At 35.3% G+C, this 136,260-nt stretch overlaps 1 protein-coding gene across 4 annotated transcripts; it reads left to right on the forward strand.

Moving 5' to 3' along the window:
- Positions 1-2,979: 2,979 nt before the first annotated feature.
- On the forward strand, positions 2,980-112,919 carry LOC149956012 (synaptotagmin-A-like). 4 transcript variants are annotated; one of them, XM_090165359.1, is made up of 8 exons: positions 36,445-37,060; positions 37,257-37,335; positions 86,366-86,509; positions 92,962-93,251; positions 100,497-100,634; positions 102,894-103,292; positions 107,035-107,149; positions 111,121-112,919. In XM_090165359.1, the coding sequence occupies exons 1-8, from the start codon at positions 37,019-37,021 to the stop codon at positions 111,513-111,515; spliced, it is 1,602 nt and encodes a 533-aa protein (XP_090021485.1). In that variant the 5' UTR covers positions 36,445-37,018; the 3' UTR covers positions 111,516-112,919. The 4 variants fall into 4 exon arrangements, with proteins under 4 accessions (XP_090021486.1, XP_090021485.1, XP_090021487.1 ...); XM_090165360.1 differs by lacking the exons at positions 36,445-37,060; positions 37,257-37,335 and adding an exon at positions 2,980-3,524; XM_090165361.1 differs by lacking the exon at positions 37,257-37,335.
- The last annotated feature ends 23,341 nt before the right edge of the window (positions 112,920-136,260 follow it).

Below are 136,260 nucleotides of genomic sequence, written 5' to 3' on the forward strand. Positions count from 1 at the left end.
AAATTTCATATAAAATTGGGAAATCTCGAATACATTAGTTAAATTCATTAAATTTGGGTAAATTGAAATAATATCAATTTAGTTCAAATGGCATTGTCTACATTCATATAAATTTGGAGAAATTCAACTGATATTTTGTGTATTTGAATAATGTTGGGTAGATTCAAATAATATTAGGCAAATTCAAATAATTTTGACCGAGATTTTGACTCTTTTTGAGTAATTTCAAATAATATTGGGTTAATTGATATAATATTGGGCAAATTCAAAGTATATTGTTTATATTTATATTAAATTGGGTAAATTGAAATAATATTGTTTATATTTATATAAAATTGGGTAAATTGAAATAAATTTTTTTATATTTGATTAATATTGGGTAAATTCCCATAATATTGTGCAATTCAAATAATTTTGTTTACAGTCTATTAATTTTGACTAAATTCAATTTACATAATGTAAGGTCATTAACCATTGGGTGAACTAGAATAATATTGTAAATTTTATGTACATGGTGTTTCAGAGAAGTCTGGCACAAATTTAAAGGCGTGTTTTTTGGGTAACAAGGAGTGAAAAAGGTCCTAAGAAACGTTTTCTTAAATTTAACCGTATATCTGAGTAATTGGTACATTTTTCATTTTTAGCGCCTAGATGAATACTATCTCTTAAGAGATATAATATTAACATCTGGTGACACTCACAGGTTTCACCTCAATTGAACAAAAGATAACCTACATTTCGACTTATAAAATTGCTTGGAACAATTCAGGGGCCGACTGGAGACATTTTAGTCAAATGGGCCAAGCAGCCTGAAAACCGAATCGAAGTGGACTCTTGGAGGGCCAAGTGAACTAGGGACTCAGGACGCCTAGACTTCTTCGATATAATCAGAAGTAAATTAACCGAAGTTATCGAAATTATGAGAAAATCGAGTCAAATAAAAGCTAATTCCCGTCCCCGTCTTGTGACCCAATAAATTGCACTTGGGAATTGTAGGTATAGCTTTTTCTATGTATAAAAATGGTTTCATAAAAACCATAACGTTTTTTTTCGGCCTAGCTTCTTCATTGAGCCCGAGCTCAGATATTTTTAAATAAATATTGTGAGCTTGAGACGAGGCCGATAAGTTTTTACATTAAAACTGAGCCCGAGCTGAGGTATTGTGGGACAAATATTGTAACTAGTGAGCCCGAGCTTGAGCCCCTGTTAAAATACAAATAACTTCGAGCTCGTGCTTGAACCCGTTTCATGATTCACATTACTTGGAGCTCGAGCCCGTATTAAAAATTAACGTACTAAGATCTCAACCTGGAGCTCGAGACTGATTTTGGTAGTTTCCATATCTTAGGTGAGCCCGAGCTCAGCTCACGATAACGATTGAGCCCGAGCCCGAGACCGATTTGAATACTGTTTCCGTATCTGAGGATAAGCTCGATCTCCTTCCAATTCGCAATATTGTTTAGCCCTAAGCAAAAAAAGGGTTAGAAGCTAACGCGGCCGAGCGCCGTCTGGTTTCCAGGGCTGCCTGACCGCCTCCGACTGTCTTCCAGGTGTGCCAGTGATGTCGGAATGGAGCTCGAAAAAACTAATTGGGTTATTTGATAAATAAATTGCGCGATGAAAAATCTAGTTGAGCATTTAGTAGTTTTAAAACATAGTGAGACCGAGCTCGAGGCCACCATTTTTTTTGTAAGTAACTATAGTGAGCCTGAGCCCGAGATACCCGTCGATTTGTAAATATAGTGAGCGTGAGCCTGAGACTGCCCGTATATTTATAACTACAGTAATTCCGAGCAAGAGACGGTTTGTAGGTTTTTACTCTACTGAGTTCGAGACCTCACATCGGCGGGAAAAGTTAGATTGCGAGCTCGAGTCCGAGACCCGGCCAAAAATTGGTGAGACCAAGGTGAGCCCATGGATTAAATAACCTTACAGGGATAGTTATCTCTAATACGTTTTACTATACTACGAGTTGAAGAGGTTTGTTTCAAACGAGGCTGCCCCCTCAATTCTACCCCCTTTACCGATACAAATCCGGAACAAGATTTCTTGACACGTCGCCATATAGCGGTGCCTTTCGGCGAATTTAATATTTTTCCAATGGTTTGTTTGAATGTAACATTTGAAATTGTAAAATTCAATCATGGTCAGTACCTTGGTGGCTCTGGAGCTTCCAGGTTAATTGTAGAAAATAAATACTGTAAGCAACCTATTTCATATTGTTTTTAAGCCATTTATGTATATCACCTAATTTTTCGTTTATTTGTTTACTGTAAACAAGTTTTCAATAGATAGGCCTTAGCCTACAAAAATAATAATTTCATCAATCATGCGTATTAAAAGGTACAAATAATAGCAGAATAAAACGAAATCGCGAATGCACCCCTTTGCAACTTTCCCCCCGTGTATCGGTAAAATCGAGACTTCCGGTCGTTGACAATTCTGGCCACCAGGGTACGTCTGGAGCAAATATTGTAAACGTTAATCCATGGTGAGCCCAAGACCAACCGTAAGCTCAAATACTAATTCAGTGAGGTGAGCTAGAGCCCAGGTCTTGGCGTTGACCTATGTCGAGGTGTAGCATCATTTCTGTTAGACATCGATCTAAACTTTCCTTTAGATTCGACTAAATGCTAGTTTTATCACGGACAACTTTAACCTTACTCTACCCTTATAAATCGACACGAAACAATTAACGATAACAGCCAGGCTTCCGTGACGTCACCTCCTACCAAACCCCTTCTCTACCCCTCGCCTTGCATTTCTTCCTGTCAGATTGTGGCGACGCGCCGATAACGCTAGAAAGGTAATAAGCCCGTACTATAACAAAGGCTTATGTGAAAGTGGGGCGGAAAGGGGGAAGTAAGCGATGAAAAACGGAGTAGGCTTCGCGAGAAGAAAGAGGGGGTGGAAAGGGGGGTAAGCGGTGGAGAAAGGCACGCGACCGCTCGCGCTCAATCTCCACTGGCACAACGCGAAAGCCAGTCGGAGCAGGCACTCGCCCAGGAGTCGAGCGAAACGCGTCTCGCGTGTGTCTACGCCTTTGTTCGGTGACAAAGATTCGAGGAAACATTGTTACGAGTTAGTGGTAAGCGAGAAAGGCCCTTATTAAAAGCGGACACGCGTATTTCGGCGAACTCCCTTTTCTCGAAAGAACTCTCTTTGCCAATTATATCGACTGCCGTATATCTCCGAAGACAAACGCCAGGCGCCGTTAATAGCCTCGATCGTGGCCGAGAATCACGGCGACGCCACCCGTCTGCGCATCTCCGTTCTTCCCACGCGCCGAATTAGCTTTCTCCGCTCGCCATCGTCGTGTCTTCTCCGCAGTGCTTCGAACTGTACCAGTACCGAACGGTTGCCCCCGTAATTTCCTCTTCGAGGCCATCGATAGCGTTTTGTAGAAAGCCAAGGCCTCGCAAAAGAGTGAATCGCGCGCCGCAGTCGCCGTTTTAAGCGAACCGTTATCCATCATAGCCGGTAGAAAGACGTCGAAAAGATGGGAGACACCGGTGTAACTGAGGGTGAGTTACTTGAATTTGTTATTTCGCTGTCTATTGTCGATGTTATACAGTTAATTCGCTAGATTAATTTAAAAAAGTCGTAACTCTAGATATAATTAATGGTCTGTAAATAACTTATTTTTCTTACTTAGTTTAAAAAAGGTGTAACTCTAGATATAATTAATTGTCTGTTAAGAACTTATTTGTCTACCGTAGTTTAAAAATGTTGTAACTCTAGATATTATTAATTATCGGTTAAGAACTGATTTTTCTACCTTAGTTTAAAAAACTTGGAACTCTAGATATAATTGTTTGTTAAGAACTTATTTTTCTACCTTAGTTTAAAATAGTCGTAACTCTAGATATAATTAATTATCGGTTAAGAACTGATTTTTCTACATTAATTGAAAAAAGTTGTAACTCTAGATATAATTAATTGTCTGTTAAGAACTTATTTTTCAACCATAGTTTAAAGAAGTTGTAACTCTAGATATATTTGATTATAGGTTACGATCTGATTTTTCTACCTTAGTTTAAAAAGGTGTAACTCTAGATATAATTAATTGTCTGTTAAGAACTTATTTTTCTACCTTAGTTTAAAAAAGGTGTAACTCTAGATATATTTGATTATCGGTTAAGAACTTATTTTTCTACCTTAGTTTCGAAAGGTCGTAACTCTAGATTTAATACAAGTTAAGTTACGATATTTTGAAATTAAGGTAACGTTGTTTCTTATTAGTTATTTTTATAAGCGTAAGTATGCATAATCGCAATTAGTGTGACATTTTGAATTGTTTTAATGGTAATTTTCGTACACTGACACTCTCGCCCGGATTCGATTTGAACTTGCTACCGAACCGAGTGGTACCTTGATTGCGCAATAACTTTAAAAATTGTGATAAATTTTGTTGTCATACTTATTGATTTATGTTACTAATGTTATAACGTACATATTTATGATAATAATATGTAATGTGGGATTCAGTGTATGTGGGCTTCTTATCTTCTTAATTAGAATAATTTGTAATTTAATGCCAATAACTTAATTATATTGAGCGGTTTTTGTCATTTTGAGCGAAATAGTTCTTTTCATAAAGTAACTTGGTCTTCTTGTTTAAATGTGGCTCTGACGTCCCAGTCTCTTACTTTTACAAGACTACGAGCGCGCGCTACACTCGCCAGCGGAATATAGGTTTTCCAGCGCGCGTGCTAAGTCGCTCGTGCGAAGAATGTACTAATAAAGCTGGGTCTTGTGACGTAAGAGCAACATTTTAACAAGTTGGGCAAGACCACTTTTTATTATATAAAATCAATTATTGAGCGGGAAAATATCTTTTTATTTTTGCTCATGAGCAAAAATTTTGCTGCTCAAAAAAGAACGAAAAGAGTTGAGCGAAAATGTTACCACTTAAAATGGGATGATCACTTACTTTAATGGTCAAAATACCTCCTGAAGATTTCCCATTTTACACATTTTAATTGAAGTCTTTTATCAAGGCAGTCTAGACTATTTTATTACTTTACGAAAGATGCAATAAAAGTAGTTTTATACGCCACACATGCAATTTATTGTACCGCACTTTAGAGTTCTACTTCTACCACGGATGTACGATTGTTAGCTTATAGGCGCCTTCCAAACTAAACACAATCAAATCAGCCATGGTATCGCGATTTAAATCAATGAATTAAAAAAATCAATGTATTTATGAAAATGTACGATTAAAAAAAAACTAAAATAAATTTAATTTTTAATTAATAATAAATTTTAATAAATTTAATTTTAATTTTTGGTTTACATCACCGCTGCAAATTATTGAATTTGTAAAGAAAACAGGCATAGAACCTTAAAAAATCAATTAAAATCGGATTTAAATAATATTAATCGATTTTTAAAAAAATCCTAAAAATTTTCAACCTTGTTAAAATAATAATAATCAGCTAGGCTAACACCCAAGTCATGGAATTTCCTTTTTTTAATAAAAATCAGGGAAATCAGGGACATTTATGAGGATTCAAAATGTTTGCCGTAAAAAGTACCAAATTAAATCGATAGGTCTTCTTATTAAATATTTGACTTTATTATTGCTCTTGCGTAATAATATCCCTTACAAAAATTGTCCCAAGAAATCTTAAGAAAATCCTAGGGAGCTCATAGTAGTCTATGGGGGTTTGAACGTTTGGAAATATTATTTTAAGAACTCTTTGGAAAGTGTAATGGAAGTTTTGAGAGAAATTGCTTTGGAATATATTGGGAAAATATTTCTTAAGAAAGGAAACCAAATGGAAATTTTGAGAGATAACTTTTAGGGAAATATTGGGAAAATCGGTCTGCGGAAAATAAAATATTAGTTGATTGAGTTTTAAAATTAAATCCGAAATTAACATGATTAAAAAATGTCAAATCGAAATAGATATTCAAATATTTTAATGTAGCGCAAAAAAATCCAAAATTATAATCATTATTCAGTAATTTCAGTATCATTAATTTATGTCTAAAAATGTTCCGAGTTTTCACCCAGATGGTGCAAGACTTAGTCTTCATTTATTTGCGGTCATCATAAATTTTTAATATCATAAAAGTATAGTTAATTAACGTGTCATAAGTAATTATACCGAGCTATAACAAATATAAATTTCCATCAAAATATTATAACAGGCAAGTATGTACCTTTTGCATAAATTCCCTTTTCGTCTGAACACTCCGAAACGAAAGAATGTTAATTTCATTTCATTTTGTAAAATGTCAATTACATTTTACACATTTGAGCCTATAATTTTTATTTCGTAATTTCGTTGTCATAGAAAGATTAAGCAAATACAGTTAAACGTGAGGAAAGAACGTGTACGCGTATAGACTGATACACAATAAAGCTATACGTCTACACTCCTACAAGTTACCTTACACGTTTTCAAGGGGTAGCTTAACCTGTCTTTGGTTTTAGGCCATAGTAGCTGTCTTAAAGGGCCACAGAATTCTTTTAAAAGTTTGGGTCGAATTTGACATAGTCTCTCACCTTCCGTGTCGTGACTAAGACATACCTTTGCGCTCCAAAGAAACACGCGATTTTGCTACACTACCCTCAAAATGGCAACGATCCTGTAAGGAACCAATCAATCATAAGTAAGCCACCAAAGTATTTTGTTTAATGAAACCTGGTTGACGAAATATGATGTAAATTACGTCATTTCCAACACAATGACGAAAATTGCGTCATCGATTTTAGAAATGGAAAACGGAAGTTAGTGAAGCGGATTTGGAAAACACCCATAATTCCTCGCGTGGCTCTGGTTTTTACAATTAATAGTTTAGCTCGTGCCTAGCGATCACGAAATATTATTTCCTTGGTGACATTTTCAATAGCACGATGAATCTAAGAATTTTCCATTTACGGTCCACTAATTGTTTGTTCCGTGTGAAACATAGTCTCATTGAAATTTTCTTATTAAGATGTTATACAAAAGCACACTTATGAGTTCTTATCTTACATATGGTAAAGACAAATAGGCTTTTCGAAAAATATCACCACGCGAACAATGTGTAAAGTATTCAGCGGTTGTGTGCAATTTGATTGTTCAGTTGTCATTTCAAGGCTCTTTTCCTGATAGACCTCACGACATAATTTGGGGAAATTATAAAGCTTTGTAGGATAACTGTGGATGATTCGTTGGTCTTGACCTAAATACGTGGGATTCGATCATATACGGAGTGCTAAAGTGTTATTGTTTTCATACGTTTCAGATGATAGCATTTAAGCAAGTTTGTTAATGGTTGTTATGTATTCAGTTCCCTTAGAGAGTACACTTTATACTTGTCCTCAACCGCGAAAATTGTATGTCAGGGTCAAGGGATTATATCGACTATTTTCCCCTCGACTCGATATCTCATTGGTTTTTAAAAACTGACTTCTTCCAATGCCTAGGCTAATACCCAAGTCCTCTAGAGACTTTTATTGCCTTTAAACAGGTGGCCGGGTTATAATGCGTAGGATGGTGGTGGCAAACCCTTCATGTCACGGGGGCTAATAGCTCCCTACACTTATTACCGTTAACTTCTAAAAGTTTTAGCTGATCAAAGTATATTTTACTTAGATTTTATAAAACTCTTATATGTTTTCATCTTTATTAATTTTTCAATTACTTCAACGTTCGCACACTTCAAACCAAAGAGATTCTATGATACTAAAAATTTGCTATAAAATTTAAAACGTCGTTAAGTATGGTCTAACCAAATCTCAAAATGTTACTCATTTTGAAAATAATATTTCAGTACTTCAAAAAGTAATTTTCGTTTGAAAAAGTAGGATCTCAAAAAAGGGGTTATTCAGTTCTAAAATAATTTGATTAAAGGATGCTTTTCCTTAAGGCGAATACGCCGCTACTGCGTGGTTCGACGATAATTTCCTCGTTAGGCCTAATACAATTTTCTTTAAGTTGAATCAAAGTTTCCCCGTAAGTCTTAGTCTTCCACTAGCGCGTAGGTAAGCTGTCGGACGAAAATAATTTTAAAGCTTGTAAACAAAATTATGCGAACTTAGCTTTAGGCCTAATGCAATTAACGGCTTTTAAATTTAATTTTGAGCGTACAAATAATCATAGATAAATAACGCACATAACGGCAATCTCTTTAGAACGAAACTTGTTTTTACTATTGTACAGACAAAACACTTTATTGTTAGCGCTAAAAGAAAACTTAGCTTTAGGCCTAATGCAATTAACGGCTTTTTAACGGTCATGTTTTGGCCCAAAAATAACAGCAAAATAAAGCTTTTTGCCTGAGGCATGTAGGTACACTGTCCCACTCAAAGCGTCATTTCAAAATCAGGTAATTGGTTTTGCGTCGACGCGAAATATCCTCGTTAGGTCTAAGCCTTAGTGCTCATCTTTAGGACATGAAAGGTTTTTGTGAAGAAAAATGCATTATTACTAAGTGGAGACTAAGCTTTAACACAATTTGTTTAGCGTCGACGTTCGGCATCGCGGCGTTTTTGTCCTAATGGACCACCCTCCAAGGAGACTGATATTTGTTAGTGACACTGCTGTGTTTTTGTCTTTGGCCGAAACATATGGACAAGACTAATTGAGCTTTTGATGCGCGCGACTTCAGAGTTGTTTAGGTAATTAGTACCGAGCGCCAGGCAGTCAAGGGCACTTCTGTCCAAACAAACAATTTTGTCACATTAACTTTATTTTTTTTTCTGAGCTAACAAGCTTAACATATGGTTTTTACTTTGAAGTCCAAATAAAGTTTGAGCGAAAATGCGGCTTAATCAGATAAATAAATAGATTCTACTTCGGCACTAACAACGGTCCCGACGAATGACCTCCAGTCATTACTCTAATTTGCGTGATTAAAGATGATGGTGATGTTTATCGTTAATATTAATTATAAACGTTCTCTGCGTATCGGCGAGGACGGCTGGTTCTTGAAAAGGGAAACTGAAATGAGGCTTATAAATTGGCAGAACGAAGAAAAGGATTTTCCCACGCGAAATTAAGCAGAACCGGAGTAAACCCTAATGGAAACTAAGCAGAATAGGAGTAAATTCCAATGGAAATTAAGCAGAACCGGAGAAAATCTTAATGGAAATTAAGCAGAATCGGAGTAAATTCCAATTTAAAATTAAGCAGAACCGGAGAAAATCCTAATGGAAATTAAGCAGAATTGGACTAAATTCTTATGGAAATTAAGCAGAATCGGCGTAAATTCAAATGGAAATTTAGCGGAATCGGGCTAAATTCAAATGGAAATTTAGCAGCAACGGAGTAAATTCGAATGGAAATTAAGCAGAATAGGAGTAAATCCGAATGAAAATTAAGCTGAATTTAATTCTAATAGAAATTAAGCAGAATTTGTTTCTAATAGAAATAAAGCAGAATTTAATTATAATAAAAATTAAGCAGAATCGGAGTAAATTGTAATGGAAATTAAGCAGAATCGGAGTAAATACTAATGACAATTAAGCAGAACCGGAGTAAATCCTAATAAATATTAAGCAGAATCGGAGTAAATCCTAATAAATATTAAGCAGAATCGGAGTAAATCTTAATGGAAATTAAGCAAAATCGGAGTAAATTCTAATGGAAGTTAAGCAGATACCATAAGTGGAAATAAAGTAAATTTAAAAATAGAGATGTTCCTCGAATTAACAGATATTAAATTAATTTTTAATTGGTGTAAGTTAATTAAGATTGAATTTTAAAACCAGATATTCAGTACAAAATGTATGGATTCTTCGTTCGATTATGCGTTGTTTCGATTCATTCCTAGTTTTATTTTATCTGGTTCCAGCTCATTCCAGTTATGTCTGACAGATCTGATTTAAATATGTGACTGAAATCACGATTTAAAATGAGCAATTTACAAAATCAATGTATTTATGAAAATGTAAACTCAAATAAATTTAATTTTTAATTAATAATAAAATTTAATAAATTTAATTTTTAATTAATAATAAAATTTAATAAAATTAATTTTTAATTAATAATAAAATTCAATAAATGTAATTTTTAACTAATAATGAAATTTAATACATTTAATTTTTAATTAATAATAAAATTTAATTAATTTAATTTTAATTTTGGTTTACATTACCGCTACAAATTATTGAATTTTTCAAGAAAACAGGCATAAAACCTTAAAAAATCTATTAAAATCTGATTTAAATCCAATTAATCGATTTAAATAAAATCCAAAAAATCTGCAACCTTTTTCATTATAAATATGATTATATTTTATTCCGTTTCGGCCTAATTCCAGTTCGTTCTTAGTTCTAGAAACCTTTTATTTTAAATAAATTTTGGATAATTTTGCCTTATTTCTGTTTGGTCATATAGCGATTATGGCTTACTCCGACTCGTTGTTATGATTTTCTGAGTTATTCCGAATCACGCTGTATCGATTTTCCGCTTTATGCGTTGGGAATATTTGTTATCGTTTATTATGCACGACGCGAATTTCAGAGGCAAGCCATTAATTTCGAAGTAAATTTCTGCTGAAAGCAAATTACTCACGGATAAGATCAGCAACGGCAGGTGGTCCTGTTGGCCTAACTTTGTAATTACTCGCGTGTCAAAGCGATTCGCCTTGTTTCGAGTTAAATTTACGATGCTAGCGGAGAAACCGAACGTTTATACAAATTCGTAACTTTGTCGCCGCAAATTTATTAAATTTCAGCAACAATTTCGATTTAGTGGTATAATTAAGGGTGATTATATTCACGAAATATTCATTTAACGATTAAAAACAGTTTAAAAGACTTCAGGCAACCAAAAGCGTCGTTGAAATTCTGTTTGCTAAACTAAACCGAAATTGGCTATAACTCAAAAAATTGGAATGCAAAATTTACCAAACCAATTAATCGTTACTCATTTTAGAACGATACAATTTTATGAATTACACCGCCAACAATAAAATTCTAGATAAGATATATCAGTAAGGGCAATTTACATAATCATAAGAAACAATGAAAATTAAAAACAAAAACACATTTATCTCGAATTTACAAAAATGGTGTCATGGCATCCCTTAGATCTGAAATTATGGTGATATTTCATCTGGAATATATCTCAGGTCAACTTTAAAAATTAAGCTTTGACCTAGGAGCAACAAACACAACACCCCACACAAGGAGAACGTAACCCGTCAAAAGTCGTGGATTTTCTTGGGTACGTTTTTCATTGGCTAGACGCTTTAGCGCCTGCTTCCGTCGGAAGGGGAAAATTCGGAAATTGTCTTCCCCCCCCCGCCCGTAAAACGTTCAGGGTAAAGGCTCGTGACGCTCGTCCAATGAAATTCGTACACAACCCTTCGTTAGCGTGTTTAAAGGCTAGCTGCGTTCTCCTTGTGTTTGTTGCTCTTAGCTTTGACTAGACGTAGTACTACATTAAGCTATGTTTCATTGCAATTGGTCACTACGTTCCCCAAATTCTTCAAATTGTGTTGCTCGTAACCTATATTAGCTTACATATCAAAATACCACAACTTTTTGATCACAAAGCACGACTTGAAGTTTTGACTTTGCCATAACTACTATCAGGTACAAAATTTCATTCGTGGTGGTTGGGAATTACTTATAGCATAAGTAACATAATATCAATAAGCATTTCAATCGCGAAATCTAAGTTTAGCTCTCAGCACAATTCGGTTAGTATAATTTAATTTAAATTAACGTGCTTTACCTTTGGCGCTAGCGTCGTGCAGCGCCAGAAATATTAGCTTCATTGTAACTGTGCAGTTTGTGCAGATTCAGCAATTAAGTTTCCCTAATACCAGCTTTGTCGCCCATTACACTCTCCTGTTAAATGAAAATAACCATCTTAGGTTAATACCCTTGGCACCACCTTAGGCTCAAGTCATCTAGCGACTTGTACCGCCTTTAATTCAGGTGGCCGGGTTACAATGCGTAGGCAAGCCCTTCATGCCACGCTAGCGAACAGCTCCCTACACTCACTATTACCGTTAACCTCAACAAGTTTTTATGGAAAGGAAAAACTATTTAACCAGCGGAGAGAGAACTTGCAAACTCTACGCGGAAGGAGTTGTTCCTAGTTTTTCACCCAGTGCCAAAAGCTGGGATCGAAGTCTTGCTGCGAGGTGAAAAAGCTCACCACCCCTCTCATAACCTTACATTTTATTTAAAGTTAATTTGGAATTCAAATACCTCGGGTCAAAGGTCAAATCATAATTATCTGGGTTTTTTATGCCTCTTACAACGTTCCATATTATTTGTGTCGAAATGTTTCTGCAAAATGTTCAAGTAGTTCTTGACGATAAGAAAACAAAAGTTGAAACCCAAAACGTACCGGATTTAGTATTTTTCGCATTTGGAAATTTTATAGATGGATCTATAAAGCCGTTTCTTACTACGTTACGTAACTTGTGAACGACCAATAACTGCAAATAGCCCGGGATTCACAATATAATTAACGGTCGTAATTTAATCCAATTATAAGTTTTTAATTAAAATTTCGTTGCGGAAAATTTAATTAAATATAAATTTATATTAAATTACCACTCCCATTTTATTTCCCCTTTCACTCGGTTGGTCGTTAGTTCCGAGAAGCGCCTCTAGAGGGCTAGGTATACTTTAATTAAACCTTGTTTGCCCTTAAAAGTCTTTTGATGTCACTTTCGTCTTGCAATTTTTGGCCTTGAAGCGAATTAATTGACAGCTAAAGCGTTGTTCAAATTCGAACATCTGGAAATTTCGGTTCTTCAAATCGATACTTGTTCTTGTTTGCCATTTTTATTTTAAATTTAATAACGAGAGTAGTATCGATCTCGAAACGATTTACAAGATCGCTGTCGTAGCAATAACAGAGCGCTACCAGATCGATATCGTTAGCAAACTGAGAGCGCTACCAGATCGGTATCATTAGCGAACTGAGAGTGCAACCATATCGATATCGTTAGCAAACTGAGAGCGCTACCAGATCGGTATCATTAGCGAACTGAGAGTGCAACCATATCGATATCGTTAGCAAACTGAGAGCGCTACCAGATCGGTATCATTAGCGAACTGAGAGTGCAACCATATCGATATCGTTAGCAAACTGAGAGCGCTACCAGATCGGTATCATTAGCGAACTGAGAGTGCAACCATATCGATATCGTTAGCAAACTGAGAGCGCTACCAGATCGGTAACGTTAGCAAACTGAGAGCGCTACCAGATCGATATCGTTAGGAATAGAAAGCGCTACCAGATCGATATCGTTAGCCAGCTGAGAGCGCTACCAGATCGATATCGTTAGCCAGCTGAGAGCGCTACCAGATCGATATTGTTAGGAAACTGAAAGCGCTACCAGATCGATATCGTTAGCCAGCTGAGAGCTCTACCAGATCGATATCGTTAGCCAGCTGAGAGCGCTACCAGATTTGTGTTGGAGCAATATGAAAGAGCTACAAGATCGATGACGGAGTAATGTGTAATTCAGAATAAGGAGAGTAATTTGTTTATGGGTATAATTTTAATTCCAAAGTTCACCGCCCGGAAAGGTCCTTAATGTGCCTCCGAAATTCACGTTTATAAACTATAGGGTGATGCCCAAATATTTCTAAATTTCTAAGTTGTACCCCGTGGAATCCATTTAATTTCTATTTTTATATTACAATAACTTTAGCTAGTTTTACACCAAAAGGGTTAACCACTTCTTAAAACTTCCCCAATTACAGGCGTATTAAATTCAATCTTTGCCAATGCTGAGTTGTTATCAGTGACTAACTTTAGTACAGTCAAAACTACACGCCACGGCAAGTGATCAGCTTCTCGTTATACACTCGTTTATGAAAGGAAAATAAATTTATGCTCGTGTTTACCGCTGCTAATTTTCCGTCGAGCGTACACCTTGGAACTCAAGCGTAAAATGTCAGGAAATGGTATCAAGAAAACCAAATTATTTTACGTTTGGTTTCAATTTTAATGTTTTTCTTCCATTTAAAATTTTACAACAGCGCCATCTCCAAGTCAGACTTGAAACGAGAAAATATGAATAAATAAAAATACAAAATGGACTGCATATTGGTGGACGGTGAACGTAAGATATTTTACGACGGAAAATGTAAAACACTTTTGAGTTTACGCTGTACTTTTACGTATATATTTTAAGCATTATGTCTAAGTTTCCTTTTCCGGAACAATTTAACGTGTGTTAGAGGTTCAACGAATTAGGTTGAATATAAAAACGTAAATTTTTCTAATCCGAATTTATCGGATGAGCCAGATAAACTACCTTAAATATTTCAGGGCACATACGTTGAAAGTATGTCAGTGACATCCCATTATGTATCGCTTACCGTAGCCTTTCTAGGTGACAGTTTTTAGGTTTACGGGCTATTCTTAAATAAACGACCAACCAATTTTTCCCGCTCGCGTAACGCTTAAGGGAAAGGGTTCACGGGGAACCTAATATCGGAGAGACTTTCGGTGGGCTGTCACCTATAAATAGGCAAATATTTGCCTCTCATATCTCTCAAGCCGTCTTATCTCGGGTAATTGTCAAGGCCTTTGTAGCCTGAGGAAGCTGTGACAAAGAAACGACTTTTACGTCAAGAATGCACATACGGATTAAAGGATAATATGAAGCTTCCGTTTACATGATACCCGGAAGACATTCCTAGCCCACACGAAGATGTCTGAGAGACTTCAGGTGGCGCGTATAATGGTGCCCGCTTTGTGACCCAAAAGAAAAAGCGTTCATCACAGCCACAGAGGCACGCGAACTACTGGAATGGTTAACACTAAAGCAACAATATCATTTAAACCAAATTTATTATAATAATTTCCCGGAGTACTTCTTCGATCACTTTAAAAAACCATCCGATGTGCATAAATATCAAACCCGCGGTGCGTATCAAAATATTTATGTTGAAAATCTAAAAGCATCCTTGCACACAAAAAGTACAAAAACACGTGGTATAACTTTATGGAACAACTTGACCTCTGAATTAAAACAAATAAATAATTATATAAATTTTAGTGATGAGCTTAAAAATATATTGCAGCAATGAACCAAATACAAATAAATCATGGTGTAGTTTAATTTAATTTAAAGGGGAACGGCCAAGCTTTTCCAAATATGGCCTTATTTCCGTATCCAAAGATTAACAAGACGTTCAATATACTAACACGTACCTTTTTTTTTGTCTTGAAAAAAATAGCTTTTGGCCCAAAAGGTTGAAACAAAAAATAACGCCAGGTGTTTGGGTTTGAATTTTCGCCGCCATCTTAGGGGCTGCCGCCAGCGCCCTTAACCCCGTATGAGCGATTTGCGAACTATCCTAACTTTTAAAATCGCGCAATTTAGGCTTAAGTCTCTTATAACTGGAACGCGCCGCGCGTGCAAAACAAATTTTTTGCGTCTTCAGAAGCGCGCGCTTTTACGTAGTTTTTCCGTCTCACCGACGTCTCACCAGGTGTCGCGGCGGACGCGCGCTTTTCGATTTCCCGAAATTTCTTTATTTTATTAAAAATTAACCACTCAATATTTTTTGATGCGGCTTTCGCCATAACTTTTAGTTTTTAATGGGATATAGGGCTATCTAACTGGTTAAAGCTTGACCGTTCCCCTTTAAGTGTAGGACCTATTTGTAAATCAGCTATGCTGAAAGAGATATCCGAAAAAACCTTTTATTATTATTATTATTATTATTATTATTATTATTATTATTATTATGTCCATGGGTTTTCTTCCTGGAACAGGCTACTACTAACATATTCTTCGTTCACCTGAATATATTCTTGGGCGTATCTTTCTATCTATCAATCTCTGTGAAGAGGCTGTTGGCTTTGGCACCTGCCGGCGTCCATCTGCATTCCCTGGGCGGCAGATAAGAAGGGGAAATTTATTGAATTTCTTCCACTACGCTGCCTCAATATGACCCCCGTGCCGTAAACGATGAGCCTTCTCTCAATGTACCCGTACAGATCCTATAATAGATTAAAACAAAAATGCTTTTACCAAAGCAGTTTAAAGGCAGATTTAAGTTGGAAACTATAAAGATATTTTAGATTAAGAGATATTTTTTTGGGGAGTAAAGTATATTTTACAATAAAATGCAATTTATTATTAAAACGCTACTGCCGTTTCTACGCTATTCGCGACCTAAAACTATCGCAACGCCCCCTTTGGTTGACCATTGAAACCGCGATAGGTAGCGGCTAAAGCAGACGCTATTAGTTTTTCCTCGTCGTTATTCGTAAATTTGACTTTTTAAATAATGATACTTGCATTTTAATATTATTTTTGCATCATTGGCTAATACGTTGATAAGTTTATTAAAGAAAAAAACGTTCTTATGACTTTTTAATTTAATAATAAATTGAATTTTATTGTACTATAGTGGAATTTTATTTGAAGTTTGTAAATATATTTTACTTTATTTCAGAAATGTTTGAAAATAATTGTTGTCAATTTTCGTCACCTTTTCGTAAATTGATGTAAAAGATGGAAATGTTTATATTTTAAAACCTTTTACTTAAATATGAGCGTTGAAACCGTAATAATAAATTGATAAAATATTGAATTTTAAAGAAGTACATTTGTACGTACACTAGGGTTCATATTTTAGAGAAATTTTTCAAACTCAATTTGTAGCTAGTGCGCTTGTATACCAAAAACTATCCATACGCCCTCTTTACGTGGTCATCGAAAACTAGATATGTAGCGTATAAGCAGACTCTAGATTTCTGTTATTGAAAGCTTATATTTGGCCCTGTTGTTCGTGGCATTCGGGAAGTCATCGTCTGCTACACTGTCGTAACCCGATTGAAGACTTTACAGCAGTTTTGTGTAATAAGTATTTGACTTTTAATACATTTGAAGAACATAAATATCATGGGTTTATAATGTATTAAATTAATATTGTGTATAATTAATCGGTTAAGGAGTTTGAAACGTTATCTGCAAGTGAATTTTTTTCCATAAGTTTGAAAATTATGTAACATAATAGGTAACTAGAATGCTGCCGACCACGGCCGAGCTTGTCGCCAGTTCATTTTGAACCTTCAGCCAATGAGAGGCCGTAGAGTGGTTCCGCCAAGGAGGATAATAATCCTCCTTGGTTCCGCTACTATCGCGAGAGCTAGGTGACGTCATTCTCTCTGGTGACATAAAATTCTTGGCAGCAGTGGCGTAGCTAAGACCCGCGAGGCCCCCCCGCAAAACAATATTCGGAATTTTATCCGGTATCTAGTATATACTTTGATATGAAATTAGGGGGCCCCTAAAGCTCCGGGGCCCCCCGCACTGCGGGGTCTGCGGGGGCCTTATCTACGCCACTGCTTGGCAGAACCACTCTTTGAGCTCTGATTGGCTGAGATCTGGCTATCGTCTGCCACGGCGTTTGGTCCATTTGCCAGTTACACGGCAGCATTCTAGTTACCTATGGGATTTCTATGGTAGTAACAGAACTACATTTAAATTTACGTATGTGTTGAAGTTATTAAGCTAATTTTAAACGTCTAGCACAGTGATTCTTAAATAGGGCCCCATTTAAAATTCTAAGGGCTCTACGAGATTTTGAGCTGTACTATGATATACTTAGTTTTGGCGGAAAATATTAAATACGACCCTATTTCTATTTAACGGTCAAATGAATATTCCAATATTTCGTTCATTTTATTCTGTGTTGGTTCAATAAAAAAATTTCAATAAGTTCAAAATCTCAACATCGATTTCCAGCCGGAAAATCTGAAGGAATATATTATTTTTTTTGGAAAGATTGCTTAAATTTTCAATTTTTTGTCACACTTATTACCCTTATATCCATCCTTAGCTTAACAATGGAAAAGTGGCTGATAAGGCCATCAACGTCATCAAAACACCAACAATAAAGAATTGAAACGCTAACCAAGCAACCTCAAGAGAAAAGAGAACGAGTATCTTCAGTATGGCTTCATTTGCTCTGAGGATGGAGAATCTCTGATATGCTTATTATGCAACAAAAACTTTCAAAATTCTTTAATCGTGACAATAAGAATTAAATCACACGGATTCCGTTGCAAAACCAAAAAATAATTTTAAACAATTCGATCCCAGCTTCAGAAGCATGATAATCACATGAAAGATTTCACCAAAATTCCTGAAAAGGCTACAAAATTTAACAATTATTATGCAAAAAGGAAGAAGCTCATGTTCCCCGAAACGGTGATTGCTCTAACGCTTTCAATCGCTGCGCAAATTATGATCGGTCCAGAAGCAAAAAAAAACTGTTGCCAGAAGAATTAAGGAAATGCCCAATGTCATCAACGCTCAAATTAAAGAAGCATTCAGTACTGACTCTGAGATTGACCATTTTTCTCACCTTTGGTCACTTTAAATCGATGAATCAAGAGACATCAGCGAGAAAGCTCAACTCATCGCCTGTATCAGATATGTAAGAGACGAAAAAATTGTTAATCAAACTTCGTGCTGTTTGGATTTAAGATAAATCACAAATGATAGAAATATTTTCAATTTGAAGCAAGAAAATGAAAATGTGTAAGCATCTGCACCGATGGAGCTCCGAGTATTTTGGGAAAGAACAAAGGATTTACTGCGCATGTCCTTAAAATTAATCCCGAAGTGTTGATCGTTCATTGCATGATCGACCGAGAAGCATTAATGACAAACTTCTGACAGAAAATCTCAAAACTGTGATGAATCGAGTCGTGACTTTGGTAAATTTCCTCAAAGCCAACGCTCTTCGCTCGCAAATTTTTTCTTCACTCTGTGAGGTAACCAAAACTTACTTTACCACACTGAAGTTCGTTGGCTCTCCATGGGAAAATTGCTTAAAAGAGTTTGCTGTTTAAAGTAATTGTCTTTTTTAATGGCGAAAATTCGATTTTCACGACGAATTGTGGTGGATTCGAGTTTCATTCTTGGCAGATTTGTTTGAAAAGCTCAACATCATGAAGCAGAGCAGCCTTCGAAAACCAAATGAGAATCTGGTGACAAGAGCTGCCAAACTGTATGCATTCGAAAGGACACTGACAACAAAATTGGTTGCAAACAATTTCGATGCATTTCCATTGGCTGACGGATACGAAAACCGATATTAAATCATTGCGGATGTGAGACAAAGTTTGGTCAACCTTCAGGAATCCATGAAAAATTAATTTCCTTCTATGAACACAGAACAATACGATTGTATTGTAAACCCATTTGGAAATTGTGAAATTTTAGGACTCTCAACAAAAGAAGAATAGCAAGTGATTGATCTGAAAGAAGATTTAATAAGAAAAAAAGCTTTGCACAGATGGACCTGTCAGAATTCTGGATCGCACTGAAGACTGAGTACCCGAAATTAAGTTTGAAGGCTGTGAAAACTTTACTTTTCTGCTCTAACGGAAATCAAATAAAAAAAACGGGAATGATTTCTTCCGTTGACCATGAAATGAGAGTTTGTTGGTCTCAGATTGAAGGCAAATCGAAAAACTGTCAATCGTCGCAATACATTTTTTTAAATAAAATAACGTTTCTTAATTTTCTTAAACATTTCTTCGAGGTAGGCTACCACGAAAAATTTGAAATGGGTTACAAAGATTGAGAACCACTGACAGTCTGACTAGCACGTTTAAATGATTTATAAATCGTTTCTGTTTAATATCTCATTTAAAATTAATTGGTGTTATAAAAGATTTTTTTTAAATAGGAAGTTTTTTGTATTTTATTACCAATTATTTTAAATGCTTTCTATTCCTTTACGTGGAATCTTATGGGTGATCATCAATCAATTTTCAATGAATTGTTTGCATTTGTTGATACTTTTTAATTTTTGATATTGCATAAAAAATTAAATTGCGAAACAATCGTTGCTTTCGTAAATGTATTTCAAAAATTATCTTTTATTCAGGTTTACTGTTAAAGAACGCAAACTGTTACGGATCGCATGGCTTTGACCTATACTGGATCCTTAAGCCCAGCACGATTTCCTGACGTCGCAGACAAAATTATTTATGTGGCATATTGATGGCTAATAAATCAATATTCCACAGAAATACTCACAGCAATAATCAAAAAATCTTACTATTTAATTGAGATTGTTGCTTTGTAAGTCTCGCATAATAGCAGTACTATTTAAAAGGAATTAACACCGTTTTTTCAGTTCGCAGAACTGGTTTTGATACAATACCAAAAATGTTGGATCTGAAAACTCCGTATACGGAAGAATTTTAAATGGATTCGTTTTAGTAATTAGTCACAACAAAAATTGCATACAACATATTGAAGTTAAATGCTGTTATTCAACACATAATCCTTTACAATTTAATATTTTATCAATTTATTATTACGGTTTCAAGGCTAAAATTTAAGCAAAAGGTTTTAAAATATATACATTTCCATCTGATAAATAAATACATCAATTTACGAAAAGGTTACGAAAATTGACTACTTTTTCCATTACTCGTTCAAACCAGGAATATTTAGAAACCTGAAAAATGCCAGGGAAATTTCAAATAAAATAGAAAAATTTGTGAGAGTTTAGAATTGAAGTTTCTATTTCAGGGATTGATGGAAGTTAACTTCCTAGCCACATTCTATCTCCAACTCTCATGCTAAAATATAATCAGTTCACTCGGAAACAGTGAAACCTTGTTTGCCTCGAATTTATATTTAAGTAATCAAAACATTAAGTTAAATAGATTTTATTTTAGGTTTAAGTTTCTCTTGTATATAATAGTAATTTCAAGTAATAATTAAGCGTACATAATTAACCTATAGCGAGCGAAGCAAGGCAGTATTAGTAGACTTGAAATCTTGCGTATGAGAGTTTAAAGATAACTATGTTAAAGAGTAATATCTTTTCACTCACTTGGCCCAAAACTTGTCTAGTAGATTCAAATAAGTCGTTGTAAATAATAAAGAGCCATTATCACTTATAGCGTTACGCTTGAATGCCCAAAATCTTAAATTAAGATGAAAAGTGACTCTATATTTACTATATTTCATTCCAGTAATTAATTTTTTAAATGATTTACATAGAATTACCTAATACCAAATTTCATACTAGGAAAATAAAGAGTTGCAAATTTAACCACTTAATTTGGATTTGAAGCAAAATTCTCAACTGCGATAGAATATATTTTAATGTCAATTTTAGGAAAAGTCTTTCTTGAAACCAACCCCGAAGCTTTGTAATTTTTGTGATATCTTACACAGCGACCCTTCAGAAGCTTTCCATTAATAACCTTTAAAAATTATCACTTTTAATTAATTTAATAGCCACAGTCACAGTTATTGAATTATAGAAAATTAATCCTAGATACATCTAAATAGTGGTCAAAATGCAGGTCTCACTCAACAGCTGAGATTTTCTCTCTATGCAAAAATCAGTTGGTTATAAATACTGTCGAAGATCAGAGATGGCATTACATGCTACTCCATGAAGCGGTTATCACAAACATACAAAATTAACCCAATAATAACTCTTAAATTATATTTAACCAAATAACCTCCAGTAAGCTGTGTTATAGTACAAGAAATAATTAGTTTTCTAGAAAGTTTTAAATGTGTAGAGTCAGGGAACCTAGAATGTATGAACTAATATAATTTTATGGACTAATTGCTTCTAGGAAAGCAGAGGCTTAAAGGCTTAAGATGGATTATAGTTAAATTAATAACGGTTATGATAATTTTGATTTAAAAATATTTAATTAGGTATAAACTGAGAAATTTGAACCAAAATTACCTTTAACAAAAGGTTTATTCTTTCTGTAAAGTGCGAAAAACGAGGTGCTTTCGTTAAAGTGGAATCGGATCAAATTTAATTTTTGCATTTTGCGGCAGAGTTGGTAAAGAACTGCGCAGAGATTAAAGCCTTTCATGTAAAAAATGTTACACCATGACAATATAAAGTCAAAACGTTTTATCTACTGTCAACTAACCTTCTTTAAGTAATTACGTTTCCCGTTGAAATCGACAGTAGTAATTAAGGTTGTTAGATTCCGTAGTACTGAATCTTGAGCATGTTTGCCCGAGGGGTCGGACATTCCCAAAAAAAGAGTACGGGATTTCGAAATCTCTGTGATTACGCGATTTCGTCGGAGATTTTGCGGTTTTATCCAATTTCGCGATTTCATCAGATTTTGCGATTTCGTCTTAGATTTCGCGATTTCGTCAAAGATTTCGCGATTTCATAAGATTTCACTATTTCATAAGATTTCGCTATTTCATAAGATTTCGCGATTTCATAAGATTTCACTATTTCATAAGATTTCGCGATTTCATAAGATTTCACTATTTCATAAGATTTCGCTATTTCATAAGATTTCGCGACTTTGTCAGAGATTTTGCGATTTCGTCAAAGATTTCGTGTGAGATTTCGGGATTTCATAAGATTTGGCGATTTCGTCAGAGATTTTGAAATTTGGTCAGAGATTTTGCGATTTCGTCGGAGATTTCTTGAGAAGTGTACGGGATTTTGCGATTTCGTCGGAGATTTCTTGAGAAGAGTACGGGATTTTGCGATTTCGTCGGAGATTTCTTGAGAAGTGTACGGGATTTTGTACAAATGTCCGACCCCTCGTTTTTGCCTGCCTTTTGCTACACTAATTTTCCCCATAGAAAAGTGAGCTGATGCCTTAAATCGGGCAGAGTTAGTATTGAAATTTTATTCTTTCTTTTTATAAGTTAATTTCTTCTTATTTTATAGTCTTGATGTTCTTATGGTATTTAGAATGGAAATGAAATCTGATTTGCATAGAACAAGTGATTTCCGTTATTTGAAGTTATATGATTATATGAATCCAATTCTTATGATAGCATAGAATAGAAGTCTTATTTGCATAGAACAAGTGATAATGGTTATATTTGAAGTTACATGATTATATGAATACAATTTTTAAGGGCGTTTCAAAAGGTTATGCAAATATTTTATAGGGGTGAGTTGAGCAGCATGCCTGTTTTTTTCCCATTTTCCTACGATGAGTTAAAAGAGCACCAGAGAGCTTCAAAGTACAACTCCTTAAAATTTTTGCATAACTTTTCCGTCATTATGAAACGTAAAAAACTAAATTGTACGCGCGCGTTAATTCGAAACGTCAAACGCATCTAAAGCGCGTTTAGGAACATTTGAATATATAGGTGGAATTAATTTTGTGCCTTTTGGTGCCCTTCCCGAAGACCTATAGAGTGGTGCCCGGTTCAACATGCCCCCTCTGTCCCCCTATCGGTACACCTCTGGTTGGCACCCAAATGGTTGGTGTGTGTGAGTTTGAAGTTAATTTTTTTATTGCCCTGGTCGGAAATAAATGTCAGTCTGTTATATGTATATATATTATTATTATTAAGTTCATTGTGTATAGCTACAAAAGAATGCCCGCCTATCGAGCAGTTAAAATGTAATAGAGCCTGCAATCGCATATTTCACTCAGCGCATTGTTTTAAGCTATAAATATCGGATTTGTTTTTGATGAATGTAAGGCCTCCGGGGCAACGATCTTTGTAGACTTGTTTTTCGGCGGACGCGGGCTGAATAAAGCAAACATTCTATGTTTTCGAGTTTCTCTTGTTTGCTTACGCTTCTCTGGTACCGTATAACCCTTTTCACATTAGGTGCTTTCTTTTCGCCTGCTCTCGAACTAAAAGTGTACTCTTTTTACCCTAAAACGTTTTATTCGGCTGTTCCGGGGATGAGAATTACTATGTCCCATAAACTATTCGCTTGATTCGGTGTATTAGGGCTACTCTTTTTACTCCTTCTGAAAATTTGGTGTGAAGGAGTAAATCGGATTTTGTCGTCTGCTAGCCAGAATTTATCTGCTAAAAGGACCGCAGGCAGCCATTTTGGAAAAACGTTTTTACTCCGACTCAAACTATTCGCCAACCCAGAATCGGAGTGAAATGATATCATAGCCTCACTCTTCTTACTCTACATCGAAATCCCGGAACAAGCGAAAAGAAACCACCTAAAATATTCGTTTGTTGCGGATTTACAGTACGAAAGTTGTCTCCCCACTGGTAAACCGGGTTGCCCTATCCATAACAACTTGTCGAAGTAATCGGTAATAGTTAGTGTATGGAGCCGTTGGCTCGCCTGGCTTGAAGGGCTTTCAACCACCCTCTTACGCATTGTCACCCGGCTACCTGATTTAAAGGCATTAAAGGCCGCTAGATGACTTGGGCCTAGGGTGGTGCTTTGGATATTAGCCTAGCTAATAAATTCTGTTTATCTAGGCGTGCTAATATTTTAACAAGTTAACGGAACGAAAATTTAAAAATAAATATACCATATCATGTTAATAGACGTTTAAATAAAACCTGTTCAGCGATTTGCCTAGAAGTAGTAATACAGAGAGCCAGGACACACTTGTAAAAGCGCGATATTTTAAAGCGCGCGCTGCTTAATACTTCAACTTAAGACCTTTTCACACGAGCCAACTTTTCAAATAAAAATGCTGAGTCAGCAAAAATTATCATTGATCCATTTTTTTTTCTCGCGTACTTTTTTGGTGGATCAACACATGGAACACACGAACCAACTAGTTGACTAAACTCAAGTTGACTCATCTAGTTGTATCAAAAAGTTGACTCGTGTGAAAAGGCCTCTAGAAGAGCTGGTTCAATTTCGAATTCGGAAAAGTTTCTGGAAATTTATCCGCATTTTATTTTCACGGCAAATTAACAACACTATTTGACACTAAAGCCCAGTTCACACTATACATTTAATTGGACCACTTAATGGTATCCAACTAATTGTAAGCAAGAAAATTGTATAGTGTGAACAGAAAAAGTGGGAGTTATTGTTACAATTTTTCTGTTCACACTATACAATTTTCTTGCTTACAATTAGTGGGATACAATTAAGTGTCCCATTTAATTGTATAGTGTGAACTGGGCTTAAGTTAATATTTTAACATTCACAACGCTTTGCAAATTCGAAGCAAAGATTTAGCGATTTTTACGTAAACTTTTGAAATCAATTTACGCCAAAATAAATTAGCCATCTAAACAGATGTCAAATTATGGATAATGGCGAGTGACGAAATAATATTAACGAGGAACAAAGTGCGGCGATAAAGGCGTCCTTAAAACGTGTGAAGTTCAATGAGCTTCCGGGCATTCGCTCTCTCTCACACGGCGTAAGTCCGCTTGTTCGGGCCGACACACGTACTGGGCGGCTCTGGCGGAGGCTGATAAGAGGCTTCCAAACAAACGAACTGCAACAACAGAAGTTAAATCCGGGGAAACGTTCCGGGGCAGGTAGGACGATTAGCAGCAGTCTGCGCCGAGAGCTGACGTTGCCAAGTTCTCCTACAGGGACCGTATGTTTTTCTAGTGTATCCTCTTCATTGTATGTAGTACGTAGTCTAGATTATCTTTGGTAGTACCATCGACAAATAACATAGGGACTCATAAGGTAAGCCAAACTCCCGGCAGGGAAATTTCCCAAGAACGGTCACGCTAAACGACTGGATCGCCACCTCGCGAATTTTTAAGGAAACAAAAATATAGGACAATATGGCTGCCTCCTAGCTCTCTGTTTATTTACAAAAAATAAAAAAAAATTACGTACAATGACGGTAAAAAAGTGTTTTTATGGCGACTGCAAGAATGATTCAAGGCGCGAAGTTGAGGGAATTAAATACTATAGGTTTCCAAACCCTAAAAAACAATGAGCAATTATCAAAAAAAAAAAATATTCTAAACACAAGGCTAGAAAGATTCATTTCATTTTCTAACTATTCCAAATTTATTATTACTAACACAAAATTAATTAATCGTGTATCAAAATTACTCAAACAACACTTTTTACCTTTTATTAGCGACTTCTCGTTGATTCGTTTGGACGTTGCCATTTTGTCCTAAATTTCTTACTCCAGAGGGCGCGTCGTTAGTTAGGCTAGACAGAAAAGGGCAAACATTTCTACGCTTGCCTTATGAGTCCCTATGTTATTTGTCGATGGTAGTACTCAGCTATATCAGAGAAGTAAATAGATAAATAATTATTATTTATTATTTTTTAATTATTAATGATTATTTTTTTTATTATTAACGATTAATTATTTTTTTTTATTATTAATGATTAATTATTATTTATTCATTATTAATGATTATTTATTAATTAGTCATTATTAATGATAATTTATCAATTATAAATGATTAATTATTAATGATTAATGATTGATTATAAATGATAAATTATTAATTATAAATGATAAATTATTAATTATGAACTATAAATTATTAATTATAATTATACATGATAAATTATTAATTATAATTATAAATGATTATTTATTAATTATAATTATAAATGATTATTTATTAATTATAATTATAAATGATTAATTATTAATTATTATTATAAATGATTAATTATTAATTATTAATTGTAAATGATCGTTTATTAATTATTAATTATAAATGATTATTTTTAATTATAAATTATAAATAATTATTTTTTAATTATAATTATAAATTAAAATAAGTAATATTTTACGTATTTTATTAATTCACTCTTAAAAAGTGACATTTATACGTTCGTAAACTCTGGGGAAGTGATAAAATGATGAGCTCCAGCTTCACTTCAGCTTACAGGTACGCGTCTTGTCCATCGAATATGTAAGTCGTTGACTTTGACTTTGGACTATCTCAACTCCAGTAGAAGAGGTCGCGGAATAACATCATCAATTTCAAACTTGTTCATTATTTTTTTATTTATATTTTCTCTTTTAAGCATTTTCTAAAATTAAAATTTTTTACACGGGGTAGGTACCCTTAAATTTGGTCAGATTCCCATGTTATATTCAATGGGAAAATTTCCGTTTTGTGTTGTCAAAAATATTTTTCGTTGCCATGGCAAAACGGTTGCCCATTGAATAAATTCCCTTTAGTGTTTTTAAAGTTACACGAAGGTCTACCAAACTCGAGGCTTGCACCGATCTGATATGGGTCGGCGGCGGCGTTTGACCCAAAATATACCGGCGGCGGCGGCGGCGGCTTACGCCGGCGTTTAGGCCTACGGCGGCGCCGTCTTCGGCGTTTGTATAAATTTTAGAGCTATTTCTTGTAGCGACAGTTTAAAAAACACGCGACCAGAACGGCAAGGGCAAATACCAACTCGTACTAGTCCTTCCATGGACTAATTAATGTACTTCGCACAGGGACGCCCTGTTCCCAAATATTTGCTTCGGAAGATTGTTAAATGTGCGCTCTGGTGGCGGAGTTAAGAACTAACTAAGTAAACTAACTAATGATAACAAGGAAGAAGGAAAAGGGGTGAAGGGAGGGAAAATACAAATGTAGCTCAGCAGCTGGAAAACACGTGGGACTGGCTCAAATTGTAAAACGTTTGTTTTAATGTTTTAATGTGCGAAGTACATTAATTAGTCCATTGTCCTTCCAAAGTAGGCCACTGGCCTGACGTCAAACGACAACCAAAATTATTCGCAGTTATGCCGGGTCGAAATTCGGTTGAAGGCTCGATATTGGCTTTTTATATTTTTGGTCGTGCTCCTCGATAACGCTCTGCAGTGGCGTAGACAAGGAGGGTTCAATGTCAACCCCCTGGGCCTACCTTGACTATACTAAATTGACACCCCCTTCTCGACACCCCTCTTAATATTAACATTCTTGGACCCCCTTTGACGAAATTCTGGCCACGCCACTGGTGCTCTGAGCCTTCCAATCATAAATAAATCCGAGTTACGAATAATATCAATTTTGCTGCCGAAGGTTATCATCGCACGGTGAACATACATATTGCTATTTTGCTATGTTATTTTCCATTTAAGTATAATTAAAGGTATTATGATGTGATTTTATAAACGTATTGGACGTCTAGAATGCAGTATATCAAATGCTTCATTTATTGAATTTCAAGTAAAAAATTATGATCAGTCTCGGATTGGCGTGGATCCCATGGACCGTTCAGGAAGTGGGCCTCCTTAAACATGGTAGCGTTATAGTTGTTAAAGCTGGGACCCTTAGTCTCCTAGCAACCGAAAAATATTAGACCCAGTCCGCCACTGATTATTATAATGCAATTTTAGAAAACATATCGATAAACCAAGCAACATTTAAATGTGGATAAGCCTTGGTTATATTAGTGACTCTCTCTATAGCCAAGATAGCAATGCTCGAATCTATTGACGCTAAGTGAAAATGCTATTACTCTGCGTCGACCGAAATCCGAAAACCAAAATTTGACGTCGTGATCAAATGTCGTTATTTTCGCGTAAGTGAAAACCAAGCTTAATATACAAAAAAAAATGTATAAAGGAAAAAAAGAGATGGTGGCGCGCCGTTCTTTGTATCGGCGGCGGCGGTGGCGGCGTGTTCAAAATTAGCGGCGGCGGCGGCGGCGGCGTTTAGTGGCGGCGCAAGCCTCTATACCAAACCCCCGATTTTGAACAAAATCGGTGCGTTACACCTCGGGTTGTCTCCTTGTTGGTAAAGGTTATCCTTTACCTCGTTTTTAAAGAGGGTACACTCTGTCTGAAAAGTTTGTTCGTCCTATAATTTAAAAATTTAAATGGGGATAATTTATTTTCTAGAAATGCTAGTAACAAAGTTCCTAGCTTGTTGAAAAGAACAGAAAAAGCCCTACAAAACACATTTTGGCATAAGGAAACGTATCGGTTTTGACCTATTTTCGTCTAAACTTTCCAAAATGTGGAATAGTAACTTTTTTTGCCGCTTGGAAATTTGATTTTTAATTGTGATTTTCATATTCCTCTGGGTCGATTTAAATAGGAAAAGTGTTTGAATTTATAAATTTCAACGAATAGTTCGCGAGCTACGGCCTTTTAAATATTAGGAGAGAATACCCATTTAACTAATTGGCGCAGCTCGCAATACTAACATATCAAGAAAGTTGTTTCGGCGTCGCACTTTTATTCATCGACTTCTTGATATGTTACTTGATATGAACTTTGTTACTAGCATTTCTAGAAAATAGATTATCCCCATTTAAATATTTAGATTATAGGACGAACAAACTTTTCAGACAGAGTGTACGTTAAATTTTAAAGATTGAGTTAGAACGGAATTGTTTGTGTTTGATTTTTTTTCGGAAATCTTAATTCACGTTTTTTAGCGAAAAGTTCTATCGATTCCCGAGCGGCAGGTCACTCCCTTGATTAATGACGCACCCCTCAAAAGATTAAATCCGATTTAATCGGGATTATTTTGATTAAATTCAATTTAATCACGATTAAGTTGATTAAGTCATGTTTAATCATGATTAGAATGTTTAAATCTTATTTAATCATGATTAAATGATTAAATCTGTTTAAAATGATTAAATCTGTTTAAAATGATTAAATCTGTTTAAAATGATTAAATCTGTTTAAAATGATTAAATCTGTTTAAAATGATTAAATCTAATTAAAATGATTAAATCTAATTAAAATGATTAAATATAATTAAAATGATTAAATATAATTAAAATGATTAAATATAATTAAAATGATTAAATATAATTAAAATGATTAAATATAATTAAAAAGATTAGATCATGATTAGAATGATTAAATCTCGTTTAAATGATTAAATCTCGTTTAAATGATTAAATCTCGTTTAAATGATTAAATCTCGTTTAAATGATTAAATCCTGATTAAAAAGATTAGATCATGATTAGAATGATTAAATTTCGTTTAAATCGTGATTAGATTTTCTAATCTTGATTAGATTTCTTAATCTTAATTACCCTGATTTAATCACGATTTCCCTGATTTAATCATTTTACTATGATTAAGACGCACCCAAAATGGAAGTGACCTGCCCCTCGTCGATTCCAAGCAAAAGTGGTCGAGTAGATAGTTATGATCATGAGGCTGGTTTTTTAGAAACTGAGTGTGTTCCAGGCTGCCAGCTAATCTACCATTTTAATACTTTAGTTAATATATTTATGGCTTAAAATATGGAGTGTATAAAATGCAGAAAAACCTTTTTTACCATAATGTGACCCGGTTTAGTGTACTGAACTTTTGGATGGTTTCTAAGAAAGGATTATTAGCTTTAGCGAATTTTCCTCAATTTTGAACTGCTCTAATAGAAATCGATAATCGATTCTCCGAGGAATGCACTATAGTAAATGAAGTACCGCATAATCCTAATATAACATCGTTTTGGAAATTGGCTATTATCTTGCATGGTTTCTTAAGTGTTTTGTATAATAAAATTAACTTTAAACTAAAGTTTATTACAAATTTTATGGGGTACTTCAGCAAATAGAAGCCTTCTAAGAACAACTTCGTTGTTTTACTTTTTCGCCAAGTTTAAAGTTAATTTGCTTTACGAACACGTTCAGGACAATAATAATAATAATCAGCTAGGCTAATACCCAAGGCACCAGCTTAGGCTTAAGTCATCAAGCGACTTTTAAAGCCATTAATTCAGGTGGGCGGGTCACAACGCGTAGGAGGGTGGTGGCAAGCCCTATGTGCCACGCGAGCCAACAGCTCCCTAAACTAACTATTACCGTTAACCTCAACAAGTTTTTATGGAATGGGAAACTGAAGAACTGGGGGGAAAACCGCTAAAACCAGTGGGGAGAGAACTTGCAAACTCAACGCGGAAGGAGTTGTTCCGTGTTTTCACCCAGTGTCACAAGCTGGGATCGGACCCGGCTCCTCTTGCTGCGAGGCGAAAGTGCTAACCACTCCACCACCCCACTGACAATAAGAATGTCAGTCAGTTTGCAAAAGAAAGTTGAATGAGTATTAATTAATTAAATTATAATTTACCTGTTAGCATCTAAATCTTGCAATTTTTGGATCACGTCGGATAACTGCCTTAAATTGCCATGGTTAAAGAAACTATTTAATAAATTTATAAATAATTTAAGTAAGTTGCTTTTTTAAACTGATCAAGTAATTATATTTAGACAATTGTTATATATTAATTTGATGTCTAAGCAACGATTATTAACAATTTTTAAACCCAAATTCATGCATAGTGCGAATCAAATGATACGTTTAATTTTTCTTTGGTCTGTGTTTACTTAAAATCCATAATTTAATTTTAACAATATTTAAATAAAATTAACTTAATTTCCAGGACTATTAGTCGTTGTAATATTACGTAACAGTACAAGAATAATTTCAAACTTATAAATATAAAGGATCAAATACGTTTTAGGGAAAGGTCATTCACTTTTATTGGATTTTATAGTGCCAGCATAAGCCTATACCTTCACTTTAAATCGAATCAGATACCAAGCCCGCACGTGATGCTTTTTCCTTTGAGATCCAAAATTTCGCTATTCAACGTTATAGTCTTATAGGTTTTGAACAAATTGCTGGCAGGCTTTCGAATTTTGTTTTCTTAATCACACGAACCACCATTTTTCCAACACTTAAATAATAATCAGTTAGACTAATAATCAGTCAGACTTGTAAAAATCCAGCTGAAGAAGGAGGAAGAGTTCCTCCGAAACGTTGGATTTTTAAATAAATAAATTGTGAATTTTAAAACCGTTTTAAGTCTCTTTTCATTGAGAATTAACGAAAAACATGAAGATTATTATGTATTAACGAAACAACTTGTAGATTATTGAGAATTAGCGAAACAACTAGTAGATTATTGATAATTAACGTCACAACATGTAGATTATTATGAATTATTGAAAACCATATATTACAAGCAATAATGAAGAAACATGAGAGTATTTAACTTCAACTAACATGTAGATTATTAAGACTTAACGAAACAAACGTGTAGATTATTAAGAATTAACGAAAATAAACGTGTAGATTATTAAGAATTAACGAAATAAACGTGTAGATTATTAAGAATTAACGAAACAAACGTGTAGATTATTAAGACTTAACGAAACAAACGTGTAGATTATTAAGACTTAACGAAACAAACGTGTAGATTATTAATAATTAACGAAAATAAACGTGTAGATTATTAAGAATTAACGAAAATAAACGTGTAGATTATTAAGAATTAACGAAATAAACGTGTAGATTATTAAGAATTAACGAAATAAACGTGTAGATTATTAAGAATTAACGATATAAACGTGTAGGTTATTAAGAATAACCGATATAAACGTGTAGGTTATTAAGAATTAACGATATAAACGTGTAGGTTATTAAGAATTAACGAAATAAACGTGTAGATTATTAAGAATTAACGAAATAAACGTGTAGATTATTAAGAATTAACGAAATAAACATGTAGATTATTAAGAAATAACGAAATAAACGTGTAGATTATTTAGCGGCGTACAGTTCTAGTAGGTTGAGGAATGTTTAAAATATTTGCAAAATCTATATGAAAAAACCTGTTTTTTCGTTAGTTACTTGAATACTTAATAACGTTTGAGAAAACTATTGATTTCAATAAGTATAAGGCTATCTTGGCGGCATTGTTTCGACTGGCGGCGTATTTAGTCATGCGGGAAAATGCATCTCATTATTGATTTGAAGCGAGCGGCGCCGAAGCCTGGTCATCATCCGCGAGCAAGTGTTCAGACTCGCAGGAGACTGTGACTAACGCGAAGGGAATATTACGATATGTATTACACCTTTGTTTTGGATGATAGTTTTCAATTATTTTAAACAATTTTGCTTATTATAATAGGAGTTTTATCTCTTTCAACATAAAAATATCCGGATATTTATTTTTTAAACTCGGATATTTCTTTTACAAATCCGGATATTTCTTTTACAAATACGTATATTTCTTTTAATAATCCGTATATTTATTTCATAAATCCGTATATTTCTTTTAAAAATCCGTAATTTTTTTTAATAATCCGGATATTTATTTTAAAAATCCGTATATATTTTTTAATTATCCGGATATTTATTTCATAAATTCGTATATTTCTTTTACAAATCCGGATATTTATTTTAAAAATCCGGATATTTAAATAATCCGGATATTTCCTTTACAAATCCGGATATTTTTTTTACAATAATACGGATATTTCTTTTATAAATCTGGATATTTAAATAATCCGTATATTTTTTTCCAATAATCCGGATATTTTTTCCAATAATCCGGATATTTTTTTACCAATAATCCGGATATTTCTTGTTTTGGCTTTTGTATCAGATTATATTGGATTTATTCGGTTTTTCAAAATCATTTTTCTTAATTTGAAAATAACTACCGAGTTAATATTTTGATAAGTAAAGAATATTTTCTCAGTTCACCTCCATTTTTTGAAAAATCAAAACCTTTTCGGGATTTACCAATGTGGATTAAACGTGTTTAATGCTGGTTGTTAAATCTACACTGGATACCATTTTACAAGTTTTATTCAACTATAAGCAATATATTGGCTATTTAAATAAATATTATTTAAATATAGCCGAGCTTATTCTATTCATGGATAAAAATTAATTGACTGCCGAGCACTAACCAAAACGTTCCGGACAATTCAGAACTTTTTGTACGAATAGTCTGAAATTCCATCCTAAAAGCACGTATTTAAGCTTTACTCCCTATTTTTTTGGATGTATTTGATACATACAAATATAAATTACTATTTGGCAGAGGTGGGCAATCCTTGTGAGCGTTCAATTTTGAAAATGCTCTCGAAACGAGTGAGCACTTCAAATACGAAGGTCGGTTGGTCTTGTTAAGCGAGAAAGAGAAATTGAGCCAGCTCAGGGTGATCGCCGATTAGTTCGCTCAGTCAGTGATTTTCACGGCGTGGTGAGCGAGATCGGCCAATCGACGCGCTAGCCTGCTCCATTTTAAGCGCCGCTTCCCCCAGCGGCGGGATAATTCGTTCACTAGAAAGCGCTGACGGCGGGCTGAGTGAGATCGCGCCGAGAGAAGCGCTAGTTTTTTAACATTGGAATTTTTCATCCCACTGAACGACGGGGTAGACTGTTTCTCGGAATTCGCTCAAAGCGCTGTGAGAAAAAAGTTTCATTTCTTATAAATTAGTTCATAAAAAAAATCGACAATAAAATATTATTTGTATAATTTTCTCTCACCGCGCTGTGAGCGAATTCCGAAAGAAAGACTATCCCGTCGCTCAGTGGGTTGATAAATGTTAAACAAGATGTCACGGACATTTAAGTACACACAATCCCACTGATTTATTAACTTTATTTTAAATATTAAATTTAAATTTGAACAGATTTACAATCATGTTGAATATGAACTTAATAAACCCAAGAGGAATGTTATCGGAAAAGAATTATTCCAGTTACCTGGTTTTGAAAATAAGGTGGCGAAACGCGAACACTTTCATGTAAATTAATTTAAAAAAAAAACAAGTTTTTCGAATTACCTGGTTTTGGAAATAAGGTAGCGAAACGCAAACACGTTCATTTAATTTAATTTTTATAAAAACTAAGTTTTTCGAGTTACCTGGTTTTGAAAAAAAGACGGTGAACAAGTTTTTCGAGTTACCTGGTTTTGTAAATAAAAACGCGCCTGTCCATACGTTATTCTTATTTCAGGCAGGCTTTCAATGGAATGCGAATATAGCGTTAGCGCGTAAAGAATTCAGGTATGACGCGAAATGGCTAATTAACTCACTTAAAATTAACTTTTTCCAACGCGGCTGCAACCTAAGCTCGAATGGGCCTAGATGTAAAAAAACTGGTGATTTTTGATCAAATCTTACTTACCTACTTCCTGTCGTACGACGTGCTTAAAAAGGGCGTTAAACGTGCGTTAAACGTTGGGGTCACACTTATTGTTACTTCTGGGAACACGTTGAAAGCTCAGCGCGAACGGCCTTGAAAAATGCGAGAGGGAAACTGGCGTTTAGAACTCTATAGACACGCGGATTTACAATGCCGGAAGTTGCGGGGGTCCGTATACGCTGTCCATAAAACCTCACTTAGAATTAAAATTAAGCAACGTAATTGCAAATCTAGGTTTAAGGGAAACCACAGATATTCAAAAATATAACTCTCATGAAAATCGGACGTAAATTAAGGAACGTTATGTAGACTTTTAAGCGAAAATATAAAACCACGAAAATTGGGGTCCCGTAAATTATCCTGGAAACTATACTTAAATTTAATATTTACTGATATAACTGAAGTTGTATATCCGCTGAATCCTAACCTAACCAAAAATATTTTTTTTAACGTTATCGGACTTAATTTTAAATAAAATATCAACCATACAAAGCAAAACCACAAAAAATAGTAAATTGGGCATTTGCCCAACTTCTCGGGCTCCGATCCCAAAATTACGAAAATCTCGTCGAGGCTATAATAGTGCCTATCGATTGAGATATCAATCGGCTTTGTACCACTAACGTACCGCGAGCAATCGTGTGTACGGCAGCGGCGGCGGCGGCGGCGGCGGCTACACAGTAGGTGAGCGTAATACACACAAATTCCTAAGGATTGTGTGTAAAAACTACCGCTTCTCTCGGCGCGATCTCACTCAGCTCGCCGTCAGCGCTTTCTAGTGAACGAATTATCCCGCCGCTGGAGGACGTGGCGCTTCAAATTGAGCAGGCTAGCGTGTCGATCAGCCGATTTCGCTCAACGCACCGTGAAAGATCAGTGACTGAGATAATTTCACGGCACTCGGCCTGAGCTGGTTCAGTTTAAGAGAGAGAAAATAGCATCGCTTACTTGATCACTCAAATTAAAAAGGTCTGATTGTTCATTTCAGAATTCGCTCACAATTTTTGCCAACCTCTGCTATTTGGTTTCAGTTAAAGGTAGATCCACCCCCTCTCCGTGATTTAAATCAAGTGTCGGCTCGAAGTGAAGTAGCTCTTTTTTCAACAGATGTCGCTATTGCCGACATAAAAACAAGACAGTTAAGCTACATTTTTACCCAAGAGGCGTTTACTTATAGGTACCCCGCGCGTTGATGGGATCGTTTGTAAATTAGTCAATAACGTAAAATAAAGTAATTTCATACAATATTTTTACACGGGAGGTATAATTTAGGTTAAAGTTCACTAAATAGAGTATCAGTTGTCTAAATATAATACTCTACAATAGCTCTCTGACGACGTTATCATTTGGCTAGTTTGAATTTTAGCTTCCTTTGCCATAAATAGATGGCACCACGCTCTCCAGTAAAATCGCATTTTTTTTTAAGAATCGGATGGATTCATGGCCATCTCTAATAACAGGGGCCTTTTCATAATACAGGTGGCAATGATAGAGCCGCCATTTGCTTTAAATAATAAATAAAACAGCTATTCACACGTGGCAAAGCGTTCTAGAAGTTTCGAAACAACGGCGATCATTTCCGTCGGGGTTTTCCGCATTTTTTCCTGCGGGGTCGAATACGTTAGAACTTTGAGACGACACGGCGACGCCATATTTCGGTCTAGCTAACGCGTCACGTCATTTACCACTTATAGTTTATAAATAAAAATGCTGAAAATTTTCATTATTCCGCTCAACGAGAGCGAGAGAGTTTTGTTATATTGTTCTATTTCAAGCGGCTTGCGCTTTACAAAGTGTAAATACGAGGAAGATAAATTTGCGGTAAATCAGGGTACACGAATACAAACTTTATTGTTTAGACAACACTCGAAATCATACATAAGCCGCGTTTTCGTAGACTTGGAGGATAAAATGCGAGGGGTCCGTCACTTCAAGGAATCATGTACAGGCCCTGATTCCTTGATTCTGAATCGCAGGAATCCGGGCGGGAATCATAAATTTTTCAGAATCATAAAATCGTGTTCGAATAACGGAATCATAGTCGATTGTGGAATCATACCTGGAATCTGGAATCATACCGAATAACCATGGAATCACGGAATAACTTAATCAGTGCGAAATCATAGAATCAGTGTAGAATCGCGGAATCAACGCGGAATCACGGAATCCAGATGGAATCACGAATCTTTGGAATCAACAAGAATCAACTCTAAGATTCCTTGATTCCGAATCTTGTACACATGTTCCTTAAGAGACGGATCCCTCGATAAAAAGTCTTAATGGAGTGGAAAAGTTTTTTGTCCCCCAGCTCAATTTTATTTTGGTCGGACGCCGTTTAGTGCTACCATCGCTGAGACAAATTTAGAACTAGAGATACTTTTTTTCGTGTTTTTCAAGGTTTGATTACAGCATAAATTAGTAGTAAATTTTAAAATGGAAGACGAAATATTTTTGAAGTCTATTTACGATGAACACAGTTACACCTGCGTTTCTAAAAAAAGATGTTAAGGTAATTATCCATTTATTTACTTTGGAAAATATTGTCTAAATTCTAATCCTTAGTCTGAAATTTGTAAACAGTGAAAAAATCTAATAAGTAATCACTAACCTAGTAAATTATTTAATACAGCACAACAGAAGAATAGATATAAGCAGACGATTTCAGCCCCAAAAATCTAATTCCTAATACATTTCTTCACTACTAGATGTCATTAAAGACGTACGTTAGACCAAATGGGCCACTCCATTGTCCCGCGCTTGGGTATATTGCCGCCTATGCTAAAGGTATCGTACTTTCTACTCCAGAAAGACTTTTTATTTTCTAAGCTTTAGAAAAAAGTCTTAAATTTTTAAAAATTCTATCACCGTCGAAGGTCGAGCGGAAACAGGGTAGTCATAGTTCCCGGAAAACTTGGAATTCCTGGAAATAAAATTAGTGTAAAGGTCAAGGAATTTAATTTTGCTTGCAAATAGAAAACGTTTTCAAAAATACAGCTTAAAAATTGAGAAAAGTTGGCTTAAAATAAGTCAGAGAAAATCTACGGAAATAATCAGGGAAAAGTCAGGAAATTTTATTCGGAAACAACTATGGCAACCCTGTTAAAGCACGCTAAGCCTGGTTTTTCCCAAACGTTGTCGTTCAAACTTTTATAGAAAGCTCTCTATTATTAAATGTAGTTTTTCTCGAGTTGTAAGTCGTAAAATTGTCTTGAAAATTTTCCGTATTTTTCCGAAAAAATAAAAAAAGTTTTCATTCCATGATTAGCCTAGTATTGTTCGCCAATTTAAATTTCGCTTCATTTTGGCCTCAATTTTTCAAATCCAAAAGTAAAACTAAACTTCTAGACTAATCTAGAATAAAAACCCTTGAATAGTAATATAAGTTTCAATTTTATATATTTTCCGATTTGCCGACAATTTCCGCAATTCAGAAAATTTTCCGGAAATTTTTCAGCATTAAAATTTTCCGGAAAATTAACAACTCTTAAGTTTTTCGCTCAGATTTCTGTTAATAGTCGACTAACTGAACTACAGGGCCCCCAGAGGTCCTATAAATCCTATAAAATCCTATATTTTCCAAAATGTCCTATAACATCCTATATTTTTAGCAAAATCCCCCAAAAGTCCTATAAAATCCTATAATTTTTATATTTTGTTCATTTCAAATCCAGCCACTGACAACGTGAGTTAAGTTGCTAGATTTAGCTATAGGATAAATTCCTATACAAAGTCACTCTAGTCTATACTTTTGTTATTGTTAACATGGTTAGCTACTAGTATATTTTTGTGATAAAATGGTTAAATCGTTTCTATTTTTTAAGTGAAAATCTAAGATTTATTTCTCTAAATATAGATTTTGTTTTTAAATGTATAAAGTTAGTAAATTAAATAGTATATATAGTCCTATAAAATCCCATAATTTTGTAAAAATAGTCCTATAAAGTCCTATAATTTTGTAAAAATAGTCCTTTAAAGTCCTATATTTTTAGAAATATAATCCTATTTTTCCTATAAAAAAATTTAAGATTCGAGTGGGGGCCCTGGAACTAATTATAGACGCTCATGAAAAACGTTTTTCGGAATAATTTGCGAGCTGAATCAGTTACACCGCTTGTATATTAAAAATATTCCTTCCGCTCCATTTAATGAAGTAGCTAGCTTCGTTTTATCGCGCGTACGGTTTCCGAATAGCCCTATCTTAGAAACATATTAACATAGTGTCCGCCCTTTAAACCTTTGTAAAATAATAAAGCTCGAATTCTCCGGCGTGAAGGCTATAACGCATTAACCGCTCGGCTGATCCAAAATTCCACCAGAGTGTTACTGAGGAGACTACATTTTCCTTCTGGAATGTTTTCGAAATAAACCTAAGCCTTGGCTTTGGGTTTCCATCCATTACGGCCACTGTTGTTGTGAAGATTCTGGCTTCACGCATTCCACGCAGTTTCCTTTCTAATAAATATTATTACAATCTGACGAAACTTTATTTTGGTTCGGGTCACGAAAATACCATTCCAAATTTTATGAAATCCCACAGCGCGAAATGCTTCAAACAATGTTTGAAACGACCATTTGAAAGAAACTGCAATTTGATTTAAACGTTTATAAAAGTGTTACGCAATTTAAAACAGTCTTAAGAATGTTTAGTAATCATATTTTTTTGGAATTCTATATTTATGCCGAATAGTTTAAGACTTTAAACCAGCTTCTAGCCTTCTATTAAGTTTGACTTAAAATCGATAGAAAAACTCAGCTCCTCAATAGCCCAATATTAATTTTACCACTAGGGGGCCCACAAGTTGGTAATTTGCCCATTTAATAATTTTAGTAGATTTTCTACTTAAAATGTACATAACTTTTTTAAATTAAGACCGAGTTGTTTGAAAATTATATTTTTAGTTAGTATAAATCATTTCTGAACTACTTATACGGTTGCATTAAAAATAATTTAATTTTTAGTGAGATTTCTGGCCAATTCGCGGGAACCAACATTCAACTTACACACTGTTGTGATATTTGAATTTCGTACCAATTCTAACTCCAAAGAAACCATTTAAATATTAAGCAGCGCATGCTTTAAAATATAACGCTTTTAAGAGTATGTCATGCTTCTATGTATTACTACTTCTAGGCGAATCGCTGAACAGGTTTTATTTAAGGGTCTGTTGTTAATAATAATAATAATAATAATCAGCTAGGCTAATACCCAAGGCACCACCTTAGGCCTAAGTCATCGATCACCGAATATTTATATTAATTTTAATGAATTGAAATTACCTTTGATATGCCGTACTGGAACTATTTTGTACGTTTTCTTAAATCCCCCATAGTAAAATTGGTGATTTAAATCCATGATTTTTTAAAAAAATATCTTTGGATATAGGTAAAATTGTTTTAAAGCAACTGTTGGCTCTATCATTGCCACCCGTGTTATGGAAAGGCCCCTGTTATTAGAGATGGCCATGACTCTATCCGAATCATCGAAAAACGTGACTTTACTGGAGAGCGTGGTGCCATCTATTTATGGCAAAGGAAGCTAAAATTCAAAATAGCGAAATGATAACGTCGTCAGAGTGTCATTGTAGAGTATTATATTTAAACAACTTATACTCTATTTAGTGAAACTTAACCGAAATTATACATCCAGTGTAAAAATATTGTATAAAATTACTTTATTTTACGTTATTGACTAATTTACAAACGATCTAATCAACGCGAGGGGTACCTATAAGTATACGCCTTTTGGTTAAAAATGTAGCTTAACTATCTAGTTTTGATGTCGGCGCTAGCGACATCTGTTGAAAAAAGAGCTACTTCACTTTGAGCCAACACTTGATTTAAATCACGGAGAGGGGGTGGAGCTACCTTTAACTGAAACCAAATAGTAATTTATATTTGTATGTCCCAAATACATCCCAAAAAATAGGGAGTAAAAAAGCCTAAAAAAAATTAATATATTTTCGTTAAGTACTGAGAATGGAAAGTTTCGTTGAAATGTTTTATGACGCAGTAAATCAACTTAATTGCTTCCATTACTTTTATTTGCCATTACGGCGAATAAAAGATATTACGCGATGCGTTATTTATTTTCAGTTTCTATTTAGTTTCTTATCTCGCATATGAAAAGGGCTATAAACACAGATTAAACATTTTGAATTATCCAAGAAGTAAAGCACTTTCAAAAGTCTAAACTTTTCGGAGGGCCACGATAAATTTAGCCGCTTTAGTGTGCAAAGCTTTCTATAAATTGCAACGGCTTCTTGGCCTTGGAAGGTTTTTTTTTAATTTTAGGTTAAGAAAAAAGGACAAGTTCCCGTGACAGCGTGGTGGCCAGCCTCAGAGCTTCGCGACTCCAATAATCACTAAGGTAATTTCTACCGTTGCTCACGTCTATGAAGATTCATTCCAAGTAGAGATATGGATTCCTGTATTAATATAACTCAGGAATCCATACCTCTACTTGGAATGCTTATCGCGGCAGATTTTCGTATCGATGTGACTGACGGTTTTTTTTTGACGTCACTATAGCCACGTTCACACTAGAGCCTAAAACCCAGTTTAGGTCGGTTTGTATGCCAGTTTTGACCGCCTACGATAATTCTTAGTTCACACGTGCGAAATCGCTTCACCCCGGTTCGCTTATAGCCAAGGCTTAACGCCATTTCAAATTATGACTAGAATTTTTAAAATACTAAAATGTATCCCAAAACAATTAGTTAATCATGTTTACTATTCATATAGTAATATTATTTGACATTATTTAGAATTATATCCCCATTATTTTGGAAAATACGAGCAATTTGACTTCCCCGCCTTGTCGTTTTGAAAGCGATTCTAAGCGAACCGACTTGGACGAGTTGCTTCCCGAACCAACACGAAGCGATTTCTCACGTTGGTTTTAAAAACCAGTTATCTAAACGAAGCGAATTTAGGGGTAAGTGTGAACGTAGCTTTAGTTAACTTAACAAACCACAACGTGAGAGGGGAGTTAGAGTGATCTTACCATACGCGTTACGTATAAGCATTCCAAGTAGAGGTATGGATTCACGAAGTTGGTCAATAACATAAATAACGGCAATTATAAACAATATTTTTACACGGGATGTATAATTTAGGTTAAAGTCCACTAAATAGAGTATAAATTGTTTTAATATATTACTCTACAAGGACTCTCTGCAAGAATTCCAAGTAGAGGTATGGATTCCTAGGTAACTAAAATCGCGGTACTTTGCTAATTAAGCGTAATAACTCAATTGAAATTATAAATTTTCTATTCAGTGTTGACTTCAGCAACCGAATTAACTTGGTTCCGTGGAAACTGGCTCCTTTAAATTTGTATTCCGTGCACAGAAATATAACGGAAAAGAACTCAGAATGAATGAAATGTACTGAATGATTAATGTCTTTAATCTAAACGTAGTATTTTTACTTTTATATCCAAAAGGAGAACATTACGGCAGTGATGATATACGGCCTTGAACGAGTTAACGCGGGGGGGGGGGGATTTGTCGCTCTGATACTTTGACATTTCCCCGCTCGTTCCAAATCCATCGCTTATAATCTTCCGACCAAAATATCCTCGCAGGATTACGCTGCCAGCTTACCTGCTGAACTTATTGCACTTACTTATACCATCGAGGTATGGCGGACGTTAGTATAAATCACCCGGAAATTCTGCTTTCGCGTTAGAAACAAGGTGTAAAAAAGGACAAACTATAGTTCGGCGCTTAAGTCGCCATCTACTTTCGTTAAACCGCAGACCACCTACCCCAAGAAGGACATGTATCGCTGCTCTGGTAGTAGTTTAATTATGTTTATAAGTCTCGAATGTGATGTGGATTTTTTAAGAGCGCGCCATCTCACGGCAAGTAGAGGCAGTTTGGAAGGGACAAAGATTAGCACGCGCGTTAATAAAAAATGTATTTTTAATTTCAATTTCGTAAAATAAAGAATTTCCCGCGCTATTATCTGTTGTAAACAAGCCGCGTCACTTTTGAGACACTTTTTTCGAGGTTGATGCGAGTCCTTCTTGGGGTAGGTGGTCTGTGGTTAAACCGAACACAATTAAGTATTTATTAATTTCATTTACTTACATTTAATAATTTAGTTCTTCATTTTAATTTAGTATTAATATAATTATTCATTTGAATTTAATTCTTAATTTAGTATTAATTTAACTATTCATTTTAATTTAATTCTTAATTTCAATTTAATTTTTCATTTTATATTAATAATAATTTAATTCTAAACTTTAGATTAATAATGATCTAATTCGGGATTTAAGTTTCATATTAATTTAATTATGAAATTCTGAGGTTAAGTTGAATATTAATTTAATTATGAAATTCTGAGGTTAAGTTGAATATTAATTTTATTATGAAATTCTGAGGTTAAGTTGAATATTAATTTAATTATGAAATTCTGAGGTTAAGTTGAATATTAATTTAATTCTGAAGTTCAGTTGAATGTTAATTTAATTCTGAAGTTAAATTGAGTATTAATTTAATTCTGAAATTCTGAAGCTAAGTTGAATATTAATTTAATTCTTAAATTCTGAAGCTAAGTTTAATATTAATTTAATTCTGAAATTCTGAAGCTAAGTTTAATATTAATTTAATTCTGAAATTCTGAAGCTACGATTAATATTAGTTTAATTCTGAAATTCTGAAGATAAGTTTAATATTAATTTAATTCTGAAATTCTGAAGATAAGTTTAATGTTAATTTAATTCTGAAATTCTGAAGACAAGTTTAATATTAATTTATTTTTAAAATCACCCGTTTCAAGTTTAACATACAGTACCACTAGGTAGAGAGGTTCATATACCTAGCACAGACAGCGACAAAGCGAAGAAGCCCTCCTTATCATAGACTCTCCCTCTATACCCCCTTGGTATTAGTGTCAACCACATCTAAATTAATGAAATTTGTCCCGTTTATCGAAGTATAATTCCCGCGCCATCTATGATGCGCCTAACTTAAAAATGGGATCATCTACTTAAAATGTCTTTCGAGGAGATTTTTTTAAACGCTATATTTGTTAGAGATAAAAAAGGGTGCAGATTTATATGATAAATTCAGCTCAATAGGCGCTTCAATAAAACATTTTCAAGGTAATTGCGAAGAAATAATATTTCTGAGAGCCAGGACCAGAAAGTTACTGTTTATAAAGTAGTTGTTAAAATAATGGTAACTTTTCACCTGCAAATAGAGCGCCGTGTTTTTGCTAAGCCTTAATATGTTATAAAACGCTAAATGGTTCATAGAAACCCTTTTTGTATAGGGCGCGTCAAAATTCTAAGAATTCCTCCTTTGATAGTGAAAATCCTTACGTAATCTCTTCTCACGAGTTCTCTTGAGAAGAGTGCGAACAAGGACAGTAAATACCGGGACGAGAAAGTGTATTGGCGGCCTCTGTTGGAATATATCACCTAAAACGACCTAAACGCAAGGAGAGTTAGTTGTAAACAAAAAAAATGGCGGTCACCTAATTTTAGCGGTTCTTGACGAGGCTTAAGTGTTCAAAACAAATGGGCATTTTTTATTTACTCTCGTAGTTTTATTTTTAATTTAACATCAAAATGGTAAAAACTAACTACAATAATACTGTCCATGGTGAACCACGTCTTAACAATGGCTGCGGTTTGTTTACATCTAACTCCCCGTGAACATGAAGACGTTTAAAATCGAAATTTTTTTTCCTGCTTTCTCGTCCCTGTATCTACTGTCCTTGGTGAGAATGCCTCACACTTGGTCAAAAAGGGGGATATTATAAATAAAAATGGCAGCTAATATTCTAATCAGTTTACTTGATTCTGAAGAAACTAAAAATTATGATATTTTTGTGGACGAAAACTAATTTCAGAGAAAACCGAATGGTTAGTTAATTTCCGATGAAACATTTCCTTTTAAATTATAAATAAAATGTTTTCTTCCTTTCTAAATTGTCGTGAAATCGTGTAAAAATAATATTCATTGTCAAAGGCTTAGTTTACAACGTTCGTTTCATTATCGTAAGCCGCCATCTTTAGAAGAATCTATTTACATTTGACGCTTCTTAGCGAATTCGCACGGGGACAAAATTCTCCCGAAGAACTCTTCTCAAGAGAAGAATTCCTTCTCAGAATTTCGACGCGCCCATACCCTACATAAGAAAAGTTTCCATTATTTCAACAAGCACTAAACAGAGACTCGCAGGTCCTGAGCCCTCTGGGAAATATAACCTCTTGGCAATTTCCTTGAAGATGGTTTATTGAAGCGTCTTTTAACTCTACTGTAACTCGTGATCGAAGATCCAACTAATCAATTTCTTACATTTTTTTGGCCCTATAGAGACTTGGCACTCCGTAGCTTTGGCCATGGCCGCCATTGTGGTCATATTTTTCTCCCCACGATAAAAACTATTGAAAAAAAACTGTGTCCCTATTCGTAGCTGACTCTTTTGTGTGGCCGGTGTTATGTTGCCAAGGTAACGCGTTTAGGACGGTATGACATTAAGACGCCCATGGTGGTTACGTGATTGATTTCCAGGACCTCGTGATCTGCGACGTAGAATAATGTCGTGACGTAAGCCTACAAGCAAGCACCAATTTCGGGAGACTAGCGCCGCAAACTATTATAAAAACCGCTGTAGATGGCGCCACAGCAAATACGTAAGAAGAAACTGTATCACTTGAACGTTTTAAGCTTCTCCGGGTAGAAGTGTCACGTTAGCAACTCTGCGCCGTGTCTCACTCGCATAAAAGGCTGGCTCGTAGTCAATAGAGTCTTATAAGCCAGCGGCCTTGACGTTATATTTTAGTGATCTTGGACCAAATTGTTTCAGTCCTATTACAGTGCCATCTCGTATTAAAAATAATAGTTAAAAGTCTAAGAAAATAGAATTGGTGATTGCCATAACAGCAAAAGTGACATAATTACCAAAAGTGTGACAATCCCCGTACTTTCGTATGCTAAAGGTTTAATGAATGCTCGACTCGAGATCGACCACATAAAAGACTATTATTGTCGCCCTTTCTGGTATTATATCGTAGGTAGATGGCAATAGCGTCTCCACAGAACGACGAAAAATAAAAAAATACAGTAGCTTTGATCACTGCTACTTAATTCTGCCGTTCCTCACTAGGAGGCGTTATTTGTTGGTTTTAACTTCCTTCCCTCCCCAAGGCATACTTTCCCTTCTCCCCTTCCAACTTGTATTTCGCTCGTAACATTCATTAAGAAAGAGGATCGATTGACACACTTTTGGTAATTATGTCACTTTTGATAACAGTTATTTAAAAGTTTGAGGCGACTGAAAATTTCAAATTTGGGTGAGTATGTTGTTTAAACACTTGTCGTTGGAGTAGCGGAAGAAATTCTAGTCTTAGATTTTTCAATATTCCGACGGATTTTTAGCTATCAATGTGATAAAACTAAATTATTGTCGGTGAAAAGTGGCTTAATACATTAAACCTTAGCCCAGACTTGATGCACAAACCAAATACTCTTTTTCGGGTATTTGGTCCCGATTGTCGCAAAACTTTTTAATCTTATCTAAATATCGTTTTTTAACTTGCGGTTTTAAACTTTCAAAATATTCTGCCCGCGACCAAACCTTTCTCGTTCTTTTTACATTTTGGGCAAAGACTATATAACGCTTCGCTTACTAGACCGGCGTGTTCTATGGCTCAACTTGTATACTGATTGTGGCTCCATCTCGACGCTGGCCCAAAATTTCCCCTAGCTTGAGCTTTGTTACTAGTGGCGCCTCTAGCCGCTGGTCCAAATATTACCCCAGCTTTTACAGTGCTACAGAGGTGTTAACAAGTTTTTCCTAGGAACACGCCTGTCTAGTAAGCGAAGCGTTATATAGTCTTTGATTTTGGGTACCGCTAAGGGAAGTTAGGGGATCCATTTCAAACCGATAACTAAGATGGCGCCCAAAATTGTTTCTTTTTTAAAAATTAGCCAGAACGAGATGGCGCTGTGAACGGTACAAAAGCATTAAAAAAAGTGTTACGTCACCTAAATTCAAAAATTAATTTACTGAAAGAGCTATATAGCGCTTACGCACTTCCTGCCGAAACTCCGACAAATTTACCATGGCAACCACATATAGATAAGACTACTGCCAACTTTGATTACGCACCGTTCGCGCAACATTAAAGTTGGTCGTGATAGGACAAAACAGCGACTGATGAAGATGATGAATATCCCCAGACGGGTGGACAAGAATGGGCTTTCGTTTTGCCATGGTAACCGAAAAGGTTTTTGGTAACTTAAAACCTGATTTTCTCTACGGAAAATTTAAAAGTTTAATTAATAAGAAACATAATTCAGAACATGTGTAAATTGTGGTTAATGCATGTCAATTTGGGTAAATATATTTAATTTGGTGTTGGTCCATTTGATCGAAAAATATGTGATGGACAGTCGATCATTATACGTTGCAATTTATCGAAATCCCATTTGATCGAATCCCATTTGTCATTTGTTTAATAAGATCGAACCTTCAAATGATCGAATACTATTTGATCGAATTCAAAAGTATTTATAGTACCAGTTGGTATGTTTTTATTTTACCGAATGTCAATATGAAGTGCAGAAGGAATAATGATGGAATAATTCATTGCTTAAGTGCAGAAGGAATAATGATGGAATAATTCATTGCTTTAACTGTATTAAGCCACAAAGATGAAAAGATTTTTACTTTATACACTATATGATGGAATTTTTTATGACATCGACGATAACGGCCCGTTGTTTTTGATATATATAAATAGGGTCAGGTTAGGTTAGGTTAGGTCAGCGGTTCCCAAAAGGTGTTCCGCGGAACCCTGGGGTTCCGTGGAAGGGTCACAGGGGTTCCGAGATTTCGCAGTGTGGCCATCTTTGTTTGTGTCAAGAGTCTTTTAAGATAAGTAAAAAAAATGAGTTGGGGTTCCGCCAGAATTAGCTGGATAATTTAGGGTTCCATAGCAAAAACAAATTGGGAACCGCTGGGTTAGGTTAGGTTGATGTACGCACGCCGTAGGCGCGTATGCACCGTTGCCTTTTCGATTTACTCCCAAAAACTAGTAGTTTTACCCTACAGTAGCTTTCGATCAAATTTCGTTCAATCAAATGCCATTCGATCAAATGCAATTCGATCAAATAGAAATTCGATCAAATGGGACCCGTTCGATCATTTGGGAATCGATCAAATAGACTCAAACCCTTAATTTGTGGTAAATACATGTCAATTTGGGTAAATTTACTAATTTGTGGTAAATACATGTCAATTTTGGTAAATATACTTAATTAGGGTAAATTGTGGTAAATGCATGTCAGTTTGGGTAAATATACTTAAATTGTGGTAAATACATGTCAATTTGGGTAAATATACTTAAATTGTGGTAAATACATGTCAATTTGGGTAAATATACTTAAATTGTGGTAAATACATGTCAATTTGGGTAAATATACTTAATTCGGGAAAATTGTTGAAATGTGGGTATATTGGTTTAGATATGGGTAAATACACGTTAATTTTCGTAGAGAAAATCAGGTTTTAAGTGGTCAAAATCATTTTCGGTTGCCATGGTAAAATGAAAGGCCATTCTTTTCCACCCTTTTGTGGATTTTAAACTTACACTCGGGTCTACTAGCCACCAGAGTTTGAACGAAATCTGAGATAAATACCTCTGGTATAGTCTCCTTATAAGAACATATTGTAATAAATACGATAGACCAATAGACCATTCTATAAAATCACCTACGAGTGCTTTCCTATTTTGAAGTTTGAAAACGTTTGGCCAGATTTTCGACCGAGGCCAAATTATTCATCTGGAAAACCTGTGCTTTGTTTCAGAAAAATAATGTCTAGAAATACCTCCCAAAATATAATAATGTAAGCCTGACCCAAATAATACCGAAAATAAGCTAAAGTTTTGAAACCAAAGAATAGAAAAGATTAGCTAGTCCCAATGCACAAACTTAGTCTTTGTGAAATGTGTGATCGGTTTTGCTCGGATTTTATTCATGTATAATTTTGACCATATACTAAACTAAACTAAGAACATATTGTAATAAAATACGAATACTTTGTATTGGTTAAATTTTTTTGATTTCTTTTGATGTTCCTCTCTTCTGTCTGGTCGCATCAGAATTTCACAGCTCTAATTAAGGGTAAATTGGAGATAAACGACTTAAACTAAATCGCTTGTTGAAGCCCTTTAATTATATACTTTACATATACCACACATTCTAAGCTAACCTCACTAGATTATTATCCTAAAGGTTGTTCTCGGAAATTATCGGATCCTGGTATCGCTCCATTTTCCGAGAATCGAAGTTAAAGTTGAAAGGTCATAGAGTTCTCTGATCGAATTACCTATTTAAATCAATTTGAATTAAATAGCGGACTTCGGAGAAGGGGTTAACTGATATTCTTTACCACTAATTAACTATTGGATTTAAAATTATCGAAATTAGTTTGGCTAAAGAAGAGTTGTGCTATATATGTCAAAATGCGTTTATGTATGTAAATCAGTTTGGTTATAATTTTTAAATTTAAATCGGACCTATTTAATGGTTTTATTTTATTTTTTTCATTATTATTTTTGTTTTTATTTATTTATTTTTTATTTTTTTTATTATATCATATTATTTTATTTTTATTTTACTTTACTTTATTTAATTTTATTTATTTTTATTATATCATATTTTTTATTTTATTTTATTTTATTTTTTATATTATTTTATTTATTTTTATTATATCATATTATATCATATTATTTTATTTTGATTTTACTTTACTTCATTTAATTTTATTTATTTTTATTATATCATATTATTTTATTTTACTTTTTATTTTATTTTATTTATTTTTATTATATCATATTATTTTATTTTTATTTGACTTTACTTTACTTCATTTAATTTTATTTATTTTTATTATATCATATTATTTTATTTTTATTTGACTTTACTTTACTTCATTTAATTTTATTTATTTTTATTATATCATATTATTTTATTTTATTTTTATTTTTATTTACTTCACTTTATTTAATTTTATTTTCTTTATATTTTTATTACTCTAATAGTGGAAATGTGAAACACGGTGACCGAGCATATCCTATATTTAATCCATAGTAAATTAGATACACTGTGAATCGATGAATCCGAAAACTTTCGTAGGAAAAATAAATAGCCAAAAATTCTCGGAAAGAAATGTATTTCTCAATATTTCCATTGATTATATTCCCATCGGTAATATTCCCGAGACACGTCACTATTTATAAGTCGCTTGAAAGAAATCGGCTCGTTCTTGGCCGAATAACTTCAAGGAAAATGAATATTTCGAAATTAATATGTCACAAACGTATAATCATACCATCCACGAGAAAGCAATCATAAAAGTAATAACTTCGGTGGATGAAATATTGATGGGTCACGTGTGTGGGACATATCGATCGCTGCTCTATGGAGGTGCACGAGTTCCATTCTGGGAAAAAGACAGTCCGGGCTTTCATCCCTCCAGGAATGGCCACAAAGAAGCGAGGACGCAATTATGTCCTCGTGCGGATGCCGACAACACGACCCTTTCAATATCAATTTTCCCTCCGTGTGGACTCGTCTACATTCTAAGAAGACGGTATAATGATGTCTTCCAGAAAGAATGGCTTTTTCCCAATCACGTTTTATGCGACGACAGACAGCTCTGCGGTGTCTGTTTGGGCTCCAATAATTGTAATATTGTTTGATTCATAATTTTAATATTTTAACGTATTTGTTAACATTCATGGGGTGGAGAACTGGTTAGCACTTTCGGCTCGCAAGATGAGGAGCTGGGGTCGTTCCTATCTTATGGCCCTGGTTGAAAACTCGGTACAACTCCTTCCGCGTTGAGTTTGCCAGATCTCCCCCCCAGTTCTTCAATTTTGCCTTTCCATAAAAACATGTTGAGGTTAACGGTAATAGCTAGTAGGGAGCTGTTGGCTCTCGTGGCTTCCACCTACGTCTTCTAGCCCGGTCACTGGTAATTGGCTTTACAAGTCGGTAATGGACTTAGGCCTATGGTGGTGCCTTGGGATTATTATTATGTTCGAATAATCAGGTAGGATAACACCCTAGGCACCACCTGAGACTAAAGTTATCTAGCGACTTCTAATGCCTTTATATCAGATAGCCGGGTTAAAATACGTACATGTAGGAGGGTAGTGGCAAGCCCTTCATGCCACGCGAGCCAACAGCTCCCTACACTTACTATTACCGTTACTGAAGGTGGAAACCCCTTAATCCAGTAAGAAGATAATATATGAACTCTATGCGGGAGTAGTTCCGAGTTTTCACCCAGTACCACATGCTGGGATCGCATACGCCTATATTAAAAGGTGGGTAAAATGTCGACCCACCCCGTGAAATTTAAATTTATATGGAGGCGAATTTCTTGTCTATAGGGTAGTTTTGTATTACACATCGTCTGCGTTACAGATGATGTGTAACGAAATAGCAGTTTCTTATTGGTCTTTCATTTAAATTAAAATTTTGCTGGGTGGGTCGGCATTTTTACCGACCTTTTAATCTAGGCGTACAGTGATTAAATAACTAGATGTTGATTTAATAGTTGATTTGATAAAGTAGGAGGAGCATAGCTTGAAAAAGTCGCCATCTACGTCATAGTCTAAGTCTACGAGATCGAGCTAATGTCACGATCTACGACAAAGTTGTTAGTGCAAGCGCAAATCGATGGCGATAAAACATTGAAATAAAGCTCTGTCTCGTGATGTTATGATCAGCATTATTTAAAAATTTCAGGATGTAAAAAGGTCTATTGCTTCGTGGTTCAATAAAATATTTCATGTAGAATATGTTTGTCGCACCATTGCGCGCATAGTTTCGCCTCTACGCCTGGAGGGGTTGAAACAGGGAATGAACCGGAAGTTAGATACAGCTTCCGTTACAATTTCCCGGTCGAAAGTATTTTTAACCCAATTTTTAATTTTCAATGCTCACCAAGGTGATCTACTGCAAAATTCTAGTCGATAATTTTTATTGTTTTAAATTAATAAATTTAAATAATAAAATTTTACTGGCGCAATAATTAGAGTTTGATTTAATTAAAAGTTAAATGATGTAAGGCTAAAACTAATAATTCTCATACATAAGTCCCCCCGAGTTCTTCGGTATCCTATTCCATAAAAACTTGTAGATGTAAACGGTAATAGTTAGTGTAGGGAGCTGTTGGCGCGCGTGGCATATAGGGCTTTCTACCACCCTCCTACGCAATGTAACCCGGCCACCTGTTTAAAGGCATAATAAGTCGCTTGATAACTTGGGCGATTATTATTATTATTAAGTCAAGAGTTTAAATAAAACCGAAAATTTTTATAAACTGTTGTTCCATTAAATATTTTCTGATATTAAATAAAATTATTGAAAGCCCTAGGGACATCTATCGGATAACTTTAGCACTAGTCAATACGTGATTATGTCTAAATTTAGACGCTTATTCGCCTTGAATAATAATATATAATAATTTTAACCGATAAATCGCGCAAGTAATAGTCATTTGTCTTGATGGACGTTATTTTCCCGATAAGTCACGTCCTTGATGAAATCATTTATTAGGCCAAGACTATTTGGATTTAATAAAGGCTGGAGTAGTGGAGACGTGTTTTAATAATATGAACATCGATTTCACTATTTGAACCATAATTTACTGATTTGAACCATAATTTACTGATTTGAACCATAACTTACTGATTCGAACCATAATTTACTGATTTGAACCATAATTTACTGATTCGAACCATAATTTACTGATTCGAACCATAATTTACTGATTTGAACCATAATTTACTGATTCGAACCATAATTTACTGATTTAAACTACAATTTACTGATTTGAACCATTATTTACTTATTTGGACCATAATTTACTGATTCGAACCATAATTTACTGATTCGAACCAAAATTTTCTGATTTGAACCACAATTTACTAATTTGAACCGTAATTTACTGATTCGAACCATAATTTACTGATTTGAACCATAATTTACTGATTTAGACCATAATTTACTGATTCGAACAATAATTTACTGATTTGGACCATAATTCAGTGATTTGAACCATAATTTACTGATTTGAACCATAATTTACTGATTTGAACCATAATTATCTGATTTGAACCATAATTTAATTATTTAAGCCTTGATTTCATTATTTGAACCATGATTTCATTATTTGATCCAAGATTTCAGTTTTTGAACCATGATTTCAATATTTGAACAATTTTTTATTTTTTGAACTCTTATATAATTATTTATTTAAACAGCGATTTAAGGATTTGAAACGTGAATTAATTATTTGAAGAATTATTTGTTTATTTGAACCGTGAATCAACTATTTGAAGCATTATTTGTTTATTTGAACCGTGGTTTTATGATTTAAATAACTTGGGGATTAATTGTAAAAATTTCCGGCCCACTTACTTAACAAGTTGCCGCCTATTATTTTTTTTAAGCGAGCGAGGCTTACTGATGTTGCTATCCTGTTGCCTGCTCCGGATGGCTCGGATCTAAGTATGACTTCAGCAGATTGCCAATTATATAATTGCTCGGCATTCTGATAAAGTAACATTTTTAATTTGCCCAATCATGTAAATTAAATTAAATTATGTAAATTTAAGGGCAACAGCAACGTGTTAATATTAGCAAGGGGACCACAACTCATATATTTTTATATTTTTCATGTGTTCCTATAACTTCTAATTACACTATTTTCCTTTTTTTTTATTATATTTTTGGAATTTTTCGGGTTTTACCGGTTGCAATTATGTCTTTTGATAACAAAATCTACAAAGTTTAGTGGCTTAAAAATATTAGAAATCTTAGCTCGTTCAACCAAATGCCCTATAAAAACCGGCTTTTTTAAAAATTGAAAAATCCAGTATGGTTAAATATGGCTGTAACCGGTGGTTTAAACCGGTTAAAACCATTAATAAAAAATGATCAAATTGCTTATATCAAGCCCTCATTGCTCAAATTTCCCGATTTAAAAATTACGTTTTTGCGCGTGACAGTACCTTTACATTGTGAGGTATAGCAGACTTATTTACCCGCTTTTATACCCTACCATGGTGGCGTATTTTCACGCGCAAAATTAATTTTAAGATACCCTAATTGCTTATATGTTAGCTCTCATTACTCGCGACAAAAAGTGAAGGTTAAGTTTTGTCAATGTTTCTAATTAATTTCTCAATTTTTTTATAAAAAAAAGTGGTTTTAACCATGGATTTTATATGGTGGGTAAATCCGGCTTAAACCAGGGTGGTTTAATCCAGTCTGGCTGGCTGGTTGGCTCTTGTCAACCCTTTATTTTCACTTCATCCTATGAAATCGTAAAAATCGAATATTAATTTTCTATAATTCCTATGATATTTTTGTGAGTTTTCTGTGGTCACACTGTATTATTCGCTCTCCTATATCTGATTACAGACCACCTACCCCTAGAAGGGCTCGCATCAACCTCGAAAACAAGGTGTCTCAAAAGTGACGCGCAAACAGAAAATATGGCGTTAAAATTCTTTATTTTACGAAATTAAAATTAAAAAGTCGTGCGTGAGCCAGCTTTTACAATAAATTTTTAATTAATGAGCGTGATTATCTTTGTAACTTCAAAACTGCCTCTACTTGCCGTGAGATGGCGCGCTCTTTAATTACTTCCAGCGATGCGTCTCCCTCTTGAGGTAGGTGGTTTGTGATATGACGTAAAAAAATAAACGCATTGATAATGATAATGTGGCAACTCTTTTTATTGGTCAGATCCGTTATTAGAACCATTTTTAGGAAGATATATGTCAGTTTTCAATATTCCCGACTCTCGCGCAAACTTTGAAAATGCAAATGAGACGATATTCGGCATTTCGGCCTGTGTTTGCGGAGATGTTCTGTGGAATACAAATGTGATGTGAGCGTGCGAAAAGGTACCGTGTAAATAAAGGTTAAAAAGAGTGAAACGACCGCTGAATATTAACTAAGAACATTTAAATAAAATATCATTAATTTGGGAAAACAAGGAAGAGTGGAAGGCTTTTGTACTTTTGAAGCACAAAGGCTAAATTATAAAATAAATATAGATTTATTTGTATTGATGGATCTTTTATTCTGAAGGAAATTTTCCGGAAAATGAACGAGACCTTTTTTCCGGAAAATTTTCCGTATTTTTCCGAAAAAAAAATAAAAAAAGTTTTAATTCCATGATTAGTCTACTATTGTTTGCAAATTTAAATAAAGCAGCATTTTCGCCTAATTTTTTCGAATCTGAAAGTAAAACTAAACCTCTAGACTAGATTAAACTGATTAACAATGTAGCACTATTCATGTTTTGTAGTATGTTTACTGTTATTAGACATTTTATATCGATAAAAAGATAAAAACATTATTAAAACCCTTAAAAAAAATTTATGTTTCAATTTTTTATTTTTCCGAATTGCGGAAAATTATCTGGAAACTTTTTCGCATTTTATTTTTCCGGAAATTTAACAACACTAGAAATGCATGAAGTTATTTTCTTTAAATAAATCAATCAAATTCGGATTTCATGAAGGCATATTTGGTTTCATAAAACGAAAATGAAATAAAAATAATTACGACTAGAAAGGAAATTCCATTTCTTTTATTAATTAATTGTGAAAAACGAATTTTCAAAGTAAATTCAATTCTGAGAGTTTGAATCTTATAGTGGCCAGAAAACTTACTTTTTTTAACAATTGTTCGTGAAATACAGGGTGTTTCAAAAGGTTATGCAAAAAATTGGAGGAGTTGTAGGGGGTGAGTTGAGATGTATGCGTGGTTTTCCCCATTTTCCTACTACGAGTTAAAAGAGCACCAGTGAGCTTCAAAGTGTGGCCTAGTAGCCCCTGGAAGTAGGCTGCAACAAGCGCAAAACCAAGTAGCAGGGACTTTAAATACTGTTAAAGTTTACTTTTTTTTACGCTGGTAACCTCGATTGGTTTTCAAAGTCCTTTTTTACCTATCACACAAACCCAAACCTTAATGTTCGCGTTTCCCTGCTGCTTGGTTTTGCGCTTGTTGCAGCCTACTTCCAGAGGCTAGTAGGTAACACTTTCAAGCTCTCTGGCGCTCTTTTAACTCGTAGTAGGAAAATGGGGAAAACCACGCATACATCTCAACTCACCCCCTACAACTCCTTAAAATTTTTGCATAACCTTTTGAAACACCCTGTAGAATATCTTAATATAAAGGCGAAGTATTTTGACTATCTGTTCGTATACCGGTAATAAGGTTATACCTACCTACATTTCAAATAATCTTAAAAATGCAAACCAATGTGGATATGGTTTGAATACCAGTCTAACAATCTTTAAAACCAAAAACCACAAATGTATTTATACTTAGGTAGAATAACCGCGTTGAGGACATCCACGGCCACCATGGTCTAGTGTATCAATAAGATACCAAGCTAATTAATTTGATTTTAGAGGGAAGGAGATTACGGTTACAGAGTGAGGGAGATTGGAAGCCACGTTAAAAGTGACAAAGTTGTCTCAACATAATCATTGACAGTGTTGGGCATTTTCGTCAAGGAGCCGCTCAGCTCACTCACCGCTAGCATTCTCTAGCCTAATATCCGCTCACGCTCACGCATTTTTGGGCGGTAAATAAGCGCTCCTCTCTTTTCGCTCTTTTATGAGCGGTAAAATCGGTGCTCCTCTCTTTTCGCTCTTTTATGAGCGGTAAAATCGATGCTCCTCTCTTTCCGCTCTTTTATGAGCTGTAAAATCGACGCTCCTCTCTTTTCGCTCTTTTATGAGCTGTAAAATCGACGCTCCTCTCTTTTCGCTCTTTTATGAGCTGTAAAATCGACGCTCCTCTCTTTTCGCTCTTTTATGAGCTGTAAAATCGACGCTCCTCTCTTTTCGCTCTTTTATGAGCTGTAAAATCGATGCTCCTCTCTTTCCGCTCTTTTATGAGCTGTAAAATCGACGCTCCTCTCTTTTCGCTCTTTTATGAGCTGTAAAATCGACGCTCCTCTCTTTTCGCTCTTTTATGAGCTGTAAAATCGACGCTCCTCTCTTTTCGCTCTTTTATGAGCTGTAAAATCGACGCTCCTCTCTTTTCGCTCTTTTATGAGCGGTAAAATCGATGCTCCTCTCTTTTCGCTCTTTTATGAGCTGTAAAATCGACGCTCCTCTCTTTTCGCTCTTTTATGAGCTGTAAAATCGACGCTCCTCTCTTTTCGCTCTTTTATGAGCTGTAAAATCGACGCTCCTCTCTTTTCGCTCTTTTATGAGCGGTAAAATCGGTGCTCCTCTCTTTTCGCTCTTTTATGAGCGGTAAAATCGATGCTCCTCTCTTTCCGCTCTTTTATGAGCTGTAAAATCGACGCTCCTCTCTTTTCGCTCTTTTATGAGCTGTAAAATCGATGCTCCTCTCTTTCCGCTCTTTTATGAGCTGTAAAATCGACGCTCCTCTCTTTCCGCTCTTTTATGAGCTGTAAAATCGACGCTCCTCTCTTTTCGCTCTTTTATGAGCTGTAAAATCGACGCTCCTCTCTTTTCGCTCTTTTATGAGCTGTAAAATCGACGCTCCTCTCTTTTCGCTCTTTTATGAGCTGTAAAATCGACGCTCCTCTCTTTTCGCTCTTTTATGAGCTGTAAAATCGACGCTCCTCTCTTTTCGCTCTTTTATGAGCGGTAAAATCGATGCTCCTCTCTTTTCGCTCTTTTATGAGCTGTAAAATCGACGCTCCTCTCTTTTCGCTCTTTTATGAGCTGTAAAATCGACGCTCCTCTCTTTTCGCTCTTTTATGAGCTGTAAAATCGACGCTCCTCTCTTTTCGCTCTTTTATGAGCGGTAAAATCGGTGCTCCTCTCTTTTCGCTCTTTTATGAGCGGTAAAATCGATGCTCCTCTCTTTCCGCTCTTTTATGAGCTGTAAAATCGACGCTCCTCTCTTTTCGCTCTTTTATGAGCTGTAAAATCGATGCTCCTCTCTTTCCGCTCTTTTATGAGCTGTAAAATCGACGCTCCTCTCTTTCCGCTCTTTTATGAGCTGTAAAATCGACGCTCCTCTCTTTTCGCTCTTTTATGAGCTGTAAAATCGACGCTCCTCTCTTTTCGCTCTTTTATGAGCTGTAAAATCGACGCTCCTCTCTTTTCGCTCTTTTATGAGCGGTAAAATCGATGCTCCTCTCTTTTCGCTCTTTTATGAGCTGTAAAATCGACGCTCCTCTCTTTTCGCTCTTTTATGAGCTGTAAAATCGACGCTCCTCTCTTTTCGCTCTTTTATGAGCTGTAAAATCGACGCTCCTCTCTTTTCGCTCTTTTATGAGCTGTAAAATCGACGCTCCTCTCTTTTCGCTCTTTTATGAGCGGTAAAATCGACGCTCCTCTCTTTTCGCTCTTTTTAGAGAGCTGAAATTGGCACTCCTCTCATTTTCGTTTCGCTTTAAAAAAAAAATTTCGCCGCCAAATTTCGCTCTTAATAACAAAAGCGCTCACAATGAGAGGAGTGGTGCCCATTACTGAATCATTCTGCTTAAGTACGGACAAATACACTCTTGGTAAAATGAAATCTGAAAAGGACGTGAAATAATTTGTCCAATTGCATCTTAGAGAGAGCGTCTCATTTCCGGGTTTGCGAAACTGCACTTAGCAATAGAAATTATAGCTCCACGTCCGTCCTAATCGTTTATTATATTTGCTCAGAGTGGGTTCGAACCAAAGAAAGTGCATAAAGAAGATGATGGCCTTATTATTATTTTTTAAGGCCGATGGGGGACATATCCCAGAACACGGCGCAGATTTCCGTGATCAATAAATCCGAGTGTGGAGAGTAGGGTGCACCCGCAAAGGCGTATTAAGCCACGTGAGATTCAAAATGTACTAACTCCGGTTCGTACGGTATGAGATGCTCTTCGAGGGGCTAAACACTTCAGAATTCTACGACAAATCCTGATTAAACGGAAAAAATATATGGAAATCAGAAATATGGTGTACATTATTTTTCGAAGTGATTAGCGTTCTTAAGTTTTCCCTTTCCATAATAACTTGTAGAGGTTAACGGTAATAATTAGTGCAGGGATCTGTTGGCTCGCGTGGCATGAAGGGCTTGCCACAGCCCTCCTACGCATTTTAACCCGGCCACTTGTATTAATGGAATTAAAAGTCGGTAGTTGACTTGGACCTAAGTTGGTGCCAAGGGTATTAGCCTAGCTCAGCGGTTCCCAAAAGGTATTCATGGAACCATGGGGTTCCGTCAGAATTAGGTGGATAATTTAGGGTTCCAAAACAAAATAAATTTGGAACCACTGGCCTAGCTGATTATTATTATTATTATTATTATTATTATTTGGTTGAACCTATCTGATAAACAGATGGGCATTTATTTAAAAAAGAGAAAATTTCAAATTTAGATTATCGAAGGGATTTCAGAAACGATAAACTGATTTTGAGATTTCAGAGACCGATTTTCGTGTTGATTTCTGGTTTGTAAGGACCGATTTCCGGGATTTGGGGTAGATTTCAAGATATTGAAAATCATTATTCACAATAATGTACTCTATTGAAACTTTACCTTATTCCCTCATAACGATTTCCCCTTTCCATAAAAACTTGTTGAGGTTTAAGGGAGTTGTTGGCTCGCGTGGCACGCATTGTAACCCGGCCACTTGAATTAAAGGCTTTAAAAGTCGCTAGATGATTCAGGCCTAAGGTGGTGCCTTGGGTATTAGTCTAGCTGATTATGATTATATTATTTATTCCATATTTCTCGTATATTTTCTGATTTTGTAACTCGCAAGTGGGATTTCCGCAAAAAGGTTTTTCGAAAGTTACGCCGTTCTATTTCTCAGGATGCAACTTCTCATTTCGACGTCCTCGCTAATTCGTCGTCCTTTCCCCGAGTGTTCCGTTTGATGTCTTTATTAAGGCAGACGCGCTATTTGTTCTTCGCGCGACAGGGTAATACGCTCCCCATCTCGACCCTTTTTTATTGCCCTAAGGACTACCGGAGCCTTCACGCTAATGGATTGCTAGACGCACTCGCTCATAAAAGCTTTATTTTTTCCTAATCGCGCGATAGCTTGACAATGGGTCCCTCTCGAAAATAATATCTTTCGGCCCCTTTTTAACCAGCTCCCTACAAATTCGTATTCAATCTTCAATATGGCTCCCCTCTCAAACAAATCACTCCCAGATTTGAGTTAATGGGTGTATACAATAAGTGGTTCGTTGTTGGTTCAACGAAATTTATATTTTTTCCACCAGGGTAATTCCTCTAATCCCACCCTCTTATGTAACTGTAATGTTAGTTGAACTGATCATACAGTGGCGGTGAAATAGAGGGGTACAGTCTACCCTCCCAGATATCACATTTCGGTCTATAATTTTGAAATAATTAAAAAAAAAGAAATCACCAAAAAGAATAATTATGCTATCATGAATGTAATAATAATAATCTAGTCTAATACCCAACAGTGGCGTTTGATCAAAAAGGTAGCTATTCGGGCTGCTTAGCCGGCGCTTGAGCCACCCGAAGAATTTCTGAAGCGCCACATAATACGATTTGGCCAACTCTAATTACTTTATTGACTTTTCTTATTCACTGGACAAAAAGAAAATATTTCCTAAAACAATGCCACCGAAAATTCGATTTTTCAATTTTCTCATTGGTTGTCTTAAACTGAGGTTTACAAAATATTTAATATATACTATTTATTATATTGATTATATACTATACATTATATTTATTATTTACTATACATTATATTAATTATTTACTATACATTATATTTATTATATACTATACATTTTATTTATTATAATATATACTATACATTTTATTTATTATAATATATACTATATTTATATTATATATGTGTAATATAATATATAATATATTACATGCTATTCTGTTTTATATATATATAGAATATAATATTGGTTTATAGTGTCCCAAACCAATACAAAGTATCAACTCACCTATAGTGGAAGCACATACGAGTCAATAAGATAATCACAACAACAGAAAAGCCTATAAGTTAAATTTAACTTACAACATTGTTAGTCAATAAAACAGGTTATATTTTAATAAGAATAAAGGAGAACGCAACCCGTCAAAAGTCGTGCATTTTCGTGTGTACAGTTTTCATTGGTTAGACCCTTTAGCGCCGGCTGCCGTTGGAAGGGGTAAATACGGAAATTGTCTTCCCCCAGCCCGTAAAACGTTCAGCGTAAAGGCTCGTCCAATGAAATTTGTACAAAACACTGTGTTAGCGTGTTTAAAGGCTTGCTGCGTTCTCCTTGTGTTTGTTGCTACTAGCGGCCACAATTAAAATTAAGGTGTTATAAAAATGAGGAACAAAGTATTTTGGTATTAATAATGCGATAGAGTAATTTTACATCTGCTCTGATATAGATAGGCGAATATTATCTAGGCGTAATTTTTATTAAATTGTGTGATTGAGACATAACGGTTTTGTAAATATTAGAAGTTTTATAAAAATAAATAAACTTTTTAAAAATTGGTTCGACATTTGCAATATTAGAATCACGGGTATCAGCGTATATAACAGATCCATAAGAACGGATGATTTGACTAACATATTAAATAAAGTAATAAAACACTATGGAGAGTTAAGGAAATACGTAATGATGAACCTAATAGTTTGTTAGCTTTTGCGGCAGATAGGTTTAAAAATATGTTTAGTATATAGCATTTTGCTATCGAAGTAAATAGAGAGCCTTTACCCTAGTCAAAGGAGCACGTTTATACGCCTTTATTAAAAGGTGGGTAAAAATGTGACCCACCCTGTGAAATTTTAATTTATATGGAGACGAATTTCCTGTATGGCGTAGTTTCGTGTTTTCGATTTAAAATCGTTTGCGTTTCAGACCACTTGTAACGAAATAGCCGTTTTTTATTGATCTTTCAATTTAAAATTTTGCTGGGTGGGTCGCCATTTTTACCCACCTTTTAATAAAGGCGTATATTGTAAATAAAGATGATATGGTTAGTTTTTCTCGTGTACGTCATCACGATAGCTTTTTATGCATTAATTAAAATGATATATACATATTATAATTTACTGTAACTGTGTTAATATAAATTGTAACTTTCCTAATCGATGTTTTTGACCTTTCCAAAGCCCACTCCGTTGGATGAATTTTGCCCGATTTTTCCTATCAAGACGCTAAATTCCCTTTGCTCTCACCAGCGCAGCGTCCCGATCAAATTAATTCAATCGTTGCTATACGGTTGTGTTTGCGATGCTACGTCGTATAACGGTATAAAATAGCGCGCGTTTCTGACGTAATACGTGTCGAGTTCAAAAACCCCGCGTGGAAATGAATAACGAGCCACGCGGAGGTCCCTGATGTCGCGTTGTCAATGAATTCGGCGTAGCGGGGAGCTAACGCGGAAGAGACAAAACGCGCTATCTCTCCAGCCACCACCTACGGACGAGAACGGGGCTATTAATACTTTTCCGCTTCCGGGTTCCCGTGTCTGAGACAAAGGCCGAGGAAGCTCTTCCAAACGACGAAAATGGTAAGCCCTATCTTCCAGACTACCGCGGCCAAATTTATGGCAACCGGAAATTAAGGCGGCTTGTCTGTCGTCCACCTGTCCAAGGCCCGTCTCTAACGTTCCACCTTTTTTATGGTAAATCGCTTTACTTTTGGTCATTGACTTCGTCGTTCGGAGCTCCTAGGAGATTGTCGGGTAAAAAATGGACTTGTGCTAATTAAAGGATGTGATGGATGTTAGTGGCCAAAATAACGTGGACGTTGCCTTGGGAGATTATTTCCAAAATAGCTAGCGAGATTAAAGGTGAAGTGACTAGAGATAGTTAATAGGAGCAGATGTAATTAATATTTATCTTAGGACAGAATTATTCATCTACTCAGGGGCGTAGCCAGGAGGGGGGGGGGGTACAGGGTTGTACGTACAAATATTTCTATCTTTTTACTTTTTTTTTTCAATGGTGTGCCCCCCCGAAACAAAATCCTGGCTACGCCATTGCATCTACCTATCTTGCTGATTTTATGTTATTCGCTTGAAACATGATTTTTAAAAATGGTTTTTGGAAGAAAAAAAAGTTCTGGATGAAGACCGTTAGATATTGATTTTCTAATATACTATTTCAATATTCCCACGTAGATTAATTTTTACATTTTTCACCTATAAACGAAGTAATAGACACATCCGCGATTAGTTAGGAAAATTAGCGCCCAATGGAATCAGCCACGAGCCTACGAGCTTCATTTGCATGGCCTAGATGGTAGTAGATGCAGTGCGGCGGCGGATGGAAATTATTTGGTGGGGTACAAAAGTCAACATCCAGTACAGACCAAAGCGCTCCGAGAAAATGATGTATTTGTATGGCATATTTGCTAGTGATTTTCACGACAATAGAGCAGTGTTTAGCAAATAGCGAGTCTAATTCAGTATTTAATTAAATCACTTTCTTAATTTATATTATTATAATATTTATAGTATTATTTTTTTTTCTGAGGGTTTAGGAAAATTATAGACTAAAATGTGATATTTTTGGACGGCCAATTTGGGGGAGTCACAAATACATTGATTGTACCCCCACCTGAAATATAAGACGGTACAATGTACCTCTGTACCCCCTATACCACCACCACTGAATAGTGAAAGAATTAAAGGCGATAAAAGTGGCTTGGGCCTAGGGTGGTGCCTTGGGTGTTAGCCTAGCTTATTATTAATAGTTAAACTAAAGGAGATATTAATTTCGGTTATTTGAAGGATAGGCCACTTAAAGCAAGTATCGGCTCGAAGTGAAGTAGCTCTTTTTTCAACAGATGTCGCTAGCGCCGACATCAAAACAAGACAGTTAAGCTACATTTTGACCCAAAAGGCGTATACTTATAGGTATCCCTCGCGTTGATTGGATCGTTTGTAAATTGGTCAATAACATAAATTAAAATAATTTTAAACAATATTTTCACATGGGATATATAATTTAGGTTAAAGTCCACTTAATAGAGTATAAGTTGTCTAAATATAATACTCTACAATGGCTCTCTGACGACTTTATCATTTCGCTATTTTAAATTTTAGCTTCCTTTGCCATTAATAGATGACACCACGCTCTACAGTAAAGTCGCGTTTTTCGAAGAAACGGATAGTTTCATGGCCATCTCTAATAGCAGAGGCGTTTTCATTATACAGGTGGCAATGATAGAGCCGACAGTTGCTTTAAATGTAGAATGTGGAGAAGGGTCAAAAGTCACGTTCGGTTCTACTTTGCTCCCGGGTAGCCCCTGGAGTATCCCGACGGATTTGGCGTTTGTGACGTGTCCATGGAGTCGTTTTCCTCCCAGTTGAGAAATTACCAATATTTCAAATCCGACCTTTTGGCATCTGGAATCCGATCTTTGAAATCCCTGAAAGATTCGTCACATTTTTAAGGGGACCCTGAGGGTATACATCTAAGCGTTTATACAGGGTGTTTCAAAGGTTATGCAAAAATTCGAAGCAGTTATAGGGGCTGAGTTGAGATGTATGCCTGGTTTTTTCCTATTTTTCCTACTACGAGTTAAAAGAGCGCAAAAGAGCTTCAAAGAGTGGCCTACTAGCCCCCGGAAGTAGGCTGCAAGGAGCGCCAACCAAGCAGCAGGGAAACGCGAACATTAAGGTTTGCGTTCGTGTGATAGGTAAAATAGGACTTTGTAAGCAAATCGAGGTAACCAGCGTAAAAAAGTAACTTTAACAGTATTTAAGTCCCTGCTGCTAGGTTTTGCGCTCGTTGCAGCCTACTTCTTGGGGCTAGTGGGCCACACTTTGAAGCTCTCTGGGACTCTTTTAAACAATTTGTAGCGAAAAGGGATACTTCTCAACTCACCCCCTACAACTCCTTCAAATGTTGGCATAACCTTTTGAAACACCCTGTAAATCTTTAAGGAAACTAGTTCCAGACAATTTGGTTCATATTTTCATTCATTGGAGAAGTTCCTACGGGAGGAGATATGATCGAGTAACAAGAGAGTTACGTCGTGGGATCCGACATTTGTACAAATCCACTACACTCTGGAGAATAAATCATTTTAGAAACCTAGAAATCAAATTAAAAATCCCGAAATCGGAGCAAAAAATCAGTTCCAAAATCTCGAAAACAGCTTAGAAAACTAGAAAACAACACGCAAATTCCTCTCTGAAATCTCAAAATCAGTTTCTTATTTCTGAAATCGCTTAGAGATTCAATATCCCGTGCGCACAATTTGGTAATGTCAGACCGCACGTTTTTAGAGAACCACAGCGTCGTTTGTAATCTTCGGGATGAATTTCAGGTAGCCAGTAGTGGATTAGCCACCCGGGCCCTAGGTTTGAGATTTCTTAGGGCATCCGTGACTTCTAACCTCGTCTCGGGGCATGAACTTTTAGCAAGATCCGCGGGCTCCTAAGCTTAAGCCTAATCAGCCTTTTGATTAATCCGCCCCTGCAGGTAGCTCTTCCCCTTCCGTAATAGTGAGTGTAGGGAGCTGTTGGCTCACGTGGCATGAAGGGCTTGTCAACACCCTCCTCCGCGCTGCAATCCGGCCACTTGAACTAATTAAAAGTCGCTAGCTGACTTGGCCCTACGATGGTACCTTAAGCCGCGTTCACAAAGACATTTTGTTGAGGTCTTGTGGAGAATTCTGAAGTAAAATGGGGAAGAGCATTCCGCTTTCGGCGGGGGATCCGACTTCAGCCTTTCTCTTTCTACTTCTGCACAAGGTCAGCAGTTCACAAAGACTTCCTTTACTCGCGCTAACAGTTATACAGTTTTATTTGTGGCAGCCATAGCGCACCGAAACCACGAGGTAAACAAAGTCTTTCCTTCCCTCGGGCCTCGGACTCCACTCTCTCTCGAGAAAACCGGTGTTGGTGTACCACATGACCGACACGACGTCATAACCACTTCTCTATTGGCCAAAACTGGCACGTGATTTTCAGCCGAAGGTTGAAATATCAAACTGGAGTAGATACGGGTTGACCGCCGATTTCCCTCTCGTCTTGAGAAGTTTTCTCTCCCCTTTCGACTTTCTGCGGGTTTGTGAACCGCCGATTTCTAACTTCGTCTTCTACCTTAGGCTTTCAACTTCAGCTATTTACCATTTTTAACGTCTTTGTGAACGCGGCTTTAGATATTGGCCTAACAAAATTTAAATCAAAAGTTAAAACGCACTTATTTTTTACGGAAGATGACCCCACTGACTCGTTTTACAACCACTCTTTATATGTTGCTAATCCTATCTTCAAAGATTGGATTTTATAACAAGAATGTTTTTATTTATACTCAGGGAGAATGAATATGTCGAGACTATCGACGGACACGTTGAAGCCCTAACGGCGTCACGCTAAGGGGGGGGGGGGGAGGAAAAAAGGAGGCGGTCTTATTTTTTGCGTCCTCGCTGCAGCGTTAATCGCGTCGAAAAACGTGATTTTTAAGAACCAATGAGATTACAGTATTATTTGATTTTATTAAAGCGGAGGAGCATACCGGGGGCCCCAACGGGTGGAATTGGAGAAACGCTCAAAATAATCTCGACATATTCATTCTCGAGTATAAATAAATACATTCTTGTTTATAATTTATGGCTAAAATCTCTTGTTCTCGATTTTTACCATGGTAACTTCCACTAAAAAATGTCTGACTCCACCTGCTACTATTGCTCGCGCATCCTGTTCATGAAATACAAGTGTTCCAGCGTATTTCAACAGTCATTGGACTTATTCGAGCTCCGTGCACGTAGATATTGCCTACAAAATTGACTCATTTGACAGGTTAAGCGACCCTCTTACAAACGTGTAGGCTAAACTTGTGAGGGATTGTACATAACAAAGCTACGTCCACACTCCTACCAGTTTCCCCGTTCACTTTTTCAAGTGGCGGCTTAACCTGTCCAATGACTTCACCTCTCTCAACTGTTCAGTACAAACCGCTTATTCTGAACGCAATAACCAGAAACTCGAAGAGGAACTTGTAGAAGTGCAGACGTACTATTTTGTGTACAGTCTGCACCTCCAACCAGTTCCCCCGTCCACGTTTTCCGCCTAATTTCTAGTGCTAGCTTAAAGCAAGTGGCAGCTCGACATTTAGTTGCTCTTTTTTCAATAGATGTCGCTAGCATCGAAATCAAGAAGGCGGTACTTATAGGTACCCCTCGCGTTGATTGGATCGTTTGTAAATTGGTCAATAACATATATTACGTCAATTATAAACAATATTTTTACACGGGATATATAATTTAGGTTAAAGCCCACTTAATAGAGTATAAGTTGTCTAACTATAATACTTTACAATGCGCTACCTTAGAGCAAGAGTCAAGCAAGTCTGAAAACCCCTATTTGCGAAAAACCAGTTTTAAGTTCGAAATCTAGCTTAATAACCATGATTATCTAATAATGAAAATTGATAAAAATAGAGTGAAAATATATCTTGTAAATTTTGTACTGAGTCACCTTAATTTAAAAACACTCAAGGATTCTTATATTGAATTTCTTTCAATAGTCACGTATCTCGACTTACGTGACATTTGCTCTCTGGTAGCGAATGGCTCTCTGACGACGTTATCATTTCGGTATTTTTAATTTTAGTTTCATTTGCCCAATTTTATTTATTTTACCGTTGGGTTGTGAAAAACATTTTTGGTTGTCATGGCAAAATGAATGGCCATTGAAACTTTTCCTTATTATATTCCACACTAGTGACACTACGGATATGTTATCCTGCAAATTTAAATAAAACGCGATATGATATGACCAAAAGTAACATATTAACAAATAAGTATGACACTTCCTATTGCTTTAATGCTAATTTCCTGATATTATCTCCAAGCTCTGACTTGGTCTCGCACTGTTATCGTCCTTGGTTGCAGTCAGAGCCGTACCTAGCCCAAATGGCGCCCTGGCAAAAAACAATGGCGCCCTGGCAAAAAAAAAACAAAAAAAAATGGCGCCCTGGCAAAAAAAAAAACAAAAAATGGCGCCCTGGCAAAAAAAATGGCGCCCTCAGAACCTTAGGTAGAAATTTTTAATTTTTTAATATCCAATTTAAATGAAAATCTTTGATTTTGCGCCCCTAAAACTTTGGCGCCCTGGGCCACTGCCCCGCTCGCCCTACTCAAGGGACGGTTCTGGTTGTAGTATATTTGTCAGAGGAATATTTAGACACTAGAGGGCTCTGTGCTGATAACTAAACCTAGATTGCGCAATAGCTCAGAATATTAGTTCGGTGATAATATTTCCTAATTGACGTACTTATTTTCAATTTAACCCGACCACTACATGATAAAGTCATTAAAATTCGCTAGATTAAAAAATAAAAATTGAAACAAATAATTACTTTTTTTAATGTTTTTAACTTTGTATCGATATAAAATGTCTAATAACAGTAAACATACTACAAAACATTAATAGTGTTACATTGTTAATCAGTTTAAACTAGTCTAGAGGTTTAGTTTTACTTTTAAATTCGAAAAAATTAGGCGAAAGTGCCGCTTTATTTAAATTTGCAAACAATATATTAGACTAATCATGGAATGAAAACTTTTTTATTATTATTTACGGAAAAATACGGAAACTTTTCCGGGAAAAAGGCCTCGGTCATTTTCCGAAAAGGTCTCCTACTTACAACTCTCTCTATGATATGACTATTTTAATATGGCTGAAACGAAAGCCAGAATTGAAGGGGATTCTCTAGTTGACAAACTAAACAGAATATTCGGATTAAAGGCATAATGTGTTTACTCCGACACTCGAAAGCGTCATTGGCCTCGCTGGGGTTTGAGTGGTCAATGAAGCACGAACTGGAAGCCCCGCAACGGCACCTTTAAGGGTTCGCCCCCCCCCCCCCCCCCAAGCGTCATTCCTCGCAATACAGGTTTTGACCTCGAGAGGAAATGTCACCGCCTTGGCTTAGTGTAAAATGCGGTTTCGATTCCGGTCTTTCCTGTGAAATTCGCCGCACGACGACGATTTCGTGGAAGGACAAAAATTTTGGAAGGGACTATTCACCGCGCTTTCTAAGTGTCTCCAATTTCATCAGGTTAATCACAACTAAATCATTTTAATCTCAATTTAATCATTTTAATCACAACTAAATTATTTATAATTTCAATTTAATCGTTTTTAATCACAATTTAATCATTTTTAATCATAATTTGATCATTTTTAATCACAATTTTATCATTTTTAATCATAATTTTATCATTTTTAATCACAATTTAATCATTTTAATCACAATTTAATCATTTTTAATCACAATTTAATCATTTGTAATCACTATTTAATCATTTTTAATCACAATTTAATCATTTTTATCATTTTTAATTAAATGCAATTCTTTTAATCACAATTTCATAATTTTAATCATTTTTAATTAAATTTAATTATTTTAATCATTTTAATCACAACTTTATCATTTTAATCTCAATTTAATCATTTTAATCACAACTAAATTATTTTAATAACAATTTAATCATTATAATCATATTAATCACAACTAAATCATTTCTATCACAATTTAATCATTTTAATCACAACTAAATCATTTTAATCTCAATTTAATCATTTTAATCACAACTAAATCATTTCTATCACAATTTAATCATTTTAATCACAACTAAATCATTTTAATCTCAATTTAATCATTTTAATCACAACTAAATAATTTTTAATCATTTAAATCGCAACTAAATTATTTTTAATCATTTTAATCACAACTAAATCATTTTAATCTCAATTTCATCTTTTTAATCACAACTAAATCATTTTGTATCATTTTCATCACAACTAAATTATTTTAAACTCAATTTAATCATTTTAATCACAACTAAATCATTTTTAATCATTTTAATCACAAATAAATCATTTTGTATCATTTTAATCACAAATAAATCATTTTGTATCATTTTAATCACAACTAAACTATTTTAATCTCAATTTAATCATTTTAATCACAACCAAATCATTTTTAATCATTTTAATCACAGCTAACTCATTTTGTATCATTTTAATCACAACTAAATTATTTTAATCTCAATTTAATCATTTTAATCACAACTAAATTATTTATAATCTCAATTTAATCATTTTTAATCACAATTTAATTATTATTAATCACAATTTAATCATTATTAATCACAATTTAATGGTTTTTAATCACAATGTAATCATTTTAATCATTTTTAATTAAACGTAACTCTTTTAATCACAATTTCATAATTTTAATCAATTTTAATTAAATTTAATTCTTTTAATAACAATTTAATCATTATAATCATATTAATCACAACTAAATTATTTCTATCACAATTTAATCATTTCTATCACAATTAATTCATTTTAATCACAATTTAATCATCTTAATAACAATTAAATCATTTCTATCACAATTTAATCATCTTAATAACAATTTAATCATTTGAATCACAACTTAATCATTTTAATCGATTTAGTCTTTTTATCACCGTTTAATCATTATTACTACGATTTAACAATTTTTAAAACAATTTAATCTTTTTTAATAATTTTTTATAACGATTGAAATATTTTAATCATTCTTAAATTTAATCACCATGCATTTACTTAATTTTATGATATGTAAATAAATCTTCGGGGTGGCGGAGTGGTAAGCACTCTCGCCTCGCAGTAAGAGGAACGTGGTTCGATCTTAGCTTGTTGCATTTGGTTAGGGTTAAAAGGGGTAATACTACGACCATAAAGGCGCGCCTACGGCCCCCAATTTTTAAGGCAGCCCCATTTTTAAAATTGTAACATTGCAGCATTTCTTGTTAGTTCTCGAGGGGGTGCAAAAGTGCCCTAAAATGAAAATGCACCCAGGAACCACAAGTGGTAACTATAAACGCGACCCTAAGTGTTACCCGAAAGCCGACCCGACGCCTAATTATTGTTATTAACTTTCTGGGCAGTGACACAATTAATGCAATGTATATCTTCATAAACAGGAATCCATACCTCATACTTGGAATGCTTATCCTGGAGTATCGCGTATGGTAAGATCACTCTGGTGGCTTTGGCCCCGCCTACGAGATAAAAAAATCCCCTCTGCACGCGCTCCCCTCTCACGTTGTTGTTTGTTAAGTTAACATAGTGACGTCAAAAAACCGTCAGCCACATCGAGACGAAAATCTGCCGCGATAAGCATTCCAAGTAGAGGTATGGATGCCTGTCATAAAAAATATCTTTTTATAATAAATATTCCTCGGAAACAATGAGAACTGTATGTCATAGAAATAAAGGCACTTTAACAGGCATATTTTTGGTTTTAATAACATTAACGTAAACAATGATTATCATCTTATCCCAATTTCAAAATTCATATTACCCTCGTAATTATTCTATTCTGTCTTTTGATGTTTAGTCGCATTATATATAATATATTATATAATAGATATATAATATATTATATATTATATAATAGATATGTAATATATTATATATTATATAATAGATATGTAATATATTATATATTATTTAATAGATATATCATATATTATATATTATATAATATATATATAATATATTATATAATAGATATATAATAAATTATATATTATATAATAGATATATCATATATTATATAATAGATATAACATATATTATATATTATATATTATATATTATCTTTTATCTATTATATATTATCTTTTATCTATTATTTATTATCTATTATACATTATATATATTATATATTATAAATTATATATTATATATGATATATTATAAATTATATATTATATATGATATATTATTTATTATATATTATATATTATATGTTAGTAACACTATTATTAATCGAAAAGGGATGCTGATTTGATTTTGTTTAGGGGAAATAGCATAGAGCATAGAGTAACCCACTCACATAGAGTGGAAGGCTCTCAGCGAACATCTGGTTTTCGAGGCGTGAAATAAACAAGTTGGCCTAAAGTTAATGTACAATATCTGGATAAAAAAGGTCAGTTTATGTTCTACAAAATGTAAAAACAACAGCATCGCTCTTCGGACTATATTTATTTCACCTCGAAAACAAGTTGGCTCGTTAGGATTAATGTTTCACGCGCTTCCATAGGGCCTTCCACTCTATGTGAGTGGGTTACTCTATGGGAAAGAGCTTACTTAATTAGGGGGATTAGGAGCTAAAAGTCTGAAAATTTTTAACTGCCAAACTATTTAAATTCAATTAATTATGTAAATTTATAGGCTTACAACAACGTGTTAATATTACTTACAATTGTTAGTCACTCTTCTCTATTCAAGTCACGAGTTGACTTAGGCCTGCGTGGTTCCTTGGGTATTAACTTAGATTAGTTGATTATCTAACGTAGCAATATAGACATACTGATAATGCTTTTACTCTTTTTATTGGTCAGACAATAAACACATTCTGGATATTTTATAACGGTAGCGAAAAGCTCTTTATTTTATTACTGTTTAAGGGAAATATTTTATTTTAAATATCCAATCCTGCGCTTAGTTGTATTGATAGGGAAATTCTGTGGTAAACATGTTGATCGTACAGTGGCGTAGTCTCCAAAATAATTGCCAAATGAGGCATTGGTTGATTTGGACAAAAAAACTCGGGTTGATAGCGTGCAATGTCAGGGATTTTCTACCTGAACGTTTTGTCGATGTAGGCGTGCGGCTTCGTTGTCATACGCGTCGAGTAGAGGCTTGTTCACACTTAAGGTAAACAAGTTGGCAAGCCAAAATATACCTCTCCTCGGAATAATTGTCCCTAGTGGTATTAATTTCTCGAGATAACCCTTAAAGATATATCTCCGCAATTTAGAGTTATTTGTTAAAAATATTAACCCATTTCTATCCCGCCCGGTATAAAATTTTAATTATAATTAAAATAATTGAGACGAAACGACCAATTTTAATTTATTCAGAATATCATAAGTTAAGTAGTTACAACAGTAAGTTAGACGTACTATAACAATGCACAATTGAATTAAACCCTTTTACAGAACAAGTTTATCAGTTAAATATAATACGAAGCAAATTTTAATGAAATATCTACAGAGGCTTTTTGGAATTACTCGCTTACGAAATACTTGCCGCATCTTTAACGCTCATTTTATTTCAACACTCGCCCTTGATGAAGATACCGTAGATATCTGGTAGTGGACGACTCGTTCACTTCCTGTTGACGTTGTGACGCATACCACATGAAAAAGACCAATGCCGTCCAATTTCCAATATCATATAATGACTCGCACACCCAAGAAATCATTGACTGCGTTAGAAATCGTAGATATCCAAATATCCACACCAAATGTATTTACAAGAAGCAAAAACCTTACCATCAACAAAGCACAGAGAGCCACTTGACTAACCGCCAGCTTTTAAAGCAATTAACGTTAAATTATCTCCTTTGAATTAACAGAACTATATATAGGTCGTTAAGAAAGTGGACCACCCACAGGGTCTACCCTTTAACCCTCTAATCTCGGCTGACTGCGCTAAAACAAGATTTAACCTTTAAAAAATACCAGATTAGGCCTTCATAAATTCATTAATAAAAAAAGACTTTATTACCTATTATGCTTACGATGCCTGTCTTAATTTCAGTGAATCTAAGCAGCTATCGGTGGTTCTGTGGTAGAGCGCTCGACTGCCAAGCCGAATGGTTTGGGTTCGAAACCTGGGTGGCGCATTTGTTTTTAATCAATAGAGAAACGCTAAATTAGAATTTCTTCGATGCAATAATTTCAATTTCAATTCTATTTCAATTAAACCAAAATTTCGTACTCTATTAAATACGCTTCCGATAAAGCTGAAGGTCTAATTTTCAATAAGGCGTAACAAGCGTCGGTGGTTCTGTGGTAGAACGTCCGCCTGTCAATCAGGAGGTCTCGGGTTCAAATCCCGCCCGATGCGATCGCAAATTGATACTAAGACGAATACCGTGTACAACTGGTGGAAACCCTGCCATTGGACGTTGAGAGGTAGCATTACACTCAGCACTCGGTCCGTCCCAAAGTCATTAAGAAGAAGTTGGAGAGAAAACGCCCATATAAACTCAACAGACTCAACATGCACATCCATCAGAACACAAACACAACAAATTCAACACTCACAACCTACGCATAAACATTACAAAAACGTAATACACCAAACCGTCACGACGGTGAGCGAAAAAACACCATCCAAACCAAACCGCAAATGCATCCGTTAACGCTCACCGTCACACGGTGGTTTTGCCAACCCTTTGAGAAACTGCGTACGCAGTGATTACACTTTGCACCGAAAATGCGAACGCGTTCGCAGTCCTGACAGACAGACACACCCACAGACCCACCCACAGACCCACCCACAGACCCACCCACAGACCCACAGACAGACACGGTCGTTGTATAACCCCTCCTAGGGGACTTTGTCCCCTCGGAGAGGTAAAAAACGCGCGGAAAAATACATCTGTGTAACATTTCCATATAATTGTATAGAGTAATTTAATATATAAAGGAATAGTCATGACGAATTGAAAATTTTATTAAAATAAATTTTACAAATAAAATTAAGCCAATATACAGCCTAAGACACGTAAAAATTATTTTAATAAATTTTTCAAATCATTATGAGTATTCCTTAATATATTAAATTACTCTATAAATTTTCCTCACCATGGCAAAAATTAGCTCCACTATTTCCCTATAATGTTTTTGAATGAGACCTTGCTTCACACGGAACATACAAAAAGTGGGCCCGAAAATTTAAAATTGTTATACTCCTTGCGCAATTGAAAAGGTTACCATGGAAACGAATATAATGAAATCTCATGATCACACGAGTTATACTGTAGATTGTCAAAAGGCAGAAGCAGTAGCGAATTAACCAAAAGGGTGAGTAGGTCTTAGCCTAAGGGCCCGCGGATCTTGCTAAAAGGTTGGGCCACCTGTTTAAAGGCATATTAGCCTAGCTTACAAACACCAAGGATCCTTTATGTTAGAAGGATAGGTAGCTCTCCGGCCAGCCCGTGTTTTCGAAACGCCGGCAGCGCCGTCGATATTAAGAGAGCCTCTAAACGTGGGACGTCTTGTTTCTATTCCCTCAAGGACAAATTTTGTGCGGTGTTTCCTCCATGTTTTGTCCTTGACGGAATCTAAAGACGGATTCTCTATCGCGCATGACCCACCGACGGCGTTGCCATTTTTCGTCCCTCGCCTCATATCATTCTAACATATAGGATCCTTGCAAACACAAGGAGAACGCAGCTAGCCTTTAAACACGCTAACGCAGTGTTGTGTACAAATTTTATTGGACGAGCCTTTACGCTGCACGTTTTACGGGCGGGGGGAGACAAATTCCGAATTTTCCCCTTCCGACGGCAGCAGGCACTAAAGCCTCTAACCAATGAAAATTGTACGCGAGAAAATACACGACTTTTGTTTGTTGCTCCTAGCTGTCACTAACCTCTATAAAGATGATGGCGCTTTTTTCGTCACGGATTTAAAAGTGACGTAATTTAAGTCATACTGCTAGGACCCTGCAAAGACATTTTAGGCCCCGAGACAAACTACGTCGTCGCAGGCTGTTCTAACTGAAATTGACTAGGGGGTTTGCTGCTGAAGGCTATGGAGAAGGGCCCCTAAAAATCGTGTGTGGGTCTTTTTCCGTCGGGCCCCGGGGAATTGGCCCCAGCTGCCTCCCTCTGCACGGGCCTGCATATCCCGCAAACGAGGAATTGTAAAAGAAACTGCTTTTATGGGCATTCGTCTAAAAATATTGTATTAGGCCTAACGTGAATATTTGTATTTTTACCCTAGTGGAAAGCAAACTACTCGCTAGTGAAAACTCGGCCTTAGAAAGAGTAGCGGAAGAGGGGGAATAAACGACTGATAATCTCAGCACACCTGCTGTTTCGCAAGCAAATAGTTTTATAGTTGGATATTGCGGCAGACTTTCCTTTATCCGAGACGACGGAAGTTCACGGAACGCGTATAATCTAGACTTCCAGTTTCGGGCCTTTGCGAAAATAAAACGTGGTTCTTTGTTTGCGGAGTTGGTAGAAATCTCTTCAAACTTTGCGAAGAAAATTACTTTCTCTCAATGTGTTTATTTAATCGAGTCAACGTTTTCACAAACGCTTTAATGTGACGCGTATATTCATTTAATTCGACATCACAAGGTTCGTATTGTCTTCACGTAGTATTTAACCACCTTTCGAAACCGTGTAATTTTTTATATTTACCATGACTGCTAGGCAATCATCACCAATGAGGAAGTTGACCAAAAATATGTGGTCATTTTCAATAAACCGGAATAGATTGGAAGGGACACGATTACGTCAAATATAATTTTAAATTTATGTCCTGATCTTTAATTCTCAGTTTCGTGGGAAGTAACAGCTGACACCTGTTTCTTCCCGACGAAGGCCTAGCTTTAATTTACAATGGCCGCGTTCAGTATAACAGCAAACGGTTGGACCGTTGAATGCGCATTCGCTACTGTACGACTTTTTTCACTTCCGGGATTGACGTCACGTTTGTAAACGGAGAGTCAACGAAATAAGCGTCTGGAAGAGCCGCTTATTTTGTTGATAAACGCAATCGTGACGTCACAGCACGCGGGAAGGCTAGTTGCAGACGACACGACAGACGATATTTTGTAAAATTTACAACAATCGTAAAAAAGTGATTGCAAACGGAGATCAACGGTTAATTAACAGTTTCCCCTCCGTTGATCGTCACTGAACAGATACTTCAATAAAAGAGCCTGGCTAAACTAAACCAAGTCAACTAAGTTGGACATTCACTTACAATTATTCCTTAAAGGGCCACACCGGTGACGTGTTTCACGCGCTATTTTCCAGAATAGGATTGGTCGTATTTGCTACCACGTACTAAATTCGGGCTGCATTTTTCAAACACGGTGTGGCCCATTAATGCTGTATTTTTTTTGTTCAAAATTCAGAAACGGCGCTTTGACGAGCGTTAGGCCTAAAATAATTTTTTCACGTAGACGCAAAATTATCGTTAGGCCTAACGCAGGTTTTTCGCGTCGATTCTCTCACCAGCGCGACGGTTTGGCCTTTCGAAACCAGGCCCTTACAAGGACAGTATCAAGACATGGATAAAGAGTAGGCTGTACGTCCAGGCTCTATGTAATCTCAGAATGGATTTTATTGAAGCGTCTATTGCGATAACCATTGATATAATTTTGAGCGTTTTTTTAAAAAGTAACGTAGTTTAAATAAACAAATCATAATTCAAGTTCAGTTTTTTTTTAATTAAGTAATCATAATTATTCGTTTTTTTTACCCGTAAAATATAAAAGACTGATTTTATTCAATGAGTTTTACCGGAAGTATTTACTTATATCTCTTACGAAATCCTTGGCCGTCTTAATGTCATGGCCGTCTTAAACGCGTTACCATGCCACAGTGGCGTAGCCAGAAATTCGTCAAGGGGGGGGGGGTCGAAGTATGTGAATGTAAAGAGCGGGGTCGAGATGGGGGTGGGAATTTAGTACAGTCAAAGGTATTTCCAAGGGGAGGGTCCGAATCAGGAAACCCCCCTTGTCTATGCCACGGCCATGCCAACGAACACATGCTACACCCATTAGCAAGGTACGAATATGTTATAATTTCGATCATGACCTAATCAAAGTTAAAGGAAAAGCTAAATTATTCACTTATCATAATTTTAAATAATGATGTAAAGATTTATAAACAGACCAGATAAAAGTGGAGTGTATTCTTCTTTTTTGGGTCTGCCCTACATTTTTCAGCGTTTTATCTTTTAATGAATTATACCGTGTCTCACGCTCACCTACTCCGAAACAATTACAGGCTGTTTCTAAGCACCTGCAAGTTTAAAACCCGTACGTTGTGTTATTGAATCCAACACAAAAAAGTGGATTTCTTAAAAAGCGGATTTCTTAATAAAGCGGATTTCTTAATAAAGCGGATTTCTTAATAAAGCGGATTTCTTAATAAAGCGGATTTCTTAAAAAAGCGGATTTCATAAAAAAGCGAATTTCTTAAAAAAGCGGATTTCTTATAATAAAGCGGATTTTTTGATAAAGCGGATTTCTTAAAAAGGTGGATTTCTGAATAAAGTGGATTTCTTAAAAAGGCGGATTTCTTATAATAAAGCGGATTTCTTTTAATAAAGCGGATTTCTTTTAATAAAGCGGATTTCTTAATAAAGCGGATTTCTTAAAAAAGCGGATCTCTTAAAAAGGTGGATTTCTGAATAAAGTGGATTTCTTAAAAAGGCGGATTTCTTAAAAAAGACGAATTTCTTAAGAAAGCGGATTTCTTAATAAAGCGGATTTCTTAAAAAGCGGATTTCTTTATAAAGCGGATTTCTTAATAAAGCGGATTTCTTAAAAAGCGGATTTCTTTATAAAGCGGATTTCTTAATAAAGCGGATTTCTTAAAAAAGCGGATTTCATAAAAAAGCGAATTTCTTAAAAAAGCGGATTTCTTATAATAAAGCGGATTTTTTGATAAAGCGGATTTCTTAAAAAGGTGGATTTCTGAATAAAGTGGATTTCTTAAAAAGGCGGATTTCTTATAATAAAGCGGATTTCTTTTAATAAAGCGGATTTCTTTTAATAAAGCGGATTTCTTAATAAAGCGGATTTCTTAAAAAAGCGGATCTCTTAAAAAGGTGGATTTCTGAATAAAGTGGATTTCTTAAAAAGGCGGATTTCTTAAAAAAGACGAATTTCTTAAGAAAGCGGATTTCTTAATAAAGCGGATTTCTTAAAAAGCGGATTTCTTAAAAAGCGGATTTCTTTATAAAGCGGATTTCTTAATAAAGCGGATTTCTTAAAAAGCGGATTTCTTTATAAAGCGGATTTCTTAATAAAGCGGATTTCTTAAAAAAGCGGATTTCTTTAAAAACTTGTTAGAATTTCCCTCTTCTAAGCGATGGGTGCTTCCATAAAATCCCCATCAAATATCCAATATTGAGTTTGTGTTACCGCGACTGGACTGGCATCCCAGCTGCTTCTCATTTTTCTGCCAAAGCTGTCATCAGAGTTCTGGCAGCATTGTTAGGCAAGGGGGCAATACAGTCGGTTTTGATTTTATATAAAATAAATAATGGTGGCAATGTGAACCGTCGGTGCTGGAGACCGTTTTTTGACTGTCACCGATATAAAAAAATGTCAGTGGTAGACTAGACCACGGTCAGGTTGATCCTATAATTTCACGGTCTTTTGAAAATGAAGGAACTTTTTTGTACGTGTCATCATCTAGTGTAAACACTGCCATTTTTGAATAAAATCTTAAAATGTACGAGCTTTGTAAATCCGCTAAGTGATCCAAAAATGCAAGAAAGCAGTGTACAAAACATTATCAATATTCTAGGTGATTCGAGTCGAAGTATACCGATATGCAATAATTAACTTATTATTTTTCCCATATTTTTCTTAGCCTATTTAGTTTCCTATAATTCGCCCCTAAAATTGCTATTTTTCCTATAAAATTTTCAAAGCTTTTCCCTGGTCACCATGCACGGACATTATTATACCTAAAGGGACGGGTTATGCCCAGTGGCGTAGCGTGGGCCATTGTCGCCCGGAGCGGAATCATAATTCCAAGGAGGAGGATAGGAAGAGAGGCGAAGTAGAAGGGATGAACGCGCGAAAATCATCCTTGTAAAAAGGGGAAATTTTGCTGCCCTCCTAAAGGTGGCGCCCGGGGCAGTCCGCCCCTCCACCCCCCCTCGCTACGCCACTGGTTATGCCTGTAGCTTCGGCAATGCTATTCGCCCAGTTCAACGACGATATGCCCGTGGGGGGTCAAGGAAAGAGGGGAGAAAGTATTTACGGACCTCAAGGTCCTTTTTAAAAAATCAAATAGCATACGATGACCTTGAAACGCCTAATTAAAGAGACATCCAACTAGTTTTCACCCCGCTAAGTTGGCCGCAAACGGACTCAATTGTTTAGCTGGATAACCCGTACCCACCCCTTTTAAATATTTAGGTATAACATCGGGTATAACAAAGCAGGGGCGTAGGAACGTTCTAGAAGTTGGAGGGGGCAAAGAGAAACGAAAAAGGGTCTGGAGAATGGTTTTGAATTTTTAATGGGGTGTAGCTTCTCCGAATGCATGTGTACTTTTTACTACTATGCAAATTGGCGGGAAAAGACTGAAATTTAAACACAGTTGAGGTTCTATAAGATTTAAATGCTTTTAAAATGAGAATTTGAGCCTTTTGAAGATTTCAACTGACCAAAAGGTTGGAGGGGGCAATAACATTAGTTGCCCCTCCCAGCAAAATTCTAGGGAGGGGCAATGCCCCCCTGCCCCTCCCGGTTCCTACGCTCCTGTAACAAAGTCCGTGGTTAGACGAAAATCTCGAAACCTCATGGAGCACGTGGCGCCATCTAAGGGGCACTGAGTGTAAATTCGGTACCACTCATTTTGCGTTGAGTTCGCAAGTTCTTTCCCCACTGGTTTAAGGGGTTTTCCACCGAGCTCTTCGGTTTCCCTTTCCATAATAACTTGTAGAGGTTAATGGTAATAGTTAGTGTAGGGACTATTGGCTCGCGTGGCTTGAAGGGCTTGCCACCACCCTCCTACGCATTGTAACCCGGCCACCGGTAATTGGCTAGTTGATTTAGGCGTATGGTGGTGCCTTGGGTATTAGCTTAGCTGATTATTATTGTTATTATTACGCTGACCGTTATATTTATGGAAATAAAGGCTTGGCCAAATGTACGTTTAACTATACCATAAGTATGATTCTGTGTAGCATTTCAATATGAAACAATTCAATGAGACCTTGTTTCACACGGAATATACATTAAGTGGACCAAATAATGGACAATTCTTATAATCCTTGTTTTAATGAAAAGATTACCTTGGAACCAAAATCTCGTGATCGTGTGGCTGAACTTTAGAATTGTCATAAGCCAGAACAAGATGTCACGGACATTTGAGTACACACAATCCCACTGATGTATTAACTTAATAAACCCAAGAGGAATGTTATCGGAACGCGAACACGTTCATTTAAATTAATTTTTATAAGAACCAAGTTTTTCGAGTGACCTGGTTTTGGAAATAAGGTAGCGAAACGCGAACGAGTTAGATGACACCTGTATCAATTGGCACGAAATTCAAATATGACAATCGACCAAAAACACTAAAGGGGGCAAATGCCCCACTTCTCGGGCTCCGATCCCAAAATTACGAAAATCCCGTCGAGGCTATAATAGTGCCTACCGATTAAGATATCAATCGCCTTTGTACCACTGACGTACCGCGAGCAATCGTGTGTACGGCAGCTGGTCAAAAAAAATATTTAGTGGCACACTTATGCTTAACTTCTGGGCATAACAAATATTTAGGGTCACACTTATTTTTTACGCGCCTGTTCATACGTTATTGTTATTGCAGGCAGGCTTTCAATGGAATGCGAATATAGCTTCAGCGCGTAAAGAATTCAGGTATGACGCGAAATGGCTAATTAACTCCCTTAAAATTAACTTTTTCCAACGCGGCTGCAACCTAAGCTGGAATAGGCCTAGAAGTAACAAAACTGGTGATTTTTGATCAAATCTTACTTACCTACTTCCTGTCGTACGACGTGCGTAAAAAGGGCGTTAAACGTGCGTAAAACGTTGGGGGTCACACTTATTGTTACTTCTGGGAACACGTTGAAAGCTCGGCGCGAACGGCCTTGAAAAATGCGAGAGGGAAACTGGCGTTTAGAACTCAATAGGCACGCGGATTTACCATGTCGGAAGTTGCGGGGGTCCGCATACGCTGTCGAAAAAACCTCACTTAGAATTAAAATTAAGCAACGTAATTGAAAATCTAGGGTTAAGGGAAACCACAGCTATTCAAAAATATAACTCTCATGAAAATCGGACTTAAATTAAAGAACGTTATGTAGACTTTTAGGCGAAAATATAAAACCGCGAAAATTAGGATCCCGTAAATTAACCTGAAAACTATCCTTAAATTTAAGATTTACTGATATAACTGAAGTTGTATATCCGCTGAATCCTAACCTTACCAAAAATATTTTTTTTTAACGTTATCGAACTTAATTTTAAATAAAATATCAACCACACAAAGCGAAACCACAAAAATTAGTAAATTGGGCATTTGCCCAACTTCTCGGGCTCCGATCCCAAAATTACGAAAATCCCGTCGAGGCTATAATAGTGCCTATCGATTGAGATATCAATCGCCTTTGTACCACTAACGTACAGCGAGCAATCGTGTGTACGGCAGCGGCGGCGGCGGCGGCGGCGGCGGCTACACAGTACGTGATCTTAATACACACAAATCCCTAAGGATTGTGTGTAAAATCGAGCCGAATTGTGAGTGTTTTGAAAATCCGCTTCACTCACATCCGTTTCCCCATGGTCCATGAAAATGGTTTTTCAAAATACAAAAGGTTTTTTACAAATGCACAGCTAGTTTTTAATTATTAATAATTAATTAGTTGTTAATTATTAATTACTAATTAATTAAGTAGAGATTTCAAAAGCATCCTGGCAGCCAGCGCGGGAAATAAAGCGGTGGCACTGTACGGAAGCTCGTTTGCTTCTGAATAAGTGAGAAGCTGAGTATCGCCATCTACAAGAGCTGCGATGATGGCACCATAGTAAAAACATTTTCAAAATGTTTTTTCAGATATCAAACCCACAAAATCAAAAATTTAAAATGCGAAATACTTTTTTTACTCAAAATAAATTAAAAATGGTATTTTTGCATATTGCATTTTGCATTTATAAAATACATTTTGAACAACCCTGAAAAATCTCCCGGTAAGATATCTTAAGAGAATCGCTAAATCAGAGGCCATAATCGCGACTTCATATTCTCTGTTAATCTAAAATACGTTCTTGACTGGCCACAGCTGTTAATATGGAGCTCGGTGGGTAAATTGACAGAACCGCTTAGAAGGTCCTTAGCAAACAGCGTACACGGCCGTATCCACTACTAACGCAACATTCGCCGGACCCACCAGCCCTAACGAAGATAATATACAGGGTGCTTCACAGCCACTTGACGAGGCCCGTTCGTTCCAGTAATGCTCTCGCGCAGACTCGCGGGGTCGGTGACTTTGTCGAGGAGGGGGGGGGGCAACGTTCGTAAAATGAATTGCTCCTAAAAGCATCAATTTCGCCACTTGGTTTCGGTCATGTGTTGTTGGACTGTTGGTGTTATTAACCGTGCTTCGTCAAAGGCTTCAACCATTTACTTAATTTTCTTGTTTCATAATTTACTTCATTTTCGAGTTTCATAATTTACTCAATTTTCAAATTTCATAATTTACTTAGTTTTCGAGTCCTAATGGACATCACTAAAGTTCTAGTCTCATAATTTGAAAAAAAATTTACTCTAAAATTTTTGAAAGTTTTCGGGTGTCAAAATTTCGCTCATTTACAGTCCCAGAATTTGATAAATTTAACATCTCACAATTTCGCTCATTTTACAGTCTCAAAATTTTTAAAATCTTTGAATCGCATAATTGCATTAAGGTTCGAGCCCAACACATTTGAGCAAATTTCCGAAATTCACAATTTAAGAAATTTTAGAGTCTGATAATTTTACTCGGGCTCTAGTGTGATATTTTGAAGCTGATCGCGGGAGCACTTGAGCACCCTGTATAAATATCAACGGGCAAACTAGCGCGAAGATTTATTTGGTAATTTGGCCAAATATGAAAGATGTCAGCACACATCGGCGTCGAGACCAATCGATGGATCCTCGCCCGGGAAAGAAAATATTTGCTCCTGTCTTGATCCAGGTCACGTTGTGCCAAGGCGTTGATGCCGCGAATCAAACTTCTATCTTCCTCGTATATTCGTTTCAGGCGACGAAAACGTGTTTGGTTCGTTCAGAGGCACATTTACTCCGAAAAGGACTGAGGGGGTTGATAACGCCCAATAGAGCTCGCACCTACGAAACCCTCCAAAAAATTAAGCTTTTGAAGAAAACATATTTGCTACAGACGTTTTGTTGGCGTAGCCATTTCCGACATTACATAGTGTTCCAAAAGTGCGATATTTGGGACAAAATTCCAGAGATTGCATATAATAAATATTTTTACATATTTTGTTTATTCAGAATACCTGGATTTGTCAAATCTAAATATTTTGTTCACGCGACTTTTAGTGGCTAAGTTAGCTTAATATTGCGTTTTGGACAATTTTGACTTTTACATCAATTGGATAGATTAAGCTATTCATATCCGTAGTTTTTTTTGGATGGCGATGTCTCGTATATAAATAAAGATACGAAACGAAAACCATATCAAAATGCACAAAAACCGCCATCTACATTGGGCTTTAACTCCCAACGTTGCGAGCCAATTTCGTAGATCTTTTCACTATGGGTAGACAAGAAGTCATATAATGTAATTACGGTGACAAATCGTTGTGATCTCTGTTAGTTCGGCAACCATTGGCGTTTATCTATTACAAAAATATTTCCTTAATATAGACCAAATATAGCCAATATAAAATGTTTAACAAAAATTCCGAAACTTAATTTTATTCAAAAATAGTTTTTACCTCCTTTTTTCTTCCGAAATAAAGACGCTTTAGTTATAACGTTTGAGTACAAAGTCCAAGGATGTATCTTACGTATGCTTCTATTCTAAAAGGGGAAACATACTATTTTCTCGCTATTTTAGCAGTGATTGTGGGTTGTGGGTTTGGAAAATTTATCACATCTTTCTTCAATTTTTCAAGGGGTGCAACGTTACCCGACCACCTGAGTTAAGGGCATTAGAAGTCACTCGATGACTTGGGCCCAAGGGGATGCCTTGGGTATATGTAACATAAATTCTCATCAGTGTGCCTCTGTTTAACATTGAATTAAATTAAAATGTATAATAGGCGCTAACATAAATTAATTATGTCTTGTTCAACTTGTTAAAATGTTCCACCCACTCCATAGAGTAACCCACTCAGATAGAGTGGAAGGCTATCTAATGTAAATTCCGTCATCACTCGTTATCTATTCATTCCACGGCGCTGCGGTTGGTCTCATTCGATTCAGCACTTAGTAGTTTGTAAGATGAATACATTATGGTCGCCCGGGAGAAATTTGTAGACACGGGTGGTGGTTTAAATGAATATTTTCGAACTTTTGGAAAAAAACACCATTTATGGTTCGCACATATTTCGTTATAGTTCAGAAACGATTCATCCTACGGAATTGCGGTTGGTCTCATTCGATTCGACACAAAATAATACGTAAGATCCGAAAGTATGGTTGGTCCTGTCGAAATGGTTGATATACCTTTTCAACATTTAGTGAAATCCCAAAAAAAAACCTTTGTTTAGTGTACTTTTGGTCATACCTCCGAAACTATTAGTCCCAGCGATTCGCGGCGTGTCTCATTCGACTCAACGTTAAAACATACCACAGAAACGATACCCAACTTGACCGGATGCCTAAATTTAACATTTGGGGATTTTTTTTCATATTAGAGAAAAAACCATGCGAGTCAGTACAAATTCGGCCATAACTCGGAAATGGTTCATCCTACGGGCATGTGGTTGGTCGCATTCGACTCAGGGTGAAATGTACCATCGGGAACAACACCAAACACGGCTCAATATGGTGAAAGAAAATTTAGGGGGCAACTGCCCCCTCCTGCCCCCTTGCCCTCCCAAAAACTGTGTTGTCCACCCCGCATCGCTGCGGACTCATCGGATCCTCAAAGTAGACATCAAAATAGAATTTTAAGGCCACATTGCAAGTTGGGACCAATTTTGCCGCTGGAGAGCTCTTTTTGGGCCTCTTTTACCCGTACTATTAGTTAATCGAAAATTTTCTTATTTTTAAATGTTTTCTGAAAATATGTTTCTAATAACGGTATCGGCCAATATCGACTTCACTGACCTCCGTTTCCCTTCAATAAAGTAGATGACTCGTATTTCGTCACCGAGTTGTAAGTGACGTTATTTACGTCATATCCCGTGAACAAGATTTCATTAAAAGAAATGCTTTTATGACATACATCGCTGACTATCCAACATTACGAATGACAAATAGAAGATTTCGGAAAAGGTTCGATTGAGTTGTCCAGCATTTGTAGAAATCCCGTACACTCTAGAGAGAAAAATTGATTAATCTTGAAATCGAAGAGCATCAAACACACACAAGCAACCTGTCCAAAGTCGTGCATTTTCTTGCGTACAGTTTTCATTGGTTAGACGCTTTAGCGCCTGCTGCCGTCGGAAGGGGAAATTCGAAAATTGTCTTCCTCCCCGCCCGTAAAACGCTCAGCGTAAAGGTTCGTCCAATGAAATTTGTACCCAACACTGTTTCTTAATTCTTTAGGCATACACACGAAGAAAGCTTTAATTATTGCATTTTTGTTTAAAAACCTTCTTCTATAGACACTATAATAAAAGGCAAATTATTATGTAATCAACGTATAATTGGTTAAAATTATCATTAACCAGTTGGTTATATTGGTTACGGTGCTATGCGGGGAGACAGTTATAGAAGCTTTCAATTTTCGTGTTGAATGTGTTGGAATTTTGTCTCTGGCAATTTTTCCTTGGGTACTCCTTGGGTACTCCTTGGGTGTTCCTTGGGTGTTCGTTGGGTGTTCCTGGGGTGTTCCTGGGGTGTTCCTGGGGTATTCCTTGGGTCAAGAAATGTTAAATTGTAATTTAAGTACATAATAAAATTTAAATAGTGAAATAATCATTGTAAAATTGTTCAAAATTTTCATAAGAAGAGATATTACACATTATAACACCAATATTTATATTTCCCGGGAAATACCGGGTACCCCATCTAGTTAATAAATATGAAATAATTAATTTGCGTATCTTATTATTTGCAGAGATTATGTTCCAGTTGTCTCAATGGGAGAAGCTCCTGGTGATAGCAGTGTGCGTCGCCCTGTTGCTCGTCACGATCATCGTCACCATCTGCACAGTCAGTCCTCTCTGTTGGCTGCACAATTTCCTTCTAAGACGCAAAAAGGGTGAGTGACTCTATTCCAGTGAAAACAGCTTCCCAACATTCCCATTTCAAAAAGGCCGGCTATCTAAAAAATTCAGGTCAAAGAAATTAACGCTTAATAATTAATTAACGCTAATTTCCTGACCGAACCTTTTTTCGACACTGACATTCTCGCCAGGGGGACTATTCTGTAAACATTCGAACGGGAATTCGATTTCGATACCCTATACCATGTCGAGATCGACTTCGACAATTTGCATTGATTTATGCTTATTCGAAATCTTTACCGAATACCATTCGTCGAGATCTCGAAGTTCGAAATCTAGTTTTCGATCGAAAATTGGATTTCGAATATTTACAGAATAGGCCCCCAGACTCCGACTTGGACTCGCACTCGAACTGACAAGGAGACGACCCGAGGTGTAACGCACTGATTTGGTTCAAACTCGGGGATTTGGTAGACATTCATGTTGCTTAAAAAATCCTCAAGGGAAATGTCTTCATAGGCAACCGTTTTGCCATGGCAACCAAAAATGTTTTTGACAACACAAAATGGAAATTTTCCCATTGAAAATAACATGGGAATCTGACCTGTAAAAAATTTAAATTTTTGAAAATGCTAAAAAAAAAATAGAAAATATAAATAAAAAATAATGAAAAAGTTATATTCAAAGGGAAAATTTCCATTTTGTGTTGTCAAAAACATTTTTGATTGCCATGGCAAAACGGTTGCCTCTGGAGACATTGCCCTTTAGGGTTTTCAAGTTACATGAAGGTCTACCAAACTCCCGAGTTTGAACAAAATTGGAGATAGCCACCTGGTGATATCGTCCTTGGTAGTAGTATTTTCCGCGTTATGCATAGTTAGTCACTAGGGGGCTCTGTGCTGAGAACTAAACCTTGATTGCGCAAAAGCTCCAAAAATCAGTTCGATGATATTTTTTTTCTAATTGACATACTTATTGTTATTATGTTAATTGTGGTATAAGTATAAGTATATAATATCAAAAGTGTATAGACCAAAGCATCTATCTCCCTTTAGGACTAAAGTTAGACAGCGAACGTGTGGGGGAAACGTGTAGGAGGTGTAGGCTGTACACAAAAAGGTACGTCTTAACTCCTTCAAGTTCCCCCTACACGTACTCGGGTGTTGGGTTAACCTCTTCGTTGAAAGAGCAAGCTTTCTTTTTCGCAGAACCCCTGAAATATTAGGAATGAAATAATATTCCTGAGGTTAGTGGACAAAGCCCCCCCCCCGCGTTTTAAAAAGCCAATTTTGAAAGCCAAAACGCCTGAGATTTCAAATATATAATTTTTTATTTATAAAAAAAAAATTATTTATAACAATAAATTATTATTTGTTAAAAAAATTATTTATAAAAATAAATTATTATTTTCAATAATAACATTTGTAGTTATTTATAATAAAAACTGCAGAATTACGTGGGATGGCAGAGGGGTTAGCATTTTCGCCTCGCTGCATGAGGAGACAGGTTCGATCCCAGCTTGTGGCACTAGGTGAAAACACGGAACGTAGAGTTTGCAAGTTCTCTTCATACTGGTTAAAGTTGATTTCCCAGAGTTTTTCAGTTTACCCTTTCCATAAAACTCATAGAATTTAACGGTAATAATTGCCTTACGTGGCATGAAGGGCTTGCGACCTACGCATTGTTACCCGGCCAGCTGAATTAATGGCATTAAAAGTCGCTAGATGATTTGGGCCTAAGGTGGTACCATAGAAATCTCATAGGTAACTAGAATGCTGCCCTGTAACTGGCAAATGGGCCAAATGCCGTGGCAGACGATAGCCAGATCTCAGCCAATCAGAGCTCAGAGAGTGGTTCTGCCAAGAATTTAATGTCACCAGAGAGAATGACGTTACCTATCTCCCGCTATAGTAGCGGATCCAAGGAGGATTATTATCCTCCTTGGCGGAACCACTCTACGGCCTCTCATTGGCTGAAGGTTCAAGGCGAACTGGCGTCAAGCTCGGCCGTAGGCGGCAGCATTCTAGTTACCTATGAGATTTCTATGGGTGGTACCATGTTATTAGCCTAGCTGATTATTAAGTGAAAAACACGTCACCAAAATCAGAAATTTTCTCCAGCGCCGCCGAGTGAAAACGAATAGGCGAGTAAATCGAAGAATAAAATCGCACTAGGCCATAGACTAAATATAGCGTTGCTAGTACTATTCCAACTAGTACGTTAGTATGTAGTCTATTCTGAGACTCGCTCTCAGTAAATATTTTAAAAGGTACAAAGGTAGAGTTGACACACTTTTGGCTCTTATGTCGCATTTCGTATAAGCAGACGCTTTTAGGGTTTCCAAGACAGTAGCGTACTTTGTTTTTCTATTAATATGATGGCACAGTTTTACACGTTACACGGAGCATGCGTCGCGCGCCGTTGTTAAACATAAGCGGTAAAACATTCTAGTGCTGCGTAGCGCCATCTTCAACTTAATCGCAGTAAAAATCTTCCATATTAATTTTTTTTATAAGCTTGAACCCTCTAGTGGCGGGATTTATAAGCTCAAGCATAGAGGTCATTGAATTGGGAATAGTACCGCTAGAGTTAAAGTTTCAATCTGCTTTCCGTGAAACAAATTTTTCAAAATTGAGAACTCTATCATTTGTCGGTGGCGCCATCCGACGGGAGCTTTATATTATGAAAATGACTTTTTCCAATATTCGACCTTGAAAGTTATAGATGGCGCCTCCGTATAATGATAGAGTTGACGGCTGAGTGTGCCGACTCGAAATTTCAGAATTTGTTTCGCGTAACCACGACTCCCGAACGCCCCTATGTCATTCTAGCGGGACTATTCCCAATTCAATGATAGAGGTTATACGTTATAAGTTTCCAGAGTTGGGAAAATCTCGGGGTTAATTTTAAGTGTCTGTAAGTTTCTCGTTTTGAAATTTTTAATGTTTAGGCTTAGTTTCTCTTTTCAGTTTAATAGTCGCAAGCCAGATTTCCCGGTACTGACGAGTCCCAAATAGGACGAAACCGGTCTACCGTTGGAAATTCTGGCTATTTTATTTAATTTAGTTTAATTTTTCACTCGAAGATCTATTTGGTCCTAGTTTCGCGTCATTTTGTTTGCTCGAAGACTTATCGGTACGAGCTATTTGTAAGTTTTTAAATTTATTCAAATTTGTTTAAGGTTTAGCTTTCGCTAATTTTATCAACCTTACTGCCTTTAAGTGTGTCTTTAAAAATTATGTTATTTTAATTAAATAAGTCTCATAAATATCAATTAATATCCCTATTACGTCAAAAAGGCTAAGAAAATATATATTATCATTTTGGCCCACATAAACGACCAATTTCCACGGAAAATCGCGCGAAAAATATGGAAAAGTGTGTTAAGCCTCGGCCTTAAATATAAAATAGGGCATCGCGTGAAAAGCGTCAAGTCTCCGGCGCGCGCTTCCCGCAATATATTAATGTAGATGTCTCGCGTAATTTTTTTCTCTTTCAGCGAGCTCTATTACCTCTATAATATACGAAGCGCGCGCCGAAAACCTGACTGTTTTCACCCATTTGTTAATTTTATATTGTAAAAAAGCTGTTGTGGTCGAGGCTTAAAAACTGTCATATTTTCCCAGTGTTGGAAGCCGTAGGGCTATTAATTTAAATTTATTAATCATATTTAATTACCATAAATTAGTTAGTTTCTAATCCCGACGAGATAATTTAAAAAAAAATTATGTTTTGAAACAATTTTAGAAAAATGTCTCGGGCTATTAGATTTTTTCTGTTATTGTATCTAATAACAGCATGATTAACCAATTTTAGATAAAAGTAAGCTGGTTCACTGTTGTTTGGTTAGCACAAAATTACTACATTGTTGTCATTATTCCTTAATTGTCTATGAGGCTCTTTCCATGAGCGCACCCAGAGCGACCTTTCGGTGTCTCGGCATCTGAACGGTCATGGAAACGGGTTAGAGCGATAAAAGGGGTCGACCTTCTTGGCACGACAAAAGAGGTGTTCCGGGGAGAAAATATCGCTCCTTTTTGTTTCTTGGAAACGGTCATCGCATCGTTCTCACTACATTTTGGGTGTTTCTCTCCTTATTCCTTCTATACTCGGTGTGCCTCTTAGCCAATTTCCGAATTGAAAAACAACTGGTAAATCTAGCGCTTCTAATTTCTATCTGAACATATCAATCCGTTATCTTTTTCTCACATGATCAGGTACAATCTGAATTATATATCCAAACTGCTTCACTAATTTCACCGTCAAATTTACATTTATATGAACGTATAAATTTGTGGCGTAAGCGTAAGTCAAATTAGTTTGGGTGAAAGTCGAGTTTGACTTAATCCACCGCATTGGGCTAGAAAGAAGATATTAGGATAAATGCTTCAAAGTGCCACTACAAATGGAGCGATCTACTCATCAGTGGGGGTTCGATTCGACAATGGAAACAGGCGGCGATATCGCGTCGCGTAATTTTCATGACCGTTCAGATGCCGAGACACCGAAAGGTCGCTCTGGGTGCGCTCATGGAAAGAGCCTCTATGTCTAACTAGTTTACTGTTATTTGAATAAAAAGATAAACATAAATAATTAACTCGTTTTATGATCTGCTTCTTATCTGAGATGGTAATGGTCCAATTGCACAGTTCCCGTTTGCGCGTTTTTCTCATTTGCCATTACTTAGCGTACGATACCATTTTGAAAAGGTTAGGTTAGAACCGTTAGGTTTTGTGGAAGCCGCAAGCTTAGGCTAGGGAAAAATGGCTTAGTACTCAATATTTACGTCATGAGAAGCCGAGCTAATGGGGAAAAACTGCGCTAATGGTATTCTGCGCAACCGGTGAACTGCGCAAATGGAGAACTGCGCAAACGAGGGAGCTGCGGAAAGGGGAAAATTTGCCCAAATGGTAAACTGCGCTATTGAGGATCTGCGCAAATGCACAGCCGCGCAAATAGGAAAAGCACAAATGAGAAAGTGCTCAAACGTGAACCACGAAAATGGGAACTGCGCAAACGGACCCAAATCCTGGGGATATCAGATCTCAAAGTAAATGATTTAAAGAGCTTCGTGTGATGTTATCTGATCAGATAAGAGAAACGGGGTGAGAATTGGTCCCTAAAAAAGCAGATACCAGCTATTCGGTAAGATGGATATCTCGTTATCTATAACAATAAGTCTGAAAGTTTGTCCTTTTATTTATTTATTTGTATGTCATATTCCTAAAAACTCGAGAACGGTCAGCTCTAGAGCTTTGAAATTTTAACTCAATATTCAGGGCCTTTTTCAAACTAAACGTGCCTAATTCCAAATACGTGACATGGTTATTAATCTAATTAAATTTTACTCATAATTCAAATTTATTTTACTCGACTTTGGACTTTCACCTCTTTGCTTCCCTTATCTATTTTACTTTATCTCCTCTCTTGAGTTCCTTGCACCCGTCTCGACCTTTCACTTTTTTAACGGTTTAGTGTGAAAAAAAAGGGACTTCGTAGAAGGGGAGGTTTAGTTGGGATTTTTAAGTAGTTCAGGACTTTTTGCTACGCGTGTTGCGTTTTTGCTGCAGCGTTCAAATCAGATCTAATTCATTAAAACTAAGACCCCGGGCGAAACCGGGTATTAATGCTAGTAAGGTATAAGACAACCGGCTCCTCTTGTTGCGAAGCGAAATTGCTTCTTACTTCTAGTGGCAATTGCTAACTACTCCACCACCTCAGGGGCGTATTAACCATTAGGCTGAATAGGCACGTACCTAGGGCAGCGTTTTTCTATGGGCGCCAAAACTATGATAATAATAATAATAATAATAATAATAATAATAATAATCAGCTAGGCTAATACCCTAGACACCACCTTAGGCCTAAGTCATCAAGCGACTTTTGAAGCCATTAATTCAGGTGACCGGATTACAATGCGTAGGAGGGTGGTGGCAAGCCCTGCATGCCACGCGTTCGAGCCAACAGCTCCCTACACTAACTATTACCGTTAACCTTAACAAGTTTTTATCGAAGGGGAAACCGAAGATCTCGGGGGAAAACCCCTTAAACCAGTGAGGAGAGAACTTGCAAACTCTACGCAGAAGGAGTTGTTCCGAGTTTTCACCCAGCCACGAGGTCCCAGTACTTGTCTTGCCCCTACTTAACTAACTAACTAACCCATAAGACAATGCCAATATGCATCGTGCGTAGTTTCAATTGTGGTCATAAGTATCGCTGCCTACCGACCAAATTTTAAATTAAATTTATGAAAGCTGTCTGCTCGTTCAAAATTATCTTTGCATAACAGCTGAAAGTTCAACCGGAAAACCTAGAACTTCAAAAGGTGTCTGCTATTTCTTCACATATTTAGTTTACGGATATTAAGGCAGATGGCGCTATATTAACTAAGTTCGAAGCCTATAGGCGCCAAATGTTTTTGTGCCTAGACGCGCTGAAAGGGTTAATCCGCCCCTGGTCACCCCACTGATTGCAAAATATCTTGTAGGTCGCCAAAAGTGGGGTTCAAAGCGAGCGGAATATTTGACCCCTGACGTGAACGGGCAGTTCAAGTTGAACCCGCTGGTGTTCATGAGCGACGAGAAGAAGGAGTCGATCTACAGCCAGCTGAAACCGATCAGGCGAGTCGAGACGTCCGGCTCCGGTCACAGGCTTTCCTTTCCAGAGCTTCCCGGTCTGACCAATCTGGTCCTCAAGAGGAACTACACCCAAGACTCCACCTACAGCAGCATGTCGACCAGCAGCAGAGGGGACACTTCCACCATCGCTTCCGGATACGTAAGAATCCTTTACCGTTCTCATCCTTCACGAATACATTTTTGATCACATACACCGGTCTTAAGTCTCAGCCGTGGTCCAGCCTCGGTACTTCTCCTAGTACATCAGAGTGCGGCGGGTGGAACACTTCTACAGGCGCTGGTAGGCCAAAAATAGACCACAAAGCATTTGGAAGATGCGCTTCTAATTCTCCCATTGGTCTATTTTTGGCTTACCAGCTCCTGTAGGCAGCCTCGGTACTTCTCTTACAAGGAGACATCCCGAAGTGTAACCCAACGATTTTGTTCAAACTCGGGGGATTGGTAGACCTTCGTGTAACTTGAAAAATCCTAAAGGGAATTTATTCAATGGGCCGAGGTACTTCTTCTAGTACACCAGAGTGCTGCGGATGGAACACTTCTACAGGCGCTAGTAGTGAAGAAAATGGACCAATGGGTGAATTAGAAGCGCATCTTTATCCAATCGCCCGAAAAAGCATTTGGAAGATGCGCTTCTATTTCTCCCATTGTCTATTTGTGGCCTACCAGCGCCTGTAGAAGTGTTCCACCCGCAGCACTCTGGTGTACTAGAAGAAGTACCTCGGCTGGACCTCGGCTGAGGATTCCATTTGACCTACCAGCGCCTGTAGAAGTGTTATACCCGCAGCATGAATGAATGAATATTTATTGGCTCAATGTAATGTACAAATCCCTTTTAAAACGGGGAGGAATCCATTTCTGGATCCGCCAGCAGTTTAAAGCATAAAACGATATACATTTTTAAATCGGAAATAAAGTTGCACTAACAATATTTAAAAACAAATCGCCTATTTACAAAACATTTGGTGTACTAGGACCACGGCTGAGGCTTCCACCCTGTCTAACAGGTTTCAAAAAAACTATTTAACTAAAAATTTTGAATCTCGATTAGACCATTCTCCTCAAAAACTATTTAATTTAAAATTTTGAATCTCGATTAGACTATTTTCCTCAAAAACTATTTAACTAAAAATTTTGAATATCGATTAGACCATTTTACTCAAAAACTATTTAATCTAAAATTTTGAATCTCGATTAGACCATTTTCCTCAAAAAATATTTAATCTAATATTTTGAATCTCGATTAGACCATTTTCCTCAAATACTATTTAATCTAAAATTTTAAATCTCGATTAAACCATTTTCCTCAAAAACTATTTAATCTAAAATTTTGAATCTCGATTAGACCATTTTCCTCAAAAACTATTTAATTTAAAATTTTGAATCTCGATTAAACCATTTTCCTCAAAAACTATTTAATCTAAAATTTTAAATCTCGATTAGACTATTTTCCTCAAAAACTATTTAACTAAAAAATTTGAATATCGATTAGACCATTTTACTCAAAAACTATTTAATCTAAAATTTTAAATCTCGATTAGACTATTTTCCTCAAAAACTATTTAACTAAAAATTTTGAATATCGATTAGACCATTTTACTCAAAAACTATTTAATCTAAAATTTTGAATCTCGATTAGACCATTTTTCTCAAAAAATATTTAATCTAAAATTTTGAATCTCGATTAGACCATTTTCCTCAAATACTATTTAATCTAAAATTTTAAATCTCGATTAAACCATTTTCCTCAAAAACTATTTAATCTAAAAATTTTGAATCTCGATTAGACCATTTTCCTCAAAAACTATTTAACTAAAAATTTTGAATATCGATTAAACCATTTTACTCAAAAACTATTTAATCTAAAATTTTGAATCTCGATTAGACCATTTTCCTCAAAAACTATTTAACTAAAAATTTTGAATCTCGATTAGACCATTTTCCTCAAAAACTATTTAACTAAAAATTTGAATCTCGAATAGACCATTTTCCTCAAAAACTATTTAACTAAAAATTTTGAAATTTTCAGGGTTTTATTACTGGTAAGGAAATGATTTAATTGGCAATTTCAGAAAAAGGGACCATTTTGCGCAGTTTTGAAATATATATTTTCTCATCGTTAGGCGTCAGACATAAAGTTGCAATGAGAAAGTTGTAAATATTTATCTGTTTTTAGGTTTAAAATATCAAAATTTCAGACCGTTGTTTCATCTGGTTTGAGCTCGGATGATTAAAACCAACCTTTTATTGCCCCTGGGACCATGTCATATTTGATTACATTAAGTTCGTTTTTAAAGTACCAGGAAAAGGTCGTAACGCTAAGAGAAATCCAATAATGGTAAATAGGGCAAATAATGGTAAATATTGCAAATAATGGTAATTATGGCAAATAATGCGAAATATGGCATATAATGGTAATTATGACAAATAATGGTAATTATTGCAAATAATGGTAAATATGGCAAATAATGTCAATTATGGCAAATAATGTTAATTATGGCAAATAATGATATACATGGCCAATAATGGTAAATATGACAAATAATGGTAATTATGACAAATAATGGTAATTATTGCGAATAATGGTAAATAAGGCAAATAATGGTAATTATGGCAACTAATGGTAATTATGGCAACTAATGGTAATTATGGCAAATAATGGTATTTATGCCAAATAATGGTAATTATGGCAAATAATGGTAAATAAAGGTAAGTATGTTAAATAAGGCAAATAATGGTAATTATGGCAACTAATGGTAATTATGGCAACTAATGGTAATTATGGCAACTAATGGTAATTATGGCAAATAATGGTATTTATGCCAAATAATGGTAATTATGGCAAATAATGGTAAATAAAGGTAAGTATGTTAAATATGGCAATTCAATAAAAGAAATATATCAACTTTAGAAGATCTTAAAACTTTATTTTCATTACTCTACAAGTCTATTGTAAATCTCAAATGTTTTATCTCCATAAATTGCGGTTGCAGTTTTAAATAATAATAATTTTTATCCATGAATAAAATAAGCTCGGCTATATTTAAATAATATTTTTTTATTTATATATTTAAATAATATTTATTTAAATAACCAATAGTTGAATAAAAATTGTAAAATGTTCAAATAAGCCTATTATTTAAATAAAACAAACAATTATTTAAATAAATACCACTTTTATTCAAATAAATGCTTGGTTGCGTAAAAAACATAATTAAATAAGTTAAAATGATATTCTTTTTACCAACGTTTTTTAAATAAATCGGAAAATTTGTGGATAATGAATAAACAATTCCGAACACTATAAATAACTGTCAATAATTCATGGAAATATATTATTTTCCATTTGTTACCATAATGTGTTTTACCATTATTTACCATCTTCGGAACCCTGCTTTCAAAAGCCGCCACTAGAGGTCTCAAGCTTACCAAATACTGACAAATATTTCATATGATAAATTAGTTTTGAAAAATTGTCACTTAAATGATTATAAATAAAAAACAATTATTTGGGAGAAAATAATATTGATTAGAAAAGCAACGCGGCACTTCGGTGTATATTCTTTTACAAAGTAAGGCAAGGAGGATCATTTTAGTTAGTCTCTTATACGACTTCACGTTTCATATAAATTTGGTAAGTTGGGCACGTTTTCCGACAGGGCTTCTATAAGACTATAAAGATTGTTCGTGACTCTCTACCACGATAAACAAAGTGTAAAATTTTGCAATAATCTTACTTTCAAATTAGTTAATTAAAAAAGGACAAATGTTTTCACTTAGCCTATATGACTCAGAAATAATGAAAATTTCACCGGATGCTTTTCCTTGTTACACCAAAGATATCACGTGAAGTATCGCCTCCTATTAGGCCTAGAGTGGTCCTTATTTCGTTTATTTCTTAAATGTTGCAGTCTTACACTTTAAATTTGTTCCAATGTTCGAAAACATAATTCATAAGAAATTTTGTAAATTGAATAAAATGTATAGGTAGCTCAATGAGCTTGAAAATTCTCTATATCTTACCATTAGAAAAAAATTGTGATTTCTAATTTTTATCCATATTTCTCGAGTTGGTTACTGATTACGGCTACTCTATCTCAAAATCAACCACTCTGTTGTTGAATATGTCGTTAGATTATCTGGATTCCAACTGCTTTGTGTACTATTACTGAAAATGGCAAGTCTATTGGATCCATTGCCACGCGTAAACAAAGTAGTTTGAAACCAGATAAATTTGTTATACATTACACTACTTGGAATATTTCAGTTTAAGATAAAGTAGCCATAACCCGTAAACTCGCGAAATATTAAAAATTAACGTTGTTTCGATTGCTAAATAAAGGGAATTTCCAAACTGCTTTGTTTACGTATGGTAATAACTTGCCACTTTCTGGAAATAGAACGTTAGGCAGTTTGGAAACCAGATAATTAAAGGCATATTAAACAACACAAGAGTGGTTGATTTTTAAATAGAGTAAGCCTAATCCTTAACTAACTTGAAAAATATGGATAAAAATCTCCGAATTGCTAAGATATAGGGAATTTTCGAAGTTATTGAGCTACCTCTAAATTTTGCTCAATTTATCCCAAATTTCTTATGAATTATATTTTCATACATTAGAACAAATTTAGACAGTTAAGCAATAAACAAAATAAGGACCACCGTTTCTCTATCGTAGCCAAAGAGCAATTTCCCAGCTTAACCGGTGAAGAAAATTACTCGCTACAAAAACACTAAATCAAATACAATCAATGTTGATAAACACATAAAGTGTATCTTAATTTTTTCAATCGATAAGATGTGTATTATTATTATTATTTATGAAATAAAATTGAAGCTAAGCCTCGGCCATGAAACGGCCAACGAGTAATATACATGTATAGTCTCTATACGTAAGTTTCAGAAATCTAAACCAATAAGACCTAATCCATTAGGTTGGACGCGCGGCCGCAAACGCCATCCTTAGTACCTTCCAGCTAGGAGCAACAAACACAGCACCCCACACTAGGAGAACGCAACCCGTCAAAAGTCGTGCATTTTCTTGCTTACATTTTTCATTGGTTAGACGCTTTAGCGTCTGCTGCCGTCGGAAGGGGGAAATTCAGGAATTGTCTTCCTCCCCGCTCGTAAAACGTTCCTCTTAAGGATTCATCCAATGAAAGTTGTACACAACACTGCGTTAGCGTGTTTAAAGGCTAGCTGCGTTCTCCTTGTGTTTGTTGCTCCTAGCTTCCAGGTACTACACTGTAGCCGACACTTACTTTAACACAAAATCTGTTCTTAGCTTAATATTTCATATTGGCAATAGCCTTTCAAATTTAGTTTGACTTTCTCGTAATAAACTGTATTTCAAAAATAATTAACGAAACAAGGTGTTGCGAGTCAGAACATTTCCTTAAATTCTGTGTTCTCTATTATTTTAATTGAAACGTAGCCTAAGTTATAAAAAAGGTCGGTGCACGGTGCACCTAATCCAATTAAGGTAAAACAATATAACGTTTCTTTTTCTAAAATTCTGGTAATCATACTTTTTACAGAAGCTAAATAAAACTAAATTACACCCCAAATGTGTTATAACGCAACAGTTTGCAACATAGTCGTTGTCTGGGCAACGGGATCTAGATATTAGAGAACCTAGTGGCTAAAATTGTTGAACTAAAATACCAGAAATTAATTGAAGAAATTTCCCGTGCATGGCCTTTAAAATAACGTAATCAACGGTTGAAATGAAGCCCAGTTTTATGGAGGAAAATTATGAAATATTGCCCTCGAAGGCCTGCAATTGATTAATATCCATAAGTGCGAATAACAAAAGCGCAGTTCCCAAACCAAAATTGTTCCCTCACTTTAATGGCCTTGCTTCGGTTCTAAGAGAAATCGTGAAATTGGGGCTCGACAAATGGAAACTACACTTTTGGGAAAATTGTCATTCATTATACTGGAAATCAATGCTACCTCGTATTAAAGCGCAAATCATCGTAACTCTGTTTTTGAATGTTTTATAAATGATTTTGTTTCCATAATATCACAGGGTTGTCACGGTTCCTGGAAAACCTGGAATTCCTGGAAAAGTCAGGGAATTTGAATATGGGTCTAAAAATCAGGGAAATGTCAGGGAATATAATTTCGGTTGCAAATAGGAAACTTTTACTAAAATATAGGTTAAAAATTACAAAATCTTGGCACAAAACAAGTCAGGGAAAATTTCCGGAGATGGGCAGGGAAAACCTGGAAAAGTGAGGGAATTTGAATATGGGTATAAAAATCAGGGAAAAGTCAGGAAATTTCGAAAATCAGTCTAAAAATCAGGGAATTTTAAAAATTAGTCTAAAAATCAGGGAAAAGTCAGTGAATTTTGAAAATTAGTCTAAAAATCAGGGAATTTTAAAAATTAGTCTAAAAATCAGGGAATTTTAAAAATTAGTCTAAAAATCAGGGAAAAGTCAGGAAATTTCGAAAATCAGTCTAAAAATCAGGGAATTTTAAAAATTAGTCTAAAAATCAGGGAAAAGTCAGTGAATTTTGAAAATTAGTCTAAAAATCAGGGAATTTTAAAAATTAGTCTAAAAATCAGGGAATTTTAAAAATTAGTCTAAAAATCAGGGAAAAGTCAGGAAATTTCGAAAATCAGTCTAAAAATCAGGGAATTTTAAAAATTAGTCTAAAAATCAGGGAAAAGTCAGTGAATTTTGAAAATTAGTCTAAAAATCAGGGAATTTTAAAAATTAGTCTAAAAATCAGGGAATTTTAAAAATTAGTCTAAAAATCAGGGAAAAGTCAGGAAATTTCGAAAATCAGTCTAAAAATCAGGGAATTTTAAAAATTAGTCTAAAAATCAGGGAAAAGTCAGTGAATTTTGAAAATTAGTCTAAAAATCAGGGAATTTTAAAAATTAGTCTAAAAATCAGGGAAAAGTCAGGAAATTTCGAAAATTAGTCTAAAAATCAGGGAATTTTAAAAATTAGTCTAAAAATCAGGGAAAAGTCAGTGAATTTTGAAAATTAGTCTAAAAATCAGGAAAATGTCAGGGAATTTAATTTCGGTTGCAAATAGGAAACTTTTACTAAAATATAGGTTAAAAATTACAAAATCTTGGCACAAAATAAGTCAGGGAATTTGATTATGAAATAAATGTGGCAACCCTGTATCAAGAATGTATTTCTTTCAACTTAGGAAAATCCAATCGCTCTTATGCTCGGAAAATAAGCTCCTACAGCCATAAAACTGACGTCTTCCGAAGCGATTGAAGTTCTCAAGAAACAATGTTTTTAGTCTCAGTTAATGATTTGTTGATGATTTTACTGGTTTGATAAATTTGTGATAAAATGTGTACCATCCGTAAAACGGTAAAAAAATAAAATCTCGCGTATTGATTGTGATTTGCAGAGCGAGCCATCGGTAGATGGTGTCTCCGTGAATGGTGCTACCGAGGCGGATGTCAACTACGGGCAGGTGACAGTCGGATTCCGTTTCAGAAGAGAAGGGGCCTTAGCCCCACTCAATCAGCTAATTATCACGCTCAAGGTAAGCTTTTTTTACGAATTAATAATTCATTAATCAATTTAATGAGTAAATTAGGTGAAATGCCCAAACTCAGCTTGTTTTGAGTGTAAAAGCTTATTTTAAACCAAATACACCTGTTGGGGCTGGTGATATTTGAAGGGCCCTATAAACTGTCAGTGGCACCAAGGGGCCCATTTTACCATGTTGTATTGGGATCCAACTTTACTATCTACGCCCAGCGGTGGTGATCGGGAAAAATTACTGTGGGGGCTCGGACCATTTTTGTTTATTCAAAAATGTATATACATAAAAGTTAACTAATAAAATAAACTACTATATTTTTTTGAAAAGTGGTCTTTATAATGCCTTATCCGTAAATATAAATTAATTTCAGAAATATCGTTGTGTACATGGATCAACGCTAGATCATTAAGCCTTTATTGGCCACCTAGGAGCACCTCAAACACAGCATCCCACACAAAAAGAACGCTACCCGTCAAAAGTCATGCATTTTCTCGCGTACCATTTTCATTGGTTAGACGCTTTAGCGCCTGCTGCCGTCGGAAGGGGAAAATTCAGAAATTGTCTTCCCCCATTCCGTATAACGTTCAGCGTAAAGGTTCGTCCAATGAAATTTGTACACAACACGGCGTTAGCGTGTTTAAAGTCAAGCTGCGTTCTCCTTGTATTTGGTGCTCCTAGTTGGCCACATACGAAAGTATTTTAGGCTGTCTAGATAATGGAGTAAAACCGGGTACAGGACGACGAGATTTTCTGTTTGGACGAATCTAACCAAATCAATTTATGCTTATTTAATCTTAATGTTTACTTGCATCTTCGATATTAAAAAAACCTCGGGAAAAAGACCGAATTTGGACAGTGATATTATAAATCTTTCCCTGGTGGATAACTCGCTACCTGAGAGCAAGAGTCTTGTAAGTCGACTTTTGAAAGAAATTCAAAATAAGAATCCTCGAGTGTTTTTAAATTAAGGTGTCTCAGTACAAAATTTTCCATATATGGTTGCACTTAATTATTATGTATTTTAATTATTAGATTATCATGGTTATTATACTAGATTTCCAACTTAAGCCTTTTTTTCTCAAATAAGGATTTTCAGACTTGCTTGACTCTTGCTCTAAGGTAGCGTGCTGTTTCCATAAAATAAAACAATCAAAAAATTAAAGAATAAAATGCTTTTCTCCACGTCACGAGCTTAAGCTTTTTAGCACTTTATTGGCACGCGTGTTTCGCACATGGATTTCTAAATTTCCCAAAATCTTTATCGACTTATGCCTTCAATAACTATAGCTAGTGACGAAGAAAAAACATTTACACGTGACCTCCCTTATTTTATAGAAAAACCTATTAGATTATTTTTTCTTAACCACCTCGTGACGATATATTATTTTAAACTGTTGAGGTATTTCCATATAAATATATTTGGGTTTACCCATTCTTTTAAGGTTCATTTGGGTTTACCCATACTTTTAAGGTCTATGTTGTTTCCCAATAATTTTAAGGTCTATGTTGTTTACCCATTATTTTAAAGATTTTAAAATTATAAGTAAACCGAATGGATCTTAAAAGTCCCTACTTTTAAGATCCATTCGGTTTACTTATAATTTTAAAATCTTTTTTCTTTACCCATAATTTTAAGGTATTTTTTCTTTACGCATAAATTTAAGGTCTATTTTTCTTTACCCATAATTTTGAGTTCTATTTTTCTTTACCCATAATTTTAAAGGCTATTTTTCTTAACCCATAACTTTAAGGCCTATTTTTCTTTACCCATAATTTTAAGGCCTATTTTTCTTTACACATAATTTTAAGGTCTAATTTTCTTTACCCATAATTTTAAAGTCTATTTTTCTTTACCCATAATTTTAAGGTCTATTTTTCTTTACCCATAATTTTAAGGCCTATTTTTCTTTACACATAATTTTAAGGTCTAATTATCTTTACCCATAATTTTAAAGTCTATTTTTCTTTACCCATAATTTTAAAGTCTATTTTTCTTTACCCATAATTTTAAGGTCTATTTTTCTTTACCCATAATATTAAAGTCTATTTTTCTTTACCCATAATTTTAATGTCAATTTTTCTTTACCCATAATTTTAATGTCTATTTTTCTTAACCTTTAATTTTAGGGTCTATTTTGCTTAACCCATAATTTTAAGGCCCATTTTGCTTTTTCCTTAATTTATCCGAATCCAAAGTTTTTATTTCAATTCCCTAACGGCGAAGATAATAATCTTTGATTTGATTTCGCGTTTTAGGAGGCGCAGGATTTGCCGCCACGTTTGTACGGCGGTACTTGCGACCCCTACTTGTACGTCCAAGTCTTCCCCGGAGCAGCTCCGGAATCCGGGTCGAGGAGAAAGAGCCGGGGCTCGAAAGGCTCCATCCCCAATGGAAACTCCGTCGCTCCGGTTTACGAGTTCCGGAGCACGACCAAGAAGCGCACGCAGCACCCTCTGTTGAAGGAGTCGTTCGTCCTGGAAATGAGCCCCGCCGAAGGACGCGAGGCTGTCCTCAAAATCTCGGCGAGAGACTCCGAGAAACTGGCGAACGACGCCGAACTGGGCCAAGTCGTCGTGGCCTTCAAAGACCTCGAGATCGACGAGGAGGAGTCCGAGGAGCAGTCCTTCACTTTCGACCTCAAGGAGCCGAAGCAGGTCAGTCGCCCCTTCTCTCAATGACCGCTCGATGGACCCGTTCTCGAGAAGAGCGTACTAGAATTCCGTTTCTTTACTCGCATCTGGGTCAAACATCTTTCCATACGACGCCGATACAAAATTCAATATTTCGTATATTTGCATCGGTATGTGTACGTGACCGAAGTCGTATTTAATAGGTGCTAAATATTGGTAAATAGCTTTAAGGTATAAAATGGTATATACGTTTATGGTATAAAATGGTAAATAACTTTATGGTATAAAATGATAAATAATGGTAAATACCTTTATGGTATAAAATGGTAAATAATGGTAGAAAATAGTTAATAATGGTAAATAACGTTCTGATATAAAATGAGAAAATAGTAGATTATGGTTAGCAATGGTAGATAATGGTAAACATTGGTAAATAACGTTATGGTATAAAATGTGAAAATATTAGATAACGGTAAATAACGGTAGATTATGGTAAATAACGGTAAGTAACGTTATGGTATGAAATGGTAGATTATGCTAAATATTGGTTATTAACGTTATGCTATAAATTGGTAGATAATGTTAAATAATGGTTATTAACGTTATGGTATAAAATGAGTAAATTTTAAATAATTGAAATCCGTGAATTATTTATAGTTATATAAAACTTAAACCTAAATTTAAGATTTAGAACAGACTTGTAGAGAGTAATGAAAATGGAGTTAAATATCTTCTAAAGTTGATATATTCCGTTTTGTGATTGATATTCTTGATTTCACATATTATTACACAATATAAACCAATATTTAGCATTAATTATCATTACTTACCATTATTTACCATTGCTGACCATTAATTATCTTTATTTACCATTATTGACTATTACTTACCAATATTGACTATTTCATACCATAATTTATCATTATTTACTATTATTTACCATTACTTACCATTATTGACTATTTAATACCATTATTTATCATTATTTACCATTATTTACTATTATTTACCAGTATTTACCATTACTTACCATTATTGAGTATTTCATACCATTATTTATCATTATTTACTATTATTTACTATTATTTACCATCACTTACCATTATTGACTATTTCATACCATTATTTATCATTATTTACTATTATTTACCATTACTTACCATTATTTACCACTATTTACCAGTTTTTCGATACAAAGTGCTATTTTTGGAGCACTTACGTGGTTTTTCCGTTATCGAGAAGAGCGTACTAGGATGGAAGTTTTATGTTTCATCACTCGCATCTGGGTCAAACATATCTCCATACGACGATCCAAAAACCAAATTAGTTCGTGCCAAAATATTCGCATCGATAGGTTCACTTGACCCACATTTGATCTCTTAAGAAGAATAATTTAACGGCTTTCGGGATTCTAGTACGTTTCCTAAAAGCATCTGTTCATATTTCAGGAAGTGTTGGTGGAATAACAATGGATGTATCAAGGGAGTACCATATATATATATATATATATATATATATATATATATATATATATATATATAGTACAGTCAAAGGTAGGCCCAAGGGTGGAGTTTGGACCCGGAAACCCCCCCCTTGTCTACGCCACTGTTTCTGACCAGTAGGTTCGCTCGTAGTTGGACCTCGATCGTTGCCTAGCCAACGATAAGGTTTAAAAAACAATTGGAGTTGCAAACTGTTGCATTATGTAACGAGTTTTGGATGTAATTTAAATTTTATTCAAATTTAATTATATTTATTTGATTAAACACCCACCTTGAATAATTTCATAACGAACTTCATGAAAACGCCTTGTTAAGTCAAGATTTTTTAAAGAAATCATCGTGTTCAGGCGTTTATAATATCGATGGGAAAGATCATAAAAAATGTTAGTAGCAGAATTACCATAAAATAGGAGTTACACTCACAAGGAGAGTACCCGAGGTGTTTATTGCCGATTTTGTTCAAAGTCGGGCGTAATGTAGACCTATACGAGATATGAAATTTCCCAAAATGAGACGTTGCACTACCAATTCCATTTGCCATGGCAACCGAAAATGTTTTTGACCACTTAAAACAAAAATAAGATTTTTTCCTTATTTTTCCCAAAAATTGTTACAGTTTTACCCCAAAAATGTTCACCGAGAAAATCCCATGTTTTTAAATGGAGATTTATTTGTTTTAAGGAGTCAAAAACATTTTCGGATGGGTAGTGCAACGTCTCCTTTTGGGAAATTTGATATCTCATAAAGGTCTATATTACGCCAACACCTCGGGTACTCTCCTTGTCAGTCAACAATTATTAATAATCTAAAGTAGCTGGTGTATATTGAAAATTAAGTCAACAAATGTCGTTCAATGAGGTTCTCGAAATGTTTCTAGATTACAGGTGGCAGTGGCGTAACTAGGAACTCGCCCCCCCCCCCCCCCGTGAAAAACGACTCGGAGCCCTTTTAAATAGCACCGAGTTTAATCATAAACGTTTGGGGGGCCGCCCCGCGCCGCGGGTTCTGCGGGGGTGCTATTTACGCCACTGAAAGGTGGCCCTAAGCAACGCTAGGGGATAAAATCAGTCGAGATACCTGATTTTTAATAAGAGTATTTTAACATCCAACTGACTCATTATATATTTTTTATTGTTGCTTTAGCCGTCTCTTAGTATATTTCAAGTATTAGATATAAAACCAAAAAAAAACCAAAGATTTTTAAGACTTGCTTGACGCTTGCTCTCAGGGACCATTATTGATTTTCTATACAGCAGGTGTCAGCGCGTGCGATAAATAAAAAATTAATTATCGCGCGCATATAAAGGGGAAGGCGGATTCGGTTCGATATTGTTTTGCGTGGCGCCATCTCTTACTTAAAAAACATTCGAAGAATCTCATTATTTCTTTAAATCAACTGTCCGTTCTATCATGGCCACCTGCATTATGATATTGTTATTAGAGATATCAATGAACTGGAGAGGGTGGTTCGATCTATTTATGGCAAAGGAAGCTAAACTTCAAAATAACGAAACAATAACGTCGTAAGAGAACCATTTATTATTTATAATTATTATAATTAGACTACTTATACCCTACTTAGTGAACTTTCACCTATATTATATATCCCATATGAAATATATTGTTAAACATTATAATTTAAAGCAAGTGAAGTAGCTCTTTTTTCAACAGATGTCGCTAGCGTCGACTTCAAAACCAGACAGTTAAAAAACATTTTTTCTTATAGGTACCCCTCGATTGATCGTTTGAAAATTGGTCAATAACATAAATTAAAATCATTTTAAATATTTTTACATCGGATATATAATTTAGGTTAAAGACCACTAAATATAGTATAAGTTGTCTAAATATAATACTTTACAATGGCTCTCTGACGTCGTTGTCATTTGGCTATTTTGAATTTTAGCTTCCTTTGCCATAAATAGATGGCACCACGCTCTCCAGTAAAGTCGCGTTTTTCGAAGAATCGGATAGAGTCATGGCCATCTCCAATAGCAGGGGCCTTTTCATAATACAGCTGGAAATGATAAAGCCGACAGTTGCTTTAAGTTATTGTCAAATTTACAAACGAGCCAATCAACGCGAGGTTCCTCCATCTACGTCAAAATGTGGCTTAAGTATCTTGTTTTGATCTCGACGCTAGCGACGTCTGTTGAAAAAAGAACTACTTTTCGTCGAGCCGAAACTGGATTTCTCGACGTGTTTCCTATTGGTTAAAAATAATCTTTGAATTGCCTTTTGTTTGAAAGAGTATTGTTTTTCAGGATAACGGGGAGCTCCTGTTCGGATTGAGCTTCCTGCCGACAGCGGAGCGTTTGACGTTCAACATTCTGAAGGCCAACAAATTAAGATCACCATTCGAAGACCCTGAAGCCCTGGGTATGGAACTTCATTACACTCCATACTGTATAGCCGCGTTCCCACTAGACGCTTTTGAAACGTTTTAAAACGGTTTCGAAAGATAAAATTGAACATTTTCGATGTCAACTGTACGAATAGGCCTACGATAAATACATTTGACACCAAAATTTTAAAATTTGATTTTTCAAAACCATTTTAAAACGTTGCCAAAGTGTCTAGTGTGAACGCGGCTTAATACAATCTAATATATTTACCAATGTTTAAAATAACGTTGAAATTTTACATTTTACCAAAAGATTACAATATATCTCGTACGAGAAAAGTGTCCATCTTCATGTAAAATTTTGCCACCTAGTGGCGGATGTGTGTATGTCAAATACATGTATGAATATTACACTAGTAGGAAATGTGCCAGTTCCTACACTTTCGAATGCTAACGCTTTACAGAATGGCGCGTAAAGAAGGCTAGAATAGGATGGAACCTTGGACGAATAATTACTGGACTCGAAACCTAAGCCAAATTTCCGGTTCCACAATTTGCATCGCCTGTCAGTGCTCCTACAGAGAGAATCGCGAAATATTTCTATCCAAATACAAAAAACACGCGTAAAAATGTCAGATGACCCGCATTGAGTCGTCTGCTCCACTGTTTTTAATATAAGTGAGGCTTTTGGAATTTTAATAGGCTTTAGATATTTCAATAATAATTGTATTGGAATAAAAATGATAGGGTAATAATTTAATTAATTTAAATAGGAAGTTTGCTTAAATGTTTTTGCATATGTGAAGGTTTAAATAGATTATAAACTTAAAAATGCCAAGTCAAAATGGAAATAAAGGTGTAAGCTTTGACGACAGGGACGAGCTAAGAACGCTAGGCCTAACGTCGTCCGCTAATATTAGGCTCTTGTTTAGTATTTGGATATAAATATTTGAAATACTTGATACTACAAGCGGCGCTGCCGTAAAAGCACCAAGCGCGCCATTTGGTTTCGGGTCCAGTAATTATGGAACCACTTTCTGGTTTTATTTCGGGGTTTGTATTGAAACGTAGATAGATGGCGATAGCGTTTCGGTCGAGTGGCTAAAAATCAATAAGCTTGTACCCTTCCCCGGTGCTTCCTTAGTTCTCGAAGCTCTCACCTGAAGTTACTGTTTCTACATTTCAACTTCATTTCCTCCCTAATATAAACCCTGTTCTCCCCACTTTTACTTCGCGAGTAACATTTGTTTGAGAAATTCTTCCATTGACACACTTTTTGTAATTACGTAACTTAATATTATTATAGATATAATAGTTTTATATTCTAGCTATACGAACGTCGGTTTGAAAAATCAAACGGAGTCTGCGAAAGTACATGTTTTAAAGCAAGTGGCGGCTCTATCATTGCCACCTTTATTATGAAACGGCCCCTGTTATTAGAGATGGCTGAATCTATCCGATTCTTCGAAAAACGCGACTTTACTGGAGAGCGTGGTGCCATCTATTTATGGCAAAGGAAGCTAAAATTAAAAATAGCGAAACAAGAACGTCGTCAGAGCACCATTTTAGAGTATTACATTTAGACAACTTATACTCTATTTAGTTGACTTTAACCTAAATTATATATCCCGCGTAAACATTTTGTTTATAATTGCTGTAATTTATGTTATTGACCAATTTACAAATGATTTCGACGCTAGCGACATCTAATGAAAAAGAGCTACTTCTCGTCGAGCTGCCGCTTGTTTTAAGCGAATAGCATCAGCAGAATAATGAGAGTATTACTACTGTTTTACTCCTAAGAGATAGGACATTTTAGGACAGAATACATTTTTCAAAATTAAGAGACAGCATGAATTTATCCAAGAATATATTTATTTCGGGAGAATGGCAATGTGGAGACATTCAGAGGACATCGTGGTCGAATTAGTAACCTTGGCTCAAATTTGTTTCTCGAGGGGAGGGGGGTGAAGTAGCGGCCCCAGCAAGTTTTTCTGGTGGCGCGAGATCTCATTGCGAGGTCAGGCGTTTCGGTCTTGCGGTCAAAAGTTATTGGTCCCATCGTCCCGATCCCGTTTCGGCGCCCCCACCTATAATGGCGCCCGGTGCGGTCGCACCGCCCTAGGGCGGCGCTGGGTGGGGGGAGGAAAACGTCACTGGCACGCGCTTCAACCGCGTCAGAAGAGAGAAGTTGTATTGAACCAATGTGAAACCGGGTCGATTTGATTTTTCAGGGGGAAGTTGTTTATCCTTCAAGCAGGGGGAGGGTGGCGGAGTGGTTAGAAATTTAGCATCGCAGCAAGAGGAGACGGGTTCGATCTCAGCTTGTGAAAACTCGGGACAACACCTTCCGCGTAGAGTTTGCAAGTTATATCTCCGCTGCGTAAAGGGGTTTTCCCGAGTTGTTCGGTTTCCCCTTTCCATAAAAACTTGCTGATGTTAACGGTAATAGTGCGTGTAAGGAGCTGTTCGCTCGCGTGGCATGCAGGGCTTTCCACCCCCCTCCTACGTAGTTTAACCCGGCCAATGAATGAAAAGCAATAAAAGTCGCTAATCGACTTGGGCGTATGGTGGTGCCAAGGATATTAGACTAGCTGATTCTCCCTAATAAATATATACGTTCTTTGGTCATTCTTAGATAGCCTTTATGGTATAAAATGGTAAATAATGGTAGAAAATGGTAAATAACTTTATGGTATAAAATGTTAAATAATGGTAGAAAATTATAATAATGGTAAATAACGTAATGGTATAAAATTAGGAAATAGTAGATAAATGTAAATAATGGTATATAAATTAGAAAATAGTAGATACACGTAAATAATGGTAGATAATGGTAAATATTGGTAAATAACGTTATGGTATAAAATGGTAAAATAGTAGATAATGGTAATAGCTTTATGGTATAAAATGGGAAAATAGTAGATAATGGTAGTATCTTCATGGTATAAAATGGGAAAATAGTAGATAATGGTAGTATCTTTATGGAATATAATGGGAAAATAGTAGATAATGGTAGTATCTTTATGGTATAAAATGGGAAAATAGGAGATAATGGTAGTAGCTTTATGGTATATAATGGGAAACTAGTAGATAATGGCAATAGCTTTATGGTATATAATGGGAAAATAGTAGATAATGGTAATAGCTTTATGGTATATAATGGGAAAATAGTTGATAATGGTAATAGCTTTATGGTATAAAATAGAAAATAGTAGATAATGGTATAAAATGGAAAATAGTAGATAATGGTAATAGCTTTATGGTATAAAATGGAAAATAGTAGATAATAGTAATATCTTTATGGTATAAAATGGAAAATAGTAGATAATGGTAATAGCTTTATGATATAAAATGAGAAAATAGTAGATAAAGGTAATAGCTTTATGGTATATAATGGGAAAATAGTAGATAATGGTAATAGCTTTATGGTATATAATGGGAAAATAGTTGATAATGGTAATAGCTTTATGGTATAAAATGGAAAATAGTAGATAATGGTATAAAATGGAAAATAGTAGATAATGGTAATAGCTTTATGGTATAAAATGGAAAATAGTAGATAATAGTAATATCTTTATGGTATAAAATGGAAAATAGTAGATAATGGTAATAGCTTTATGATATAAAATGAGAAAATAGTAGATAATGGTAATAGCTTTATGGTATATAATGGGAAAATAGTAGATAATGGTAATAGCTTTATGGTATATAATGGGAAAATAGTTGATAATGGTAATAGCTTTATGGTATAAAATGGAAAATAGTAGATAATGGTATAAAATGGAAAATAGTAGATACTGGTATAAAATGGAAAATAGTAGATAATGGTAATAGCTTTATGGTATAAAATGGAAAATAGTAGATAATGGTAATAGCTTTATGGTATAAAATGGAAAATAGTAGATAATGGTAATAGCTTTATGATATAAAATGAGAAAATAGTAGATAAAGGTAATTAATAGTAGATAATGATAAATAATGGTCTTTGTTTTTCTCTCGGCAGCGCCATGCGTCAGAATCTTGCTGTTCAAGAACGGCAAACTGTTCAAGAAGAAGAAGACCAGTTCTCGTCCCGGAACGATCAACCCTTCCTTCAACGAGACTCTAACGTTCGACGTCCCACCGGCCGAGCTGGACAAGGTCGTTTTCCTGGTGGTGGTCAGTCATCGCGAACCTCAGGAGGTCAGCTCTCCGGAGAGTCCGACGAGTCCGGCGGACGCCAACGCCAACAGTCCTCCCTCTTCGACGGCGGGAGGCGGATCTAAGAGGGACAGACACATTGGACAGATCGTCATCGGCGCCACCTGTTCCAACCGGAACCCGGGGGCGTACAACCACTGGAACAACATGAAGCAGGCTCCGAGGAAGCAAGTGGCTCAGTGGCATACGCTTAGATAATTTGAAGAACGTGCTTTAGACACGCAGTGCCCGAACTGTCCAATGGGAACTTATTTTAAAAGATAATTTTCAGTTTTTTTTAATTGAATGGTACTATGGTATATTTGTTTATTTTTTTAATATTAAAGATAGTGAAAAAGGCAAGAGTGAGTTATTTGGTTTTATTCTTGTGTAAATATATTTTTCTTTTTCGAGAATCCCGTTTATGATTATCTCGTGAACATTGCCAAATTGTCGAATCTTTTACCGGTCGAATCCGAAACCTAAAAACGAGCTGCTAAAACGTTGTTTGTACGATTGAATAATCGTAAAAATTTCTGTTTCGAAAGTGTATATTGTATAAAGTTTAGTTTTTTTTATTTATTTCGAAAATAAATGTAAAATATATATTGTTTTTTTAATTAAGCATTCCCGGAAATTTATCAAACGAAAAACGAGTATTTGTAAACATAACCGCGCACAGGGTTTCCCAAATCCTTAAAAGGAGTAAACCATGTTTTCAAAATTGGGAAGATAATTCAATTTCCAATCCCCATTTTACACACAGTCAAATCTGAAGAATCAACTACGCTTATATCGGGCAAAAACTTTAAATTGTTTGATCCATCGTGAAACTTCTTACTTTATAATCTCATGAGATTCCAAAATCTACTGTGAGACACATTAAAATTAGAAAATCTTCTGTAAAATTATTTTTCTTTTAAAACTCAAGTGGGCTACTTCTTTGCGAACGGATTTGAGAAATTTCTCTTGTTAAAATAATGACTTAACTTACCTTTAGGTAACCATAGACACCGTCCCAAACAATACTAAAAAAATAAACTCTCCCAAAATCATTAGATATGATAATCTTTCCCTACCCGCGTCGTTAATTTCGACCTGTCATAATGTTGTTCTTTTACACATGACCCCTTTATCTAACGTTTGTGTGAAATTCAAATAAGTGAAACATTAATTAACATAAATAATAATGTTAAAATCTAGAAATAATATTTTTGGCCATTTTTCGTTTTGTGATACAAATGTGTGACTGAAGTAAAATGGTTTATATTGATGTGAACTAATCTAGAGGTAAATTATTTAATTACCATATTAAATTAAAAACATTTAAATATGCGTTTATTAAGAGTATTTGTATGTTACAGTTTCATAACATTTATATTGGTTTTTAATATTATTTTGAATATCGAATAAATTAAACAGTTTTCAAATCATGTAAATGTAAATTAAAAATTACAACGCGCCTTTAAATGTTCCTTTGAAAAATAGTTATGATCAGCTTAAATACGAAGATTTTGGAAATTGCAATTTACGTTCGTTTTTAAATGGGTTAAATATTAATTTGGGATATTAAATAAAAATAGAATAAAGGAATTCTAGAAAAGTAGAAAATGGTAAATAGAATGTAGACGAATATTTTATAGAATTTTTAAATTGTCGTTGAATATGTATTGACACATTGAGAAATATGATTAAAGTGTAAAATCTCACTAATTCGTGTTCATTGCGAATATATTTTTTCTAATGTTACTTTACCTTTTTTGTAAATTGATGTTAGTTCAAAATCTTAGTGTGTGCTGAAAGTGATATGTATATTATACTCAAATGAATTACAGTAAAATACAAACACCAAATTTAGTTAAAGGAGTGGCATTTGATAAATTAAACTATTTTAATTTAATTTTTGAATAATGAAATTCCTTAGTCCTTCTTTAAGTAACTGTAAAGACATTAAGTTAAATACACCAGATCTAAATTAACCTAACCCTGGATTATTGGAACTATATCAAACATTACTAATTTAAGTAAATTAGGATTTAAAAATTGTATCTCTGATTTTGATAGATTCGATACATAGGGCATGTCAAATTTTACGTTTCCAAAGAATAGAAATAAACTATTTTCATGACCTGTATTTAGATGTTGTTTTACTAAATAAACCTTTAACGTTTAACGCGAACAGTTGCATTTTCATCAGCAGTTCTCTTTATTTCAGATCAGCTGCAGTTCGATTTGGGGACATCATGACATGACCATTGAATTGGGAATAATACTGCTAGAATTACAATTACGATTTCGGTTGCCATGGTTACGCGGGACCTGTTCTGAGAAGACTGTACGAAATTCATCTTTATAATTAGGCGGTAGCGCCATCTATATTTTGTAAAGTTACATGGCTAAAAATAAATAATTATTAGCTAACTCACCGTAACTTGTGTTAAAAAGGATCGTGTTGACAGATTAAAATTATTTTTAAACATTTTCAAAGGTTTGTTTGTTACGAGAAATCATACATTTCAATTTCGCGTCAGATTCGCTCAAAAATTCAATTGCCATATAGTGGCCACCATCACAGACAGATGCCGCCACGGTAGAACGATAAAGTTGATAAAGTTTCCTTATTGAAAGAAATTTTTCCCGCGCCAGCCAGATTTAGTTGTACCTCTATTTATTCCAAACTCAATGGACATGACTTTCGCTCCTCACTGTGAAGTTATCTTGCCAGACATCCAAGTGATTGGTTATTTCCTATTGTTCTTTAAGGAGTAAGCAACAAAAGTGACTCTCCATCTCACATTCTAATTTTCAAGATATTTAGAACAAACGATATTGGTTTTAATAATCAACTAGCATATTACCCAAACACCACTTTAGGCCCAAGTCATCTAGCGACTTTTAAAGCCATTCAGGTAGCAAGCCCTTCATGCCACGCGAGCCATCAGCATCCTACACTTAGTATAACATGGTCATGTGCACCTGAAGATAAGTTATTTTTTAATTAAGTTTGCCAAAACACCCTACAGGCTTAAATGATTCTCAAAAGAAATAGTTTATTTCTCTTATGATTTTTATGTTGTTACCGAGAGATTGTTTATTTCTTTCAAATAAAATCTGGCAGTAGGTGGTTGGGACCAGGGCCGTGCAGAGGAGGGTGGGGGGGACTCCCCGGGGCCCGGTGCAAAAGGGCCCACGAGCCGGTATTCGGTCAGTTTGGCGAAAACCACGTTCGTTGGCGAATTTGTTTTTTTAAGTATGTCCGTATTGGCGAATTTGAAAATATAAATATTATCTTATCAGTACAAAAAACATTATCTTATAAATTTCTTAACAATATATAAATGCATAGTAATCCGTCAGAATCGGTCAGTTCCTTCAAGATGGAATATACAAAATATTTGAGTTGGTCAAAAGGTAAAAGTACTTATAAATTAGCTCATCGCGGGTATACTATTTTCCTGATCCTAAATTGCTGGTAGATTTGAATATACCGGAATCATGTCAATTCACGAACCGAGGCGATAAATTCGTGGTTCACAACTCGGAGGATCACCCTGGTACCATATAATTCCGGAAAAGCTGTCGCTAGTCTCGCTACTGAGGCTACTTCATTTTAGAAATGTTTGGGTGCAGTCGGTCACAGGAAGACAAAAAATGTGTATTATGCGTTTGGACAAAACTATAACATTGGTGGCATATTTTCATATTTTACTAAATAAAATAATGGCGTAAACATTTAACCACAATAACACCGAATCCATTTTTTTGATAAGTTAATTTTTGAGCCTTAATACGAATTTTAGGATCTCGAGAAAACCTTAGAAGAGGGAGAAAATTTATCAACCGAAACTACAATATATAAAACCCCAATATAGCGATTTACCCGTTTTACAGGTCACCTTGAACAGTTTAGTAAACAAGCAAATGACGAAATGTACATTGTACAATAACTTAGACGAAGATAAATTTAATGAAGTAGCAGATTTAAATAAGCCGGAACCAACTAGAAAAAGCCATGTTGACACGAGATTCAATTTTAATCGATTTGCTAGTTAAAAATACCGACCAGCAAGCGGAAAATTCTGAAGAGACTGTTGAACTTAAAGACGTGTTAAATAACTCCAACAAAAATAAATTTCAAGAAGTACTAGATATATCTAAGCCTGGACCTGAAGATGCATTAAATGAAGAAGTAGCTGATTCTACTAAAGCGACTGATGGGACTAGATAAATTAAAGAAATTGTGATAAGAGACCCAATAAAACATCCAAATGCATTTCCTAAAGACAGCCGGTATCTTTTTCCCCCCAAATCCCTATTAATCTGATATTTACCTCGTGATTGACTCGTATGGGCTGAGAACAAAAAGGCATTATTTTGTTTTCAATGTCGATTATTTTCAACCCAGGCAGCTGGTGTGCGTTCCACTTTCGAAACTTTATTGGGCTATTCTCGTGGCCTACGTTGGGAAAAGCTGTACGCTAGAATTTCTGATCACGATAAAAGCCTTCATCCCAAAGAATGCTACATTAAATGGCGTAGGACCTTGATAAATATGGATCAAAGAAAAACCATTTCTATGCCTTCAGAAAATCAAATAAAAAACGAAGTGGAGATGTGGAAACAAATACTTTTACGCTTACTAGATGTTACCTTGTTTCTTGGAACTAGAGGTTTATCCTTCAGAGGCGACTCAGAAAAAATCGACAATCCCCATAATGGAAACTTCCTTTGAATTTTGGAGTTGTTGGGGCGATATGATCTGGTTCTCCAGCGACATTTGAAAGCCGTTAGGGAATCTTCAAAAACTGGGAACCGTCTCCAGGCACACTATTTATCCTACGTTAGCAATGTTATCTTAGAAGAAACACAGAAAGCCAAATACTACTCGATTCTTGTTGACGCTACTCCGGATAGCTCCCATCTTGAACAAACCACTTTCATTTTACGATATATTCATCTTAATGAAGCTAATAATAAATACGAGGTTCAAGAAAGGTTGCTCGAGTTTGTAGATTGTAACAAAAAGACTGGGGAAGATATTTCCAACTTGATAAAGTCAACTCTAGAGAAGCGTAACCTACCAATGAGCTATGGCCGTGGCCACGGCTATGATAATGGAAGTAATATGAGCGGTATTTATAAAGGTGCTCAGAAAAAGATATTAGAATTGAACTCTCTAGCTAAGTATTCTCCTTGCGCTGGTCATAGCCTAAACTTATGCGGGGTACACGCGGCAGAGTCTTGTAAAGAAGCTGTTACCTTTTTTGGTACAATTCAACAACTTTATAATCTTTTTAGCGGAAGTCCACAGCGGATGGGAAATTCTTAAAAACACTATTGGTTGTTCATTGAACTCTATGTCTAAAACGCACTGGAGTGCGCGAATTGAGTTTGTCCGCTCAATCGCTTTACACCTGCGACAAATACCCCGGGCTCTGGAGAGCGTTGCTAAATTCAATCTGACACCCTAACCACGAGCTGCTGTAAATGGCGTTTCAAACTACACAAAGTCATTTTAGTGCGTACTCATGACAATCATTTGGAGACGAAGAACAAGTAAACCCTGGACACGCGACGTACGCCTCTCTCCGCGAAAAAATGTTAGTGCCGTCAAAGGCGCTGCTTGTTTGTTTCCTGGTGCGCTCGCGCTCCACCCTCCTCCTCCTCCTCCTCTCTTATCAATTTCCGGTTTCGAATCACGTGGGTCGTGGAGATCCCACACGTTGAAGCTAAGGCTTAGCAATTGGACTTGAATAAACGATGAATTCAAACGATAACGATGAATTTATTGATGAAATGTTTAATGGTTAGTACTATTAACATTTCTGTATTTCACTCTTCCTAACTGCCTCAATATTATATTTTATTTGTAATTTAGACTGTGATGGCTTTAGGCATTGTAAAGATGTTAGGTGACAAAGGCCTATTAATAGAAAATCATGCGATTATAAAAATAAGCACTTTCCACAATCAACACAGGGTAAATATAAAATCATACTTAAAATTATAAATTCACGATGTTTTATTGCTTTAGGGAAAACACACGTTAAATGGTCGATTATGTCTATCTACAAAACGGCGCGACTCACCTCGACTATGACCCCGGGACCGGAAATTAGAGAGAAACAAAAGTTCGCGTTTGCGCAGTAGCCGTTATTTTGATGACGGCCACTAGAGGCGCCAGCATCGCGCACCAGCAAATTCCGAACAATTTTCAAAATCTCTCTCTCTCTACTGTGGAAGGCGTACGTCGCGTGTCCAGGGTTTACCCATTCTTCGTCTATGTAATGTTCCTATTGACTATAAAACAAATTCTTCAAGCCAGAGAGGCTACTATTGACGTCGAAATAGGGAGACGGGACGGAGTCTTTTAGAAGAACTAAAACAAATACGCGACGGTTGGGAGTCAATTCTATTAGACGCTAAAAGCGAAGCGTCTAAACTTGACATAAATATGAGCTGTTTAACGAAGTATTACTTTTAAGTTCGACCCACACGGCAAATTAAGGAGACACACCTCTAAAACCACTAAATCTTTTGAACAAAATCCACGAATTCAAACTGTCAGCGTTGTTTCCTAATGTGTCCATTGCGCTTAGATTTTTTTGCACTTTACCTGTAACAGTAGCGGAAGCAGAAAGATCCTTCTATGTGTTATCTCGTGTTAAAAATTGTTGCAGATCGACAATGGGACAAGAACGTTTCACAGATTTAGGTATACTCGCCATAGAATGTCGTTTAACTAACAGGAGACGACCCGAGGTATAACCATGGTAGAAGTAGAGAAGGAACGGCGGTCAGAATAGGAAAGCCTGTACCGAAAATGTTGTTGTCTTCTCTCATTTCAACCCCCTTTCGGTTAGGGCACTCCGTCCTTAATTCGCATTATTCGACGCGCACCACGTCACGAGGCGAGTCTAGTCAGCTGTAAACATTACAATATATCTTCCACGTGTTTGTGTTGAGCTTCACAAGGCGCAAAGGCCTTATTTATTTACATTTTTTTCAATAGTTTTAAGTTTAGCTTAAAACAATGGTAAACTACAAAAAATGTTGTTACACGGGTTGTAAAAATAGCAGTAAGTTTTACAAAGAACATTATATGAAGAACGTTTCCTTTTTAACATACCCTAAACCTAAAACGAAATATGATAAATGCAAACTATGGATTAAAGCGTGTGGTAGGACCGATTTAACCACGGATTTAATTAAAAAGACTCACTGTAGAGTAATGGCAGTGCTACGTCACACAACGTCCCCCATGCTTTTTCCTATTCATAAAAAATTCGCGCCCACAATGGCGGCCATCGCCAAAGCTACGGAGTGCTACCGAGGGGTAAGGCAGTCTCAGATAATCTGTACACCGAGTTCGTGCATTTAGCACTGTTAAAGGTACATATTTTCAAGAGTTCGCGAGTTCCATTTAGCACTGTCAAAGGTACGGCAGTGTACACCGAGTTCGCAGAGTGTCTTACCCCTCGAGTGCTACTACTCTATGGGTGTTCTACACATTTTCGTGGAGGAAATGGACTTATAGAGAATTATTTTACATATATATATATGTATAATTAAACGTTAAATCAGCAATTTAATTTGCCCTAAACTACCTAAGCCTTACACATTAAAAAATATCCGTTAAAATTTTAAAAACAGTACGCAGTAGATGTCGAAACAAATAAGTTGTACCTTACTAAAAAACTTTGAATACGGACATTCCCCTTACAAAATATTTCTATAGGTTTTCTATGAAATCTTATAGAAACGTATAGAGGGCCTATAGATATCTATGTCCTATAGAGTGCTCTATAAATATTTATATAAAAAATACACTAATTTTTTCTATAGAAATTATATGGATTGATTTCTATGGTGTTTTCTACAATAATTATATCAAAATATACCAGCTATTTCTATAGCAATTATATGGATTGATTTCTATGGTGTTTTCTACAATTATTATACCAAAATATACCAGTTATTTCTATAGAAATTATATTGATTGATTTCTATGGTGTTTTCTACAATAGTTATATCAAAATATACCAGTTATTTCTATAGAAATTATATGGATTGATTTCTATGGTGTTTTCTACATTTATTATATCAAAATATACCAGTTATTTCTATAGAAATTGTTGGTTATTTGAATTCTCCAGATTAATTTGCCAAATGGAAGTATAAATTGGCACCAAAGTGAAAGCTCAAAATTATTATGGTTAATTTGAAAAACACCCCAAATATGTTGTTTGAGTTCACCCAAAGGGTTTATATTTGCAAAATTGATTTATAAAGGACATCGCACTTCTTCTATGGGATTTGGCTTTCGACCGATGGTTTTCAAATTGAAACATGTTGTTGGGCTTGATCAAAGCAGCAAAATTGTCCACTGTCATTTTTTCCTAGCTCCTATAGTTTGGCCAGTAGCAGCGGTCAAAAGTGGACGAAACTCACAAGGAGAGTACCCGAGGTGTTTATTGCCCATTTTGTTCAAAGTCGGGCGTAATGTAGACCTATATGAGATATGAAATTTCCCAAAAGGAGACGTTGCACTATCGATTCGATTTACCATGGCAACCGAAAATGTTTTTGACCACTTAAAACAAAATAAGCTACGAAAATTAAAAAAAAATTAAAATCACGAAATGGGTTATTTGGACCATATTCAGGTAAATGTCCTCAAGTTTGTGTAAATTGGAACATTTTTGAGGTAAAATTGTAACAATGTTTGGATAAAATAAGGAAAAAATCTTATTTTAGTTTTAAGTGGTCAAAAACATTTTCGGTTGTCATGGCAAATCGAATGGGTAGTGCAACGTCTCCTTTTGGGAAATTTCATATCTCATATAGGTCTACTTTACACCCGACTTTGAACAAAATCGGCAATAAACACCTCGGGTACTCTCCTTGTTAGTGTAGTCTATTTGTTAAAAGAAGTTTGCGCGTCGCTAGCCCGGGCTCACTATCAATAGAGGTTTCTTGCCGAAATTCCAGGTGCTTCCCAAAACCGAGCGTCGTACTTGGTTTCGTTCTGTTCGTACGACGTTCTGATCGCACGATGAGCGAACTCAGTAGATAAATAGTTAAGTATTGAGTCTTAACTTTCGTGTGACCGTGACTTTAACCGAGTATCTGCTGTATCGATAAATAAGTGTTTGATCTGTTGTTGAGTGACTGTTTCTTACCTATGAGCGAGTGTTGAATGTGGGATTCAACGAAACGGTTAATCATATATATTCTGATTTCTTTAGTATTTATTTTATTTTATTATTGCTTATAAAATATTGAATAATAAATAATTCCACGTACGAAAATTCATCGAATAATAAGTTGCGAGAAAAGAAATAAAAAAAAAAAAATCTTGGCAAGAAAACTCTATTGATAGTGAGCCCGGACTAGCGACGGGCGAGCGTAGAGTGCTAACCGATGGGCCATGACTCCTTTTAACTTTTGACCGCTGATACTGGACAAACTAAAAGAGCTAGGGAAAAATGGCATGAGACAATTTTACTCCTTTGATCAAGCTTAGCAACATATTTCATTTTGAAAGAAAACTGTCGAAAGCCAAATCCCATAGAAGAAGTGCGATGTCCTTTCAACGAGTTAGTGGAAACTCTAAATGGGGAATGATAGAAGTGGTTCACTTTGGTGTACTATAGTTATTTCAGTGTGAAAAACACCCCAATATGGGTTTGAATTCACCCGAAGGGCTAAGATTTGCCAAATAGAAGTATAACTTGGCACCAGGGAGTGAAAACTCTCAAAATTTTTATGGTTAATTTAAGTGACTAACTTTGATGTACTACAGATATTTAAATTTGAAAAATATCCTACGTTTTCTATAAAAATTTCCTAGGTTTTCTATAAAAATATCCTAGGTTTTCTATAAAAATATCCCAGGTTTTCTATAAAAACATCCTAGTTTTTCTATAAAAATATCCTAGGTTTTCTATAAAAATATCCTAGGTTTTCTTTAAAAATATCCTAGGTATTCTATAAAAATATCCTAGGTATTCTATAAAAATATCCTAGGTTTTCTATAAAAATATCCTAGGTTTTCTATAAAAATATCCTAGGTATTCTATAAAAATATCCTAGGTTTTCTATAAAAATATTCTAGTTTTTCTATAAAAATATTCTAGGTTTTCTATAAAAATATTCTAGTTTTTCTATAAAAATATCCTAGTTTTTCTTTAAAAATATCCTAGTTTTTCTTTAAAAATATCCTAGGTTTTCTATAAAAATATTCTAGTTTTTCTATAAAAATATCCTAGGTTTTCTATAAAAATATTCTAGTTTTTCTATAAAAATATCCTAGGTTTCCTATAAAACCATCCCCGTACTTTCTGTAAAAAAACTCGTGTTTCCGCTCACTTTCTATAAAAATCACCGGTTTTTTCAGTATAGTAATTATTCTAGCTCTATAGAAAAATGACCCAAATTGCTATAGAAATTATATAAACTATTCCGAATGTAATTCTATAGAATTTCCGTGGAATCTTTTGGTAAGGGTCAAACCAATAACATTAGGTAGGATGCGCTTGAGGGTTGCGCAAACGAAAATTCATGCCAGGTAAAAGTATGGGGGGAATGAACAAAAAGGGGAATTTCTAAAGCTTTTTGCGACAGGTTTTTTAACATGACGCCGCCGTTCCTTCTCTACTTCTTCCATGGTATAACACACCGATTTTGTTCAAATGTCTCCATAGGCAACCAAAAATGTTTTTCAATTTTTGAAAATGCTAAAAATAGAAAATATATATAAAAAAAATAATGAAAAAGTTCGATTTTTTTTTTTTTTTTATTGGTCAGATTCCCATGTTATATACAATGTGTTAATTTCCATTTTGTGTTGTCAAAAACATTTTTGGTTGCCATGACAAAACGGTTGCCTATGGAGACATTTCCCTTTAGGGTTTTTCAAGTTACATGAAGGTCTACCAAACCCCCGAGTTTGAACAAAATCGGTGCGTTACACCTCGGGTCGTCTCCTTGTAAGTCGATAGACTTCAATGAAGGTTTGCAAGTATGAAGGCTAGAAAATTGCGTAACTTCAAAAAATAGTTAAAAATTGATTTTTTTTTCACGTCTGGCATTGTAAAGGAAGCCCAAAATTAAATATGTAAATGAATATAGCATAAATTTACTACTTAGCTAGAGTTTTTTTTTTCATTTTCATAGGGGCCCACAAGCAGAGGGGCCCGCAAGTATGTAGTTTGTTTCAGGCACAGGAAAAGCTCTGCACGATCCTGGTTGCGAAATGGGAAATTGAAAACAAATGAGCTAGACCTAACTATTAAACTGTTTTTTAGTAATATTATCGCAAAAACTAACATTTGTAATAATGTTTTAAGTTTAATCATTTTTGTCATGATTTAATCAAGTCTTATTAATTTTAATCATGATTTAAAAAAGTCTTATTAATTTTAATCATGATTTAATCAAGTCTTATTAATTTTAATCATGATTTAATCAAGTCTTATTAATTTTAATCATGATTTAATCAAGTATTATTCATTTTAATCATGATTTAATCAAGTCTTATTAATTTTAATCATGATTTAATCAAGTATTATTCATTTTAATCATGATTTAATCAAGTATTATTCATTTTAATCATGATTTAATCAAGTATTATTCATTTTAATCATGATTTAATCAAGTATTATTCATTTTAATCATGATTTAATCAAGTATTATTCATTTTAATCATGATTTAATCAAGTATTATTCATTTTAATCATGATTTAATCAAGTATTATTCATTTTAATCATTGTAATAATTTTAATGATTTTCATAATTTCCATAATTTTAAGGATTTTATGGATTTTAATAATTATAATGATTTTAATGATTTTATTAAATTTAATGATTTAAAAAATTTGTTCAATGATTTTAATAATTTGTTTAATGATTTTAATAATTTGTTTAATGATTTTAATGATTTTATTAATTTTAATGATTTAATAATTTGTTTAATGATTATGATTTTAATAATTGGTTTAATGATTATGATTTTAATAATTTATTTAATAATTATGATGTTAATAATTTTAATGATTATGATGTTAATAATTTTAATGATGATGATTTTAATCATTTTAATGATTATGATTTCAATAATTTTAATGATTATAATTTTAATAATTTTAATGTTTTTGATTTTAATAATTTTAATGATTATGATTTTAATAATGTAATGATTTTAATCATGATTTAATAATATTAATCATTTTAGTAAATTTAATCACGATGTAAGGATTTCCATCATGATTTAATAATCTGAATCATGATTTTATAATATTAATCATTTTAGTAATTTTAATCATGGTATATTAATTTCAATCATGATTTTATAATATTAATCATTTTAGTAATTTTAATCATGATATACTTTCAATCATGATTTAATCATGATTTAATAATTTTAATCAAGGTTAAATCATGATTTAATAATTTAAATCAAGTTTTAATCATGATTTAATCACGATTTAATAATTGTAATCAAGGTTTAATCAAGGTAGGCCAACCATTTGGAGACCCCACCAAAATTATGGAGGCCACCCCACCACGTGGATTATTTAATTGTTTTGAAGCAAGTGGTGAAATTTTTGGGTAAAATGGGTACGCGACGAAACAATTAGAGTTAATTATGAATGTAAACATTACTAAAATAGAGGGTGTGTTGATCCTTTTTTGTATACCGATAACACTTAACAAATGAGTGGTTATTTTTTTTTTACGACTGAATTCTAGTCTATCAATTTACATTCATTCCTTCGGTACTTCGCATGTACACCCCTTACATCAGAACTTATGTAGGTACACTAAGTAAAGTAAGTTTAAGAACCATTAATTTGTAAAGATAAAATTAAAGGTACAATTTCGAAATAGTAGCGCTCGCGAAAATTTAAAACTAAGAAATAAATGACTGTCAAAGAAAAGTCACTCGTACCTTTGAAAGGAATAAAAACAACAGTGTCGTTAAGCCAATCACTCGCATTGAATATTGGAAAATTAAAAAATAAATAAATTATTTCGCAAACTAATTACGAAATAGTTTTATAGTAAATAATTTGGAGGCCCATATATTAAATTTTGGAGGCCCCTTAAGACGACTTTTGGAGGTCCCTACCAAAATTTCAAGTAGGCCCCGGCCTGTTGCTGGCGCCGCTACTAGGCATGAGGAAATCTCAGCAAATTTTAGTCGACGTTGGACAACCTTGGTGCCACTGCAGTACCACCTAGCGTATTGACGGTAAAACAGAATCCTTAAAAGGTTTCTTGACTTGACTTAATAGACCATTCTTTAAAATACTACTTTTGTAGTTATTTACTTTTGTGTATAGAGAGGCAGACGGTTTGGCCCGATTTTTCATAAACCAGGGAGGCTCAAAAAAGGATTATCTGGCAAACCTGCACACATAGAATAAATAGTAGATTTTTGATAAAAATCTTACTCATTTAACGGTTATAGTTTTATAAAAACCATTATAAATAGTTCACTAACTATATATCATTGATTTTGTAAAGAGATTAGTTATAGACTTACTATATTTCGAAATTTACTATCTTAACGTAGGCTACCTTAGATATATTTTGAATAATGAATTTAGGGGTGACAAACAAATAGGAATGAGTATAAGCAGAACTATAAATAGGTTTTTAGTTTTCATAAACACTTGTAATTTTCGCTCGTAGCGTGCGCTTGAGAAACTAGATCGGTGTGACGCTTCTAGATAAATCCAATTGACCTCGTTATTTTCAATCCGAAGTTAATGTTTGGCGCGTCAAATATTTAAATGTTATTGCGTTAAACAAATTACCAATTTCAATTAAACAAAAAACCAACTTTAGACACAAAACGTTATTAAATTACCAAAGCAACAAAATGAGAAATAGAAAATACAAATTTCAAATTATTAGAGCGCTCACGAAAGGTAAAATATGCGTGCAAGAAACTATTTCATAGCGAAAAACCAGCCCATTGTATTATAGGTCTTAAACAATCAAATTTATATGTAAAAACAAAAGTTAAAGCGAAAACCAAAACTATAAGTGAAAGCACTAATAAAAACTGCGTGGGGTCATAACGACAACCCAACGAAGCCGATAAAAATCAATGCAAACAAAAAATCGTAGACATGAATTATCCCCCACATTATCAACAAACAAGAAAAACAACTAATAGAAAAATATATAATAATAACCCAACTAAGTTACAAGTTAATTAAAGTACTAAGGAATCAAGAAAAAGTCAATCTAAATACGCACAGTAATAAACATTGTATTAGCAGAAATATGTAATAATAACCCAATCAAACACAAGGTAATTCAAATACTTAGAAATCCAGAAAATGTCAATCCATATACCCACGGTAATGAAAATGGTAATAGACAAAAGAAAAGTAACCCAAGAAAATGAAAACTGGCAAAGATATCAAAATTTACGTATAATATTTGAGTAATGATCAACAACACTGTTTGTATTGAAACAATAAGAACTTTACAATTTTAAACTTTGAATGTCTTTTTACCACTAAAATTAAAATCCCTATTTTTAAATTAAATAACATAACACCCAGCCATTCTTGGTAAATCAAAATGTGATAAGATTTTCTAAAAATTAAGAATTGCAAAAACTCAACGCAAAACATTTTAAAAGAATTTAATCATAAATTAATTAACAATATTCAAATTTTGATTTTATTAAATAACTCCTTACCTAGACATTTAAAGTTTCAAAATTCAAAGTGAATATTGCATTCTATTTTAACTCTATATTTGTGTGGGAAATTGACTTCAATTTACTGCAACAATATAATCGTATTGTAGTGTTGGATAAATACCAAAATTTTACAACAACTACCTCTTCTCCGGCTGTTCCCAATTCAACACCATTTCCCACCAAAAAAAAAGTTAAATAATAGTAACATAGTAAATAATCACAACCCGATACAAAACATATACCCTGTGATTAAAAATGAATCAAATCAGACTTTTAAATTGAAAGAAAAAATTTCATTACAACGCCCTTCTTATTCACACCCTTAATAGACACAGGTAGGCAAACTAATACAAAAGCTGTTGAGGCTACGTGATTTCTTATCGTTTGATATATAAATTGCCATCCTAAGTTAAAGAGTGGATGCCGCCCACCATCAGGAGACCCGGGTGGGAAAATTGATATAAAAGCTGTTGAGGCCATGTGATTTCCTATCGTTTGATATATAATTTACCATCCTATGTTATAGAGTGGCCACCGCCCACCCCGAGGATACGTGGGTGGGCAAAGCAATACAAAAGCTATTAAGGCCATGTGATTTCCTATCGTTTGATAGACGGAAAGTATCAAAGGTGAAATAGGTAAGCAAAACACGACGAACATAATTCTTTTAAATTATTGAAATTAGTGGAAATATGATTTAAAGAAATTCTTAAACGGGGATAAAAATGGGTTTATTTTAGGAAATTTATATCAAACATTTGGATAGTTTAGGCACCAACAGTCATGTAAATTCGCAAATTCCTAAAAAAATACCCATGAATTTACTAACTTGTTTTTTTAGATCACTCTCCCTTTAAGGGGGTTGGTCGGAGGGGGCGGAAATTAACGGCACTGCGCGTTCTATCGTTTGATATAAAAAGTACCATCCTAAGTTAAAGAGTTGACTTTAACGTATTGTTATTAAATGGGGTCGAAATTGTGCCCCTGTTTACCTGACAGACCTGAAACTGGCCATCGGTAAAAGTTGTGTAGCCTCACACTGTAATTCAAACTTCCCGCCACGCCCGTGTCACCCTTCGTGGAAATCCACTGGGTTGGGGGGAGGCGAAGTTTGAGGTTCACTTGACCTTAAACGCCGTAAATATACGTAAAATAACGCGGAAAAGGGAACGACAATTGCGACAACTTAACTAGCCAAATACAAACTATAAAAGTGTTCAAGGCTAAAAGTTCAAGCATGAAATTTGTAGCGGACGGCGTGGCTTACTTGGTAAATGCGTCGGTTTTGGTTCGAATCCCGGCGTCGCCAAAAATATTTATTATTATATAAGTTATTTTTCGCAGCTCCATCTACCGTGTCGTCACTTTTCCACGCCAAACAAACTACAAACAAACAAACACTTAACGACATTCCGTCCATAGCTATAGTGTCACTTCGAATATATATTCGATGTGAAACTAAAAAGGGAAACGAAGGGGGGTCAGAAAAAACGTCATCAAAATCGAGTTACTCCAGCGCCACCGAGTGAGGCGTTTTAGAACGTACGTCTACGGGCGTGTAAATCGAAGAGAGAAAATCGCGCCAGACCATAGGCTAAATATAATGTCAGAAATACTTCTGAAAAAGTTGCTAGTACTATTCCAACTAGTAGGTTATGTTGTCTATAGTGTGATTAGGTCTCATTAGAAATTTTAGCAGGTGCGAAGGTACAGCTGACACACTTTTGGGTCTTATGCTACTTTTGCTTTAACTAATAAGTATTCCAAGGATATACAAAATAAAATAATTATAAGTATTAGAAAGAACTATACTACTAAACAATTATGAATGATGCTATAAAATACTTACAAGAGTTCCATAATCCCCCTCAGATTTCCTGTTTATCCAAATTGGATGTACCCACCATTTCTTCTTTTTATATCTGCGTGTTTTATTCTTACTTTTAATTATAACTAATTAATAAATTTCTGAGATACATGGTCACCATATTTCTTTTCTCAACTAAATGAAAACCTTTAACGTAGATGTCACTACCATACTTTTTACGTGGCACGCTTAAATTTCACACTTCTGTGAAAACGAAACGCTTGATTCTTGTAGCTTGAGCGTGAAATATCTCAATCTTTTCATTCCACAATACAAGCGTCCATGAAAACGCGGATTTATGAAGTAGCGGATGATCAAATTAGCGAATAAGTAGATTAGTCCATTAAGAAAAGGGATCAAAAAGCTAAACTAAAGAAAATGAAATACTTACAAAAGCTCGTACCGATAGGTCATCGAGCAAACCAAAAGACGCGAAACTCGGACCAAATAGTTTTTCAAGTGATAAACTAAATTAAATGAAATAAAATAGCCAGAATTTCCAACGGTAGACTGGATTCGTTCTATTTGGGACTCGTCAATACCGTGCGGGAAATCTGGCTTGCGACTATAACACCATGGAGGAATAACAGGAGGGTCGACTCAGCCTTTGGGCTAGGTAAGTTTTTTTATAAAGGAGATGCTAGCGCCACCTGGCTGTCGTACATGACTAAAAAGCGCGGCAAATTTAAACTTATAATTTTAAGACAAAAAATGCACACGGTATATTTTTCTCTTTAATTCCAAACTAATGATAAAATAAATATATCTCTCTAGAGATCATAAAATAAATAACAAAGGATTAAATATGTTTTAGTTTTAGTATTTTTTTGGTTCCCGAGTCTCTTTTTAAATTAAGACACGAATCTGAACAGTTGCATGTCTCTTTTAACTTCTTTTTCTTTGCATTTTCAATTATTTTTCTTTCTTTCTCTTCCAAAATTTCTCTATTTTTTAGGCGAATATTATGATGTATTCTAAGTCGGATATATAGTTTTATTATTTTTAATTTTGTGGTCTCACACAAATCGGGAAATGTTCTTATACGACAAAGTTCCGTGGCTAGTTTTTCCGAGACTCCGGTTTGACCTAACAAAGTGGGAAATTTCTCCGAGAAAACAAATTCCATTTCCTCAACAACCTTGTAAAACTCCTTAGAAATTAAAGTCAATCTCCCTACGTCGCTCCCTTCTTCTGGACAGTACGATTTCAGAACAGTAAGAGTTTCTCTTGTCTGTGTGATTTTTTTATGAGTTTTCATCAAAACGTTTTTACAAATGTCACATTCATGTCGTTTTAGAATTTTTTTAACAAGAAATCCCCCAATATAAGTTATGACATTGCCATTTTTGGAGCCGTCATCCTCAGGAATGTATAGACATCTCTTAGAGATTCTTCATTGTTACTGAAAAATGGTACAGGGTGATTAGCTAAGGGTTTATTCCGGGTACATGGTGCATTGTTTAGAAGATCGATTAAAAAGTCATCAGTGTTTGGGTTGGTTGCACAGTTGGCCGATTCCGGTACTTGAAAAAGCGAAGACGCCATTATTTTTCGAAGCTGTAGACGAAATAATTGAGGGGTGGGGTTGTCTGAGCAGCCACCCAATCTTCGAATTTTCCCAAATGTATTCTCTAGCACATCTTGGCTGAATCTAGATGTTAAGATGAAATCAATGCCGTCTGCTTCCAAAAGGTCTTCCGCCACCTGTATTATACAAGAGATAGACATTTTCCACCCGTGAATTACAGGTGGCTGTCTGTCACAATCGAACCGAAGTTCTTCCAGCCATATTAATTTTTCTTTGAGAAAATTTAAATGATTGGAATTTCTCCTGATAGCACATCTATACTCCTTAGCGTAATTTTTCTGGAAGAGTTGAGGCAATCAAAAATTTTGTCAAATTCACTAATGAAGTTGGCCGTTTCTTGCGCTTCTGGGGGGGGGGGGGAGATAATTTCTTAAAATGTAAAAAGTGATTCCCATAGCAACGCTATGACTAATTGTTTGTGTTGCTAATTTCACTTTCATTTTGGTAAATGTTGTTAAATTAAAGTGTCGTGATGTGAGCTTTGGGCAAATTCTTAACGTATCTTTAGAATCTAGGTAAAAAAGTCGCTCAACATGTACCCAAGATGCTCTGCTTTGCCCAATTAGCGCGTCATGGTTTCTCAAATTGTTCCTAAGGTTTTTAATCAAATGAGATAGGTCATGCATGAAATATACCTTTTTGTTTTCTCAATAAATGTAAGGGGTTTCCTGATTCATATTCAACCTTCTATAAACACTCTGGTTCTTCGTCCCCTGGTCACAAATTACCACCTTTACGTTAATCTGATTCAGAGTTATCAGCCGATGCAGAACATTCAGCAGAATATCGTGTAAACATCTGTTTTCATGGGGCCTCTGGTCAGATAATAACAAAGGGGCTGTTTCCATTTAGAAACAATGCCAGCAATCATAAAAAGTGATTTGCTATCTGAGTGCCTTCTCTATCCGTATCTAAACTAGAATAACCCTGAATTAAATCTTCTCCTTCGTTGAAACTTCTTTCAGTGAAATTTCATCAAATGTCAAAATAGCTAGTTTTTCTTTTTCTGTCATGCATTTTGCTTTTCTCTCTAAAATCTCCCAAAATTCTTCCACAATACCAGGTTTACAGGGAATGTTTTTTAGCCAAGATTTCAAAGAACTAGAGCTTGGCAGAATGAACATTTTTTTTAAAAGAAAATAAGATTTGGGACCATGATAGTGTAAAGTAAGGCATAGTTGTTTTTCCTGTGGAGACCATCTTATACCCTTGGCTTTTCTGCTAGCCGCTCTTAGCTGCATATCGAAAAAATTCGTCCCTTCCCTTGGAAGCAATTTTCTTATTTCTGTCACTAAAAATTCTTTGTTAACTTTGACTTGTTTGACTTTGGATAATTTCTTAACTAGCCTAAAATTTCTCAAATATTGCCTCTGCAATAATTTTTTAAGCTTTTGTTTGGTTGGAGAAATGTTCTTCTTGATTTGTGTTTCAACAGTTCTAAAGTTCTTTTCTGTCTGTGTTTTAATAGTTTCAGCTTTATTTTGAATCAATTTGGGGGTAATTGAAAATAGACTCCTTGGTTTAATTCTAGGTCTTTTCGGTGTACGTAAAACCTCAATTTCGAAACTTGAATCAATTTCACTAGCGCGCCTTTTCGTATTCCTAGCCACTGGTGTTAAACTAACAACTGAACCTGGTTTAAATAATTAAAATATTAATTATATTATACCTAAATCTAAATAACAGTCCGCAGTGGCGTAGACTATGGGTTTCTATGTCAAAACCCATGTCTTGGCGTAGCTTTGACTGTATTAAATTTCCGACTCATTTTATCCCCCTACTGTAAAATTTATTTTGTACGTTGTGACCCTCTCCCCCCTTTGACGGATTTTTGGCTACGCCACTGCTTGTCAGATATTTTACCACTACTTAAAGGGAGTCTTCGTCTTTGTCTATATGTGTGAACTGTTTTAAAATTCCTGGGTGTCACTGAGGTTAGATTTATATCTGTTGAGTATAATTTTGTTTCCTAAGTAATACTAATAATACTTGAAATATATTTCCTAAATTTTGTTACCAACAAACCCCTTTTCAATGGCTTTGTCATTATAGCTTGTGTCTTGAGGACTCTTTGAAAACTCTGCTGAATATTTTTTATTATTACTATTAATATTAACTTTTTGTCAATAATGTCTTACTAAGTGCATGATACCACATACCACATAAACTCTTACCTGCCCACTCAATGGCAGGACTTTTCGGTCTATTATTTTGGGTAAGTGAATTTGAACTTTGAACATCTCCTTCATCAAACCTTTTTGCAGAGCGTTCCACAATAATCTAGATCTGAAATAAACATTTAAGTGGAATAGGTAAAAATTTTACTTTTATAAAATTATTGTTCAAATTTTAAATCTAATTTACTGACAAGTCAACATGTCTTTTTATACCTAGGTTTTAATGACAGGTACTGGTTCTTGTTAAAATGGGTGCTACAAACTTTTAGATTTTTCTTCAACACATATTCTTCTTGTCCTACTAAATCATCTCTTCCTGATTTTTCAATCCATTGTTTACATCTGGAACCAAGACCATGCCAAGACTAAATCAGAAGAGCTACTAATAAGTACGGTAATATAGTTAATTAACCTTTGTTGATCTTTTGGGAAATTGAATAAAGATATCCCTTCCAGGCCTTGACAATTCTGACACTTTAAAAAATAACATTTTGCACCTTAATAAGAACGTGATTTTAATTTTTCTGGCTCTCCAGCCATCTCGCTATCAGACTTCCCTTAAGCCTTGGCGAACAGCCGCGAACTAGCTAAAAATTTTCAAGTGAATTTAAAGAGCAGACAGAAAAAAACTAGTGCCATCTGGCTGTCGTACATGACTAAATTATTAGCAGTGCTACCAGCCCACCTTTCAAGAAAACGGCTGAGTCGACCCTCCGGTTATTCCTCCATGATAACACCGAAAGAGAAACTAACATTAAAATTTTCAAAACGCGTTGCCTAGCAACGGAAAGCCGAATAGGGGGAAAGTGGTGGAGAATAGTATATACGAAATGTTAAGTTAAAAGGAACCACCTACCCAGGTCGAGGGGTCGGACACTTGCCAAAATCCCGTACACGCAAAACAAAATCAGTCCGAAAAAACTTCCGAAATCGCGAAATCCCTCCGGAAATTCCGAAATCACCCCCGGAATCGCGAAATCACCGAAATCAATACTGAAATCACGAAATCAATCCTTAAATAGCGAAATCAATCCTAATACCGCGAAATCAATCCCAAAATAGAGAAATCAATCCTAATACCGCGAAATCAATCTCTAAATCCCGAAATAACTTCTCGAAATATTTTCAGTAACACATTTTCCCCGCGATGGCCTTGAGATACTCCTTCTAGCGTCATCGGTATTGCTTAAACAAGATGTCACGGACATTTGAGTACACACAATCCCACTGATGTATTAACTTAATAAACCCAAGATGAATTTTATCGGAAAAGAATTATTCGAGTTACCTGGTTTTGGAAATAAGGTGGCGGAACGTGAAACGGTCATTTAAATTAATTTGTATAAAAACCAAGTTTTCCGAGTTAACTGGTTTTGGAAATAAGGTGGCGAAACGCGAACACGTTAATTTAAATTAATTTTTATAAAAACCAAGTTTTCCGAGTTACCTGGTTTTGGAAATAAGGTGGCGAAACGCGAACACGTTCATTTAAATTAATTTTTATAAAAACCAAGTTTTTCGAGTTACCTGGTTTTGGAAATAAGGTAGCGAAACGCGAACACTTTCATTTAAATTAATTTTTATAAAAACCAAGTTTTCCGAGTTACCTGGTTTTGGAAATAAGGTGGCGAAACGCGAACACGTTCATTTAAATTAATTTGTATAAAAACCAAGCGTTTCGAGTTAACTGGTTTTGGAAATAAGGTGGCGAAACGCGAACACGTTCATTTAAATTAATTTGTATAAAAACCAAGTTTTTGGAGTTACCTGGTTTTGGAAATAAGGTCCAAGTTTTTCGAGTTACCTGGTTCTGGAAATAAGGTGGCGAAACGCGAACACGTTCATTTAAATTTATTTTTATAAAAACCAAGTTTTTCGAGTTACCTGGTTTTGTAAATAATGTGGCGAAACGCGAACACGTTAATTTAAATTAATTTTTATAAAAACCAAGTTTTCCGAGTTACCTGGTTTTGGAAATAAGGTGGCGAAACGCGAACACGTTCATTTAAATTTATTTTTATAAAAACCAAGTTTTTCGAGTTACCTGGTTTTGTAAATAATGTGGCGAAACGCGAACACGTTCATTTAAATTAATTTTTATAAAAATCAAGTTTTTCGAGTTACCTGGTTTTGGAAATAAGGTAGCGAAACGCGAACGAGTTAGATGACACCTGTATCAATTGGCACGACCAAAAACACTAAAGGGGGCAAATGCCCCACTTCTCGGGCTCCGACCCCAAAAATTACGAAAATCCCGTCGAGGCTATAATAGTGCCTACCGATTGAGATATCAATCGCCTTTGTACAACTAACGTACCGCGAGCAATCGTGTGTACGGCAGCTGGTCAAAAAAATATTTAGTGGCACACTTATGCTTAACTTCTGGGCATAACAAATATTTAGGGTCACACTTATTTTTTACGCGCCTGTTCATACGTTATTGTTATTGCAGGCAGGCTTTCAATGGAATGCGAATATAGCTTCAGCGCGTAAAGAATTCAGGTATGACGCGAAATGGCTAATTAACTCACTTAAAATTAACTTTTTCCAACGCGGCTGCAACCTAAGTTGGAATAGGCCTAGAAGTAACAAAACTGGTGATTTTTGATCAAATCTTACTTACCTACTTCCTGTCGTACGACGTGCGTAAAAAGGGCGTTAAACGTGCGTAAAACGTTGGGGGTCACACTTATTGTTACTTCTGGGAACACGTTCAAAGCTCGGCGCGAACGGCCTTGAAAAATGCGAGAGGGAAACTGGCGTTTAGAACTCTATAGACACGCGGATTTACCATGTCGGAAGTTGCGGGGGTCCGCATACGCTGTCGAAAAAACCTCACTTAGAATTAAAATTAAGCAACGTAATTGCAAATCTAGGGTTAAGGGAAACCACAGCTATTCAAAAATATAACTCTCATGAAAATCGGACTTAAATTAAAGAACGTTATGTAGACTTTTAGGCGAAAATATAAAACCGCGAAAATTGGGGTCCCGTAAATTAACCAGGAAACTATACTTAAATTTAATATTTACTGATATAACTGAAGTTGTATATCCGCTGAATCCTAACCTCACCAAAAATATTTTTTTTTAACGTTATCGGACTTAATTTTAAATAAAATATCAACCACACAAAGCGAAACCACAAAAAATAGTTAATTGGGCATTTGCCCAACTTCTCGGGCTCCGATCCCAAAATTACGAAAATCCCGCCGAGGCTATAATAGTGCCTATCGATTGAGATATCAATCGCCTTTGTACCACTAACGTACCGCGAGCAATCGTGTGTACGGCAGCGGCGGCGGCGGCGGCAGCTACACAGTACGTGATCGTAATACACACAAATCCCTAAGGATTGTGTGTAAAAAAACGGTTATTTACCTTTTGGTTTACCCGTACTTTTTTTCCCGTGGGAAACAGACAGTGCATTTTGGGCCGGCATCGGTAGGGCCTACTAGTAGATATTACAACCAATGGCGTGAAGAATATTTTTGTTGTCTGGAAGAATTTCTACCAATTTAGATGGATTAGTAGGAGGTTTGACATTGTGCTTTCAGTTTGCTTTTAACTTCGGCCTCGTGTCATGTAAGTGAAAATAGCTCCATATTTGTTGCGCTATTGACGCTCGGTTATTGATATGGTACTTACGAGTTAGTTAAACTCTCGTAGCTCTTGCTATAAAATGTCTAAGCAAAGACCAGAGACCTCGCCAGAGACGATATTTTTGGACAAATTAAAGGAAAATTTGCCAGATGATCTACACCGTTGTCTAGAAAACACCGGCTATAAAACTATCAATTCAATCGCTAAATTATCGGATATTTCAGAAATTGAGAAACTTAAAAAATTTATTCGAGAACACTGGGAACTCTATCAAGACGAAGAGAACAAAGAGCAAAATGGAATGTTTGGTATGTTTTTTAAAATTCCACAGAAGTTCCAGTTTTTACCGGGTCATATACACACTTTAAAAGCTTATGGATAAGAAGCCAAGAATATAATCGCTGCTAATGAGAAAAACTTTTCATTTACTCGAACACTGACCGAGGCAACTGATATAAAGCGCAAACGTAAATCTTCATCGTAATATTACGAGAAATCTACTAAGGCGCATACACGAAAAAATATACAAATACTTGTTGGAATTGATGATGATGACGCTGATTTCATAGGCGAACCCTCGGACGAACCAATTGTCTTAACTGAAATGTCTGTAACTTCGACAGAACAAACAGCTAACCGCGTGGAAATGAATTCAGTTAAAATTGAACAAGATCTTCTAAAAATTCGAAGCCTAATCCAGCAATATATTTCAACCAAAGCAATTGAAGGATTAGATACTAAAGATTTCAAAGAATTTGTCGATTACCAAGTGGTAAACACGGCTCCCTCAACAAAGACGTCTTCTGAAAATCCCGAGGGAAACTCGGAAACCAAATATAAAATAATATGTTTAAAATGCGGTAAGAAAAGTCTGGTAGTCAAATGCCATTCAGGTGGATTTAGCGCATCCAATTATTATAGACATTTAAAATTATGCTCGGTTCTTAACAAGCTTCATGGTAAAACCAGACAAGCCTTTCTTTCATTCAGACCACTAGTATCTG

Source organism: Leiobunum rupestre, chromosome 2 (assembly GCF_980474605.1).
Source record: "Leiobunum rupestre chromosome 2, qqLeiRupe1.1.hap1, whole genome shotgun sequence".
NCBI lineage: Eukaryota > Metazoa > Arthropoda > Arachnida > Opiliones > Sclerosomatidae > Leiobunum > Leiobunum rupestre.

Coding starts and splice junctions, on each gene's coding strand:
- LOC149956012 (XM_090165359.1), top strand. CDS start 37,019: ATGAACACAGTTACACCTGCGTTTCTAAAAAAAGATGTTAAG. Junction 37,061..37,256: donor TTCTAAAAAAAGATGTTAAG/GTAATTATCCAT, acceptor CTTCACTACTAG/ATGTCATTAAAGACGTACGT. Junction 37,336..86,365: donor TATTGCCGCCTATGCTAAAG/GTATCGTACTTT, acceptor TATTATTTGCAG/AGATTATGTTCCAGTTGTCT.